The sequence below is a fragment of the Danio rerio genome, chromosome 15, assembly GCF_049306965.1.
Source record: "Danio rerio strain Tuebingen ecotype United States chromosome 15, GRCz12tu, whole genome shotgun sequence".
Taxonomy (NCBI): Eukaryota; Metazoa; Chordata; class Actinopteri; order Cypriniformes; family Danionidae; genus Danio; species Danio rerio.
The window spans coordinates 40,307,673-40,451,851 of NC_133190.1; the positions used below are offsets into that span (position 1 = coordinate 40,307,673).

General features: G+C 37.9%; 11 protein-coding genes and 1 pseudogene across 11 annotated transcripts; all 12 read right to left on the reverse strand.

The window, feature by feature from the left end:
• Window positions 1-4,523: 4,523 nt before the first annotated feature.
• Window positions 4,524-10,135, reverse strand: si:ch211-137j23.9. The gene is made up of 2 exons (XM_073923960.1): window positions 10,078-10,135; window positions 4,524-9,726 (listed from the first exon to the last, which is right to left on the reverse strand). Exons 1-2 carry the CDS (start codon window positions 10,079-10,081, stop codon window positions 8,810-8,812), a joined length of 921 nt encoding a protein of 306 aa, XP_073780061.1. The 5' UTR covers window positions 10,082-10,135; the 3' UTR covers window positions 4,524-8,809.
• Window positions 10,136-18,191: 8,056 nt separating this feature from the next.
• On the reverse strand, window positions 18,192-19,444 carry LOC137487693 (formyl peptide receptor 2-like; the record flags this gene model as incomplete). The annotated part of the gene is made up of 1 exon (XM_068213633.2): window positions 18,192-19,444. A coding segment is annotated over one exon (876 nt), but the record flags the coding sequence as incomplete, so codon positions are not given.
• LOC137487694 (C3a anaphylatoxin chemotactic receptor-like) lies at window positions 18,192-35,898 on the reverse strand. Its single transcript, XM_073923961.1, has 3 exons — window positions 35,761-35,898; window positions 19,827-25,232; window positions 18,192-19,466 (listed from the first exon to the last, which is right to left on the reverse strand). Exons 1-2 carry the CDS (start codon window positions 35,813-35,815, stop codon window positions 24,289-24,291), a joined length of 999 nt encoding a protein of 332 aa, XP_073780062.1. The 5' UTR covers window positions 35,816-35,898; the 3' UTR covers window positions 18,192-19,466; window positions 19,827-24,288.
• Window positions 35,899-36,845: 947 nt separating this feature from the next.
• LOC137487695 (C3a anaphylatoxin chemotactic receptor-like) lies at window positions 36,846-44,051 on the reverse strand (annotated as a pseudogene).
• Window positions 44,052-49,140: 5,089 nt separating this feature from the next.
• Window positions 49,141-50,650, reverse strand: LOC137487696 (chemerin-like receptor 1). The gene is made up of 2 exons (XM_073923962.1): window positions 50,588-50,650; window positions 49,141-50,226 (listed from the first exon to the last, which is right to left on the reverse strand). The coding sequence occupies exons 1-2, from the start codon at window positions 50,589-50,591 to the stop codon at window positions 49,280-49,282; spliced, it is 951 nt and encodes a 316-aa protein (XP_073780063.1). The 5' UTR covers window positions 50,592-50,650; the 3' UTR covers window positions 49,141-49,279.
• Window positions 50,651-60,603: 9,953 nt separating this feature from the next.
• Window positions 60,604-70,038, reverse strand: LOC137487697 (C3a anaphylatoxin chemotactic receptor-like). Its single transcript, XM_068213636.2, has 2 exons — window positions 67,378-70,038; window positions 60,604-62,205 (listed from the first exon to the last, which is right to left on the reverse strand). The coding sequence occupies exons 1-2, from the start codon at window positions 67,430-67,432 to the stop codon at window positions 61,331-61,333; spliced, it is 930 nt and encodes a 309-aa protein (XP_068069737.2). The 5' UTR covers window positions 67,433-70,038; the 3' UTR covers window positions 60,604-61,330.
• Window positions 70,039-71,348: 1,310 nt separating this feature from the next.
• On the reverse strand, window positions 71,349-73,312 carry LOC110437916 (C3a anaphylatoxin chemotactic receptor-like). Its single transcript, XM_021466474.3, has 2 exons — window positions 73,194-73,312; window positions 71,349-72,838 (listed from the first exon to the last, which is right to left on the reverse strand). The coding sequence occupies exons 1-2, from the start codon at window positions 73,195-73,197 to the stop codon at window positions 71,919-71,921; spliced, it is 924 nt and encodes a 307-aa protein (XP_021322149.1). The 5' UTR covers window positions 73,198-73,312; the 3' UTR covers window positions 71,349-71,918.
• Window positions 73,313-82,097: 8,785 nt separating this feature from the next.
• On the reverse strand, window positions 82,098-83,427 carry LOC137487698 (chemerin-like receptor 1). Its single transcript, XM_068213637.1, has 2 exons — window positions 83,424-83,427; window positions 82,098-83,061 (listed from the first exon to the last, which is right to left on the reverse strand). The coding sequence occupies exons 1-2, from the start codon at window positions 83,425-83,427 to the stop codon at window positions 82,103-82,105; spliced, it is 963 nt and encodes a 320-aa protein (XP_068069738.1). The 3' UTR covers window positions 82,098-82,102.
• Window positions 83,428-107,093: 23,666 nt separating this feature from the next.
• LOC141377901 (fMet-Leu-Phe receptor-like) lies at window positions 107,094-110,061 on the reverse strand. The gene is made up of 2 exons (XM_073923963.1): window positions 108,728-110,061; window positions 107,094-108,368 (listed from the first exon to the last, which is right to left on the reverse strand). Exons 1-2 carry the CDS (start codon window positions 108,729-108,731, stop codon window positions 107,455-107,457), a joined length of 918 nt encoding a protein of 305 aa, XP_073780064.1. The 5' UTR covers window positions 108,732-110,061; the 3' UTR covers window positions 107,094-107,454.
• Window positions 110,062-116,426: 6,365 nt separating this feature from the next.
• On the reverse strand, window positions 116,427-119,354 carry si:dkey-117a8.1. Its single transcript, XM_017351220.4, has 3 exons — window positions 119,229-119,354; window positions 118,521-118,790; window positions 116,427-118,158 (listed from the first exon to the last, which is right to left on the reverse strand). The coding sequence occupies exons 2-3, from the start codon at window positions 118,522-118,524 to the stop codon at window positions 117,188-117,190; spliced, it is 975 nt and encodes a 324-aa protein (XP_017206709.1). The 5' UTR covers window positions 118,525-118,790; window positions 119,229-119,354; the 3' UTR covers window positions 116,427-117,187.
• Window positions 119,355-130,784: 11,430 nt separating this feature from the next.
• On the reverse strand, window positions 130,785-133,565 carry si:dkey-42l23.7. Its single transcript, XM_017351222.4, has 3 exons — window positions 133,484-133,565; window positions 132,761-133,038; window positions 130,785-132,398 (listed from the first exon to the last, which is right to left on the reverse strand). Exons 2-3 carry the CDS (start codon window positions 132,762-132,764, stop codon window positions 131,440-131,442), a joined length of 963 nt encoding a protein of 320 aa, XP_017206711.1. The 5' UTR covers window positions 132,765-133,038; window positions 133,484-133,565; the 3' UTR covers window positions 130,785-131,439.
• Window positions 133,566-140,704: 7,139 nt separating this feature from the next.
• On the reverse strand, window positions 140,705-143,356 carry LOC137487699 (chemerin-like receptor 1). Its single transcript, XM_068213638.2, has 2 exons — window positions 143,303-143,356; window positions 140,705-141,871 (listed from the first exon to the last, which is right to left on the reverse strand). The coding sequence occupies exons 1-2, from the start codon at window positions 143,304-143,306 to the stop codon at window positions 140,922-140,924; spliced, it is 954 nt and encodes a 317-aa protein (XP_068069739.1). The 5' UTR covers window positions 143,307-143,356; the 3' UTR covers window positions 140,705-140,921.
• Window positions 143,357-144,179: the final 823 nt, after the last annotated feature.

Sequence of the window (144,179 nt, forward strand, 5' to 3'; positions counted from 1 at the left end):
TAAACGCACCTGAACCAGCTAATCAAGTTCTTACTAGATATACTAGAAACCTGGCAGGTGTATTGTAGCAAGTTGGAGCTTAACTCAGCAGGACACCGGGCCTCCAGGACCGAATTTGGACATCCCTAATTTAGGCAAAGAGTCAGAAGCACAACAAAAGCCTTTATTGATTACGAATTTAAAAGTTGAAGGAATATTAAATAAAGTGTAGGGATGGTATATCGTTTAACCCAAAGAATGACCAGTCTGTCAGATGAAGAAGAGCCAGAGTCAGTTCAAATAAATAATAAAGTTTACTGAAGATAGTTTGCAGTTTCATCAGCAGAAGCCAGCTTCAACACTTGCACGAGTTCCTAGGCCGCTCTGCTTACAATCATAAATCAATAACAATTATACTCTCACATAACGTCATTAACTGTGTCATACATATAGGTGTTCTAACCTGATTGGTAAAATCAGATAGACTAGGAAAATTTCCACGTGGGGTTCGTGCATACAATTCTGAACAATATCTTAAGCATAAATGTCAGACATCCACTAGACTGTTTAGCGCTGACTTCAGACCTGTGAAACGGATCCACAATCAAATAGAACACACACACTTAAAGAATCATCTGCTTCTTATCCAAGGGTGAGTGTACACTGTCGTCTTTATCAAAATTGGTTTGAAACCGGTATCTACATTCAGGCAGTTATAATATCCTTACTACATAAAGTCTATCTTGAATAAAAGTAGAATCACTTTAAAAGAATTAACTGTAAAAACAGCAAAATCTCTTTAGACATTTTCAAATAGTATTAACTCATTGAAATAACAATAGAAACAGCTGGTTCCAGTCCTCAGCCCTCAGTTCCACTCAAGGTCTCCCGAGACCTCTGATCTAGTTTGGTGGCTCCTGAAAAAGTTATAAAGAGACCGGCAAATGCACTGAACATTCTTATATTAAGCAATGTGTTAATATATTTATTTGTTAAAATCAATTCAAAGTTAAATACTCATTCAAATAATCTAATATTCTATTTAATAAAAATAATAAGAAACAAGATGATAAGGAAAGGATAAACGTTGATTCATGCTAAGATGGATTGGAAGATATAAATCTGAATCCTTCAAAAGCATATGATGTTCTTGCCAGAAAAATACTGACTGCAGAAGTGAGAGTACAGCAGATTATTTGTTACAATATTGTCTGTGATGTGGTAGTGGTACCGGCAATTGTAAGTACGCTGTCTTACAATAATGTTTAACACTCAAGTGGTTTAATTGCCATCAGACAATGACCTAAGTGAAACCACTAACATCAGTGGCTGGAAAAATGGCAGAAATAGGCCAGTTACATATTTTGCTGCATTTTTTACTTATTTTGCATATTTGCAGAAGTAGGCCAGTTACATATTTGCATATTTTGCTGCATTTGCATATTTAGCAAAATACGCAGTTACATATTTTGCTGCACAGCAACTCGGCATTCTATAGAATTCTAGGAAATGTACAAAGTAGCAATCATTTTGAACTTTGACATTTGATTTTAGGCTTTCTATAGAAAGCCAGCTTTCAAACATTGCCGGTAATAGATGTATTAAATGAAAGACTTGCTTTGTTTACTGGATTAGTAAATCTAATTTAATTTGCTTTGTAATCATTTAATAAATGTTAAAGTTTTTTTATTTCATATATTAGGTTTTTTGTTATGATACTCCCCAAATCCTTCAGCATAATTTTGCAGATTTTATTTTTTATTTTTTTTTATTTTATTTTTTTTTACAAAATTCAGTACAGAAATAGTCTATTTTTTTCTGGCCCTAATCATCACTCAGTTTTTTTATTAAAATATGCTCATTTAACAGTGCATTTGTGGGTTATGAAACATTCAAGTGTTAAGTCACAAATCCAAAAAAAATAGGAACTGTAGATTCTACCCACTCTCCACTTAAGCCAATCAGATATCAGCAATGTTAATTTAAACAACACCAAACTCACACCCCAGATCTTGATCATTGTCCAGTGATACTGAATCAATATACATTTTGATTCTAGGACATTTTAAATAGCAAACTCAAAATATTCTCTGTAATAAATAAAACAAAATTAGTTTGTACTAATCGAAGGTCATTTTGCTTTTCTGACGCCCACAACCCTATTTTTGGTGACCCTAAAAAACCCTAAAAGGTGAAAAGTAGACCGCAGCCGATGGATAAAACCCACACAAGCACAGAGGTCATCCATTTGACCACAGTTCTTTTATTTTTAGTCCACACAACCATCCACGTGCAAAGACATCGGTCCAGACTGATGACAGTCAGAAAGAAAATGCTTGCAAACATATTTTGCCGGGTCAAAAACAAGAGAAAACTACTTATGGAGTTGTTGTTCGAAATCATGTGTAGTATTGGGGAAAAGCTGAAGGTAAAATCTGCAGTCGCCAAGTTGAGAAACCAAATGGAGTTGACTGTTGTCTTCATTTTATAGCCAGTCACAAATATAACAAGCCCGTTTCCAATGAGACTCAGAACAATGAGGACAAAGTAAAGGTATTTGGACAATTTCTAAAAACCCTCAGTGTCATCTGGCTCTGTGGTAGAATTTTCTGTGAAGAATTCAGTCATGTTCTCAACATGTTCAAAATCTCCCCAGCACACTACATTGAAAGAAAACACATGCAGTCAAAACAAGAATCTAAATGTATAAATACAGTTAAAGTCAGAATTACTAGCCCTCCTGAATTGTTTATTTTTTCCCCAATTTACCCCACAATGATTAACGGAGAGATTTTTTTTTCAACACATTTCTAAACATAATAGTTTTAATTACTCATTTTTAATAATGGATTTATTTTATCTTTACCATCATGACTAAATAATATTTGACAAGATATTTTTCAAGACACTTCTATACAGCTTAAAGTGATATTTAAAGGCTTTACTAGGTTAATTAGGTTAACTAGACAGAATAATTAGGCAAGTTATTCTATAAGGATGGTTTGTTCTGTAGACTATCAAGAAAAAAAATATAGCTTAAAGGGGCTAATAATTTTGTCCCTAGAATTGTGTTTAAAAAATTAAAAACTGCTTTTATTCTAGCCTAAATAACACAATTAAGACTTTCTCCAGAAGAAAAAATATTATCAGACATACTGTGAAAATGTCCTTGCTCTGTTAAACATCATTTGGAAAATATTTAAAAAAGAAGAAAGAAATCGAAGGTGGCTAATAATTCTGACTTCAACTCACTAAATATTGTTATAATATTTAACTTTGGGTAAATGTAATGTTTCTGGGTTGTTGCAACTGCTTCAGTGAATGTTCTAAAACACAACAACTTGTAACTTATTTAACATGAATGGTTATATACATTTAAATCATAAAATCTAGATAATACATCTTCAAATGCATAAAAATTAGATAGCAAACTAAATATCCAGAATAAATGCAATTCTACACTTAAAAAAAAATGCTTTTCTTACTTGGATCTTTTGTCTTGTTTCTAGCGCAAAATTAAAATTATCTTAATCAAGAAGACTTTTCTAGACAAGCAAAACATATTGACTTGTTTTAAGAAATTGGAATCGGAGCCATTGGAAGATTATTTAGCTTGTTTCAAGGGGAAAAAAAACTTCAATTTGGCATATTATTTCTTAAAACAAGACAATGTTTTGCTTTTCTAGAAAATGCTTCTTGATTTAAGAATTTTTAGATATTTTGGACTAGAAACTAGATAAAAAAATTCTAAGTAAGAAAAGCATTTTAGCAGTGTATAATGCTACACAATGTTTAAATAAAAATGCAGATTCTTACTGATTTTTTTTTGCAGGTTTTGGTTCTCAAAAGTCAACAAAAATGTCTCTGCTTCTTCCTAAACCCAGTGCTCATGCAGAGTAGTCTCTGGAGTGGGGTAAGTGTGTGTGTGTGTTTCTCTAATCTTTTTCCGATTTTAAATTTTTAGAAGCAGCATCTTACTTGGTTGATTTGGTCTTACAGATTAGATAATTGTGTGATTGTGAGGCCTGTAGCCCTCGTTTTTGGTCTCTTCTGTTTATCATTGTTCAACATTAACACTTAGTGATCTTAGAAAAAGAGCCTATGTGAAATATGTCTCTCCAGAGTTATAAATACTCTTAAAAGTAATGTTGCGTGCCCACTGTTGGGCTGTGTTATTGCGTACATGTAAAATTAGATGGAAATGGTGGTTTCAGTATATAGTACATTATTGCACAATGACTAAAGAAATGCACGCATGTGTACAAAAATATCTTGTCTGCTTCCACCCACTGCCATTTACTGTAATCCAATAACACTGATGAAGGCTCACAGCCGAAACATCTGTCTCCTTTCTCCTGCTGTTTATTTAATAAATTACTGAATATAGACCACGTTTGTTACTTGTCGTTTACAGGAATTTGGCCACAGCACCAAACTTATGTGGATGAGTAAAGTGATTTACATTTGATTGTTTACCAATTATAGAAATAAGCACAGTCAGAATAACAGATAAGTGAGAGAACTTCAACTAAAACAGATCATTTGTAATCAAAATGGTTTAATAACAGTATTTTTTATGGTCAAAAGATGAGAAATCATAATTGTACCCGGCCATTTACAATTTCATTTGAAAACCGGTCACAAATATGACAAGAAGCCAATTTCCAATGTGACCCAGAAATAAGACGATAATGTAAACTACTCCAAAGACTGACACGCCACTGGATGTGGAAACATTATGTGTTAGGATTTTGGTAAAATCTTTTGTATGGAGTGAAGACAAGAAAAGCAGGTCACTGAATGTTTACAAATATCAAATTTGTAGATCTTTGAACATCTAAAAAAGTCTATTTAAATGCTAAAAAATGTTGGAAATAATATTTAGGATGAATAAAATAATAATAATTCACATTTGTCAAATTTTGACCCCCAACCCTAGAAATAGATCAAAGAATTTTAATTTTTTTGTCATTTGCTTAAATAATATGTCCCTTAAATAAGGAGTGCATTCATTGTGTTATTTTATATACTTATTTGTAACCCTGGACCACAAAATAAGTCGCATGGTTTCTTTTTTAGAAACCGAGATTTATTCAGCTTGAAGTGATGTATAAATCTCAATGGATGGAAGGTGTATTTCAAAATAGGAGAATTTCAGGTCGAGATAAAACTATTTAAATATCCGGAATCAGAGAGTTCAAAAAACAATCGAAACATTGAGAAATGAACTTTAAACTTGTCTACATTTAGTTCTTAGAAATGCATAAGACTAATCAAAAATTAATTATTTATATATTTAGGTACTGAATGGAATGCAAGCTTTACTTAATGTTCTAGTAATTTATTTTTATGAAATATATTTCAGAACATTTAGTGCTACTTTAACCCTTGCAGGCCCTGCATCCATTTTCAGGTCATATTGCTTTGAGTTCTGGGTCATTTCACCATATTTAAAGGCTGTTGTCCATGATTTTGGACTTTTGTCATTAAATCAAACAGCAGAAAAGCTCTGTCTGATGTAATTTGAGAAATATCCACTAGGGTGAATTGAGGCATGGCAGTACTTTAGTCCAAAGACAGAAGTGAGCAACATTTTCGATTGATTGATTGATTGACTGATTTAAAAGCCTTTATTTGTCACACTTTTACAGGCAGTGAAATTGACCATACACAAACATCACACATTTCAGTGGAAGACAGGTCAGACGAGAAGTGGCTTTTAAAAAGAGGAAATAAGATACATTAGGGAAGTGGGAGGTGTAAAAAATGCCCTCTTAGACTGCAATTGATGTTGGACAGTGTAAGATCGGGGGAAAAAAGCCATCTGGTCCTGCAGCCAGGGGGCGCTAGTCACAGACCCGCCTACACACAGCAGTGGGAGAAAGCACACAAAGGCATGGGATGTGGGGGCTAGGCAGTGATTGTCTATCTGTAGCTGTGTATGTGTGTGTGTGTGTAAGCCTGTAGAGTTTCACCGGTGTCATTGGAACAGGGAGCAGGAATTTCAAGCGTCTCCTTATCTTGCTCTCCGGGGAAGTTGTTTGTCTCCAGCCAAGGCCGTCTGGCAGGAGAGTCACAGGGAAGCCGAAAGAGAAGAAAAGGTTTTCAGTTTGGATCAATACCTGCCTGTTTTGCAGATATCTAATGTCCATCACTAGTCTCCAGGTCTGACCAAATGCCCGTTGCAATGCCGCTAGGTTCTCCCTGATGTTTTCCAATTTGCGGTCTAAAGCCTGGTTTATACTTCTGCTTCAAGTAGGATTACCACTTTCAATGCAAAAAAATAAGGGACGCATACTGCAGCAGGGATGACAACCCCAATAGCATGCCAGAGACGGTAACATACTAATGAACCTAAGTTTAAAGGGTGGTATTGATAACAGATTTTGGCTAAAATATTTGTCATTATTTGAAGTGACACCTATCCAAACATGGAAACAGCACTTACACAAACTAGATACAAACATTAGCTAGTAAAGTTTTTAAAAAGCCTATTTCTAATTAAAAAATATGTAAAGTTGCAATTTAGTTTATTTTCTTTGTTTATTAAGGTATTAAATGTAATGTTTCATGTAAAAAAATAATGCTTATATGCCTGACTTAACCTTAACAAACAAACAAACAAACATATTACATTGGAATGTGATCCACTTACATTGTATTTACAGATTTTTTACAAATTGAAAACCAAGCCAAATCTAATTCTGAGATAAAGTTTGATTGTTGCCATTCCTTTCACTGTGATTTCAGTTGTTGACATGGTTTTACTCAGTTAATATTAATTACATATATTTTTATTATTTTTACAGACTGTTTTTATTTCATGTAGAAAACAGTAAATTACAAAAAAAAAAATGACTCCAGCTTGATATTCACAGACTGGGTCACATTTTTTACATTATTTATCAATTAACCTAAATATTGTTGATGATGATTATACTGTCAGTACCATGTCTGCTTCGGGAGAGACTTGGGGTACGGAGAACTAACTTTGCTTTGATTTTTGTGAGCTGTCATTGCGGGAATGCTGCTCTCCGGAGGAATGTGTTCGCACGTCCCGCAAGAGCCACAGAACACTCCGACAAATCGTGCAGTTGGCTTAATAACAGTTTCTAACACTCTGCAGCCAGTTATTTGTTTCCTCCCACTCTCTGCAGTATTTTATCGATTACTTGCGTTTAAACTCTGAAACTTTAAGACACAGAGGTCACCTGGAGTAGCATCTGCTATTACCCATTACTCTCTGTTAAGACTTGACAGACTCCGTTTAAAAGACCTGCCCTCACTGGACAAAGACCAATCAAACTAATGATGACATCAAGTATTACCCAATCAAAAGTAGGAAATGATAGGCTATAACACTTCCGAAATGCTAGTTGGGGGTAGGTGTTTATGTTCCTCTGTGTCCAGTTTCTTAGCTGGTGTGTTGTGTTTTCTGAACGCCTCCTTAATGTACAAGTGGTTCAAACTCACTAATTTTGAGGCAGGAACCGGAGGACGTGCAACAACTTTAACCATGAGGTAAACATAAAACAAAACTTTCCATCCCGAGCTCCTTCACTGGACTCCATACTTGTAAACACTCGCTCCATCGGGCTCGCGCGACTCCCGGTCCCGCCCACACTCGTCATCGCTACCAAGCTGACCAATCACAGAGCTTGCGCTATGCGTAAAAGGTTTTTGAGAGCGAGGGCTATGTGTCCATGCGTAGGCTGCGCCGTAGCTTACGCATGCGCTTGACGCAGAAGTATAAATCAGCCTTAAATCTTAAGGCCACAGTCTGAGTACCAACAACCTTGCTTGCCACTGTTTTGATCCAGCCGGCTATCTTGGTGGGGTTTTAAGCCACACTGACCACTTTTACCAATTGTCAATACTCCAGGGCCCCGCCTATGCCCATTAGCAAAAACCCTATTATCAAAGTTCGAATTAAATAGATATCTTCAATATCCTTCGCCGAGAGCCAAAGACATTGTAAATAAGAGTGTTTAATGATTTTATTTATATTTATAGACATGTTTGCCAAAATGGCATAGATGAAAAAGATGGCATAAAAAAGATGCACAGCATGTACTAAATGTTAAAAATTGATTGTAGTTTACAGTAATTGTGTTAAAAATTCATTGACTTCCATAGTAGAGAAATATGGAAAAAATACCGTGGAAATATTTTTCCAGGTTTCCAGGTTTAGAAAAACACTTAGTGATTAGATAAAGTGTTTTGTGATTAAACTGTGCTAAACTAACACAGCATTTACAACTAATGCTAGATATTTTTTCTGCTTTGAATAGCTGTAAAATGTAAAGGATCTGTTGTCTAAATTTCTTTTTTCTAAAGACAATTTTGATTGATTCATGGAACATAAAAGTAGCCGATATCTTTAAAACTCCTTAACTGCTCAATAATGACCATCCGAAAAAATAAAGTGTTTAAGTGTTAGTGTTGATTACAGGCAATAAAAATAGATTATGTACACAGCAATTCTTTTAATCCAATTAAATACAAGAACTGGTCAACGAGATAAACATTAATGAAGACAGACTAAGACTTAAATACACACACTGAACTAAACAATGAAATCAGGCCTAAGTGAATATACAGACACTGAAAACAAGAACACAAAACTAAACCAAGCACAAAACCTGGATTTATAAAACTACCATTTACAAGAGATGTCTTAGACAGAAAATTATGATGAATACAGACAGTATTATACAGTTACTGTTTAACTGTGATAATAATATGCATTATTATCAATGATTGCAAAACTTTTTTGTTCCTCAAAAAAGTTCTACATTTCTAGCAATTCAAGTGTGGTTTGTTTTGCCTGTTAATCATGTTGTGTCTGTCTCATATCTTTAATGTCCAGATGATCTTCAAACGCCGTCTCCAGCACCAGCACCAGAGACTGTTTCAGGTTCTTCTTATAATCATCACACATGAACACATAGAGAAATGGGTTCAGACTGCTGTTGAGATTAATCAGGTAGAAAGTAAAATAAAATATCTTCCCAAATTGATCAGTGAGAATCCAATTATTATTTTCTGCCCATACTCCCCAAATCCAGCAAACATGGTGTGGAAATGAACAGATGAAGAAAGTCAGGATTACAGTTATAATGAGTCTGTATGACCTGAGCTGCTTCCCCATGTTGAGGCGTTTGATTTTTACTCCAATAGCGATGTATGAAGATGCAATGATCAGAAAGGGGATGAGAAAGACCACTATAAATTCATATGTGACAAGAATTGTGCCTGAAATCTTAAAAAAATTGAAAAAAGGGAGAATGTAGCCGATGGATGAAACCCAGATGATGATGCAGATGATTCTGGCTTTACGCAGAGTTCTGTTATTTTGAGCCCAAACAGCCATCCATGTGCACAGACATCGATCCAGACTGATAACTACAAGAGACCAAACACTAACAAACAGATTTAGAGATGTTGCGATGATGAAAAGGTTCTCTGTGAAGGCACTGTGCTGCTTGCTCAAGATAAAGGAAGCATTTGTGATTGAAACTAAAATAAACATGAAATCTGCAATCGCCAAATTCAGAAACCAAATGGAGTTGACAGTCATCTTCATTCTGCAGCCGGCCAAAAATATGACCAGCCCATTTCCAATGAGACCCACTGAGACGGTGAAAAAGAAAATGCAGGCAAGACAAATCTTAAATCCCTCATCCTCCACTGTGCTCTTGTCTGTTGAGTTTCCAGTCACATTTTTAAGCTCAAAACTGCTGTTTTCTAAACAAAGAAGCACAGAAAGGACTGTCAGTGTGTCATTGTGCTGCAAAATTCTGAGCTATTAGAGTATATCTGATCATGCTCCTCTCAAACATTTTAATAAAACCTCATTAGAATAAAACCAATATTTAGTCTTTTATATTCAATAACTTTGCATTTGCTGCGTGGATTCATTAGAAGCACATCTTTGTATGAAGGGTCATTTGTTAGAGAAAATAAATGTGTATCTTGTGCTTAATTATATGGATTTAACATTATCTCTGTGCATTGTCTGTGTTATATGTATATGTATTTATATTTTGAGAGATTTTTATAAACATATAATAATCATAATAGATATTAATTTCTCACCCATCTTTGAGGTCTCAATGCAGTGGAAAGAGTCGAGTCTTGATCTTGATCCGTCTTCTTCCTTATGCTGCTTTATGCCAGAGCAAACCCTGGTGCTTCCCTATTGACTAAGGCTAAATATGGTCATTAGCAGTCGAACCAACCGCAGAACCTTTCCTGTTACACTAGAATTTTCTGTTGCTCAAACACTGCTGCGTGTGTTTGTGTGCATTTAGATGTGTTCAATTTGGCCACGTCATGACCAGTTTCTCTTCGCTTTCACATAAAGCAAGAAACTTGAAATAAACATTCCTGACTCTCTTTAATCATTTACATTCCCAGGATGTCCTTTGAAAGGACCAGGGGTGTAACTCTGGTATCCTGGCCAAATCTCCCATCTCTCCATCATGGCTTCCTAATCATCCCTATATTATAATTGGCTTCATCACTCCTCCTACATTAATTGCAAAGTCAAATATTAATTATAAATTAATTTCCATGTTGTACTTTATATCAGTGTATTTATTAGAAGTAAAGCTCCATTTACACCCCCCCCCCAAAAAAAAAGATATGATATATAATGATAAGTGTGAGATTTCATGCTGATACTCTTCTCACGCTCACACACCACATTCATTTGACTTAAATTATGAAATCTACAATATTGAATCTACAGTTCAATTCAAATACATTGTAGTGAATTGGCTCAAAGGGAATTAAAGATTCATTTGAATGGGGCTTCAAATGAATCGACTCTTTAAACCCCATCATCCAGTGATCGTTTGAACAGACAGTTGACTTCATATTCGTTACATGCATTAAAAAAAATAAATAGCAAACTACCCAGCCAGCAAAATTTACGTGGCTCAACACCAGACACTTACATCCGGCCCACATACCGCATGGAATGATGGCACTTGGGCGGTCCGCTCTTGTTTGCCAGGTCTAGGCTACAATTAAGCCATAGCAATATCACATATCAGCCAGAATTAAACCAAATGAATCAGAACTGACCCTATTCTGGGCCAAAGTTTGCTTTTAATCTGCCCAGATCTGGCCCACACCAGACACATACATCTGGACCACATACTAAATGGAATGAAGTACAAAAATCCCAGCATGCATTGCAGTATGAATACATTCTATTAGGGTTGGACGATGTTGACCAATTTGGCATAGTACAATGTCTAATATGAAGCATCACGATGGACGATGGAATCGCCGTCATTGCCAGTGGTGAATTAATTATGAATAATTAATTAATTCATAACAAATTAATTATCTGTAGCCTACCGTTTTAACTACCTAACCCACATGGTCTTTGTTTTACCCATAACCAAATCATAAATGAATAAAGATAAGTTACACACATAATTACCACCTGTTAATCACTTTCTTTTTATGGGACTCGTGAATAGGCAGAGTGATCTGTGTCGTTATAATGGCGTTGACAAACTTGGTTGGTAAAAAAAGTGCACAACCAACAGGAACCAGCCAACAGTATCTAAGGTTTTCGCTAAAATTACTAATTAAAGATTGAACCAGTCTACTGACCCACTGACTGCCTGGACACGCTGTCTCGAGAACATGACAGTGTGTGTGTCCTTGTGTCTGTGCCTGTGTGTGTGTGGTCATGTGACATGCGTTTTCAGCGGCAGTGTGGAAGGAGGGCTGCTCAGAAATGCTAGGTGAAACGCCAGAGTGGATGTGTATCGTTTTCATCCTAAAATGCCATTTAAAAATTAGAAGGTCGCTGGTTAGAGCTTCGGCTGGGTCAGTTGGCATTTCTGTGTGGAGTTTGCACGGGCTCCATGCATACGCGTGGGTTTCCTGCGGGTGTTCCGGTTTCCCCCACAGTTCAAAGACATGCGATATAGGTGACTTGGGTAGGCTAAATTGTCCATAGTGTATGAGTGTGAATGAGTGTGTATGACTGTTTCCCAGAGATGGGTTGCAGCTGGAAGGGCATAAGCTGCGTAAAACATGTGCTGGATAAGCTGGTGGTTCATTCTGCTGTGGCGACCACAGATAAATAAAGGGACTAAGCCAAAAAGAAAATGAATGAATGAATGTTTATTGTAATGAATAAACTATTCAAGCAAAGTTCTTAAGAGTTACAGCAGCCCAAAAAAATATCAAAAGGTTCAGGGCTTTGAGCCTAACTAAAGCAAACACTTTTGTCCATGATTGTGACTTTAGTCTATGTGGTCCACATATGTTTTAAGATAACTGGGCACATTTGCCATATCTTCTCTGAGCTGCTATAGGCTCACAGCCACATTAGCCAGAGTTAACTGTGCCAAATATTTGCCAAAAGCGGCCCACATTTCTTTTGAGATAACTGGAAACATTTGCAATACTATCTGGATGCAGCCTTTATGATGCAAGCTGATATTGCATCACTCAGCGATGCAATGTCAGACACAATGCACTCAAGCTAGTGATGTGAGGTGAGCCCTTTAAATAGCATTGGATGCAGTTTAGATTGCACTGCACCAGGTCTGCATCCAGACCCCTCTCCACATTTGCCATATCTTCTCTGGGCCACTATAGGCTCAAATCCACATTAGCCATAGCTTACTGTGCTGAATATTCGCCAAAAGTGGCCCACATATGTTTTAGGATAACTGGGCCACATTTGCTAAGACATCTCTTGTAAATTATAGTTTTATAAATCCAGGTTTTGTGCTTGGTTTAGTTATGTGTCATTGTTATCAGTGACGATGCATGATGCTTTGGATGATTATGCAGATGATTCTGGCTTTGCGCAGAGTTCTGTTATTTTGAGCCCAAACAGCCATCCATGTGCACAGGCATCAATCCAGACTTATAACTACAAGAAACAAAATGCTAGCGAACAGATTTAGTGATGTTGTGATGAGGAGAAAGTAGTCTGTAAAATCACTGTGCCGCTCATTCAACCTTAGGAAAGCACCTGTGATTGAAACTAAAATAAAGATGAAGGGCTCTATTTTAACAATCTAGGCGCAAAGCTCAAAGCGCAGGGCGCATAAGCATTAACAGCGTGTCAGAATCCACTTTTGCTATTTTAAGAAAGGAAAAACGCATGTTCTAAACGGGTTGAGCTTATTTTCTTAATGAGTTATAGGTGTGTTTTGAGAATAAACCAATCAGTCTCATCTCCCATTCCCTTTAAGAGTCAGATGCGTCACGCAATAGCATTTTCTATTTAGATGGCGGACTTTGTAAGTGGAAAAACTGAAGGCTTTACTAGCGATAAGACAGTCAAACAGAGCATCTGCAGCGCGAGAATGAGAGATGAGCCTCCTCATTATTTACTTTCACTTTCACTGTCGTGGATAAGGAAACGTGTTGTAAAAAATATCCAAACACACGTGCTATGCCCTATATGGTCCAAAACCTGACAGGTGGGCAAATCTAAACTTGTTTTTAATAAAACAAATTTAATTATGCATATAATAAGTAGAACTACTATTAATAATAACATTATACAAAAGCAAATTGTCATGAATAAACTGAAAAAAGCCCCCCGAAATGAAAAAGGCATGAAGGCATTATGTCAAAAATAATAATTTTTGTAATCATTTAATTCTATTTCATTTGTAAAGATATTTGCGTATTTTTGTACATCCTGTGTGTTTAAAGCAATGTTTAAGCAAGGCGCACAACTAACGCGCTCTGCGCTGGACTGTAGACCTGCTCTCAGCTGGTCTATTGTACAGTCTATTTTAGATCCTAAAAATAGCTACGTGCCAAAAATGCATTTTTTTTTTCTTTTTAGATCTGAACGCCTATGCGTGCACATATGAGTGCAAATGCATTTGCTATTTAAACAGCAAGGAGCAAAACGTCAAAACGACACTTGCGTCAAACTGAAACTAGCAAACAACATTTGCGTCACACATTGCGCCAGGTGTATAATAGGGCCTGAAGTCTGCCATGTAAAGTTTACCATAAGCAAATCCAAGTTTAAAAGAGGTCCGCTGAGGAGCTAAAATGAAACTTTTTAGACATTTTAGAGTTGAGTATTAACTTGCAAGTGACATTAAAAGTGAACATTTATAAGTCGTCCATTGAGGAGCTAGAATAAATGTTTTTTAGATATCTTTTTAGAGTTAAATAAAGACATAAGATGAAACATAAAAAATATCACAGTATGGGGTTGGAGAAGATGAGGCGAGGAGCAAATTGCAGAAATGAAGGACTTGATCTAACAAAAACTAAACAAAACAACTTAAACATCAAAATAACATAAAAATAGCATTAATACATACGCAAGGCTTGACAGGATTTGGCATGACAGATTTCCTCAATGACAAGGGACTCAAAGACATCTGTATAAACAACGTCCTCATGGGCACTGAATTAACATCAACAAACCAGCACAGGACACAACACACATGTGCTCACGTATGCAATGTGAATGTTCCATCCAAGTGCCAACCGAAACCGAAACCAACAAGACAGAGGCGCTGAGAAAAGATCACATTGCAGACAAAACAAACACAGACACTAGGGCAAGAGCACGCATCCAGATCACATCCAGACCTTGTGCGCCTGCATTAAGTGGGAACGAGCATGGCCCGAGCACAGACTATCGAAGCTCATACAGAGACACACAATGACAGAAAATGAGTGCACAATGTGACATAACAGGATTTGTGTCTGGACTCTGTCACCAAAACAAGAATTAACAAGAACAGAGTGGTAGAATCTTGTCACTAGACAGGATTTGTCACGACAGACATGAAAGAAATTGATGACAAACTCAACTAAATCCTCAATGACAAGGAACTCAAAGACATCTGTATCAATGACGTCCTCAATGACGGCACTTGGACACTGAATTAATGACGACAGACCAGCACAGGACAGAACACACGTGCACTGACATTTGCAACGTGAATGTTCTCTCCCAGCGCCATCTGAAACCAACAAGACAGAGGCGCTGAGAAAATATCACCCCGCTAACAAAACAAACAAGCGGCGCCCCAAATGCCACACTATGCACTTATACAAATGGAGCACTAATGTCTTTTTCCTAACCGGAAATTCAAATCGTTTTGCAGATGACGTTTGATGGTTGCTAAATTAGTGAAATAAATGACTAAACTACCAAATAATACCTACCATGAGTATAGCCGCATTCACTATCAGTTTTAGCTCAGGTAGATCCAGTGGCGTAGCGCAAAATGCGGAGGCCCCCCCACCGACAGGGCCCCCAGTTGAAGGCGGGGGGGGGGGGGGGGGGGGGGGGGTATACACATATACACTTTCACAAATACTGTCTTGACTAGTGCGGTTGAATGACATTTGTCCTGGGAGCACTGTACCAATGTGGCGGCGCTATAGACGCATGCCCAGGGTCCCTATGCGATATCTAGTGTATATATCTATGTCACAAATTGAGGAGCGGGGAAAGGAGGCGGAGTGGCGTCACAACGCGGGGAATCCTTCACAAACCGAGGAGCGATCACAAACCGAAAGTGGCGAGAGCGTCAAAGTAGCCAGAAGTCATTCATTTTTTAACGAGAACCGGCGGCGAGAAACAGCGGCGCGTCTTCATTGGCTATGACGCGGTTCGGCGGCAAGCAATCAGAATGAAGTAGTCCACCGCCTGAGCGGAGTTCAGAGAACACAGACCTGTAAACTTTGGTTCCGACCACAGTTGTTCCCAAGAGTTTGATTATTGCGGTTCCTGGATTTTCAATTATTAAAAATCGCGACGACGTGGGGCCCCTAATCACGCGGGCCCCCCCCCGGGGTGCGTGCCCTGCGGGCCCGTCCGCTACGCCACTGGGTAGATCTTGAGAACTCCCCAGCTGTAGTAGCTAATGAACAGATAGTGATTGCTCTTGAGAGATAACTACTTACTAGGAGCATGCCTGTGGTGCCGATTTGTGTTGCATGTTTTTGGACGGTGGGAGGAAACCGGGTAACACGGGAAAAACTCATGAGAGCACAAGGAGATCGTGTAAACTCTGCACAGAAACGTTGGTTGGCTTGGTAAGGACTAGAACCAGTGACGTTCTTGCTGTGAGGTAACAGTGCTAACCACTGGGCCACTGAGTCACCTATCTAGCAAAGGAGGAGTTGGGGTGGAAGGAGGGATTCTTCAAAACTAAGATGGCAGTCATATGGAACTTAGGGTATTTATAGTGGCTTAGGGATCGTCTGATTGGTGAATCATAAATTAAATAATGCGGAACCAGCTGCAAGCAATCATCAGCATGTGATCCTCTTGAAATTAGTCTATAAATAAACTTCAGATATACTACAAAATGGCTTAGAACAGGGGTTTTCAAAGTGTGAGGCGCGCCTCCCCTGGGGGGCGCCAGAGCATGTCAGGGGAGGCGCGGAAAAAAATATAACAAAAATATAATTATTAAGTTTAATTATTATATGTATTTTTTATTATATTTAAACGTTTTAATTAAACAAAGCAAAAAAAAATAAAACGTCAAATATAAGAAAACCTTTTTTACCCAGAAGGCCATAGCTGTGAATTCGCTTCTGTTTGCCAAGCCCGCCAATACAGGTATATGCCTGCTAATACAATGGGTCGGTTTCTGAGACCCCCCCGATTCAAAGCTGTAATGAAGTTCACGGCCCTTTGGCTGCCGGGAAGAAGGAGGCGGAGAACCGAAGCAGTTTTAAAGTGATTTATTAATGACAGGGACGGCAGCTCCTCACGGAGGCTGCCGTCTAAACCAAAACAAATTTAAAAAAGTAAAATATGTCCGGGTCCGGTCATCTCTCGGCTTCCTCTGCCCTCATTTCTCCTTTTATCGTCCAGAGCTCCTTCCGTGGGATCCGAGGCAGGTGCGCACCGCAGGTGTATCCACTTACGCGGTGGCCTCACTCCGTTCCCATGGCTCTCGGCCACGCCCCCTCGCCACAAAAGCCTACAAGTTCAGGGCTTAAACCCAAAAGACGACGATATGATGATCAGTATTTGAGGTTAGGATTTACATGGACAGGACCAGCTGATGAACCACGACCTTTATGTGTGGTTTGTCAAAATATTTTGGCTAATGACAGCATGAGACCCGCTAAACTTCGACTGTTTTGTCTGGGATGGACAGTTTTTGGATCTGTTCTATTCATATTGAACCATCATCCTAGTTTTAAAAAAGTTATATTAAAATACTAAAATATTAAAATTATTACCGTGTAAATAATTGTACTGTCATGCAAATGATGATAAAAGTGAGTTAACAGTCTGACATCTGTCTGTGTCTTTATATATACTGTATATATATATATATATATATATATATATATATATATATATATATATTTGTGTGTGTGTGTGTGTGTGTGTGTGTGTGCGTGTTTGGGAGGAGGGGGGCGCCAATGGATAAGTTGTGTCAAAAGGGAGGCCCACTGTCTTAGACTTTGAAAAACCCTGGCTTAGAATAATGCATAAGCATGAGATTTGGGATGCACCTACAGACACCAGGACAAAAGCGCGCATCCAAACCACATTCGGACAGTAAAGTCTAGATCGGATACGTGGCCGGCTGGAAGTGTGATATGCACATTAATATAGCAGCGTTTTTATAACACTAACATTGATCAGTATTTTTACAGTACTGTGACGGTTAGGTTTAGGGTTGGGGTATGTGTAAATAACACAATTTATTGGGTAATTTAATAGATGGCATAAATATTACTTGGTACAACTACTGTTTTTACGTTACTGTGATGGTTGTGTTTAGGGTTGGGGTGGGGGTAGACAGTAATAAAATACAATAAATGGGAAATTGAATAAATCATATAAATAATTTTTGTAAACTTCCAGTCGCAACCGTATCTATCTAGCAATAACCTCGCGAGTGCCCACATTAAGCGGGAGCGTGCACGGCCCAAGCACGGTCACAGCGGCACTCATACAGAGACACACATTGACAGAAAATGAGTGCTTGACCCCAGAAAACTACAGCCGAGCACAACATACAAGACATGACAGGACTAGTGTCTAGACTCTGCCACCAAAATAAGAATTACCAAGACCAGAGTGGCATAATCCTGACAAAAAAGCTTTAAAATAAACAATTTAGCCAACATTATAAAAAATCCTTAACTAGCCAGTAATGGTCATCTGATAAATAAAAAAAGTGTTAGTGCTGATTAAAGAGAATATAAATAAATTATGTACACAGCAATGCTTTTAATCTAATAAAATACATGAACAGGTCAACAACACAAACATTAATGAAGACAGACTGAGACTTTAATACACACACTAAACTAAACAATGAAATCAGCCCTAAGTGAATATACAGACACTGAAAACAAGAACACAAAACTAAACCAAGCACAAAACCTGGATTTATAAAACTATAATTTACAAGAGATGTCTAAGAGAGAGAAATTATGCTGAATACAGATGACAGTTACTGTTTAACTGTGATAATCATAGTATTAACAAGGATTACTAAAATGTTGTTCCCCAGAAACGTTTTCTACATTTGTAGCAATTCAAGTGTGGTTTGTTTTGCCTGTTTATCATTTTGTGTGTATTTCACTATACTCTAATGTCCAGATGATCATCAGCAAACGCCGTCTCCAGCACCAGGACCAGAGACTGTTTCAGCTTCTTCTTATAATCATCACACATGAACACATAGAGAAATGGGTTCAGACAACTGTTAAGATTAATCAGGTAGAGAGTAAAATTAAATAGCTTCCAAAATGTATAAGTCAGAGTCCAATTATTATTTTTTGCTCTTACTCTCCAAATCCAGCAAACATATTGTGGAAATGAACAGATGAAGAAAGTCAGGATTACAGTTATAATGAGTCTGTATGACCTGAGCTGCTTCCCCATTTTGAGGTGATTGATTTTTACTCTAATAGCGATGTATGAAGATGCAATGATCAGGAAGGGGATGAGAAAGACCACTATAAATCCATAAGTCACACGAATTGTACCTGTAATCTCAAAAACTTTAAAGTAAGGTAAAATGTAGCCGATGGATGAAACCCAGATGATGATGCAGATGATTCTGGCTTTACGCAGAGTTCTGTTATTTTGAGCCCAAACGGTCATCCATGTGCACAGGCATCGATCCAGACTGATAACTACAAGAGACCAAACGCTAACAAACAGATTAAGACATGTTGCGATGATGAAAAGGTACTCTGTGAAGACACTGTGCTGATTGCTCAACTTTAAGAAAACATTTGTGATTGAAACTAAAATAAAGATGAAGTCTGCAATCGCCAAATTCAGAAACCAAGTGGAGTTGACAGTCATTTTCATTCTGCAGCCGGCCAGAAATATGACCAGCCCATTTCCAATGAGACCCACTGTAATGGTGGGAAAGAAAATACAGTCAAAAAAAATCTCAAATCCCTTGTTGTCCACAGTGCTCTTGTCTGTTGAGTTTCCAGTCACATTTTAAGCCCAAAACTGCAGTTTTCTATACAAGGAAGCACAGAAAGGACTGTCAGTGTGTCATTGTGCTGCAAAATTCTGAACTATTAGCTATTAGAGCATATCTGATCATGCTCCTCTCAAACATTTTAATAAAATGTCATTAGAATAAAACCAATAATTAGTCTTTTATATTGAATAATTTTGCATTTGCAGTGTGTGGATTCATTAGAAGGACATCTTTGTATGAAGGGTCATTTGTTTGAGAAAATAAATGTGTATCTTGTGCTTAATTATATTGATTATATATTATCTCTGTGCATTGTCTGTGTTATATGTATATGTATTTATATTCTGAGAGATTTTTATAAACATATAATATTCATAATAGATATTAAATTCTTACCCATCTTTGAGGTGTCAATGCAGTGGAAAGAGTCGAGTCTTGATCTTGATCCGTCTTCTTCCTTATGCTGCTTTATGCCAGAGCAAACCCTGGTGCTTCCCTATTGACTAAGGCTAAATATGGTCATTAGCAATCGAACCCACAGCAGAACCTTTCCTGTTACGCTAGAATTTTCTGTTGCTCAAACATTGCTTTGGGTGTGTTTGTGTGCTTTTGGATGTGTTAAATTTGGTAATGACTTCACTTTCTTCCCTTTCACATTAAGCAAGGAACTTAAAATAAACATTCCTGACTCTCTTTAATCATTAAAATTCCCAGGACTAGGGGTGTAACTCTGGTATTCTGGCCAAATCTCTCCATCATGGCCTCCTAATCATCCCTATATTATAATTGGCTTCATCACTCCTCTACACCAACAAGCTGGTGTCTGACACAAAAATGGCTGCTTTCGTGTCGTCCAGATGGATGCTGGAGTAACATTAATTGCAAAGTCAAATATTAATTATAAATTAATTTCCATGTTGTACTTTATATCAGTGTATTTATTAGAAGTAAAGCTTCATTTACACCCCCCCCCCTCTAAAAAAAGGTATGACATATAAGGATATAATGATGAGATTTCATGCTGATACTCTTCTCACACTCACAGACCACATTCATTTGACTTAAATTATGAAATCTACAGTTTGATTCAAATGCATTGTAGTGAATTGGCTCAAAGGGAATTAAAGATTCATTTGAATGGAGCTTCAAATGAATCGACTCTTTAAATCCCATCATCCAGTTATCGTTCGAACAGACAGTTGACTTCATATTCATTATACGCATTAAAAAAATAAACAGCAAACTACCCAGCCAGCAAAAATTATGTGGCTCAACACCAGACACTTACATCCGGCCCACATACTGCATAGAATGAAGACACTTGGGTGGTCCGCTCTTGTTTGCCAGATCTGGGCTACAATTAAACCATACAAAATATCACATATCAGCTAGAATTAAACCAAATGAATCAGAACTGACCCTATTCTGGGCCAAAGTTTGCTTTTAATCTGCCCAGATCTGGCCCACACCAGAGACATACATCTGGACCACATAATAAATGGAATGAAGTACAAAAATCCCAGCATGCATTGCAGTATGAATACATTCTATTAGGGTTGAGCGATGTCGAATAATTTGGCATCGTACGATGGCTAATATGAAACATCATGATGAACGATGGTATCGTCCTCATTGGCGGCGGTGAATTAAATATGATTAATTAATTAATCCAATAATTAATTAATTTGCATGGTCTCCACGCGTTCACATGGGTTTCCTCCCGGGGCTCCAGTTTCCTTAGTCCAAAGACATGTGGTACAGGTGATTTGGGTAGGCTAAATTGTCCACAGTGTGAATGCGTGCGTATGAATGTTTCCCAGAGATGGGTTGCAGCTGGAAGGGCATTCGCTGCGTTACACATGTGCTGGATAAGTTGGCGGTTCATTACACTGTGGCAACCCCAGATTAATAAAGAGACTAAGCTGAAAAGAAAATGAATGAATGAATGTTTGCTGTAATGAATAAACTTTTCAAGTAAAGTTCCTAAGAGTTACAGCAGCCCAAAAGAAAATTTATATTAAGAGGTTCAGGGCTATGAGCCTAACTAAAGCAAACAGTTTTGTCCATGATGGTGACTTTAGTCTATGTGGCCCACATGTTTTAAGATAACTGGGCCACATTTGCCATATCTTCTTTGGGCCGCTAAAGGCTCACAGGCACATTACCCAGAGTTAACAGTGCCAAATATTTGCCAAAAGTGGCTCACATTTGCAATAGTATCTGGATGCAGCCTTTACGATGCAAGCTGAGATTGCATCACTTAGGGATGCAATGTCAGACACAATGCACTCAAGCTAGTGATGTCACTGTGACGGGTAGCGTTAGGGGTGGGGTTAGGTGAGCCTTTTAAAAAGCATTGGATGCAGTTCAGATTCCACTGCACCAGGGGCCTCATGTACGAAGACTTGCGTGGAAATCTTACTAAAACATTGCGTACGCACAAAGCTGTAAATGTGTGTACGCAGAAAAAAATTCAGATGTATGAAACACTGCGTACGCCGAATCTCACGCATATTCTTTTGTACATCAGAATGAACGTGAAACTAAGCGCAACATGCACGAGCACAAAACCCCTCCCTGCCTCCTCCCCCGTATGAATATGCTAATGACTCTACTTTGGCAAAACCCAACGAAAAAGCAAAGGCAAAAGCAAGCAAAAAGAGAAACTTTGAACAGAATGTGATTGGAGGTGCTCCTTTCGAAGATAGACCAGAGAAAAGCGGTGTTATTTGCAAGTTTGTTCTCCGTAATTAACAACAAAAGAAAAAAATAGAGTGGGAGAGTTTAGCTGATGCGGTTAACACAGTTGGGTCTGAACATCGCACTGAGTGCATCAAAAAAAAAGAAATAGTGTGGTTTATAGGTGTAAAGTGTTGCATCACACTTAACAGACTCAGTGGCGCAGCTTGTAAGACACGTGTCAATATGTTTTGACACGTTCGAGCATGAATTCGGTTCGAATCCAGCGTCTGATGAACTCTTTCTTCTTTTTTCCCCCGCTACATTTCAGATTTTGCCAACTATTTATCACGAGAAAGACAAGTAGGAATTATTAATAAGTTTGTGCATCATATTTTATTTGCACATTTATTGAATGGAAATGTTTCTGATTCACTGCTGGAAGTCCAAAAACTGAAGAGCAAATCCATTGATACACAGCTCCACAAGTCCCAAACCAAGCAAGTCAGTGGCGAGAAACAAACTTCACCAATTGATGAAGGTGAAAGAAAAAAAAACCTTGAGAGAAACAGCCTCTGTTAAGGCCGAAGTAGGCTCAAACACTGCCGTTTGCAAAAGCAACATAGATGAAGAAAAGAGAAATAAAATCCTCTTTATATTATATTAACAATATTTCAGATATTGTTAGCTTAGCAAAAGTCTCTCAGAGAAAACGTTTACTCCTTTTTAGCAGAACGCTTAGTGGTAAGATAAAGTGTTTGGTAAACACAAGCCGTGTATGCTAAATTAATGACAAATGATAAGGATTTGATGTCTACTAATTATTTTTTTATTTCTAAACACAATATTGACTGATAAATGGAACATAAAAATAGCTTTAAAATGACTTTAACAACTTAACCAATATCATTAAAATTGCTCTGTAATGGTCATCTGAAAAACAATATAAAGTGTATGTACATCTTGTACATTAGTATGACATCTTGCTACAGCGAGGACATCTTGAATAAAATACATGTCCAAATAATAAAATCAGTCCTAAGTGAATATACAGACAGTGAAAACAACAACATATAACTAAACCAAGCACAAAACTTGGATTTATAAAACTATAATTTACAAGATATGTCTCAAGATATGCCGTGCACACCAAGAGGTTTTTTGCTTGCGTTTTCCGTCGACGTTTAACGCCTTGTGACTAAATAACGGGCGCCAATGTGTTTGTGCACACCAACGCGCAATACGGCAGGCGCAAAAGGGTAATTTTGAAAAGTAGCGCCATTTAACGTCAAAAGAGTGATTTTGCATACTCTTCAGCGTGACGCCAGTGAAAATCCCTTGGGTTTGAATACTAAAAAACGTCTCGTAAAATGCTGACGATTAACGCAAATGAAAAGCGTCATTCATTTTACATACTTTTCTGCTTGACACCAGTGAAAATCCCTTGGGTTTGAATACTGAAAAACGTCTCATAAAACGCTGACGATAAACGCAAATGAAAACCTTTAAGGCTCCTACACACCGGGACGATTTTCGTTTGCGTTTAACGTCAGAGTTTTACGAGACATTAGATGTTAGATGGCGCTACTCAGCTTAAAGTTTCTGACACCCGCTTATAACACAGAAGAAGAGGAGGAGAGGAAGTTCACACGCGTGTTGTTAAAGTTACTGGTGACTCGAACAAGCATGGATGGTTCAAGCAGCAGCTCCAGCTCTAGCGATGAAGAAATGATTGTTCACAAGTGCAATAAGCAGCTCCACGTTCATATCGCCTCTGGGCATCTTCTTCAATGTGCGCTCACGTTGACAGTTTTGCGCTAGAGCCCCTCCAATTGCTGTTTACGATAACTTCAGCAGCTCCGTGCACATAAACAAAAGTGCCAATCTGATTGGTGGAGAAGGTTTTGATGCGGTGCGTCAAAACGAAAAAACGAGCATGAGGCGTTTTTTTTCAAAATTACGCTTTTGCGCCTGCCGTTTTACACGTTGGTGTGCACGATCACATTGACACCCTTTATTTAGTCACAAGGCGTTAAACGTCGACGGAAAACGTGAGCAAAAAATGTCTCAGTGTGCACAGGCCTTTAGACAGAAAATGATGCTGAATAAAGACTATTGACTGATTATGAAGACTGATTATATGCAATATCAACAATGTTCACAAACCTTTGAAGATTTTCTACATTTCTAGCAATTCAAGTGTGGTTTGTTTTGCCTGTTTATCATTTTGTGTCTGTCTCATTTCTTTAATGTCCAGATGATCTTCGGCAAACGCCGTCTCCAGCACCAGCACCAGAGACTGTTTCAGCTTCTTCTTATAATCATTACACATGAACACATAGAGAAATGGGTTCAGACTGCTGTTGAGATAAATCAGGTACATACTAAAAATAAATAGCATCCAAATTGAATCACTGTCACTCAATTTATCATTATTTTCAGTTAATATAATAAAATACCAAACGTATTGTGGAAATGAACAGATGAAGAAAGTCAGGATTACAGTTATAATGAGTCTGTATGACCTGAACTGCTTCCTCTTTTTGAGGCGTTTGATTTTTACACCAATAGCGATGTATGAAGATGCAATGATCAGGAAGGGGATGAGAAAGAGCAATATAAATTGATATGGGGAAAGAAATGTATCTGTAACCTCAAAAACTTCAAAGAAAGGTAAAATATAGCCGATAGATGAAACCCAGACGATCAAGCAGATGATTCTGGCTTTACGCAGAGTTCTGTTATTTTGAGCCCAAACAGTCATCCATGTGCACAGGCATCGATCCAGACTGATGACTACAAGAAACAAAACGCTAGCAAACTGGTTTAGTGATGCTGTGATGGAGAAAAAGTGGATCATGAAGTCACTTTGCAACTCTTCCAAACTTATGGTAAAACCTATGATTGTAGATATAAGGAAGATGATGTCTGCAATCGCCAAATTCAGAAACCAAATGGAGTTGACAGTCGTCTTCATTTTGCAGGCGGTCAGAAATATGACCAGCCCATTTCCAATGAGACCCATTACAAAGGTGGCAAAGAAAATGCTGGCAAGAAAGATTATAAACCTTATTCCTGTTGAGTCTTCTTCAGTCCCATTTTCAGGTCCAATACTGACGTTTCCTAAACAAAGAAGCACAGTAAGGACTGTCAGTGTGTCATTGTGCTGCAAAAGATTTTTTATTTTTTTTACAAATTCAAACTTATATTTAATGTCTGAGCAAATATAAAGCATATTTGGCTTTTTTTTGTATGAGAACAGATTTAAGAATGAGAAATTGCGCAGTGTTGCCAGATGTAGCTGATTGATTCCAGGCCAAAAACTATCCAAAAACCGCCGAAATGCAAAAAAAACGTCTGGAAACTGACTGTCTGTTTTTTTGTATTTTGTGATTCATGTATTTTGTTCTTGCAGTTGTGCAGCAGTGAGTGACCTTGATCTTTCATCCAACAACTCTTGATGTTGACAAGTTTCAAAAAGTGACTTTGATTTATTTTATTTTTAAGTGACTATCCCAAGAAACCAAACCCAGGACTCGAGGGTCTATATAGAACCCTGAGATTTTATATTGTTCAATACAGTTTTTTGACTAAATTTTCGGCATTTAAAAAAAAAATACTGAGGACTTTTTATTTATGAATCAAAAATAGGAAAATTAATATAAATCCTAATCAATGTATGGTTCAATTGTTTTATTTTTTTTTATTTACGTAAGTTTGTACATTAACACTCTAAGGTTCACCCAATTGGCCCAACAATGGTGTCTAGGTGGATGAAGTTTTGCTGCATGTTCGGTCTTTTCAGTGCACAATGTTGAATTCCTTTAAATTGAATTCATATCTGACTCCAATTTAATATGAGGTGGTTTAGAATGTAAATATTTTATATCTTCTTTTATCTGAATCATAAAACATTAATAAACTTATTTTAATATTTCATTTAGATAAAATCATTATTTTATTTAATCTTGTTTCTATATATTACACTTGTTCATTCAGATTCCTACAACATCCTGAGTCTTGTACTGGCTGACTATACAATCCCTTAGACACAAGCATGCCAGTCTTGGTCACTAAACAGAGGTGATAAACCACTATTCTAAAAGGCAGAACCCTACTCACTCATTTAAGATTTTCTTTTTGTGTTGTTCATTTCTTTTTGTGTTGTTGTGTATTTAATCATGATTATTACTTTAGAATCAAGCAGACCAATTTACTCAAACTATTAGTAATCACCATATGATTTAAATAGTATTATAAGTTTAGAAATAAAGGCCCACCCACATGAAGATTGGTCTCAACAATACTCTGTTATTCTAAATAGAGAAAGTCATTATTAGCCTGTACAGTCAAAGTATACTTGAGTTAATTCCAATGTGTTAGTCGGAGTTCTATGAACATCATTTAATGTGCCTAAACTAATAGGGCATAGGGGGATAACTGGGAATAGAACACAGCTAGGAATGCTCCGGTTAAAAAAATAATACTCTTTCCTCGAGGCGGGTAACGGAAATACTACATGGAAACCGTCTCGGGTTACGTATGTAACCATAGTTCCCCGAGAGGGAACGAGACACTGCGTCTAACCAGAACGCTAGGGGAACACCTCTTTTATACGCGTCTTGAAGCACATGTGAAATCAATCTAATGTAATTAAGCAGGTGTCGTCAGACCAGAGAGTATAAAAGCCTGTACTGAGCATTCAGTATCAACTTCGAATTTGCTTGAAAGAAGTAACAGGCAGAAGAGAGTATGGCGGAATACGCAGTGTCTCGTTCCCTCTCGGGGAACTATGGTTACATACGTAACCCGAGACGTTCCCCTTCTAGGGAACTTCAACACTGCGTCTAACCAGAACGCTAGGGGAACGCAATACCCACTAGGCCAGACTCACTGCTGACTGTGAACGCACACTACGCAGTGAGAATAGAGGACCCTGGTGAGGGGTCTACATCGAGTTGATAGTGACGCACAAATGTATGTGGAGTCGACCATCCTGCCGCCAAACAAATGTCAGAAAGGGCTGAGCCCGAAATAGAAGCTTTGGAGGCCCCGACAGCCCTTGTGGAGTGGGCCTTAACAAATTTAGGTACAGGGCGTCCAGCAGCCTGATAGGTAAATGAGATAGTCTCAACTATCCAATTACTTATTGTCTGCTTATTTGCCAGACTCCCCCTTTTTGAGGGTCCGTAGCAGACCAGTAACTGTTCACTCTTTCTCCAGTTGATAACCCGGTTAACATATGTATTCAGAGCTCTAACTGGGCAGAGTAAGTTTAACTTCTCTTGGTCCGACGACTGAAATGGGGGCGGGTGAAAGGCCTGTAGCACAGCAGGTCTCGCCACATGAGTGGGCACCTTAGGCACGTACCCCGGTCTGGGATAAAGAAAGGCTTTGGACATGCCTGGAGCAAACTCCAGAAATGAAGGTGCAACCGACAAAGCCTGGAGGTCACCAACCCTTTTTAAGGAAGAAATAGCCAATAAGAAAGCTGTTTTTAGTGTCAGAAACTTATCTGACGCCTCCTGCAGTGGCTCAAATGGGGGAACAGAGATGCCCTCGAGCACCAATGTTAAATCCCATGTCGGTACCCTGTGTGTGCTGACAGGCCTTAGCCTTATGGCTCCACGAAGGAAGCGACGAATTAGCGGATCCTGTCCTAGTGACTCATCATCTAGGGGAGAACGGTAGGCCGCTATAGCTGACACGTACACTCTCAGAGTGGATGCAGCTAACCCAGCAGACAGGCGATCTTGGAGAAATTCCAGCACTGAGGCTACCTGGCAGCTGACTGGGTTCAGCTGGTGTTCTCTGCACCAAGCTGAAAAGAGAGCCCATTTTAGGGCATAAAGCTTCCTTGTGGAGGGAGCCCTGGAGTTTAGAATGGTCTGAGCAACCTCGGTTGACAGTCCATACTCTATGAGGTGGGCCCCCTCAGAGGCCACACCCACAGTTTCCACAGGTCGGGTAGGGGATGAAGTATCATTCCTCCCGCCTGGGACAGAAGGTCCCTGCTGATAGGGATCTCCCACGAGAGACCCGCCAGCAGGGCTATGAGGTCCGAAAACCAAATCCTGGTAGGCCAAACCGGGGCTACCAGCAGTAACTGTACTCAGTCTTGACGGACCCTCTCCAGGACTCCTGGGAGCAGAGCGATCGGGGAAAAAGCATACAGACATAGCCTCGGCTATGTCTGAACCATGGCAACCAGTCACAGAGGGGCTGGATGCGAGAGAGAAAACCATAGTACGCAATGCATGGTCTCTTGGGAAGCAAACAGGTCTACCTGCGCTTTCCTTAATCTTTCCCAAATGGACTCCACCACCTCGGGGTGAAGAAGTTTCCATTCCCTGGATCTCACCCCCTGCCTCGACAGGAGATCTGCTCCCATGTTCAGATGGCCCGGGACATACATTGCCCTGATGGACAGGATTTTGTTCTGGGCCCACAGGAGGATCCGATGTGCTAGTTTGCATAGCATTCGAGACTTCAGACCCCCCTGCTGGTTGATGTAAGCGACCACCAATGTGTTGTTCGTGCAGACTAAAACATGATGGCCCCTTAGATCTGGGAGAAAGTGTTTTAAGGCCAGAAACACGGCCATCATCTCCAGGCAGTTTATGTGCCAGTGATGATGATGTTCTCCCCATCGTCCCACTGCGGGAAGCCCCCTCAGGGTTGCTCCCCAGCCCGTTAGAGAAGCATCTGTCATAAGCATGACGCGATGACAGACAGCCCCCAACACTAGGCCCTGGGACAGGAACCAGGGCATTTTCCACATACTTAAGGCTCGAAGGCAGCGCCGCGAGACCTTGATCATGCGGATCAAGCCCGTTGCTCCCTAGCCCGTCAGAGAAGCATTTGTCATAGGCATGACGCGATGACAGACAGCCCCCAACACTGGGCCCTGGGACAGGAACCAGGGTATTTTCCACATACTTAAGGCTCGAAGGCAGCGCCGCAAGACCTTGATCATGCGGAAAGGATTCCCCTTGAGGGAAAACCCCCTGGATTTGAGCCACCACTGCAGGGGTCTCATGTACAGTAGACCGAACGGAATCACGCTGGCTGCTGCTGCCATGAGACCCAACAACCTCTGAAAGTGTTTCACAGTGATGAACTGGCCTAGTTTGACTCTGTGTACGGTTGACTGAATCGAAGCGATTCATGGCGGGGACAGACGTGCTCGCATCGTCATGGAGTCCCATAGCACACCTAAAGAAATGGTCGTCCTGGCTGGAACAAGCACACTTCTTGCGGTGTTTAACCGAAACCCCAACCTTCTGATATGGGTGAGAACGACATCTCGATGCCAAACTGCCATATCGTGAGTCTGAGCTAGAATTAGCCAATCGTCTATGTAGTTTAGGATACGTATCCCCTGCATACGAAGTGGAGCTAGTGCCGCTTCGACTATTTTGGTAAAGGTTCGAGGTGACAGAGCTAGGCCGAATGGAAGAACCCGATACTGGAACGCTTCGCCCCCGCAAGCGAACCTCAGGTATTTCCTGTGTTGGGGAAGGATGGAAATATGGAAGAATGCGTCTTTCAGGTCTATCGTCACAAACCAGTCCTCGGACTGAATTTGTGACACCACGTTTTTGATGGTTAACATCCTGAACCTGAGGGCCCCGACGGCCCGATTTAGATTTCTCAGATCTAATATGGGACGCAATCCCCCATCCTTTTTGGGAACTATAAAATACCGGCTGTAAAACCCTGACTCTCTGTCGAGTGGGAGAACACGCTCTATTGCGCCTTTTATTAATAAGGCCAGTACTTCCTGTTCCATAACCAGAGCCTGTTCTGGCTTCACTATGGTGGGTGCAATACCGTTGAAGCGAGGTGGGCGTGCACAAAACTGTATTTTGTAGCCATGTTTTACTGTGAACAGGACCCACTGGGACACCATCGGCAGGTGGTTCCACGCTGCCAAAAAATGTGCTAGGGGTACCAGCCTCTCGAGACTGTCCTCTGGTTGTTCTTTGACCCCCCTGCAGAGGGGGTGGGGCCCCCAATGCCCTCAGACACTGAGGAACGCCCACCCCGGGAGACACAGAGCCCCCCACCAACATAAGTGGTGAGGTGGCCTCTCCCTTTCTCCGCGGACCCTGGTTCAGTGAGAGCACTGAATGGTGCTCTCGGTGTCCAGGGGGGGCCCTGGAAAGCCTGACTCCCAACACGTCAGGACTTTGTTTTATCCTTCGTACTTCATGATATGAGGAGCTGGTTGACGGCTGGGGCTGTCTTTTAACAGCCCCCTGACTTTTTGATCTTGGGGGGAGAAAGTCCCCGAGGGAGCTAGAGCGTTTTTTAACTCTGTCGAGGGATTCGGCGACGCGATCGACGGCGTCACCGAAGAGCCCTGAGCTCGATATTGGAGCGTCCATAAGAATAGCTCTATCGGTTTCTGACACTTCTGCTTGTGTCAGCCAGAGGTGCCGCTCAGTAGCCACCAGGGTAGCCATAGATCGCCCCAAACTAGAGGCTGCCTCTTTAGTAGCTCTTAAAGCTAGATCTGACGCCCGAAGAGCTTCTCGAAGCTGTTCGGGTGTTGCTCCCCCACCATCTAGGCACTCTTTAATTAGGTTAGCCTGATATGCCTGCAGCACTGACATGGTGTGCAGGCATCCAACAGACTGACCAGCCGTCATATATGCTTTACTGACTAGACCCGATGTTACTCTTAATGGTCTCGACAACAAAGGAGGGACCCTTGCAGATTTTAGATCTGAACGACGATGACGTGCTAAGTCCTCTTCTATCATTGGCATTACTGTACATGCCTTTTCCCCTAGCCCACGAACTGCTGAATAAATAGCTGTTTTTGGTGTCATTAACCATGCTGAATACGGATTTTTCCATGATTTAGAAACCGCATCATGTAGCTCGGGACAAAAGGGGAGGTCCCTTAGTGGAGGATCTACTCTGCTGGGTAATTCTCTCTCATCCAGCATTCCTGTCAGACGCAGCTGCTGCTGCTCACGTGCTGGCTGCCAATCTATTACTTCGAACCTGTCAGCAGCACGTGAAATCACCTCCACTAACTCCTCATATTCCACTGACTGGGGCGGCAGATTCCCCGACCCTCTTTGTATTTGTTGCTGCGGCGCCTCGGTTTCCTCGGAAACAGAGGACGCCGCCCTCCCACGAGGTGCAGAAGAAACCGCAGAGCGTGCTTCTGACGCTCCCGAAGGAGGATTAGATCTCACGGATCCAGAGAGAGAAAGGACAGAGTCCGTCTCCATCTCATCCGCCAGATCTAGCTGCGAACCCCACGACCGAAGTCGACGCTCAGCCTCAGCACGAGCGGGACCCGAACCGCGAGGAGCATGCGCCACGGGAGCTTTATTAAAGAACTCTCTCCGACTACGCAGCTCTTTTCGGGAGAGAACGTCACAGTGTCCACAGTCAGCATTCTCAAATGCTGCCAGGGCATGCTCTTCTCCCAAACACTCTAAACACAAATCATGTGAGTCACCAGCCGTAATAAAGCGAGGGCATGGAGGCACACAACGTTTAAAGTTTTTCTCTGCCATACCAAAATAAAAAAGTAAGTTGTCAGTTTTTTTGTATTTTGTGTATGCAAATCAGTAATGAAAGTTCACAGAAAGAGGGTGTATTTTCACGTGCGTGCTTCTTGAAAGCAAAGAAGTTGATACTGAATGCTCAGTACAGGCTTTTATACTCTCTGGTCTGACGACACCTGCTTAATTACATTAGATTGATTTCACATGTGCTTCAAGACGCGTATAAAAGAGGTGTTCCCCTAGCGTTCTGGTTAGACGCAGTGTTGAAGTTCCCTAGAAGGGGAATTACACTTTTGTCATATTGGACGTTTCCACATAGCATTGAATTCCCCTCCTGAAGGGGAACTATGCTTCTAACTACAGCTCCAGAGGTGTAGTTGCCAGCATACAAGTTTGCGACGGAGTTTGCGAATGTTCGTGGAAACGATGGATTTGTGAAACGCCAAATCAACTAACTATGTTTGTAATGACACAACTTGCGACCTTACGCCTGTTTCACACCGCAAGCGTCAGCGGCGCGTGAGCAGAGCGTGTGTTTTCGGCGTCCATGTTAACAGATTAGAGCTTTCATACCGCACGCAGCAGTAGCGCGTCAGAGCGAGGCGTGAGCGTCGCCGAAGCAGCAGTGCAGCGATAGTTTCGGCGCTGGGTCTATTTTTGACGCGCTGCTCACGCTCAATTAAAGTGACAGTGCATTGATAATGACCAAAACACATTGAATGACAGTAAAAAGTAGCAATTTTACCCAATAAATGCTGTTTGCATTGTGAACATGACAACACGAAAATAAGTAAAAGAATGGCATGCATTGGTTACTTTTGTCCGTCTCATCATCTGCATGAGCATGAATTAACGAGCTGTAATTCTGCCGCTGGACATCACTGAAGCGGAGAAAGTAACACTAGTTTGATCATGTATAAATATCATTATAACAATATTGTATAAATATGATTATAACTAGGTCTACAGCAACCTGATAATCAAAAAACAAATGACATGATATCACAGGCGATTGTCCTCTGACTGTAGACACTTCTCATATAAGTTAGCTTGAGAAGCATACAGTACTATTTGATGTATACATTTTGTAAAATAAACATTTGCAGGTTAAAGAAACAGCATATGAGGGGCTTTGGTGCAGATGAAAAGTTTAAAAAGTGTATTTGTATATAGAGAGACATGGGTAACTAGATAGAATAGACAGAGATAGGTTGATCTCTGCAGCAGCTGCCAAAGAGCTGCGCGCTGCAGACGCAGCTGGTGTGAAAGGCAAACGCCTGCGTGCTGCTACTGCTTGACATACGCGCTGCGCACGCTCTGCTCACGCGCCGCTGACGCTTGCGGTGTGAAACAGGCGTTAGTTGGCTAACGATGGTTTTCAGAAACACAACCCAGGATGACTAATGTAGCATAGTTCAGTTAATACTAAAAACAGGCTTTTAAAGTCAGACAACATAAATTTTACCAAGGAGACTCACACACACACACACGCACGCACGCTCGCACGCACACACACACACACACACACACACACACACACACACACCTATAAACTAAAAACGACTAGGTAAACACACTTAGTTTTTGTTGAATATTTAACACATCATACAGTTTTAGTTTACAGAATTATTAAACCCCCTCATCAGTTTTTTTCTTTTTTTAAATATTTCCCAAATGATGTTTAACAGAGCAAGGTAATTTTCACTGTAATTCTAATAATATTTTTTCTTCTGGAGAAAGTCTTATTTGTTTTATTTCTGCTAGAATAAAATTCGTTTTTAATATTTAAAAAAACCTTTTAAGGTCAGAATTATTAGCCCCTTTATGCTATATATTTTTTCAATAGTCTAAAGAACAAACCATCGTTATACAATGACTTGCCTAATCCTGTCACTTTAAATGTCACTTTAAGCTGTATAGAGGCGTCTTGAGAAACATCTAGTCAAATATTATTATTATCATGGCAAAGATAAATTAGAAATGAGTTATTAAAACTATTTTGTTTTGAAATGTGTTGAAGAAATCTTCTCTCCGTTAAACAGAAACTGGGGGAAAAAATAAACAGGGGGGTTAATAATTCAGGGGGGCTAATAATTCTGATTTCAAATGTATATAGTGTTCAGCAATATATAATTACACCCCACTGGAGCTTATCTAACAAAATAACTTACGATAACAGTCCAAAAACTAGTACATCCAAATTTTATATGGTATAGAAAAATATTAAATACAAATTTTAAAAAGAGGAAAAATCAAGCGAAGCAAAAAAAAAAGAAAAAAAAAGTAAAAATAAATTAGTTGAAATTTTGTAGGCTGTAACTTATTTAAATTTTTTTGGCAATATTTTGCTTTAATGGTATTATCCTTCAATTGCTAAATATGTTTGGTAACTAAAATATTAGTCTCTTAAGAAGCCTAAAAAGTTCAGAAAAGTAAACTTTGATATGTACTGTAAGTTATGTCAACACATTCAGTGCAGACATGTTAACTTAATTTAAAATATTAAGTTAGTGATAACTATTGATGCAAGGATTTTTTGCAGTGTACCAGAAATTCTTGGCAGTGTCACAGACCTTAAATATTTGCTGATAATTTGCTTTTAATTTTTTTATGCCTCACAGTGTGAGACAGATAACGGCAGAAAGAATAGAGAACAATGTCAAATGTACGGTCCCGCACAGACACCCTGCTTTAAAAGTATTGTTTGTAAATCTACATAAATGTTTTAAACAGTCTAAAATTTGAAAGGATTTGAGATGCTGATTACCATTGAATTGTGCCATCACAGTGTTCTGAAAAAGGTTTAGTGTGCCAGTTATGATATATATTTTTAAATTCATTATTTTGAACAGAATTTGCATGTTGGTTTGTTTTTATCTTTTGGACTCATTTTTCTATTTGAATATTGTTGCAGTTTGGTGAAGAAATAGTTAAAACACTGTTTTACACTCATGACAAACTTAGTGTTCTTTTGTTTTCTAACCCTTTAACTGTCCCACCAAGATTTTATGGTCACACTTTACAATAAGGTTCATTAGTTAATGTTAAGTAATGCATTTACTAACATGAACAAACAATCAACAATACATTTACTACAGTATTTATTCATGTTAATAAACGTTAATGAAAATACAGTAGTTCATTGTTAGTTCGTTAACTCATGGTGCATTAACTAATGTTAACAAGTATGGACTTGGATGTTAATAATGCATTAGTAAATGTTCAATTATGATTAATAAATGCTGTACATGTGTTGTTCATGATTGGTTCATGTTAGTAAATGCATTAACTAATGAACCTTATTGTAAAGTGTTACTGATTTTATTTATTTATTTTTTTGGATTGCATTTCTTTATAATTCCATAATTTCTTAAATATCAGCCTTTACCAAATGGTTGATATGTCAATTTATAGTAAAAGTACCAGTATTATTAAATATACTATGAAAATCTGAAAAATATGAAGTGCAAGACCAATTTATTTAATTTATTATTTATTGAAAAACCTAATTAAAATCAAACATTTTTGAATACTAATACTACATCTTTATTTTTTTGATGTTTGCAATAAAAAATTTCAGATTCTCATTTAGCATCCAAATTAAGTGTAGTGCAACGGGATTTTTTTTTTTTTGTAAACCAACAATATGGTGTAGTGTAAACCATTATTTAAAACCGTCAAAATATGGTCAACCAATGTGTAATCTACTGTGAAATTACAGCAAAAAATCTAAAACAAACTAAATAATTTTGTAAATTACAGGAAATTTCAGTAATTTTACTTGCCGTTATTTTACTTTTTTTTTTTTGTTTCCCAGGATTTTTTTTAGAGTGTGGAGTATATCCGATTGTGTCATTTTAATAAATCCTCATTAGAATAAAACAAAAAAAATTGTCATCTAAATTGAATAACCTTGCATTGGCCGTGCATGGATTCATTATGTAATAAGGACGTTTTTGTATGAAAGGTCATTTGTTTAAGAAAGTACAGTAAATGTGTATCTTGTGCTTAATTATATGGATTTTATATTTTCTCTGTGCATTTTCTGCATAAACAATCTTGTATTAATATTCTGAAAGGTTTTTATAAGCATTTAATACGCATAGATAATAATTTCTTACCCATGTTTTGAGATGTCAGTGCAGTGGAAAGAGTCGAGTGTTGATCTTGGTCCATCTTCTTGCTTGCACTGACCAATTGGTTGGTTGGTTTTATACCAGAGTAAACCCATCCCTATTGGCTGATAAGGCTAAATATGGTCATCAGCAGTTGAACCCACCACAGGACCTTTCCTATTACACTAGAATTTTCTGTAGCTCAAACACTGCTATGGGTGTGTGTCAGTGTTGTGTTTGTGCACTTGGATGGGTTAAATGCAGAGCACAAATTCTGAATAGGTCTATGGTCACCACATTTGGCCACTTCACAACTGACCTCACTTTCACTTCCCTAACACTAACATGAAGCAAAGAAGTTTAAATAAAACATTCAGGTGTTATTAGAGAAAGAAAAAATAGAACATATACTGTGACCTTACAAATATTCTTAGGCACACAGTGGAGGATATTAGTGATCCTCATTAAAAAAAATGACTGTGACACCTCCATTGAAATACAAAAACAAGTTTCTATGTTTTGCACTAATTTGATTGTATACTGAAGACAAATTTTGAGAATGGGTTAGGATCCCTGGCAGAAAGCTCTCTGCAGCGCTAACATGGTCACACACTGAAGCTAGGTTGCGCCTGGTTAGTACCTAGATTGGAAAAATAAGTTGCTGCCAGGGGGTTCTCATACCCCTATGTGGTTCCTAACGCCCCAGTATAGTGATGGGGACTCTAAACCAATGGTCTCAAACTCAGTTCCTGGAGGACCACAGCTCTGCATAGTTTAGTTCCAACCATCTCCAACTCACACCTGCTTAATAGTCCAGCAGTCTTGAACACCTTTAATTAGCTGGATCAGCTGTAGAGGCTGCACATTGGTGATAAATGAAGAGATTTCCCAACATCTTTTAATTGCCTTGAGTACCCAAATGCGATATAATAATGGAATTATTATTGTCATCATGTCATTTCAAAAGACACTTGATTTTGGAGTAAGCTTCGAAGATTTCAGAGGACCCACACACCTGTGAGGATGACTCTTGATCAGTACTTGATCATTTAATAGAGACATTTTCTTTTTGTTTTATGTTCTTTATGTTATGTTGGCTGATGCCGATGCGCATCTCTCAATAAATGCAACTACACGTTGTGATGATGGTTGGTGATTGGTCGATTTAGTAGCGGTGATGAGTGTGGGTGGGGCTGAGAGCTGCAAACCCAATGAAGCGAGTGTTTACAAGTGTGGAGTCCCGTGAAGAACCTCCAGCTGGAAACTTTTGTTTTGTTTTTACTTTATAATTAAAGTTGTTGCACCTCTGCCAGTTCCTGGTGTAAAATTCAAATCAGTTCATCTTCATTTCGATAGCGCGTTTGCATTGTAGATTGTAGGGAGCTTAACATAGAAGATTATAGTAAATTGAAACTGTCAGTTTAGTTTTCAGAGTTGAAGTTCAGTTTAGTTCAGTTCAGTGTGGTTAAATTTTCACTTCTGGAAGTCTAAAAACTGAAGAGCAAATCCATCGATACACAGCTCCACAAGTCCCCAACCAAGCAAGCCAGTGGCGAGAAACAAACTTCACCAATTGATGAAGGTGAAAGAAAAAAAAAACCTTGAGAGAAACAGCCTCTGTTTGGGCCAAAGTAGGCTCAAACACTGCTGTTTGCAAAAGCAACATAGATGAAGAAAAGAGAAATAAAATCCTCTTTATATTATATTAACAATATTTCAGATATTGTTAGCTTAGCAAAAGTCTCTCAGAGAAAACGTTTACTCCTTTTTAGCAGAACGCTTAGTGGTAAGATAAAGTGTTTGGTAAACACAAGCCGTGTATGCTAAATTAATGACAAATGATAAGGATTTGATGTCTACTAATTATTTTTTTATTTCTAAACACAATATTGACTGATAAATGGAACATAAAAATAGCTTTAAAATGACTTTAACAACTTAACCAATATCATTAAAATTGCTCTGTAATGGTCATCTGAAAAACAAAATACAGTGTATGTACATCTTGTACATTAGTATGACATCTTGCTACAGCGAGGACATCTTGAATAAAATACATGTCCAAATAATAAAATCAGTCCTAAGTGAATATACAGACAGTGAAAACAACAACATATAACTAAACCAAGCACAAAACTTGGATTTATAAAACTATAATTTACAAGATATGTCTCAAGATATGCCGTGCACACCAAGAGGTTTTTTGCTTGCGTTTTCCGTCGACGTTTAACGCCTTGTGACTAAATAACGGGCGCCAATGTGTTTGTGCACACCAACGCGCAATACGCCAGGCGCAAAAGCGTAATTTTGAAAAGTAGCGCCATTTAACGTTAAAAAGAGTGATTTTGCATACTCTTCAGCTTGACGCCAGTGAAAATCCCTTGGGTTTGAATACTAAAAAACGTCTCGTAAAATGCTGACGATTAACGCAAATGAAAAGCGTCATTCATTTTACATACTTTTCTGCTTGACGCCAGTGAAAATCTCTTGGGTTTGAATACTGAAAAACGTCTCATAAAACGCTGACGATAAACGCAAATGAAAACCTTTAAGGCTCCTACACACCGGGACGATTTTCGTTTGCGTTTAACGTCAGAGTTTTACGAGACATTAGATGTTAGATGGCGCTACTCAGCTTAAAGTTTCTGACACCCGCTTTAACACAGAAGAAGAGGAGGAGAGGAAGTTCACACGCGTGTTGTTAAAGTTACTGGTGACTCGAACAAGCATGGATGGTTCAAGCAGCAGCTCCAGCTCTAGCGATGCAGAAATGATTGTTCACAAGTGCAATAAGCAGCTCCACGTTCATATCGCCTCTGGGCATCTTCTTCAATGTGCGCTCACGTTGACAGTTTTGCGCTAGAGCCCCTCCAAGTGCTGTTTACGGTAACTTCAGCAGCTCCGTGCACATGAACAAAAGTGCCAAACTGATTGGTGGAGAAGGTTTTAATGCGGTGCGTCAAAACAAAAAAACGAGCATGAGGCGTTTTTTTTTTCAAAATTACGCTTTTGCGTCTGCCGTTTTGGGCGTTGGTGTGCACGATCACATTGACACCCTTTATTTAGTCATGAGGCATTAAACGTCGACTGAAAACATGAGCAAAAAAATGTGTCAGTGTGCACGGGCCTATAGACAGAAAATGATGCTGAATAAAGACTATTGACTGATTATGAAGACTGATTATATGCAATATCAACAATGTTCACAAACCTTTGAAGGTTTTCTACATTTCTAGCAATTCAAGTGTGGTTTGTTTTGCCTGTTTATCATTTTGTGTCTGTCTCATTTCGTTATTGTCCAGATGATCTTCAGCAAACGCCGTCTCCAGCACCAGCACCAGAGACTGTTTCAGCTTCTTCTTATAATCATTACACATGAACACATAGAGAAATGGGTTCAGACAGCTGTTAAGATAAATCAGGTAGAGAGTAAAACCAAATAGCACCCAAAATTGATCAGTGAGAGTCCAATTATTATTTTCTGCCCTTACCATCCAAAACCAGCAAACATGGAATGGAAATGAACAGATGAAGAAAGTCAGGATTACAGTTATAATGAGTCTGTATGACCTGAGCTGCTTCCCCATTTTGAGGCGTTTGATTTTTACACCAATAGCGATGTATGAAGATGCAATAATCAGGAAGGGGATGAGAAAGAGCAATAGAAATTGATATGGGTCAAGAAATGTATCTGTAACCTCAAAAACTTCGAAGAAAGGTAAAATGTAGCCGATGGATGTAACCCAGACGATCATGCAGATGATTCTGGCTTTACGCAGAGTTCTGTTATTTTGAGCCCAAACAGTCATCCATGTGCGCAGGCATCGATCCAGACTGATGACTACAAGAAACATAATGCAAACTGGTTTAGTGATGCTGTGATGGAGAAAAAGTAGATCATGAAGTCTCTGCGCTGCTTGCTCAAACTTACACCTATGATTGTAGATAAAAGGAAGGTGAAGTCTGCAATCGCCAAATTCAGAAACCAAATGGAGTTGACAGTCGTCTTCATTCTGCAGCCGGCCAGAAATATGACCAGCCCATTTCCAATGAGACCCACCACAAAGGTGGCAAAGAAAATGCAGGCAAGAAAGATTATAAACCCTATTTTTGTTGACCCTCCAGTCCCATTTTCAGGTCCAAAACTGCTGTTTTCTAAACAAAGAAGCACAGTAAGGACTGTCAGTGTGTCATTGTGCTTTAAAAGCTTTATTTTTTATTTTTTACAAATTTACACTTATATTTAATGTCTGAGCATATATAAAGCATATTTGGCATATTTTTTTGTATGAGAACAGATTTAAGAATGAGAAATTGCACACAGTGTTGCTAGATGTAGCTGACTGATTCCAGGCCAAAAACTATGCAAAAACTGAAATGCAAAAAGACCATCTGGAATTCACGCTAAGTGTAGGGGAAGGGGTGGGGGTTGTGATGGTTGTTTTTTGTATTTTGTGATTCATGTTTTTTGTTCTTGCAGTTGTGCAGTGAGTGAGTGTCCTTGATCTTTCATCCAACAACTCTTGATGTTGAAAAGTTTCAAAAAGTGACTTTGATTTATTTTATTTTTAAGTGACTATCCTAAAAAAACTCGAGGGTCTATATAGAACCCTGAGGTTTTATATTGTTCAATAAATTTTTTTGACTAAATTTTCGGCATTTTAAAAAAAAATTACTGATGATTTTTTATTTATGAGTCAAAAATAGGAAAATTACTGCAGTGATATAAATCCTAATCAATGTATGATTCAAGGTTTTTTTTTTTTTTTTACGTAAGTTTGTACATTGACACTGTAAGGTTCACCCAATTGGCCCAACAATGGTGTCTAGGCGGATGAAGGTTTGCTGCATGTTCGGTCTTTTCAGTGCACAATGTTGAATTCCTTTAAATTGAATTCATATCTGACTCCAATTTAATATGAGGTGGTTTAGAATGTAAATATTTTATCTTCTTTTATCTGAATCATAAAACATTAAGAAACTTATTTTAATATTTTATTTAGATAAAATCATTATTTTATTTAATCTTGTTTCTATATATTACACTTGTTCATTCAGATTCCTACAACATCCTGAGTCTTGTACTGGCTGACTATACAATCCCTTAGACACAAGCATGTCAGTCTGTGTCACTAAACAGAGGTGATAAACCACTATTCTAAAAGGCAGAACCCTACATACTCATTTAAGAGTTTATTTTTGTGTTGTTCCCATAGATCTGTTATTTTATCATGATCATTACTTTAGAATCAAGCAGACCAATTTACTCAAACTATTAGTAATCACCATATGATTTAAATAGTATTATAAGTTTAGAGATAAAGGTCCACCCACATGAAGATTGGTCTCAACAATACTCTGTTATTCTAAATAGAGAAAGTCATTATTAGCCAGTACAGTCTGTACACTTGAGTTATGCCAATGTGTTAGTCTGAGTTCTATGAACATCATTTAACGTGCCTAAACTAATAGGGCATAGGGGGATAACTGGGAATAGAACACAGCTAGGAATGCTCCAGTTACAAAAATAAAACTCTTTCCTCGAGGGGGGTAACGGAAATACTACATGGAAACTTACACTTTTGTCATATTGGACGTTTCCACATAGAATTGAATTTCCCTCCTGAAGGGGAACTATGCTTCTAACTACAGCTCCAGAGGTGTAGTTGCCAGCATACAAGTTTGCGACGGAGTTAGCGAATGTTCATGGAAACGATGGATTTGGGAAACGCCAAATCAACTAACTATGTTTGTAATGACACAACTTGCGACCTTAGTTGGCTAACGATGGTTTACAGAAACGCAACCCAGGATGACCAATGGACCATGGTTCAGTTAATACTAAAAACAGGTTTTTAAAGTCAGCTAATACAAATTTTACCAAGGACACACACACACACACACACACACACACACACACACACACACACACACACACACACACACACACACACACACACACACACACACCCCTATAAACTAAAAACCACTAGGTAAACACACTTGGTTTTTGTTAAATATTTAACATATCATTCAGTTTTAGTTTACAAAATTATTAAACCCCCTCATCAGTTTTTTTCTTTTTTAAATATTTCCCAAATGATGTTTAACAGAGCAAGGTAATTTTCACAGTAATTCTGATAATATTTTTTCTTCTGGAGAAAGTCTTATTTGTTTTATTTCGGCTAGAATAAAATTCGTTTTTAATTTTTTTAAAAACCATTTTAAGGTCAGAATTTTTAGCCCCTTTATGCAATATATTTTTCAATAGTCTAAAGAACAAACCATTGTTATACAATGACTTGCCTAATTACCCTAACCTGCCTAGGTAACCTAATTATCCTAGTTAAGCCTTTAAATGTCACTTTAAGCTGGATAAAAGTTTCTTGAAAAATATCTAGTTAAATATTATTATTATCATGGCAAAGATAAATTAGAAATGAGTTATTAAAACTATTAAGTTTAGAAATGTGTTGAAGAAATCTTCTCTCCGTTAAACAGAAACTGGGGGAAAAAATAAACAGGGGGGTTAATAATTCAGGGGGGCTAATAATTCTGATTTCAAATGTATATAGTGTTCAGCAATATATAATTACACCCCACTGGAGCTTATCTAACAAAATAACTTACGATAACAGTCCAAAAACTAGTACATACAAATTTATATGGTTTAGAAAAATATTAAATACAAATTTTAAAAAGATGAAAAATCAAGCGAAGCAAAAAAAAAAATAAAAAAAAATAAAAAAAATAAAAATTAAATTAAAAAAGTAAAAATAAATTAGTTGAAATTTTGTAGGCTGTAACTTATTTTAATTTTTTGGCAATATTTTGCTTTAATGGTATTATCTTTCAATTGCTAAATATGTTTGGTAACTAAAATATTAGTCTCTTAAGAAGCCTAAGAAGTCCAGCAAAGTAAACTTTGATATGTACTGTAAGTTATGTCAACACATTCAGTGCAGACATGTTAACTTAATTTAAAATATTAAGTTAGTAATAACTAATTGGTGCAATCATTTTTTGCAGTGTACCAGAAATTCTTGGCAGTGTCACAGACCTTAAATATTTGCTGATAATTTGCTTTTATTTTTTTTATGCCTCACAGTGTGAGACAGATAACGGCAGAAAGAATAGAGAACAATGTCAAATGTACGGTCCCGCACAGACACCCTGCTTTAAAAGTATTGTTTGTAAATCTACATAAATGTTTTAAACAGTCTAAAAGTTCAATTTGAAAGGATTTGAGATGCTGATTACCATTGAATTGTGCCATCACAGTGTTCTGAAAAAGGTTTATTGTGCCAGCTATGATATATATTTTTAAATTCATTATTTTGAACAGAGTTTGCATGTTGGTTTCTTTTTATCTTTTGGACTCATTTTTCTATTTGAATATTGTTGCAGTTTGGTGAACAAATGGTTAAAACACTGTTTTACACTCATGACAAACTTAGTTTTTTAACCCTTTAACTGTCCCACCAAGATTTTTTTTTTGGATTGCATTTCTTTATAATTCCATAATTTCTAAAATATCAGCCTTTACCAAATGGTTGATATATCGGTTTATGGTAAAAGTACCAGAATTATTACATATACTATGTAAATCAAAAAAATATGAAGAGCAAGACCAATTTATTTAATTTATTATTTATTTAAAAACCTAATTAAAATATAACATTTTTGAATACTAATACTACATCTTTATTTTTTTGATGTTTGCAATAAAATATTTCAGATTCTCATTTAGCATCCAAATTAAGTGTAGTGCAACAGGATTATGTTTGTTTGATTTTTTTTTTGTAAACCAACAATGCAGTGTAGTGTAAACCATTATTTAAAACTGTCAAAATATGGTCAAGCAATGTGTAATCTACTGTGAAATTACAGCAAAAAATCTAAAACAAACTAAATAATAATTTTGTAAATTGCAGGAAATTTCAGTAATTTTACTTGCCGTTATTTTACTTTTTTTTTTTTTTTGTTTACCAGGATTTTTTTTTAGATTGTGGAGTAAATCCGATTGTGTCATTTTAATAAATCCTCATTAGAATAGAACAAAAAAATTTGTCATCTAAATTGAATAACCTTGCATTGGCCGTGCATGGATTCATTATGTAATAAGGACGTTTTTGTACGAAAGGTCATTTGTTTAAGAAAGTAAATGTGTATCTTCTGCTTAATTATATGTTTTTTTTTATTTTCTCTGTGCATTTTCTGCATAAACAATCTTGTATTAATATTCTAATAGGTTTTTATATGCATTTAATAAGCATAGATAATAATTTCTTACCCATGTTTTGAGATGTCAGTGCAGTGGAAAGAGTCGAGTGTTGATCTTGGTCCATCTTCTTGCTTGCACTGACCGATTGGTTGGTTGGTTTTATACCAGAGTAAACCCATCCCTAATGGCTGATAAGGCTAAATATGGTCATCAGCAGTTGAACCCACCGCAGGACCTTTCCTGTTACACTAGAATTTTCTGTAGATCAAACCCTACTCTGGGTGTGTGTTCAGGGTTGTGTTTGTGCACTTGGATGGGTTAAATTCAGAGCACAAATTCTGAGTAGGTCTATGGTCACCACATTTGGCCACTTCACTTGCATAGTTTAGTTCCAACCATCTCCAACTCACACCTGCTTAATAGTCCAGCAGTCTTGAACACCTTTAATTAGCTGGATCAGCTGTAGAGGCTGCACATTGGTGATAAATGAAGAGATTTCCCAACATCTTGTAAGTGCTTTGAGTACCCAAATGCGATATAATAAAGGAATTATTATTATCATCATGTGTTTTCATAAGACACTTGATTTTGGAGTAAGCTTTGAAGATTTCAGAGGACCCACACACCTGTGAGGATGACTCTTGATCAGTACTTGATCATTTAGTAGAGACATTTTATTTATGTTATGTTGGCTGATGCCGATGCGCATCTCTCCATAAATGCAACTACCCATTGTAATGATGGTTGGTGATTGGTCGATTTGGTAGCGGTGATGAGTGGGGGTGGGGCTGAGAGCCGCAAGCCGAGGAGCGAGTGTTTAGTCCCGTGAAGGAGCTCCAGCTGAAAACTTTTTGTTTTTGTTTTTACTTTATAATTAAAGTTGTTGCACCTCTGCCAGTTCCTGGTGTAAAATTCTATTCAGTTCTTCTTCATTTCTATAGCGCATTTACATTGTAGATTGTGTCAAAGCAGCTTAACATAGAAGTTCTAGTAATTGAAACTGTCATTCCAGTTTTCAGAGTTGATGAGAAAGAGGATGAGAAAGACCACTATACATTGATATGGGTCAAGAAATGTATCTGTAACCTCCAAAACTTCAAAGAAAGGTAAAATGTAGCCGATGGATAAAACCCAGATGATGATGCAGATGATTCTGGCTTTACGCAGAGTTCTGTTATTTTGAGCCCAAACGGTCATCCATATGCGGAGGCATTAATCCACACTAATAACTACAAGAAACAAAACGCAATAGCAAACTGATTTAGAGATATTGTGATGGAGAAAAAGTAGTATTGTGCTGCTCATTCAACCTTAGGAAAACACCTGTGATTGAAGATAAAATGAAGATGAAGTCTGCAATCGCCAAATTCAGAAACCAAATGGAGTTGACGTTCGTCTTCATTCTGCAGCCGGTCAGAAATATGACCAGCCCATTACCAATGAGACCCACTATGATAGTGACAATGAAACGCAGATAAGAAAGATCATAAATCCCTTGTTCTGCACAGTGCTCTCATCTGTTGAGTTTCCAGTCACAGTTTCTAAATAAAGTAGAAAAAGATAAACAGAAGCACATTTAGGACTGCTTTAAAATGTTGTAATTGTTGTGCAAATTTATTTTTCATTTCCTTGAATGTAAAGTTTCTCACTAAGCAAATGCAAGTCTAAAAGACGTCTTTGTTGTACGTTTAAAAATGTCCACTGAGGAGCCAGAATGAAACTTTTTAGACGTCATTTTAGAGAACATATAAAAGACATCCATTGAGGAGCTAGAATAAATGTTTTTTTAGACATCTTTTTAGAGTTAAATAAAGATAAATAAATGTTTAAGATCAAGAGTGAGGAAATAGGGGTGAGGAAGCGGGAAAACTTTGGGACTGAGGACACACACATTTACAGTTATTTCGGTGTTATTCAGTTGTTTAAGTTAGTTGACTTCTTATAGACGTAATGACATTTCTACTGTACAAATTGTATATTCTGTTCCTTTTCTACCCCTAAACCATCATAGAAAACAGTCTACGTTTTTACATTTTCTAAATACCATGGATTTAAAATGCCATTTCCCTCATGGAAACCAAAAAAAATCCCCAAAGGTCAAAATGTACTGGTATTGCTATAATTTTGAGGACATACAGTATGGTGCTCACGAGGTCAAGAATACAAGGCACCCACCCACACACACACACACACACACACACACACACACACACACACACACACACACACACACACACACACACACACACACTCACACACACTAAGTTATTTAGAACAGGGGTTCTAACTGTGGTACCTGTACCACTAGTGGTACGTGGGCTTCCTTCTAGTGCAGTGGTCACCAAACTTGTTCCTGGAGGGCCGGTGTCCTGCAGATTTTAGCTCCAACCCTAATCAAACACACCTGAACAAGCTAATCAAGGTCTTACTAGGTAAACTTGAAACATCCAGGCAGGTGTGTTGAGGCAAGTTGGAGCTAAACCCTGCAGGGACATCGGCCCTCCAGGACCAGGATTGGTGACCCCTGTTCTAGTGGTACACGGAGGAATCAAATATGTCATATGTACATGCTGCATATATTTCAAAAAATATTTATATATCAATGTGAGGACATACAGCCTATATTTATGAGGTCCAAGCAACATCTCCAGGTTTTGATAAATATGCTATATGTTATTACTTTTCATTTTATAACAGCAGTCTTTTTTTTTACTTTTAAAGAACAGTAGCCTACCGTTTGTACCTTTTAAAACCAGATTTTAATTTAAACATTGATGTTTTATATTGTTATAAGCACAGTACAGTGTTAACGTTCAAAGTATTTGTATTGTTTAAAGTGGCTGATAATAATAAATATTCTTAATAATAGGAATTAATCTGCCATGTTTTTGAACGGTACAGAGCTGTAGCTTCTTTACTGGGCCTACTGCGCTACTATAATTCAATACTGCTTATTATGGTGGTATTTGGAGAGAGAATTGTTTTTGAGGTGGTACTTAGTAAAAAAAGTTTGAGATCCACTGATTTAGAAGGATTAGATTTTGCTAATTTCCTAATTAGTTGATCGAGCTTTTCCCCAATTTTGATAAAACTTCAGTAGAAGAAGACAAAAATGTCATTTAAATGTAATAACCTTGCATTTTCAGTTTATAGATTCTTTTTGTAAGAAGGACATCCCTTTAAGGGTCACTTGTTTTACAGAAAAACGTATATCTAACTTTTGCTCTTATTGCTCTTATTATTAGTTTAGAGTTTTTATTCTGAGAGTTTTTTATAAACATTTGCACAATAAATATACATTTCTCACACATGTTTTTGAGGTGTCAACGCAGTGGAAAGAGTCGAGTCTTGATCTTGGTCCGTCTTCTTGCTTTCGCTGACCGATAGTTGGTTTTAAACCAGACAGCAATTCTGCTACTGCATCTCTATAGGCTGATAAGTCTAAATATGGTCATAAGCAAATTTGATTGAATGATTAGAGATGTACAGTCTCATGAGTGGGCATTGAATCCACCGCAGAACATTTCCTGCCACACCAGGCTTTTCTTTTGCTCAAACATGAACAAACAATTTTAAAATAAACATTCAGGTGTTTTTAAGAAAGAATAGGACATATGTTGGCTATTTTCTACACATATTCTTTGGCACACAGTGGAGGATATTAGTGATGTTTATTAGAGAAATTACTGTGACATCTCCATTGAAACAGACTGGTTGCATTTTAAAGTTATTCCTGTCATTTTTTGCATTTATTTATGAGGCTAAAATACTGCATTTTAGTGACAATTTATCTGTTAAGCCTTTTTCATTGCAGAATGTGTTAAAGAAGCTTAACAGATGAAAAGAATAAAACAACCCAGGCTCATTCTGAAAACGTACCACTATATACATTTCTGGAGGCGCCAAGTACGTCCCAGGAGTTACTTCTTTTCTAGTTTTTGTTTTCGTCACTTGTTTTATTTTCTCAGCCTTCACTAGAGGCCACTGTCGACTGACTAATTGACTTACTGAAGGACTGACTGACCGATCGTCTGACTCACACTTCTTCCCTAAACCCAACCAATACCCAGCAGATACAGAACATCATAAGGCGGTGATACCAGGTTAGATTTAAGTTGACTCAGTCTAAGGACAATGTTATTTTGACGTCCAATAACGGTGTAAAATGACATTAATATTTTGTTGATTTTAGGTTGAGTTGGAAAGTGACCAAATTCCAACACTAATATCATCACTAATATCCTCCACTGTGTGCCAAAGAATATGTGTAGAAAATATCCAACATATGTCCTATTCTTTCTTATAAACACCTGAATGTTCATTTTAAAATTGTTTGTTCATGTTTGAGCAAAAGAAAAGCCTGGTGTGGCAGGAAATGTTCTGCGGTGGATTCAATGCCCACTCATGATACTGTGCATCTCTAACCATTTCATCAAGTTTGCTAATGACCATATTTAGACTTATCAGCCTATAGAAATGCAGTAGCAGAATTGCTGTCTGGTTTAAAACCAACTATCGGTCAGCGAAAGCAAGAAGACGGACCAAGATCAAGACTCGACTCTTTCCACTGCGTTGACACCTCAAAAACATGTGTAAGAAATGTATATTTATTATGCAAATATTTATAGAAAACTCTCAGAATAAAAACTCTAAACTTTTTAAGATACAGTCAATACAGACATATAAGACAAAATCAATCATATAAATAAGAGCAAAAGTTAGATATACGTTTTTCTGTAAAAGAAGTGACCCTTACATGGTTGTCCTTCTTACAAAATGAATCTATATACAAACATACAGTTGAAGTCAGAATTATTAGCCCCTCTGAATTATTAGCACCCCTGTTTATTTACACCAGCACCGGACACTTTAAAATAACTTTGATGATTTAGCTGATATCATAGAAAAATCCTTAACTGGTCAGTAATGGTCATCTGATAAATAAAGTGTTAGTGCTGATAACAGACAACAGAAAATGAATTATTTATGTACACAGCAATGCTTTTAATAAAAAAAAATAGATGAACAGGTCAACGACACAAACATCAATGAAGACAGACTGAGACTTAAATACACACACTGAACTAAACAATGAAATCAGCCCTAAGTGAATATACAGACACTGAAAACAAGAACACAAAACTAAACCAAGCACAAAACCTGGATTTATAAAACTTTAATTTACAAGAGATGTCTTAGACAGAAAATTATGATGAATGCAGATGACAGTTACTGTTCAACTGTGATAATTATATGCAGTATTAACAATGAAGGCAAAACTTTTTCCTCCAAATTTTTTTTTTACATTTCTAGCAATTCAAGTGTGATTTGTTCATTTTGTGTCTGTCTCCTTCCTTTATTGTCCAGATGATCTTCAGCAAACGCCGTTACCAGCACCAGCACCAGAGACTGTTTCAGCTTCTTCTTATAATCATCACACATGAACACATAGAGAAATGGGTTCAGACTGCTGTTAAGATTAATCAGGTAGAGAGCAAAAGCAAATAGCACCCAAAATTGATCAGTGAGAGTCCAATTATTATTTTCTGCTCTTACCATCCAAAAATAGCAAACATACTGTGGAAATGAACAGATGAAGAAAGTCAGGATTACAGTTATAATGAGTCTGTATGACCTGAGCTGCTTCCTCTTTTTGAGGTGATTGATTTTTACTCCAATAGCGATGTATGAAGATGCAATGATCAGGAAGGGGATGAGAAAGACCACTATAAATCCATAAGTCACAAGAATTGTACCTGTAATCTCAAAAACTTTAAAGTAGGGTAAAATGTAGCCGATGGATGAAACCCAGATGATGATGCAGATGATTCTGGCTTTACGCAGAGTTCTGTTATTTTGAGCCCAAGCGGTCATCCATGTGCACAAACATCGATCCAGACTGATAACTACAAGAGACCAAACGCTAGCAAACACATTTTGTGCTGTTGTGATGAAGAGAAAGTCGCCTGTGAAGACACTGTGCTGATTGCTCACGGTTAAGGAAAAATTTGTGATTGAAAGTAAAAAGAAGATGAAGTCTGCAATCGCCAAATTCAGAAACCAAGTGGAGTTGACAGTCATCTTCATTCTGCAGCCGGCCAGAAATATGACCAGACCATTTCCAATTAGACCCACTACAAAGGTTACAGAGAAAATACAGACAAAAAAAATCTCAAATCCCTTGTCCTCCACAGTGCTCTTGTCTGTTGAGTTTCCAGTCACATTTTTAAGCCCAAAACTGCTGTTTTCTAAACAAAGAAGCACAGAAAGGACTGTCAGTGTGTCATTGTGCTGCAAAATTCTGAGCTATTAGCTATTAGAGTATATCTGATCATGCTCCTCTCAAACATTTTAATAAAACCTCATTAGAATAAAACCAATAATTAGTCTTTTATATTGAATAACTTTGCATTTGCAGTGTGTGGATTCATTAGAAGCAAATATTTGTATGAAAATACATTTGTTTGAGAAAGTAAATGTGTATCTTGTGCTTAATTATATGGATTATATATTACCTCTGTGCATTGTCTGTGTTATAAACAATCTTGTATTTATATTCTGAAAGTTTTTATAAACATATAATATGCATAATAGATATTAATTTCTTACCCATGTTTTGAGGTGTCAATGCTGTGGAAAGAGTCGAGTCTTGATCTTGTTCCGTCTTCTTGCGTGTGCTGACCGATAGTTGGTTTTATACCACAGCAAACCCTGGTACATCCCTATTGACTGCTTAGACTAAATATGGTCATTAGCAAATATCTGCTGTTGGGTAATGCATAATTTAGCATGCCAGTTCTTTAATGTTGCTGACCACTTCAGCACTCTGATTAAGGAGTAGGAGTCAGGAGATATTTTCCACCTCTTACTGGGAGCAAGTCATTTTCTGTGATGAACAATAAGTATAAGTACATAATAAAATGTCAAACGTAAAAAATATTTATGTACTGAAACAATAAATATCCCGTTGCAAACAATAGTGTTTACAGCTCTCTTAAAAGTGCAGTCAGCAGAATAATCTATGCTGGGTGTAAACAGAATATAAATGGACATAAATGACTAAAGCTGCATTATATAAAAGACGTGTGACAGCATAAGGCATAACAAATGTGGAATATATGACACTGAATCATAATCAAACACAAACAAGATGCCAACGATGACATTGGGATTAGTCACGATGCTGATGCTAGAACTTTTACTTTTGTTTTACACAGAAATCAAATTGCGTGGCCGATCTTGGGCCATTAACAACATACATACAGATCAAACATACAAGGGTAATTATAAACATGCCGTCAAGGAACAAACTTACTTGCCAATAACAGATTACTTTACCCGCACCTCACAATGCCTCACGGATGGAAACTGCGTCTCACTCAGAAGACTCAACATATACCACTTCTCATATTTAGGCTGTTTCTCCATACGCATTCTTCAGTGGTCTTGCATCCTCGTGTTCTAGTGTAATGTCATCATCAGCTGCCAAAGTTCAGTTCCAATCAGGCCCGGCCCTGTACATTTGGGGTCTCTAAGCAGAATAATTTTGGGGCCCTACCTTGCTCTAAATAGCGGAGTATTGCTATTGAAATCCGGCCCACAATGATTTTATTGCTTATTAAATGCAATCAATAAAACAGAAAAGTTAAGCTTGATTTCTTCTACTTAACTTTCTGAATGACTTGGACATTTTAAAACAGCGCTGCTTTTGTCAACTAGCAGCTTCAAAAATGAAGACTTAAACAATTTTTTATAAAGGGAACAGTGATTCCTGCTTTGCGCAATTCTTCAACTACGGACACTTTTAGCCTTGTGTAGTTGAGCAAAAAGTACTTGTTCACAATTAATGTAGCATAGCCTCATAAGATTAAACAATTTGCCTAGTTTCAAGTTCTGTAAGAGGACAAACTTAGATATGAAGATAAATTGTCAATATTTGACATTTTTGCCATCGTGAACTGAACAAATGTCATTTCCACCACATCTCAATACACATCTTTTATTTCAAAATGAAATAAATTTTGGCAGTCAAACATTGTCTGAGATCATTTTTGTGTCTAGTTTAACCAATCTTTACACTTATCTTATACAATAATCATACATTTGTCAATGAAATAAATAAGTCCCTCAGGACCGAATGCTGAATTGTACACCTGACACACTCTAAAATTGAATATTAATTTGGTTACGAGCTTATTAGAAAATAAATACATTGAATTTGTATATTAAACAGAGCATGATCTCATATATTGTAAATACATTTTTAATGTTTGATAAGAACTTTTGAAATATTTTTAAAAAATTTGTGTGGTGATGGAAATGACAAAGCAGTGGTGGAAATGACAGGGTGTGGTGGAAATGACAATGAATCAGTGTTGATTACGGATGTAACGGTATTGTAAATACCGTCATACCGCAATATTAATTTTTTTCGATATTACCGAAGTCGCATGACTCGGTAAAACTATAGGTCTTCTGAGAAAATTTGCTCAGGCGAATGAAGCGAACGGGAGGTAGCGAAAACTACAATTCCCATCATCCCTTGCGGTCTGTTGTCGCTACAGATCCAGTAATGCGGAAATGGAGTGTGCTGCTAGAAGCGGGGATCAAAAAGAGCTGTAAGCCCCGTTTACACTAGTGCGTTTTAGTTTTAAAACGGCGTTGTAGAATGAAAACGATCCGCGTCCACACTCGCGTTTTACCCAGCGTTTCTGAACAGCTCTCCGTCCAGACCAAAACGCTGAAAACGCACATCACGTGACCACAGACACTCTCGGGCAAGCGCTCCAGCATTTTTACCCAGATGAGAGCTCTGCTTGTCGGACTGCTCATCAAGCATCTCCCGCTGGATCTAATCTCACTATATTTGCTAAACGTGATATTTCATTCATGTTGTTGTCTTTATCTAACGACATAGGCCAATTCCCTGACTTTGGTCATTGGAATCTATTAAGTTACTTGTTCACGGGTAACATGTTTTGGTTAAGCGCAAAGATAAGTTAATGATTAATCCAGGTACATTGACTGATCGCTTGCCTTTATTTCCTACAATGTATAAACTTATTGTATGTTATACTTTTATAATTGTCGATTATTAAAACTGATATTCAGCAAAAGAGAGGGTGCGTTTCGTATTTTCACTGAAATTGAAAGGAGGCAGTTGTTATCGGCTCCGTTTTGTTATAAATATCCACACAGTGAAGATGACGCTCATATATGCAGCACGGCGCCTCAACATTTCTGCTGTCTGTTAAGTTTTCTAATATTAAAAAGGAAATATGCAGTTCCTTAAATCATGTTTACATTTTATTGTTGAGAAAGTGAAACAACGTAGCCAAGGTGATGTGAATGAAGTTATAAAGTACACTGTTCCCTTTGAAGATTTACGCGTGTCCTCGGTATGTTTTCCATATCAAACTGAGAAGGGGGAGACTGCAGCCTTGATCAAACTTGCGAAGTCTGAACTTACAAGAAGAGGATGCGAGACTGAACTGTGTGTGTTAGGCTACTTAATATTCAGGAAAAGCCCCAATCAGATAGGCGAACGTTTGCAGAATGAAAACGGCCTCTCCAGCGTTTTCGAAACGCTCCGTTTTCGGCGCTCGAGAAATAAGTCATATAAGTCATATCTCTCTTGTCCCAGAAACCTCAGTCCCAAATGAGAGGTTTTTTTTCTGTTGCAGGGGACAATGTAAATGCCCAGAGATCCCAGCTTTTACCAGATTATAGTTATATGATAATTTTCCTTTAAACCCATCTCTATCTAAGTGAGTGAGTGATTAAATGTTGAATGTGATGAGTTTTCAACAACAATACTAAATTAAAAACTTTATTTTTTTTACATGGTTTAATATTTTTTTTGTTATTAAAATTGAAGTTCCTGTTTCAAAGCTTACAGATAGATGGCTAATTTGTATGTCATTGACACTTTTGGCACTTTTTTGGAGTATTTTCATAAGTTTTGTTTTTTCCTGTAAATGATTCAATAAATACCGTACCGTGACATTCATACCGAGGTATTACTGTACCGTGAAATTCTGATACCGTTACATCCCTAGTGTTGATGTAGAAAAACCTTAGATATTTATTAAAATAAAATATTAAACTCTTAAACTCACATTTATTAAACTCAATTTATAAAATTACTAAGCATAACCACACGTTTTGCATGTGTAAAGCTGACATTTATCTTAAAAACTGATTTGTCTAACAGACGAATAGTAACAGTGTATACTATAAATAACTGATTATTATTCAAATCTTATATAAATGATAAAATAAAAATACACATCTACAGGGGTTAGGTGGGCAACCCTGTTCCTGAAGAGCCACATTCCTGCAGATTTCAGTGGCAACATCGAGTGTCTGCTGGACAGTCCTTTGCTGACACGGAAGTTACAGGTACAGCCTCAATTTCACTGCGATTGAGAAAATGAAGGTAAACACCATTTCTCTCACTGTTGCCCTTTGACTTGTGAAGGTGACATTTCCTCTCCTCTCGGCTGTAATAGCTTTATTCGTGGATCCATAGCATAGCGAGTTTTTCTCCGTGTTTATCATTGATCAGCTGTGATCGCCTCTAAACTTTATCAGTGTCACTCATTGGCGAACAGCGCCAGCCGTTAGAACCAATCGCAGCCCTTTCCGTCGAGCGCAGTTTATGCATTGAGACATTATGGAAGACCGTTGGGGCCAATTGTATGTTACGAACTCTTTAAAAAAAAAAAAAAACTGCGAAGAAACAAGACACAGAGGAACATTAACACCTCACTGCCAACTAGCTTTTTGGAAGTGCAATTGCAGAGCAACTGAATTCACTCGATAAAGCGAGCAGGACATTCACTTTTGTTTATTTGCTTTAAATTCTCATGTTGTTATGTACATGCTCAAGTTTTTTAGAGTACAGTTCCGACTGTTTGTATTAAATGACAACTTGTATTACAAATAATACATATAAATAAGTCTATGCATACTTTTTCTTGTGCTATGAAGTAAAATATAATCGTCTATGGAAAGCATCGTGAATGCACCCTGACATACCATAGTATCGGGTTGAACCAATTCGATGGCATAATCGTAACATAATCGTGAATATGCTGTTTCAATGAACCAAGCTGTTACAGGTACATAGTCAGCCTAACATGTAAGTCCAATACATACATTTTAAGTTTCAAATGTTTCCTTTCATTTCAAGTAATAATCATCCTGTGTTGTCTTTGAAGCTACTGGTGGTGGTCCAGTTGGATTTTATGGCACTTCGCATGACATGACATCTCGGCTTACCAGTTTCTATGGTTAATCGGGTTCTTGCATATAGCTAGGTCTATTGCGGCCTCTTTAATCTTGGCATATCATTGCCTTTCATCTGCACTTTAATGTGACCCTTTATAGTAGCACTTTTTCATGGACGTAACTGTTCAATATTGCAATTTTGGTATCATCAAAATTTAACCTTACCTTACAAAAACATAATTCGATTAATTTATGTTTTATCGTATATAATTTGATTAAGCGCTTCAAATGATCACTAGATGCTACAAACTGAATATTGTTTACAACTTTATTACCTGTTACTCACAGCATATGAAGGTTCTGTTCACTAAAGTAGACTTGTGCGCGTCTATCATTAAGTTGGGCGTGCGCCCGCACAGTCAGCAGCTCACGTCACGTATGATTTCCCTGCCGCGAATACAAAAAGGAAATTTTTTTTGATGAATCTTACCTTTTATAAATGCAGTATGTGACTTTTTTAACTTAATTTCACAAGTTCACACTTGCATTCGTTTAAGTATAAAGCATATTTGGCGTTCTGTCCGGGGGGAGGGCTCTGAGCTCGAGGAGACACCCCAACTCGAGTTATTCCCCTTATCAGGAAACAAAGAGGAGTTGGGATCTGAGCGAAGTATCTAGCACGGCCCAGAACGCTCCCCTAAAAACGCTATTTGGTTACAGGACAGCAGCCAGACAATGTGCAAGCCCCCCAAAATTTGCTGATCTTAAAAATTTGGAGGGGTGCTGTTGAGTTATAAGGTATGTGTTTCGGGAGGAAGCATTTGCTGTGTTGATAGTGGTGCATGATGAATGTCTCCAGCAAGATTGTCTGCTCCCACGGGAGACGGGCGTCTTCAGTAGGAGCGGTCACTGCATTAGCAATGGTGTGTGTTAAAGTATGCATCCCCGTAATAGCTGTCACTGTGCTGACAGTGGTGTATGATGAGGTATGCGTCCCTTATAGGAGTGGTCACTGCGCTTGCAGTGGTGTATAATAATAAGGTGTACGTCTCCCGTAGGAGCAGTCACTGCACTTGCAGTGGTGCATAATTATGAGGTGTACATCTCCCGTAGGAGTGGTCACTGTACTAACAGTGGTGCATAATAATAAGGTGTGTGTCTCCTGTATGAGGTATGAGTGGTCACTGCCCCAGCGGCTGTGTGTAATAAGGTGTGCGTCTCCCGTAGGATCAGTCACTGCACTTGCAGTGGTGCATAGTTATGAGGTGTACGTCTCCCGTAGGAGCGGTCACTGTACTAACAGTGGTGCATAATAATAAGGTGTGTGTCTCCTGTATGAGTAATAATTTGGCATCGTACGATGTCTAATATGAAACATCATGATGAACGATGGCATCGTCCTCATTGGTGGCGGTGAATTAAATATGAATAATTAATTAATCCATTAATTAATTAATTTGCATGGTCTCCACGCGTTCACGTGGGTTTCCTCCGGGTGCTTCGGTTTCCTTAGTCCAAAGACATGTGGTACAGGTGATTTGGGTAGGGTAAATTGTCCACAGTGTATGAGTGTGAATGAGTGCGTATGAATGTTTCCCAGAGATGGGTTGCAGCTGGAAGGACATTCGCTGCGTTACACATGTGCTGGATAAGTTGGCGGTTCATTCCACTGTGGCAACCCCAGATTAATAAAGAGACTAAGCTGAAAAGAAAATGATTGAATGAATGTTTGCTGTAATGAATAAACTTTTCAAGTAAAGTTCCTAAGAGTTACAGCAGCCCAAAAGAAAATTTATATTAAGAGGTTCAGGGCTATGAGCCTTACTAAAGCAAAAACTTTTGTCCATGATGGTGACTTTAGTCTATGTGGCCCACATGTTTAAAGATAACTAAGCCACATTTCTTTGGGCCGCTATAGGCTCACAGCCACATTAGCAAGAGTTAACAGTGCCAAATATTTGCCAAAAGCGGCCCACATTTGCAATAGTATCTGGATGCAGCCTTTATGATGCAAGCTGAGATTGCATCACTCAGGGATGCAATGTCAGACACAATGCACTCAGTGGAGCTAGTGACGTCACTGTGACGGGTAGCGTTAGGGGTGGGGTTAGGTGAGCCTTTTAAAAAGCATTGGATGCAGTACAGATTCCACTGCACCAGGTCTGCAACCATATCTTGTCTGGGCCACTATAGGCTCAAATCCACATTAGCCATAGCTTACTGTGCTGAATATTCGCCATAAGTGGCCCACATTTGTTTTAAGATAACTGGGCCACATTTTCCATATCTTGTCTGGGCCACTATAGGCTAACGGCTGCATTATCCAGAGCTTACTGTGCCGACTATTTGCCAAAAGTGGCACACATATGTCTTCAGATAACTGAACCACATTTGCACTTACATGTGTGAGCCACTTTAGGTTTAGACCCAGATTACCCTTAAATGACTATAGTTGCGTCCCAAATGGCACACTATACACTTATGCACTATGCACTTATGCACTTAAACACTCAACAGTATAGTATATGTATGTAGTGTCATCCCAAATGGCACACTAATGTTTTTTTAATAAACGGAAATTCAAACCGTTTCCCTAATGACGTTTGACAGTCGCAAAAACAGTGAAATAAACGACCGAATTATCAAATGATACCTGCCTTTAGTATAACTGCATTCACTATTGGGAGGCGCTATAATCACTCTCATAGGAGAATTTTGCTTTCACCATCCAAAATAAATAGTTATCCAACATTTGCTAAATATTTAAGTAGACCGGCGGTCGTTGAGTGCATGAAGTGTCTATCTTTACACACTTCATTTTATCTGCTGAATGAGTGTATCATCCGGGTAAGTAAAGTGCACTTAATATTTTTAAAGTTTTCAGTGTAAATGCACTACTTACAGTATCTATACTACAAAATGGCGTAGAATAGTGCATAAGTATGCGATTTGGGATGCAGCTTATGCCACATTTTGCCAACTGTGGTGCACATTTGTCCTCCATCATTTGGGACAAATTTATCATTTTCCACACGGGCCACATTAGGCTCACAATAGCCGCGTTTCCACTATCGCGCCTAAAGCGAGCGAGCCAGGGTGAGCCAAGGCCAGTGGGGTTTCCACTGTCACTTCCGGGGCCTAATCGGGCCAAAGCGGGGCTTTCTTGGGGCCAGCGGCCGGCCTTTTTCGGCCCGCCGAATACCTTGGACCAAGGAGGGCCAGCTGGGGCTTCGGGGTGGAGTGAAATGAGAGGCGGGCAGTTTTCTGATCGCACATGAGTACATGCACCAAATAAATAAAGAAATAAGGGAAAGAAAACATCTAGCCTTATAGTCTGGGGTCTTTTTGCGTATGATCACCCTTATGTTTCCCTTTTAAATGTAAGGCTGCTGCATAAAATAATAAAGTAGTTTTAATTTATAGTCACGTTTTTTGCTGCGTCCTCCTTTATGTTTCAATAACGCATAATAATCTTTACACCATATTAAAGACACAGCAGACAGTAAAGGTTTTCGAGGGTTTTTGTCAAGTTTAAAATGTTTGTTTTTGCGCGTTTAGATGCCTGTATTTGTGTGTGAGACCGGGCAAAAGCACTCCTTCACAGCTCTGTTATGCCGCGAGCGGCTTTTTCTTTATTTATTTTGGAGATAATACACAATATAAATACAACAGAAAGACATAAAACTTAACAAATTACGTGCCCACTTTCGTAGACTTTAAACAATATATTGTCAAATCTTGATAAAATAGCCTAAGCTACATTGAAATATAATTTAAAGAATTACAAATATCGGATATACATATAAAATCACATTAAATAAATTAATCAATATTAAATAAACAAAAGCTAGCTATAACAATGTAGGTAGCCTATATATAATACATAAATCAAACCGTTTTAAAGCCACATATAGCCTACAGTAACTTTCATTTTACAAAGACCTGTCTGAAAAAAAAAGATTTTCGATATTTTCTAAAAACTAAACACCGGAGAAGGATTAAAATATTTATATAAAGTAAATATTTATAAAGTATTTGGATACGATGATATTAATCTAATCGTGCAAACAGAGCATTATTTCGGTGAGTGAAAGCAGAATCTAGCCTACCTTTTTTTCTGTCACTCAGTCAGTCCTGCGCAGCGCTCGCTGCTTTAAACGCATCAAAGGAAAGTCCAAACACAAAATGTGTTCTATATCCTCAAACAACTGTTTATGTTTTAATATGACATGGTTAAATTTATAAATGAAACTTTAAATGAAGAGCTTTAGTGAATAGCTGCCGAGCGCAACAAATATGGCTATATTTTATTAGGCTACTCGCTCTTGTGCTGAAACACTTAACACGACTTCTATCAAAACGAGGATGTTATAAAATACATGCCATATCGAGTTATAAAGGAGAATTACTGTAGCTTTATATTATGGATGTGTGCGCTCTCTGTGTTGGGTCCCTGCGTTAGTGGCGAGAGCACTCGATGCACAATGCCGACAGTCGGTCGGCGAGTAAACAATAAATGTAATGAATGGAAATACACAGGTCTGTGCGTATAGACATTTCATGTACTGCTGTACAGTAACGTGTCGTTTGTTTGTTTCCGTTGTCTTCATTTTAATGGTTTCATTTTGTGATGATTCTATGGTCTGCTTTATCTGTCTGTCCTCATTCCCGCTGAAGTGGGCGGGTTGTGTGACGTTTGATTGGGGGACGCTCTGGGGGCGGTGTTTGCGTGACGCGCTGTGAGCTACTAGCCTGACAGTGGAAACGCGACATGATTTCAGCCTCATTTCTCAACCTTCCGGGCTATTGGCCCGGCCCAGCCCGATTAAAGCCCTGGCTCGCACTGGCCCGATATTGGAAATGCGGATATTCAGATTATTTTTTTGCCATGGGTGCCAAATCTTAAATGCTTAAATGGCCCATATATGAATTTGAGTCTTTGGCCCCCTTTGCCACTGTACAGGTGGGCCACTTTAGGCTCAGGTTCATTTTGTCTGGGCTGAATACCACCAGGCTTGCAATTTGGGTAAGCTAAATTGGCCATAGTCTATGTGTCTGAATGCAAGAATGTTTGGGGGTGGAAGGGCATCCGCTGCGTAAAATATACGCTGGATAAGTTGGCGGTTCATTATGCTGTGGCTACCCCTAATTTAAAGCCGAAAATAAAATAAATGAATGAACATTTCAGGTCTCTTCAACCCTTTCGGTACCTGCATCGATTTTCAGGTCATAATTTTTCGGTTCTGGGTCATTTCACCAATTTTAAAGGCTGTTGTCCATGATTATGGACTTTTGTCATCGAATCAAACAGCAGTAAAGCTCTGTCTGTTGTGATTTGAGAAATATCCACAAAGGTGAAAAGAAGCACTTTCTTCCAAAGACAGAAGTAAGCAACCTTTTCAATGATTTTATTCACATTTATTGACATGTTTGCCAAAATATCATAGATAATATAGAAAAAAGATGCACAGCATGTACTAATAAATGTTCAAATCGATTGTAGGAGATAGGCGATATCTAACTCCTTACCTGTTTAACAAATGTTCATCCGAAAAAATAAAGTGTTAAAGTGTTAATGCTGATAACAGGCAATAAAAATAAATGATGTACACAGCAATGCTTTTAATCTAATAAAATAGATGAACAGGTCAACGACACAAACATCAATGAAGACAGTCTGAGACTTGAATACACACACTGAACTAAACAATGAAATCAGCCCTAAGTGAATATACAGACACTGAAAACAAGAACACACAACTAAACCAAGTGCAATCCACCGGTCCTACGCTACCCAACCCGCTCTGAGCTGTGATTGAACTAGTGGTTCTTTGCATTGAAGGTGGTTGCTCTAACAAGGAGACTAAAGACTTTGGGCTCTAAAGTTGAGCTCAGAGGAGTGAGGTTTGCCTGCACAGCAATTCACTAGCTGGCCTTCATTACACAAGCACAAAATAATATATTTATACATATTTAATTTACAAATTATGTCTTGGAAAATTATAATAGCAAAATTGGCAGTATTATATTATATGCTGTAGTGTAAATGGTCGCAAACATTTCTATCAATTCAAGTGTGATTTTCTTTGCCTGTAAATCCTTTTGTTTCTGTCTCATTTCTTAACAGCCCAGAGGATCTTCAGCAAAAGTCGTCTCCAGCACCAGCACCAGAGACTGTTTCAGCTTCTTCTTATATTCGTCACACATGAACACATAGAGAAATGGGTTCAGACAGCTGTTGAGATAAATCAGGTACATACTAAAAATAAGTGGCATTGAAATTTGTTTAGTGTCTCTCAAATTACTATTATTTTTTGCAGTTATAAAAAAACAGCAAACATGGAATGGAAATGAACAGATGAAGAAAGTCAGGATTACAGTTATAATGAGTCTGTATGACCTGAGCTGCTTCCTCGTTTTGAGGCGTTTGATTTTTACTCCAATAGCGATGTATGAAGACACAATGATCAGGAAGGGGATGAGAAAAGCCCCTATGAATCCATATGTGACAAGAATTGTATCTGCAATCTCAAAACCTTCGAAAAAAGGTAAAATGTAGCCGATGGATGAAACCCAGACGATCATGCAGATGATTCTGGCTTTACTCAGAGTTCGGTTATTTTGAGCCCAAACAGCCATCCATGTGCGCAGGCATCGATCCAGACTGATAACTACAAGAAACAAAATGCTAGCAAACAGATTTAGAGATGTTGTGATGGAGAAAAAATAGGCTGTGAAGACATTGTGCCAGTCGATCAACTTTAAGCAAACACCTGTGATTGAAGATAAAATGAAGATGAAGTCGGCAATCGCCAAATTCAGAAACCAAATGGAGTTGACAGTCGTCTTCATTCTGCAGGCGGTCAGAAATATGACCAGACCATTTCCAATGAGACCCACTACAAAGGTGGCAAAGAAAATGCAGGCAAGAAAGATTATAAACCACATGTCTGTTGAGACTCCAGTCACATTTTCAGGTCCAAAACTGCTGATTCCTAAACAAAGAAGCACAATAAGGACTGTCAGTGTGTCATTGTGCTGCAAAAGCTTTTTTTTTCATAAGATCACACTTATACTTAATGTTTAAGCAAATATTAAGCATATTTGTCATATTTTTTTGTATGAGAACAGATTTAAGAGTGAGGGATTGCGCACTTACAGTTATCTTCATGGGGACTTTGTAAATTAACAAATTTTTGTATTTTGTGATTCATTTTTTTTGTTATTATTTTTTAATGCAATTTAATTGAAAAGTGTGACCTTGATCTTTCCTCCAACAACTTTTAATGTTGAAAAGTTTCAAAAACCCAACCCAAGACTCAAGGTTCTATATAGAACCCTGAGGTTTTATATTGTTCAATACAAAGTTTTTGACTAAATTTTTGTCATTTTTAAAAATGTATTTATAAGTTCAAAATAAGAAAATGACTGCAATGATATAGAAACATAATCAATGTATGATTCAAGTTGTTTTATGCAAGTTTGTACATTGACACTGTAAGGTTCCCCAGGTGAAAAAAAAAAAAAAAAATTAAATGCAATTAAAATATACTTTAATACCCGCAAATGCATTTTTAGTACATTGTTTTTTTTTGTGTTAAATAAAAGTTTGATGGTTTTACACTATAAATATAATAATTAAAAGTATGTTTATACTTCAGTAGGACTTTCGTACACTTGACAAAAGTATACCAAATACCAGTAATACTTAAATAAATTTTTAGTGTACTACAATAAAGTACACTAAAGAAAAAACATCCAAAAGAGTTTTTTAGTGTGTTTTTCAAAAGTGTTTTAAATGCTTTAAACATTAGTTGATATTTAGTACACTGTTTACATACTAATCCTAAGTTTAAAATAAGTTAATATATAAAAAATCTATTAGTAATGTATTGTAGTAGAAGTACATTTTCCCAAAACTTGTACTTAAGTACACTTAATGTGAATGCAATATTATCACTAACACTTAAAATGATTTTGAATGTGGTAATTTTAAGTTTATATTAAATTAAGGTAAAAAAAGTGCACTAAAATGCACTTTATTTAAGTATACTTAGTACACTTAATACCATCTAAGTGTACTCAACTGTGCTATTTTGAGACACCCTGAAATTGAACTAAAATGTGCTTTTAACATACTATATCTGTATTTTAAATATATATTTAGTTACAACTAGAAATACAATTGAACCCTAATTATAAACATTTAAATATATTTATGACTAATTGAAAGTATAATAGTAATATATTAAAAGAATATACAAATTGTAAAAAAGTGTGCTAAATACTGTTTTAAAAGTGCTCGATTTTCCCAAACTAATTTTGTATTTAATGTACTAAAATTAGTATTAAGTACATTTTAAGATAAGCTTAAGTACATCTAAGTGTAACTGTGCTATTATGAGACACCATGAAGCTGATCTAAAATGTGCTTTAACATACTAAACATTTATTTAAAGAATATATTTTGAAGGGATTCTGTGGGTACAAAGAAAACACTTTAATCTTTTTGTGCAATAAACCACAAGTCCAAAAATACCTTATGGGAGGGAACAAAAACTTAGCAAAAACTGAGAACACAAAAATATAAATAAGATGCAACATTACAGCACATACATGAAATGTAAAGACATTTTGGGAAAATGTACTTCTACTACAATACATTACTAATAGATTTTTAATAAAATCAATTTAATATAAACTTAAAATTACCACACTCAAAATCTATTTAAGTGTTAGTGATAATAATGCATTCACATTAAGTGTACTTAAGTACAACTTTTGGGAAAATGTACTTCTACTACATTACTAATAGATTTTTTATATATTAACTTATTTTAAACTTAGGATTAGTTTGTAAACAGTGTACTAAAAATCAACTAATGTAAAGCATTTAAAGCACACTTTTGAAAAACACACTAATTGTCACGATAACTTCATTCACAATAATCTTGGACTACAATTCCGCCATTTCTGGACTACATTTTCATACATGCACTCCGCTCACACTCACACATGCTTTCTCATCTAGACTGATTACTCGCACCACCTGAGGATTGTCAGAGACTGATTGCACACACTATTTAAGCAACACACTCACTCATTCACATTGCCGAGTCTTGTTAACTGTAAAGTAACACTACAATGCATTTCTTAGTCTTGTTTTCCGTGTTTTGACCCTAGCCTTGTTAACCCGTGTGTCTCAGTCTGCCGCCTGCCTTCTGACCACTCGCCTGATCCTTTGACTACGATTTTGGATTTCCCTTGTATGTCTGTTTGCACCTGTATTGACCATTGCTTGCCTGACCACTGATTAAACCTGCACGTGGAACCTATCTCTGTTGTTTGTGTCATTTCTCAGGTTACACTAATAAAACTGTTTTGGATGTTTTTTCTGTAGTGTACTTTATTGTTCTAAATAGAGAACGTCATTATTAGCCTGTACAGTCAAAGTATACTTGAGTTATGCCATTGTGTTAGTCAAAGTTTTAAGAACATCTTTTAATGTGCCTAAACGAATAGGGCATAGGGGAATAACTGGGAATAGAACACAGCTAGGAATGCTCCAGTTACAAAAATAATACTCTTTCCTCGAGGGAGGGAACAGAAATGCTATGTGGAAACTTACACTATGGGGATTTCATCATAGTGGAAGTTTCCACATATTTGAATTCCCCTGCTGAAGGGGAACTATGCTTCTAACTACAGCTCCAGAGGTGTAGTTGCCAGCATACAAGTTTGCGATGCAGTTTGCGAATGTTCCTGGAAACGATGGATTTGGAAAACGCCAAATCAACTAACTATGTTAGTAATGACAAAACTTGCAACACAACTTAGTTGGCTAACGATGGTTTTCAAAAACACAACCCAGGATGACCAATGGACCATGGTTCAGTTAATACTAAAAACAGGTTTTTAAAGTCAGCCAATACAAATTTTACCAAGGACACACACACACACACACACACACACACACACACACACACACACACACACACACACACACACACACACACCTATAAACTAAAAACGACTAGGTAAACACACTTAGTTTTTGTTGAATATTTAACTTGTACACTTATAGTTTTAATTTACAGAATTATTAAACCCCCTCATAATTTTTTTCTTTTGTAAATATTTCTCAAATGATGTTTAACAAAACAAGGAAATTTTCACTGTAATTCTGATAATATTCTTTCTTCTGGAGAAAGTCTTATTTGTTTTTTTCGGCTAGAATAAAAGCAGTTATAAATTTTTAAAAAACATTTTAAGGTCAACATTATTAGCCGCTTTAAGCTAGATTTTTTTAATAGTCTACAGAACAAACCATGATTATACAATAACTTTCCTAATTACCCTAACCTGCCTGGTTAAGCCTTTTAAATGTCACTTTAAGCTGTATAGAAGTGTCTTAAAAATTATCTAAAATATTATTATCATGGCAAAGATAAAACAAATCAGTGATTAGAGATAAGTTATGAAAACTATTAGGTTAAGAAATGTGGTGAAGAATTCTTTTCTCCGTTAAACAGAAATTGGGGGGAAAATAAACAGGGGTTAATAATTCAGGGGGGCTAATAATTTTGACTTCAACTGTATATAGTGTTCAGCATATAAAAGTACACCCCACTGGAGCTTATCTAACAAAATAACTTACGATAACAGTCCAGAAACTAGTACATCCAAAGTTATGTTATAGAAAAATATTAAATACAAAATTTAAAAAAAGGAAAAATCAAGCGAATTTATTAAAAATAAATTAGTTGGAATTTTGAAGGCTGTAACTTATTTTCTTTTTTTGCAATATTTTGCTTTAATTTAATGGTATTATCTTTCAATTGTTAAATATGCTTGGTGACTAAAATATTAGTCTCTTAAGAAGCCTAAACTTTGATATATACTGTAAGTTATGTCAACACATTCAGATATGTTAACTTAATTTAAAATATTAGGTAAGTGATAACTAATTGGCGCAATATTTTATTTGCTGATAATTTGCTTTGAATTTTTTTCAAGCCTTATTGTGTGAGACAGAAAGCAGCAGAATGAAGAGAGAACAATGTCAAACGCACGGTCCCGCACAGACACCCTGATTTAAAAGTATTGTTTGTAAATCTACATAAATGTTTTAAACAGTCTAAAAATTCAATTTGAAAGGATTTAAGATGCTGATTACCATTGAAATGCGCCATCACCGTCTTCTGAAAAGGGTTTTTTGTGCTAGTTATGATATATATTTTTAAATTCATTATTTTGCATGAACTGAATTGGGATGTTGGTTTCATTTTATATTTTGGACTCATTTTTCTACTTGAATATTGTTGCAGTTTGGTGAACAAATGATTAAAACACTGTTTTGCACTCATGACAAACTTAGTGTTATTTAGTTTTCTAACCCTTAAACTGTCCCACAAAGAATTTTTTTTTTGGATTGCATTTCTTAATAATTACATAATTTCTAAAATATCAGCCTTTACCAAATGGCTGATATGTCGATTTATGGTGAAAGTACAGTATTAATACATATACTATGAAAATCAGAAAAATACGAAGTGCAAGACCAATTTATTTAATTTATTATTTATTTAAAAACATAATCAAAATAAAACATTTTTGAATACTACATAATCTTTTTTTTTTGGTGTATGCAATAAAATATTTCAGATTTTCATTTAACACCCAATTAAAGTGTAGTTGTGCAACAGGATTAAGTTTGTTTGATTTGTTTGTTTAAAACTGTCAACATACGGTCAACCAATGTGTAATCTACTGTACAGCCAAAAAAACTAATAAAAAATAATTTTGTAAATTACAGGAAGTTCCAGTAATTTTACTTGCCATAATTTAACTTTTTTTTGTTTCCCAGGATTTTTTTTACAGTGTGGAGTATATCCGATTGTGTCATTTTAATGAAACCTCATTAGAATAAAACCAAAAATTTGTCATCTAAATTGAATAACCTTGCATTGGCTGTGCATGGATTCATTATGTAATAAGGACATCTTTGTATGAAGGATCATTTGTTTGAGAAAATAAATGTGTATCTTGTGCTTAATTATATGGATTTTATATTATCTCTGTGCATTGTCTGCATAAATAATCTTGTCTGTATATTCTGAGAGGTTTTTATAAACATATAATATTCATAATAGATATTAATTTCTTACCCATGTTTTGAGATGTTAATGCAGTACAAAGAGTCGAGTGTTGGTCTTGGTCCATCTTCTTGCTTGCACTGACCGATAGTTGGTTTTATACCAGAGTAAACCCATCCCTATTGGCCAATAAGGCTAAATATGGTCATCAGCAGTTGAACCCACCACAGGACCTTTCCTGCTAGAATTTTCTGTAGCTCAAACACTGCTCTGGGTGTGTGTTCAGTGCTGTGTTTGTGCACTTGGATGGGTTAAATGCAGAGCACAAATTCTGAGGCCTATGGGTCACCACATTTGGCCACATCACAATTTCACCTCACTTTCACTTCCCTAACACTAACATGAAGCAAAGAAGTTTAAATAAAACATTGAGGTGTTTTTAGGAAATTTTTTAAATAGAAGATATACTGTGACCTTACAAATATTCTTAGGCACACAGTGGAGGATATTAGTGATGCTCATTAAAGAAATGACTGTGACACCTCCATTGAAATAATATAAGTTTCTATGTTGTGCACTCATTTGATTATATACTGACGACATATTCTGAGAATGGGTTAGGTTACCTGGCAGCAAGCTCTCTGCAGCTCTAACATGATCACACACTAAGTAGGGCTGTGCCTGGTTAGTACCTAGATGGGAAAACTTAGTTGCTGCCAGGGGATTCTCATGCCCCTATGTGGTTCCTAAAGCCCCAGTATAGTGATGGGGACTCTAAACCAATGGTCTCAAACTCAGTTCCTAGAGGGCCACAGCTCTGCATAGTTTATCTCCAACCACCTCCAACTCACACCTGCTTAAAAGTCTATAGTAGTCTTGAACACCTTTAATTAGCTGGATCAGCTGTGTTTGATTAGGGTTGGAGCAAAACTGATCATCCATGTGGATGCTGCACATTGTTGATAAATGAAGAGATTCCCCCAACATCTTTTAAGTGCTTTGAGTACCCAAATGCGATATAATAATGGAATTATTATTATCATCACCATGTTATTTCATAAGACACTTGATTTTAAATAAAGCTTTGAAGATTTCAGAGGACCCACACACCTGTGAGGATAACTCTTGATCAGTACTTGATTATTTAATAGAGACATTTTCTTTTTGTTATATGTTCTTTATGTTATATTGGCTGATGGCATCTATTGGCATCTCTCAATAGATGCAACTACATGTTTTGATGATGGTCAGTGATTGGTCGATTTGGTAGCGGTGATGAGTGGGGGTGGGGCTGAGAGCTGCAAGCCCAATGGAGCGAGTGTTTACAAGTGTGGAGTCCCGAGAAGGAGCTCCAGATGGAAACTTTTTGCTTTTGTTTTGACTTTATGATTAAAGTTGTTGCACCTCTGCCAGTTCCAGGTGTAAACTTCAAATCAGTTCTTCTTCATTTCTATAGAGCGTTTACATTGTAGATTGTGTCAAAGCAGCTTAACATAGAAGTTCTAGTAATTGAAACTGCCAGTCCAGTTTTCAGAGTTAAAGTTTAGTTTAGTTCAGTTCAGTGTGGTTTAATTTTCACTGCTGGAAGTCCACAAACTGAAGAGCAAATCCATCGATACACAGCTCCACAAGTCCCAAACCAAGCAGGCCAGTGGTGACAACGGTGAGGAACAAACTTCACCAATTGATGAAAGTGAAAGAAAAAAAAAAAACTTGAAAGGACTGCCTCTGTTGGGGCCAAACTTCTAAAAGAAGCTTAACATAAATGAAGAAAAACTATAATTTACAAGATATGGCTTAGACAGATAATTATGCTGAATACAGACTGTTTTAACTGTGATAATTATATACAGTATTAACAATGATCACAAACATTTAAAGATTTTCTAAATTTTTAGCAATTCAATTGTGGTTTTCTTCTCTTGCTCATCCTTTTTTGTCTTTCTCATTTTTAATGTCCAGATGATGTGCCAAAACAGAAACAAACAAGAAACAGACGCTTAGAAGAAATCACGCTACAGACAAAAAAAACCCACACGCCTGCATTAAAGCTTTGTTTATACCTCTGCGTCGAGTGATTGGCATGACTTTGTATCTGCCTTGCGCATTGCTTTGCATTTATACTTCTGCGTGCTGTTTGTGTCCCTCTGCAATAGCACAGAAACGCTAGTTGGCAGTAGGTTTTTATGTTTCTCTGTGTCGAGTTTCTTCGCTAGTGTGTTGTTTTTCTGAACGCTACCTTAGAAGTACTGTAGCTCGAACTAGCTCATTCAGAAGCGGGAACCAGTGGACGTGCAACAACTTCAATCAAAACAGAATTTTCTATCTGGACCTCTTTCACGAGACTCGACACTTGTGAACACTCACTCAGCTCTCGTTCTCGTCAGCACACCAAGCTGACTAATCACAGTGCTTGCGCTTTGCGTCATTGCAACATCTAGTTATATTTTTGGAGCAGTGCGTGTCAGCATCGGCGACGACCACAGCGAGGGCTATGTGTCCACTTGCAGGCTGTGCTGGAGCATACACGTGGACTTGACACTTAAGCAGGAGAGTGCACAACCCGAGCGCGGTCACGGCAGCGCAAGGGCATAGGTTTGCCAGACATTGGTCGGGACGGGTGAATTAATATATATATTGGGGGGACGGGTGAATATATGTTATTAATTTTTTAACTGCTATTAAAATAAATTATCAATTAATCCTCTCTTCACACAATTTATTAGGTTAAATAAATTTAAAAAATTTAAAAATTAAAAAAAAAAAAAAGTATATATATATATATTCAAATGGCCAAATTCTGAGGAAAGTTTAATGTGCTGGCCAGTTTTTTATTTACCTATAGGCATCATTTTTTTATTTAAAACTAGTTTTAACAGATTTCTAAAAAATAAAAATGTAATGATGATAATAAATTTGTATTTTAAAAATAAGTATCTCTTTATAATTCTTTATACAAAATTTCCATTAGTTATAAAACTGTAATATAAAACTTACAGTTTAAATGCACATTTGTAAATAAACTAATTTAACTTTAACTTAAAATAGTATGCTAAGCAATTTGACAACATGGTAGGAAATATTTTTTGGTATATCAAGAAGTGTGGTTATGATAACCATCCGTCAAGCTAATCCAGCAAAAATGTGTTTTTAAAATGTCACTAAAATGCAATGTTTATAGCATTCATAATTAAATAGAAAATCAGGCAAATAACTGCAAAAAGGTTCAGTTTTTCAGAAAAAAAGAACCATCCCTTTCAATAAGCTGGCTACAGGCCTGATAGTGTAATGTTAGAATAAAGTTTATTAACTGATAAAGAGAGAGTTTAATTAAGACTTCCGTTTATTTTAGCCATAGTGCAAATGAAACATCTCATTTATCAGTATTATGCCTATCCACATGCTGTATTTTTTCTGACAAACTGTTTCAACCGAAATTGCACATGCTACTCTGAGAGATTAAAGAACTGGCGGGGATCACATACTTTTACATTTTGCTGTTTATACTGCAGTTAGTTTTCAGGGCATATTATTCAGACTATATCAGCCTGTATAACGATAGACTGTGCGTTTAAGCTGGGAAAAAACACATGATCATTACTGGCATTATCATGATTAACTCATTCAGTAGGAAAGATGCGTTCATGTGACTTTTTGTTGGAAGACCTAACGACATAACTTTTTTTGCTGCTGCCATCCTCGCTTGTGTTTGTGTCACCCAACACACCTTATTCTTGCATGAAATAAACAATCCACTGCATTTGGTGCTGTTTGTATCTAAACACAGCCACACCCCCTCACATGACAGCAGGGAAAGGCACAGCCAATCAAAATGTCCATATGTGTTTTGGGGGTGGGAGGACTCGAGGAGAGAATGTCATTTAACCCTTTCTGCGTGTCTAGGTTAATGTTGACAGTGTGATTTTTTGTAAGTGGATTAAATTATTGGTGGGGACATATTAATTGTTTGTGGATATTGGTGGGGATGCGTCCCCTCCGTCCACCCTAAATCTACACCCCTGCAACAGCGCTCATACAGAGACACACAATGAAAGAAAATGAGTGCTCAACCCAAGATAACTCGAGCCAAGTACAACATATAAGACATGACAGGACTAGTGTCTGGACTCTAAAAAAAATAAAATGTAAAATGACTTTTAATTACAATTAAGCCGATATCATAAAAAATCCTTAACTGGTCAGTAATGGTCATCTGGTAAATAAATAAAGTGTTAGTGTTGATAACAGACAATAAAAATGAATTATGTACACAGCAATGCTTTTAATCTAATAAAATAGATGAACAGGTCAACGACACAAACATCAATGAAGACAGACTGAGACTTGAATACACACACCAAACTAAACAATGAAATCAGCCCTAAGTGAATATACAGACAATGAAACAAGAACACAAAACTAAACCAAGCACAAAACCTGGATTTATAAAACTATAATTTACAAGAGATGTTTTAGACAGAAAATTATGCTGAATACAGATGACAGTTACTGTTTAACTGTGATAATTACTGTATTAACAATGGTTGGAAAACTTTTTCCCCCAAAAAGGTTTTCTACATTTTTAGCAATTCAAGTGTGGTTTGTTTTGCCTGTTAATCATCTTGTGTCTGTCTCATTTCTTTATTGTCCAGATGATCTTCAGCAAACGCCGTCTCCAGCACCAGCACCAGAGACTGTTTCAGCTTCTTCTTATAATCCTCACACATGAACACATAGAGAAATGGGTTCAGACTGCTGTTGAGATTAACCAGGTAGAGAGTAAAAGCAAATAACTTCCAAAATTGATCAGTGAGAGTCCAATTATTATTTTCTGCCCTTACCATCCAAAAATAGCAAACATGTTGTGGAAATGAACAGATGAAGAAAGTCAGGATTACAGTTATAATAAGTCTGTATGACCTGAGCTGCTTCCTCTTTTTGAGGCGTTTGACTTTTACTCCAATAGCGATGTATGAAGATGCAATGGTCAGGAAGGGGATGAGAAAGTCCACTATGAATCCATATGTGACACGAATTGTAACTGTAATCTCAAAAACGTTCAAGAAAGGTAAAATGTAGCCGATGGATGAAACCCAGATGATGATGCAGATGATTCTGGCTTTACGCAGAGTTCTGTTATTTTGAGCCCAAACAGCCATCCATGTGCACAGGCATCGATCCAGACTGATGACTACAAGAAACCAAACGCTAACAAACAGATTTAGACATGCTGCGATGAAGATAAATATGTATGTGAGATCACTGTGCTGATTGCTCAAGATTAGGCAAAAATTTGTGACTGAAAATAAAAGGAAGATGAAGTCTGCAATCGCCAAATTCAGAAACCAAATGGAGTTTACAGTCGTCTTCATTCTGCAGCCGGCCAGAAATATGACCAGCCCATTTCCAATGACACCCACTATGATGGTGGAAAAGAAAATGCAGGCAGAAAAAATCCCAAATCCCTTGATCTCCAAAGTGCTCTTGTCTGTTAAACCTCCAATCACATTTTTCAGCCCAAAACTGCTGTTTTCTAAACAAAGAAGCACAGAAAGGACTGTCAGTGTGTCATTGTGCTGCAAAGTTCTGAACTATAAGAGTATATCTGATCATGCTCCTCTCAAACATTTTAATAAAACTTCATTAGAATAAAACCAATAATTAGTCTTTTATATTCAATAATTTTGCATTTGCAGTGTGTGGATTCATTAGAAGGAAATATTTGTATGAAAAGTCATTTGTTTGAGAAAATAAATGTGTATCTTGTGCTTAATTATATGGATTATATATTACCTCTGTGCAATGTCTGTGTTATAAACAATCTTGTATTTATATTCTAAAAGGTTTTTATAAACGTATAATATGCATAATAGATATTAAATTCTTACCCATGTTGAGGTGTCAATGCAGTGGAAAGAGTTAAGTCTTGATCTTGTTCCGTCTTCTTGCGTGTGCAGATCGATAGTTGGTTTTATACCACAGCAAACCCTGGTACATCCTCATAAAACTAAATATGGTCATCAGCAAATATCTGCTGTTGGGTATTGCCCAATTTAGCAAGCCAGTTATTTAATGTTGCTGACCACTTCAGCACTTTGATTAAGAAGTAGGAGTCAGGAGATATTTTTCACCTTTTATCGTGAGCAAGGAGTTAAAATGAAAAATATTTATGTACTGACACAATAAATATCCTGTTACAAACAATACAGTATTTGCAGCTCTCTTAAAAGTGCAGTCAGCAGACTAATCTATGCTGGGTGTAAACAGATTATAAATGGACATTAATGACTAAAGCTGCATTATATAGAGGACGTGTGACAGCATAAGGCATAACAAATGTAGAATATAGGACACTGAATCATAATCAAACACAAACAAGATGCCAGCTGATGACGAGTCATTAACAACATCACAGACTTAATATCAAACATACAAGGGTAATTACAAACATGTCGTCAAGGAACTTACTTGGCAATAACTTTACCCGCACCTCACAATGCCTCACAGATGGAAACTGCTTCTCACTCAGAAGACTCAACACATACCACTTCTCATATTTGGCTGTTTCTCAATACGCCTTCTTCAGCGTCCTCGTGTTCTAGTGTAATGTCATCATCAGCTGCCAAAGTTTAGTTCCAATCAGGCCCGGCCCTGTACATTTGGGGGCCCTAAGCAAAATAATTTTGGGGCCCTACCTTGCTCTAAATAGTGGAGTATTGCCATTGACATCCGGCCCACAATGATTTTATTGCTCATTAAATGCAATAAAAGAAACAGAAAAGTAAAGCTTGATTTCTTCTACTTAACTTTCTGAATGACTTGGATATTTTAAAACAGCACTGCTTTTGTCAACTAGCAGCTTCAAAAATGAAGACTTAAACAATCTTTTATAAAGGGAACAGTGATTCCTACTTTGCGCAATTCTTCAACTACGGACACTTTTAGCCTTGTGTAGTTGAGCAAAAAGTACTTGTTCACAATTAATGTAGCAGAGCCTCATAAGATTAAACAATTTGCCTAGTTTCAAGTTCTGTAAGAGGACAAACTTAGATATGAAGATAAATTGTCAATATTTTACATTTTTATCATCGTGAACTGAACAAATGTCATTTCCACCACATCTCAATACACATCTTTTATTTCAAAATGAAATACATTTTGGCAATCAAACATTGTCTGAGATCATTTTTGTGTCTAGTTTAACCAATCTTTACACTTATCTTATACAATAATTATACATTTGTCAATAAAATAAATAAGTCCCTCAGGACCGAATGGTGAATTGTACACCTGATACACTCTAAAATTTAATATTAATTTGGTTACGAGCTTATTAGAAAATAAATAAATTGAATTTGTATATTAAACAGAGTATGATCTCATATGTTGTAATACATTTTTAATGTTTGATAAGAACTTTTGAAATATTTTTTAAAAATTTGTGTAGTGATGTAAATGACAGAGCAGTGGTGGAAATGACAGGGTGTGGTGGAAATGACAATGAATCAGTGTTGATGTAGAAAAACATTAGATATTTATTAGAAAAAAACATTAAACTCACACTTATTAATCTCAATTTATAAAATTACTAAGCATAACCACACGTTTTGCATGTGTAAAGCTGACATTTATCTTAAAAACTGATTTGTCTAACAGACGAACAGTAACAGTGTATACTATAAATAACTGATTATTATTCAAATCTTATATAAATGATAAAAAAAATAAAATACACATCTACAGGGGTTAGACCAGAGGTGGGCAGCCCTGTTCCTGGAGAGCCACCTTCCTGCAGATTTCAGTTGCAACCCATATCAAACACACCAGCCTGTAATTCAGGGGTTCCCAAACTTTTCAGCCTGCGACCCTCAAAATGAGAATGCCAATGACTCGTGACCCCCAATATTCTCTGAGGTGGTGGTTATAAATACAGAAACCTTGTATGCAATGACGCACACACACGCCAATAGACCCAAGTCTATTCTTTGTTTTTTTTATGGATGTCAGTGCTGTAAATGGGCTAGAAAGTTTAACCTGGTGTTATAAAATCAATCTGCTGCATCTGACAGTATTGCTGTGCCTTCAGTATAATGTAATTACCAGAGAAGTCGCAATCCAATAGAACTAGTAACTATAAGCTACTATAGTAACTATATAGTTTATAGTAACTATAAACGACTATTTTTTCTCTTCAGTAGGTTATTGATAAAATACAGTAAGTCTTAAGGTTTAATAAAAATTAATTGATTTTTGAAAATCACCAGGCGACCCCCCTTCATTGTCCCGCGACCCCTCGGGGGGTCCCGACCCCCACTTTGAGAACCTCTGCTGTAATTATCACGTGGTGTTCAGGTCCTAATTAATTGGTTTAGGTGTGTTTGATATGGGTAGCAACTAGGGATGTAACGGTATCAGAATTTCACGGTACGGTAATACCTCGGTATGAATGTCACGGTACGGTATTTATTGAATCATTTACAGGAAAAAACAAAACTTATGAAAATACTCCAAAAAAGTGCCAAAAGTGTCAATGACATACAAATTAGTCATCTATCTGTAAGCTTTGAAACAGGAACTTCAATTTTAATAACAAAAAAATATTAAACCATGTAAAAAAAATAAAGTTTCAATTTAGTGTTGTTGAAAACTCATCACATTCAACATTCAACATCACTCACTTAGACAGAGATGGGTTTAAAGGAAAATTATCATATAAATATAATCTGGTAAAAGCTGGTATCTCTGGGCATTTACAATGTCCCCTGCAACAGAAAAAAATCCTCTCATTTGGGACTGAGGTTTCTGGGACAAGAGAGATATGACTTGGCCCAGGTTGACAGCAGTGGGTAACGTTGTGCATTGTCTTTCCCCCACTTGAGAGGACAAACCATGAGTAAGATAGAGGTCTCATGTCTGCATCAATCTGAACAGTGTGCTGACAACACCGCTATTCAGTACGCGCGCGACAACACAGCTGATAAGAACTCGCGCGACAACACAGCTGATAAGAACTCGCGCGACAACACAGCTGATAAGAACTCGCGCGACAACACCGCTATTCAGTACGCGCGCGACAACACCGCTATTCAGTACGCGCGCGGCGACAACACCCGCTTTAAAGTTTTCCAGCTCTTTTACATCCCCGCTTCTAGCAGCACACTCCATTTCCGCATTACTGGATCTGTAGCGACAACAGACCGCAAGGGATGATGGTCAAGCATGGGCTGATGGGAATTGTAGTTTCCGGTACCTCCCGTTCGCTTCATTCGCCTGAGCAAATTTTCTCAGAAGACCTATAGTTTTACCGAGTCATGCGACTTCGGTAATATCGAAAAAAATTAATATTGCGGTATGACGGTATTTACAATACCGTTACATCCCTAGTAGCAACTGAAATCTGCAGTAAGGTGGCTCTCCAGGAACAGGGTTGGCCACCTCTGGGTTAGACAATGAAACTGAAAGGCCTGGTTTTATAGCATAATAATTAATTAGTGCGGTGGCGCAGTTAATAACACAGTTGTCTCACAGCAAGAAGGTCGCTGATTCGAGCCTCGGCTGGGCCAGTTGGCATTTATGAGTGAAGTTTGCATGTTCTCTGTGTGTTTGCGTGGGTGCTCCGGTTTCCCCCACAAGTCCAAACACATGCGCTATAGGTCAATTGGGTAAGCTAAGTTGTACGTTGCGTATGTGTGTGAATGAGAGTGTATGGGTGTTCTTCAGTGATGGGTTGCGGCTGAAAGGCAGCGGCTGGGTAAAACAAAAGCTGGATAAGATTGGCAGATCATTCCGCTGTGGTGACCCTCTGATGAATAAAGAGACTAAGTTGAAGCGAAAATGAACGGACGAATAATTCATTAGTATGGTGTCGGACCTCCTTTTGCAGACACTATACCATCAGTTCATCTCAGGAATGACAGACACAAGTCCTGCACAGCGGCCAGAGGCATTTTGAGCCAATCTTTTTGCAGAATAGTGTTCAGGGTCACTATGTGAAGCTGCTGGAGGAAAACATTTCCTGACTCATTCCCACACAATACCCCATGGTGCTCAATAATATTTGCATCTGTTGACTGTGCAGGCCATGGGTGATGTTCAACTACACTTTCATGTTCATCAAACCACTCCGTCACCAGTCTGGTTGTGTGTATTGGTGCATAATCATCCTGATACACGCCACTGCCTTCAGGATGCATTGTTTGAACCACTGAATGCACATGGTCCTTCAGAATGCGTTGGTAGTTCTTGGCAGTGATGCTCCATTTAGCACCAGTATTTGGCCTAGGGAATGCCACGATATTACAGGCCAAACCATCACTGATTCCCTCCATGTTTTACTCTGGGCATCAATAGTCTTGGTGGGATGCTTCTTTGGGGCTTCTCCACACCGTAACTCTCCCGTTTGAGGCAAAGACAGTGAAGTTGGACTCATCAGAGAACAATACATGTTTCACATTATCCACAGCACAAGATTTTGGCGGCTGCATCATTGAAACAGGCATTTTGGGATTGGCACGAGTGAGCAGTTGGTCATGTACATTACTCTGTGGAGGTCCCGACCAACAGTTTTAGTGGAAACAGGAGAATTGAGGTACACATTTAATTCTGCAGTGAGTTGAGCAGCTGTGTGTTTTTTTTTTTTTTTTTTTGGGATACATTCGGTGTAAGGACCCGGTCATCCCTTTCAGACAGCTTCCTCTTGTGTCCACAGTTACTCTGGTTGGATGTGGTTCTTCTTCTTGGTGGTTTGCTGACATTACTCTGGATACAGTGGCTCTTGATACAGTACATTACGAAGTCTTGCTGTCTTAGACACAGATGTGTCAGCGAGACGCTCATCAACAATTTAGCCTCTTTTGAACTCTGATATGTCACCATTTGACATTATGTTGTGTGCATTGCAATATTTTTTAGCAAAACTGTGCTGTTACTCTGCAAATCAGATCTTCACTCACTGCTCTTATGGTGATATGTGAAATCAATGAAGACCGGCCACCAGCTGATCAAATTTAGACATGAAACCTCGAACACTAAATTGGCCAGTGTTTCAGTGTCATTGTCCAACCCCTGTACTTTTGCAATCCATATTAATTGTGTTTTGAAACCATAAATGTCATTTTCACCCCATGCTGTCTTTTTCACCACAGTGGGCAACGTGGTGGAAATGACATTTCTACAGTTTATTGTTAAAAAGTAAGAGATAGCTTCACTGATTAGCTTTGAATTGATACTAGCCTTTCATGTATACAAAATACACTTATTTACCGTAATTTTGTTTGGTTTTTAAAAAACACTTGAAGGTACAGCATGTTTGGAATGACAGAATAAATGTATTCCCTTATCAAGCAATATCTACCTTAGACTAGACTTAAACTGGGAAAACGTAGAGTTTACAAGTAAGTGAGAGCAGGTACTGTACATAAGCATTGATTAACACAATAATCCGACAAAGAGTAACATGAGGGGACAGGTATATAAGGCCGTACTCACACTAGGTACAGTTGCCTCAAACCGGGCCAAAGCACGCTTGTCCCACCTCCCGTCTCCCCCAACAGACCGCACTCACACCATATCGGTCCTCGGCACGCTTACGTCATCGCTGCTGCGCTGTTCACTGAGAAGCGCTCTCTATGGCAAGCCTTTTTAGCATTTAAATCTTTGTTCTGACTCCAAAGTTCTTTTTTTAGATATATCTCTAATTATTTTTTGACTAGTCATAATTATAATTCGACTACTCAGAATGACAATAAGAGATATCTGCAATTACAATTGTACTAGTACGAAATCAGATTGGAGATATCTGCAAATATATTATGACTGGTCATATTCCTCCATTGACTTCCCTTGAAAAATATTTGCAAATATCTCTAAATGAGTTTTGATTAGTCACAATTGTAATTAGAGATATCTCTAAATGAATTTCGACTAGTCACAATTATAATTAGAGATATCTCCAAATGAATTTTGACTAGTAACAATTGTAATTAGAGATATCTCTAACTGAGTTTTTACTAGTCATAATACATTTGGAGATATCTTTAATTATTTAGAGATATTTACAAATATATTTGAAGATATCTCTAATTAAATTTCTAATAGTCGAATTACAGTTGTAGATATTTTGAATTGGATTTTTGACTAGTCAAAATTCATTTAGAGATATCTCTAATTACAATTGTGACTAGTCAAAACTCATTTAGAGATATCTGCAAATATTTTTCAATGGAAGTCAATGAAGGAATATGACTAGTCATAATATAGGACTAGTGTCTGGAATCTGCCACCAAAACAATAATTACCAAGACTGGAGTGGCAGAATGCTGACAAAAAAAAAGCTTTAAAATGATTTTAATGATTTAGCCGATATCATAAAAAAATCCTTAACTGGTCAGTAATGGTCATCCGACAAATAAAGTGTTAGTGCTGCTTAAAGAGAATAGAAATACATTATGTACACAGCAATGCTTTTAATCTAAGAAAATAGATGAACAGGTCAACGACACAAACATCAATGAAGACAGACTGAGACTTAAATATCAACACAATCTCATGGCAATTCGGATGAATTCGTATGATCTAATTTGTACAATTTAATACGACTTGCTCATCCCCCAATGACGTTTGGGTTTAGGAGTGGGGTTGGGTGCCACGCCTCCTTTTTAAAATTGCAAAATTTTGTACGTCTGAACTCATACGAATTCATAAAAATTAGCCACTAAACTGAAAAAACGTAAAATACTTACGTTTTCTTGTGAGATCAGGGGTCCATTCTTGGTACCTCGCTTAAATGATCTAAGATGATTTGGCAGATCCTGGATCTTTTAATCTCGATAACTGATCTCTCGCTAATTTGGTTCTTCAAACAAGTTCGCGAATCAGATTAGAATGTCTGCATAAACTGATCTGAGATCACTGCGTGTGTTGTGAAGGACAGATCTATCGATCCTCAAAATCATGATCAGCAATGCAACGACTGGCTGACGGCACAGCAGCATAATCACATCATCTGATTAATATTCAATTATCCATGTGAGCAAAATGACATCAATTTAGCAGTAAACGGTTTATTAAATATGACACACAATAACCCTCCACATTTGTTATGAGCTGCATGCTTTATGCTGTGTTCACACCAGACGCGGAACGCGCGGATAAATTGCGCTATTCGCACGTAAATAACCATGTGAACATTTGAGGTTACTCGCTTCATTCAAATTCACTTCAGAACAGACGCGGATTCGCGTGATGGGCATGGCTTCTGTCTGCCCCGTAACTCTAGCTTCATAGCTAAAGGGCTAACATGGATTTTATGAAGAAAATAACAGTGTTTATGTGCTTTATGGAGAATGATAAACAGCATCGATACATTTAGAGCCGTGTCTGAGTCCAATACATCCTTTCAGAGGTGCATCCAGCTCTTTAAGCTCATAGACTCCTCCAGAAACTGAACCTGGCTGATGGAGGTTTTCAGCGGTGCTTCTGACTGAGCCCAGCCCAGTTTGATGAACTTCTTGTCGGTGTCTGCTGCGGGATTTCCCCTGGGACACCCACAACAGGCCATACGTCACAATCACAATCACGCACCGCAGGATGTCTATTCGCGCGTTTGCATTGACTTAACATGTAAATCACTCGCGCTTGACGCGCGTTCCGCATCTGATGTGAACGCAGCATTACACTTTCATGTGACAAGAATATTCATGTATTTTAATGCATATCAGTGTATTTAGTTCTACATTTAGAAAAGATTTTCTTTATTGTAGTAGCCTTTTTTTAATCGGTGTAAAGAATAACTTTACAAAAGCATTTTGATATTGGTAAAGGCGTCTGCAACTTTTGTGAAGCATCAAATCACCGGCATACTAGCTGTCAAAACATGTTTATGACTGCATAAATGTATTATTGCTTTTGAAAAAAGTCACATATTGTGCATTTTGGGCACGTGCACACATACAGTAGGGCTCAACCTGTGCAGTGCATATGCCCTTTTTAGTCTTGGATAGAAAGTGCCCTTCTGAAATGATCAAAAGTGCCCCCGCGACAACCCCCCGTCAGTACGCGCGCGACAACTAACACCCCTCCCCCTCAACCCCGCTCGCTCGTCGCTATGCACGCGACATCTCCCCACCCCGTTCTTCAAAAATTTCATCCTGCACATGCCCCTTGAACAGTCTCTGCACAGGCCTGGTGCATTTCTATTATCATACACAAATTGTACTAAAGCGATTTAAAAAGTTCATATCAATAAGTTTTCTCTTTGCACCACCAGGTGGCAGTCTTTGCACTTTCATTTCGAGGGTGCAGATTGCATACATTTTATTAACATATATAACTTTAGTTATTTTATTAATAACTATAACTTTATATATAAAGTTAAAAATATTCACTATTTTCCCAAGTGCATATAACTACTACTGTAAGAAAATATCAGAATTCAGTACATACTTTCTGTATTATCTTTGCTTGAACTGACCCGATCTAATCCTGTTTATATGGATTGAAAATGCTCCCGATCAGGTTTGAGCTAGCAGAACTGTTGCTATGACAACAACTCTCGGATAAGCTTTGAAGATCGAAACGATCCTGGATCATGTAAAATGGTCAATATCCAAATCCAACTAACTGGGTAATCCACGTACGAAGAACGAACCCCAGGCTGTTAAATACACACACGGAACTAAACAATGAAATCAGCCCTAAGTAAATATACAGACACTGAAAACAATGACACATAATTAAACCAAGCACAAAATTAACAATTAAAAAAGATTCCAAACTATTTTTTCCCCAAAAAAGTTTTCTACATTTCTAGCAATTCAAGTGTGGTTTTGGTCTCTTGCTCATCCGTTTGTGTCTGTCTCATTTCTTTAATATCCAGATGATCTTCAGCAAAAGCTGTCTCCAGCACCAGCACCAGAGACTGTTTCAGCTTCTTCTTATAATCATCACACATGAACACATAGAGAAATGGGTTCAGACTGCTGTTGAGATTAACCAGGTAGAGAGTAAAAAGAAATAGCATATGAAATTGATAAGTGAAAGTCCATTTAATATTTTCTGGCATTACCATACAAAAATAGCAAACATGTTGTGGAAATGAACAGATGAAGAAAGTTAAGATTACAGTTATAATGAGTCTGTATGACCTGAGCTGCTTTCTCTTTTTGAGGCGATTGATTTTTACTCCAATAGCGATGTATGAAGATGCAATGATCAGGAAGGGGATGAGAAAGACCACTATAAATCCATATGTTACAAGAATTGAACCTGCAATCTTAAAAACTTTAAAGTAAGGTAAAATGAAGCCCATGGATGAAACCCAGATGATGATGCAGATGATTCTGGCTTTACGCAGAGTTCTGTTATTTTGAGCCCAAACAGCCATCCATGTGCACAGGCATCGATCCAGACTGATGACTACAAGAGACCAAACACTAACAAACACATTTAGAAGTGTTGCGATGAAGATAAAGTCGCCTGTGAAGACACTGTGCTGATTGCTCCAGATTAGAGAAACATTTGTGATTGAAAGTAAAAAAAACATGAAGTCGGCAATCGCCAAATTCAGAAACCAAATGGAGTTGACAGTCGTCTTCATTCTGCAGCCGGCCAGAAATATGACCAGACCATTTCCAATGAGACCTACTACAGAGGTTACAGAGAAAATGCAGGTCAGAAAAATCTCAAATCCCTTGTTATCCACAGTGCTCTTGTCTGTTGAGTTTCCAGTCACATTTTTAAGGCCAAAACTGCTGTTTTCTATACAAAGAAGCACAGAAAGGACTGTCAGTGTGTCACTGTGCTGCAAAATTCTGAACTATTAGCTATTAGAGTATATCTGATCATGCTCCTCTCAAACATTTTAATAAAACCTCATTAGAATAAAACCAATAATTAGTCTTTTATATTCAATAACTTTGCATTTGCAGTGTGTGGATTCATTAGAAGCACATCTTTGTATGAAGGGTCATTTGTTTGAGATAGTAATTGTGTATCTTGTGCTTAATTATATGGATTTTATATTATCTCTGTGCATTGTCTGTGTTATAAACAATCTTGTATTTATATTCTGAAAGATTATTATAAACATATAATATGCTTAATAGATATCAAATTCTTACCCATGTTTTGAGATGTCAATGCAGTGGAAAGAGTCGAGTCTTGATCTTGATCCGTCTTCTTGCGTGTGCAGACCGATAGTTGGTTTTCTACCAGAGCATACCCTGGTACATCCCTATTGACTGATTAGACTAAATATGGTCATAAGCAAATATCTGCTGTTGGGTATTGCCCAATTTTTAAAGACCAGTTCTTCAATGTTGCTGACCACTTCAGCACTCTGATTAAGGAGTAGGAGTCAGGAGATATTTTCCACCTTTTATTGTGAGCAAAGGAGGTAGTTTTCTGTATGAACAATAAGTATAAGTGAATGATAAAATATCAAACACAAAAAAAGTTTATGTACTGATACAATAGATATCCCGTTACAAACAACAGGCTACATTATTTGCAGCTTTCTGAAAGTGCAGTCAGCAGACTAATGTATGCTGGGTGTAAGCAAAATATAAATGGACATAAATGACTAAAGCAGCATTATATGAAGGACGTGTGACAGCATAAGGCATATGTGGAATATAGTACACTGAATCATAATCAAACACAACCAAAATGCCAACGATGACATCGGGATTAGCCGCGATGCCGATGCTAGAACTTTTACTTTTGTTTCACACGGAAATTAAAGCTTGCGGTCGATCGCGGGTCATTCAACATAACAGACTTAATATCAAACATACAAGGGTAATTAAAAACATGCCGTCAAAGAACAAACTTACTAATAACTTTACCCGCACTTCACAATGCCTCACGGTTGGAAACCGCGTCTCACTCAGATGACTCAACATAAACCACTTCTCATATATGGGCTGTTTCTCAATCACTGTTGCCAACTCGTTTAAGGTGAGCCTCGCCTTGACTGCAATGTAGACGAGAGCAGGTATTAGGGGAGGGCTCAAAAATACATCAGAAGTCAAACACATCCCGAATCTCGCTGTTTTGCTGCCAGAGGTGGAGATCGCGTTCGTGTTTTTTATTTTTATTTTTTATCGCGGACGAATGACCTCATGAAAAAATACTATGGTAATTTATAGTAAATATTATAGTGTTTTAAAATGTGTTTTTTGTGTTGGGTTATGTTTATAGTTGTTGTGATACCAGAGCAACTAGAGTTAAATTTTTTATAATAGGCATATGGTTTAAAAACGCTAGCTATTCCTATAAATTACTACAGTATGTTTTAATGTGGGATTGAATGCTATTGAAATATCACTGCTTTTACAAAAAGATGGTCAGAATCACAGGAGATGAAGCTTATTACTTAAAAAGGGTGTATTTAAAATATAAATCTGCATATTCAACAGTGGTATATGTTAAAAGAATGACAAAATAAACAGCTTATACAAGAAAGCTTTCAAGAAACCACATTGGCTATTATAAATTATAGTATAGCTATAGCAAGCTGCTTTTGAGTGACAGGTCATGTTTGTTTGTTTAATTGTTTGTTTTGCTAGGAATGTCCCTATAATTTGGCATTTTATTGAACAAGTGGTCCATTTCTATAGACATTTCAGACTTTCTATATAGGGCATTAGAAGGTAAAGGGAAAAACGACTAAAGGCAAACATATCAACAGTCTTGTGAAGTTTAAAGAAAAAATGGTATTGCATCAAATATGTGAAAGTGTTGTTTAACAGATTTTGTTTTCAACAGTTTTCGAAACTAATTTCTCTAGTCTTTGCCATGATGACAATCTTAAAGCGAAAGCCGATGACGTAACGGACCTGGTCCGCGGAGTTTAACTTGTTTATCTCTCCTTTAAGATTTAAAGGGCATTGCAACAGATCCCCGTAAGTGGTTTCGTTCGAAAGTGTAGAATCTATATTTTATGCACATATGCATCACTTTGGTTTTTATTTTACTGTACACAAGTTATTCACACTTAAATACACAGTATTTTGAATACCAGAGCTGGGTATTGAACATTGGTTCATTTTCATATGGTTCATATATGACACATGTACAAGTTATAGCTCAAATAAAAGCTCTTGCCGGTGCTCATGCAGTTCTAGCATTCTTTTTACTGAGTTATATTCACATATCAAACAGTTGTTGAATGAATCACTGTGTTTCCATGGCGCAGAAGTGAAAACAATACATTTATGATCAATAAGCAGCCCCAGATAGCACAGACAGCTGTCATATCTTACCTTATGCTGTGCGCTTCAGGGCCATTCTCCTCTGTTTTTGAGGTGATGTGTATGAGTAATCCTTTTATATGTTCGACGTGGTCCAAACATAGTGAATTATGTTTGATCAAACAAAAGAATAGTGAAATATGAAAACAATGATCGGTCCCTGTGGCTTGTACAGCACCTCTCATCAGTTGGAATGCAATAACTTTTGCATACATTATGGTAGAGACATTTTTCTTTTTTCCTATGATTACAGACATGTACAGGAACCTCCAAAATTTATTGCAGCACGCTAGACCACACAGAGCCTTAAATGTACACTTTAAAATTTGAGTTTATAAAAAAAATACAAAAAGCGCCTCTTTTTTTAGCTATTTATTATAACACAAACAACATGTACAGATATTTTAAACTCTTTCAATAGTGTTTTATGAAAATTCAAAGGGTTTTCTTTAAAATGATATCAAAGTTTTGCATTTACACTTCTGCATGAGGTTTTGGGAAGCTTTTAAATTTGGGTAGGCAAAATCCCGGCGGAAATCCCAAAATAGCACTGGAGTTTAGGAGGCTAAAGGGAATTTTAGAAATATTATAATCACGTTTAAAAAAAAAAAATCTTTTTATAATTAAAAAGATTTTGAGGAATATAGTTCCAAAAGGAATTGAGGGTGGATAGACATCTCTTAATCCAATTGACCTTAAATGTCTTATTGATATCTTAAAAATAAAGCATCTCTAGACCTCCTTCAGCTCTCTTATTAGTGAGAACTCTTTTTTTTTTTTTTTTTTTTGAAACTTTGGGATTTGCAAACGTATTTGGGATTTGTTTTTCCAAATAAAAGAAAAGAACAAGTTATTGATCTCTTTGCAATTAGAATCTTTAAAAAATAAAGACAAGGCAGGGTAAACGAATCGAGATAAATCTTCAGCTTTACATAACAAGACACGACCATAAATGAAAAGGTCTCGCTGTAAACAGCAATTTAAAACTGCTTTTGTTTTCTTTATTCTACAAGAAAAATTAAAGTCTTGTCTATTAAGGATATTTTGTTATAAAAATTCCAAGGTATTTGACAGAGGATTTTACTGGGATGTTCATTATGTATTTATTCTTGAAAGCGTGTAAAGGGATAATTTCACATTTAGAAAGATTTAAAGTTAAACCAGAAGCCTTTGAAAAAGTATTGATAATGATTAACAGTTTTATTGATTCTCAGGCAGGTTTCAGCACGGAATACAGAATACAACTCTGAAAAGAATCAACATTTTTTTTTCCCTATTAACAGACCCACCCCAAACTAATCCCTAACTACAACTTTAAGGTCTTGGCTTGGCTATCATTAAATACAGTTAAGGCCTCTATCTTATATAATGAAGAAAAAATTAAATAAAATACAATAAAAATAAAATAAAACAAATGAATGGGTAAGTTCAGTCAATAACATATTTACTATAATTATAATACACTAATTTACACTATCGACATCAGTATATTTCTCATACATTTACTACTGTTCCATTTGCAAGCAGTTTAAGTACTTGGACCATTTTTTAAAGTATAGGTTTAGCTTATCCATTTGCTTATAAGACATTTTTTTCAAATGCGGCCACTCTAGCAAGTTCTACTGCCCATTCTTGGAAGGAAGGGGCCTCCTCTGATTTCCAGCTCCTAAGAATTATTTGTTTTAATTATTTGGTTTGGACCCAAAAATTTATGTTTTTATCTTTTATTTCGTTGTCTGTCCAACTACCTGGTATAAACAGTCTAGGACATAGTAAAATGCGAAAGTCTAAAACTGAGCAAATGTGTTCATGAACTCTTTTCCAGAAATCCTGAATTTTTGTACAAGACCATAGAGCATGAACTAAATCACCATTCTCGATCTTACATCTCCAACAATAAGGTTTTATTTTTTAACCTGAGCTTAAACAGTCTGCAAGGAGTCCAATAGAAACAGTGTATAATCTTAAACTGTATAAGACGTGCTTTAGCATCCCTAGATGCTGTTTAAACATTCTTTAAAACTTCATGCCATTCTTCATCATCAACTGTCAGATTCAGATCTCACTCCCATATTTTCTTAAGGGCCTGTAAAGTTCCATCACCGAGATTTTGAATCAACCGGGAGTAGAACATGGATACTTCATGACCCTTCCCCTATATTGAAAATATCATACAGTAAGGATCTGCTGATACAGGAAGCTGTGTAATAGAACCAAAAGTTATACCGAGTAAATGTCTTAACTGTAAATATCGGAAAAATCTAAAAGATTTAGGTATACTGTACTACTGTTGTAAATGTTCAAATGATTTCAAACTACCATTTTCATAAAGATTTCCTAGTTTAACAATGCCCTTCTTTGCCCATTCTTTCCAAAAAAAAGAAAACTTTATTAATACACAATTTAGGATTAAACCATATGCTTGAGCTATCATTTAAGTAGTGTTAAGAGTATGGAATGACTTACCTGTTTGCGTTGTCTTTGTGTGTTTGGAGCACGTGGGTTTGTTTTGACAGCTGGCCACGTGCTTCTTGTCCGCGTGCTTTTTGTTTCCCCGCCTTAGAGACCTGGTAATCAATTTGCGATCCTCTCCTTCACCTGTTGCTGCTTGATTTCTCCCCTATTTAGTCTCCTCTCGTCTCTTGTCTTTCGTCAGTCCGTTTTGCATGCTCGTGAGGCTTGTAAGCTAATATCCATTGTGAGTAATCTGTCTTGTCGTGTCCTGTTTCCCCAGACTCCAAGCTCCTGCTTGTTTTGGTTTCGTTTTTTCTCTCCCTCCTTTATTTTGATACTTTGTCCTGTCATCCGGCTCGCTGTGGTTTGGTCTGGCTGTCCCATTCTCACTACTGAATCTCCACCAAGGGAGAACGCCCAGCAGTACCCCGTAAGGCTCTTCTTCTCCGGTGCTGGCCGAGCGTCTGGTATCGCTCTATCGCCCCCTGGCGGTATTATCCGGAACTCACCTGATTCCTTTCATCTCTCCTTCTGCTGCCCAATGATGCCTTGGGAGCGCTCTCCTGCCATCTGGTGGTAGCGCCCGGAACTGTGCCGATTTCTGAGTCCAGTTTTTTGAGTTTTGAACTGCCTTTTGAGGATATTTTGTGTTTTTTTGAGAAGAATAAATTTGTTTCACCTGCTATTGAATCTGTTCCCTTTCTACCCTGACAGAACGGACTGACCAAATTATGGATTCAGCAGGTGCTGAGCATGTAAGAAACGCAGTGGCACAGCAGGGCATTCTCCTTGGCCAGCACGCTACACAGTTAAATGCAGCCTCGCAGGAGGTGGAGATGTTAAGGGCCGAAGTAATCGAGCTTAATGCTCAAATTCAGGAGCTTCATGAGAATGCCCGGGGTGGCAGACAGGTGGCTATTCCTCATCTCGAACCTGAACCTCACGCCAACAACCCACCGCCCTATGACGGGGATCCTAGTTCTTGCCGGGCATTCCTCTCACAGTGCTCCCTAGTATTCGCTCTACAGCCCCGTCGCTATGTAACTGAAGAGTCAAAGGTGGCGTTTGTAATCACCCTTCTTAAGGGCAGGGCCCGTGATTGGGCAACAGCAGTGTGGGATGCACGTGCCCCTTTCTGTGCCATGTTTGAGGACTTCCGTGCAGAAATGACCAAGCTGTTTGACCGATCCGCCTAGGGAGATGAAGCAGCCTCCCAACTGGCCCAGCTGAGTCAGGGAGGGCGCTCGGTTACTGATTATTTTGTTCTGTTCAGAACCCTGGCAGCTGCCTGCACATGGAATGAGGCGGCTCTTCGTGCCAGATTTAGGGATGGTCTGGATGACTACATACAAGATGAGATTGCCACTCATGACCTTCCCCGAGACTTTGATGCCCTGGTGGATCTCGCTCTTCGGGTGGAGGCCCGACTGCATCGTCGCCAGCATAGACGAGTCTCGGGTGCCTCATGGATGAATGAGGGCCCTTCAAATGATCCTCGCACCCCATTACCTACCACCTCACCAGAGCCGATGCAATTAGGTCGTCTTCGACTGACTGTTGAGGAGAAGCGGCTTCGTCTGGCTCGAGGCCTTTGCCTGTACTGTGGGAAGCCGGGTCACAGAGCATTGCAGTGTCCTTTAAAAGCTCCAGCCCATCAGTAAACCGGGGGATTCTGGTGGGCACTCTACCTTGTTTCGACACCCCCACACAACGCACCTGTCTCCCAGTCTCAGTCCAGTTCAATGGATTGACTCACTCTTGTCCTGCCTTGCTTGACTCTGGAGCTGAGGGAGACTTTTTGGACAGCACCATGGCCAGATCTTGGGGCATCCCAGCCATTCCTCTCTCCTCTCCCATCACTGTGCGCTCCCTTAATGGGTTTGCCATTACATCCATCACCCACTCTACCCCCTCTGTAAGTTTGATAGTCTCTGGAAATCACCGTGAGGTTATTACTTTTTATTTATTCGACTCCCCGAGTGCTCCAGTGGTATTGGGGCACCCGTGGTTAAGTAAACACAACCCTCACGTTGATTGGTCAGGGAATTCTGTGTTGTCTTGGAGTCAGTCTTGTCTTGCTGTTTGTCTTGGTCCTGCTCCGTGTCCTGGTTCTGTGTCTCATGTGTTTCAGATGGAGAGGGTGGATCTCTCTGGAGTCCCGGTGGAGTACCACGTTCTTCGCCAGGTCTTAAGCAAGTCTCGAGCCACTTCCTTGCCTCCGCACCGGTCATACGATTGTGCCATCGAACTCCTCCCAGGCACTTCTCCGCCAAAGGGTCGATTGGGTCCCTTTCTGCTCCTGAGAGAGAGGCCATGGACCGGTATATTCGAGAGTCTTTAGAAGCCGACCTCATCCGTCCCTCTTCCTCTCCAGCCGGGGCTGGGTTCTTCTTTGTTAAAAAGAAGGATGGTTCTCTGCGCCCTTGTATTGACTACAGAGGCCTTAATGACATTACTGTTAAGAACAGGTATCCTCTGCCTTTAATGTCTTCTGCCTTTGAGTTATTGCAGGGAGCCAAGGTCTTTACTAAACTAGACCTCCGTAATGCCTATCACCTGATCCGGATACGTGAGGGGGATGAGTGGAAGACTGCGTTCAACACACCAACGGGGCATTTTGAATACCGAGTTCTACCCTTCGGGCTCACCAATGCCCCTGCAGTCTTCCAGGCCCTGGTGAATGATGTGCTGAGAGACATGGTAAACAGATTTGTCTTTGTGTACCTTGACGATATTCTTATCTTTTCTGAGTCAGAACAGGTACACACTCAGCATGTCCGCCAGGTGCTACAGCAGCTGCTGGAAAACCAGCTGTATGTCAAAGCGGAGAAGTGCGTGTTCCACAGCAAGTCTGTTTCGTTCCTGGGGCATATTGTCTCGACGGAGGGTATTAAGGCTGATCCCGCTAAGGTAAGGGCCGTTGCCAAGTGGCCAGTCCCTGACTCTCGTAAGGCTCTGCAGCGGTTCCTTGGATTTGCCAACTTCTATAGACGGTTCATGCGGAACTTTAGCTTGGTCGCTGCACCCTTAACGGCTCTCACCTCACCTAAGGTACCGTTTATATGGCACAGTCAGGCACAGGAGGCCTTTGATGTTCTCAAGTCCCGTTTCATCACTGCTCCTGTCCTTTGTCTTCCAGATCCTAAACGGCAGTTTATCGTTGAGGTGGATGCCTCGGAGGTCGGGATAGGCACGGTCTTATCTCAGCGGTCCTCTAGGGATGGGAAGGTGCATCCGTGTGCCTTCTTCTCTCACCGTCTGAGCCCAGCCGAACGAAACTACGACATTGGTAACAGAGAGCTGCTGGCGGTCAGGCTGGCCCTGGGTGAGTGGCGCCACTGGTTGGAGGGGGCGGCACAACCGTTCTTGGTCTGGACGGACCACAAAAATCTAGAATATATCCGTTCAGCCAAGAGATTGAGTTCCCGTCAGGCCCGATGGCCACTTTTCTTCGGACGCTTTAATTTTTCCCTCTCGTACCGGCCTGGGTCCAAGAATATAAAACCTGATGCACTCTCCCGCCTGTTTGATGTGCCAGGAGGAGAGGCTACCCCCGAAGCCATCCTTCCTAGAGAGGTGGTGGTGGGAACTCTCTCCTGGGACATCGAACGGTGGGTAGAGGAGGCCGTGCGAGGAGGGGGAGCTCCAGAAGGGTGTCCAGAAGGAAGGCTATTTGTGCCAGCCAGTTTAAGATCCGAAGTACTCCAGTGGGGTCATGACTCCAGAGTAGCCTGTCACCCAGGAGTCCGGAGATCGCTGGTCAATATCCAACAGTGATTTTGGTGGCCTTCAATGGCCCAAGACGTCAGACAGTTTGTATTGGCTTGTTTTGTATGTGCCCAGAATAAGACATCTAATCGGCCACCCATTGGTCTGTTACGTCCCCTTCCCATTCCCTCTCGACCCTGGTCACATGTGGCTCTTGATTTTATCACTGGCCTACCCCCATCGAGAGGTAACACTGTAATCTTAACAGTGGTGGACCGTTTCTCTAAAGCGGCCCATTTTATCCCTTTACCCAAACTCCCATCAGCCAAGGAGACTGCTCAGGCGGTAGTTGACCACGTCTTCCGGATTCATGGCCTTCCGGTGGATGTGGTCTCTGACAGAGGACCCCAATTTGTCTCCCGGTTTTGGAAAGAGTTCTGTAGACAGATCGGGGCAAACTGAACGAGCCAATCAGGATCTTGAGAGAAGTCTCCGCTGTCTGGTGTCTCAAAATCCGGGCTCTTGGAGCCAGCAGTTGTCTTGGATTGAATATGCCCACAACTCCCTGCCGGTAGCTTCTACAGGTATGTCCCCTTTCCAATGTTCTGTTGGTTATCAACCCCCTTTGTTCCCCGCTCAGGAACCCGATGCCGCTGTTCCGTCAGCCTTGGCCTTTGTCCGAAGGTGTCGCCACACATGGAGGAGGGCTAAGGAGGCCTTGGCCCAGGCTTCCAGATGGACTAAGAGGGCGGCTGACCGCCACCGGACTCCTGCTCCCCTTTTTGTTCGTGGTCAAAAGGTTTGGCTGTCTACAAGGGACCTGCCTCTCCGTGTGCCTTCTCGCAAGCTGGCACCCAGGTTCATTGGGCCATGCCCAATCACTAAAGTCTTGAGTCCAGTGACGGTTCGGCTCAAGCTTCCTTGCACTCTTGGTCGGGTTCACCCTGTTTTTCATGTATCCAGGGTAAAGCCTGTTATCCAATCCCCACTCAACCCTGTTACTTCCCCGGCTCCACCTCCCCCTCGTCTAGTGGACGGCACTCCGGTCTATACTGTGAAGAGACTCCTTGACCGGAGACGTCGTGTAATCGGGGTTTCCAATACCTCGTGGACTGGGAGGGCTATGGTGCGGAGGAGAGGTCTTGGATTCCGGCACGGGACATCTTGGACCGGTCGTTGATCGTGGACTTCCATCGGCGGCGAGGTGAGCCCCTTCTGGGGGCGCCAGGTGGCGCCCCTGGGAGGGGGGGGTACTGTTAAGAGTATGGAATGACTTACCTGTTTGCGTTGTCTTTGTGTGTTTGGAGCACGTGGGTTTGTTTTGACAGCTGGCCACGTGCTTCTTGTCCGCGTGCTTTTTGTTTCCCCGCCTTAGAGACCTGGTAATCAATTTGCGATCCTCTCCTTCACCTGTTGCTGCTTGATTTCTCCCCTATTTAGTCTCCTCTCGTCTCTTGTCTTTCGTCAGTCCGTTTTGCATGCTCGTGAGGCTTGTAAGCTAATATCCATTGTGAGTAATCTGTCTTGTCGTGTCCTGTTTCCCCAGACTCCAAGCTCCTGCTTGTTTTGGTTTCGTTTTTTCTCTCCTTCCTTTATTTTGATACTTTGTCCTGTCATCCGGCTCGCTGTGGTTTGGTCTGGCTGTCCCATTTTCACTACTGAATCTCCACCAAGGGAGAATGCCCAGCAGTACCCCGTAAGGCTCTTCTTCTCCGGTGCTGGCCGAGCGTCTGGTATCGCTCTATCGCCCCCTGGCGGTATTATCCGGAACTCACCTGATTCCTTTCATCTCTCCTTCTGCTGCCCAATGAAGCCTTGGGAGCGCTCTCCTGCCATCTGGTGGTAGCGCCCGGAACTGCGCCGATTTCTGAGTCCAGTTTTTTGAGTTTTGAACTGCCTTTTGAGGATATTTTGTGTTTTTTTGAGAAGAATAAATTTGTTTCACCTGCTATTGAATCTGTTCCCTTTCTACCCTGACAAGTAGGGATCAAAGCTAAACAGACGCGAAATCTTTAGCCATATTATCTTTCAATGTGAAATAATCGGATGATTTTTCACCTTTCCATTCAGTTTAGTGGACAAACTCTGTAAAAGCGTGATTGGAGGCAAGGCAGACTGCTCTATCTTGTACCAAAGGGGAACTCGCTCTGGGGGAAGTGACCAGTGAGCTAGGTGTCTAAGACTAAAAGCATAATAATAATACAATACATTAGGCAGACCTAGACCACCTTTCACTACAGGCCTATGTAACTTATTAGAATGTAATTAAGGTCGCTTCCCACTCCAAATAAAATTCTTACAAATTCTATCAAACTGTTTTAAATAAGAAAGTGGTATTTGTATTGGAAGAGACCGTAATAAATAGTTAAGTTTGAGTGTACAATTCATTTTAATTACATTAACTTTCCCAGCCATTGAAATGGGTAGTGGAGCCCACCTCTCCATATCACAGGACATTTTTTTAATTAAGGGGTCGAAGTTAACTCTTACTAAATCCTTTAAATCAGGGGGAAATAAAATGCAAAATGAAAAGGTATTGACAAAAGAAATAGCATTAGGGATAAAAGAAGCACTTTTTTAAGAATAAGATTGAATAATCTGCTAATTGAGAAATCCTAAAATCTCTATCAAAGATTTTGAGACCTTGAATTTGCTCACTAATGACAATACCAACTGCCAATAATTCAACAACCTAAAAAAACAAAAATGGGGAAATTGGGCAACCTTGACGTACTCCACGATAAATGTTAAATCTTGTAGTTGTAGAAGTACTGACAATTACTGAACTATTAATATCGCTGCTATGTGTTTAAGATGATTTAGTGGTATGCTGTAACATTTAGGTGAAACAGGTGTAATGTGTGCGACAGATCAAAGATGAGGCTGGAGTCAATTCTCTGTTAAAGCTTTTTACTTAATGGTTGAAACAAATATGTAACAGTAATAAATAAAAAAAAATTACAATTATCTTAAAAACAAAAACAATGAGTGTAAGCCAAATCAAAGAAATTAACAAAACAATTGTTAAATCTAAAGACTGAACTAGGTGACAAAAAGAAAAACTAAATAAAAACTGAGGTCTACAGTTATCACTGACTCGGTCCCAGTCATTCCCCTCGCTGGCCAGCAGAGGCCACCATCACCGGACTTCTAGCATTACATCATCCACTTAAACTGATAAGCGCACACACCTGAGACCCTGACACCTGAGAATCCTAACAGTTAACGACCCAAGCTCACAGATATAAGCCATACACACATACCAGTCCAGCGCGATGTCTTGTTCTGCCACGGCTAACATCTCTGAGCGTTATTCCCTTGCCTGATCTCCCGTTTATTATCCTGGACTGTTTCTGACTCTGGGTTGCCTTCTGCCTGCCCTGAACCTTGCTTGTACTTCACCTCTGAACCATGCCACCTGCCCTTGACCCACGCCTGATATCTGGACTCTGAAACACGCCGCCTGCCACTGATCCATGCCTGTTCTATCACTCTGTGACTGACAGCCGCCAGCCCTTCAACCCATACTGAATACTGTTGATGTGAGTTCGCACATAAGTGCGTATTGTATGATTGTGTTTGAACTGTGTCTAATAAATATACTGCAAAAGGATCCCTCTGTGTCAGGCTCCTCGTTACAACAGTGTACACAACACCCAAACTACACTAATTAAACTACAAAACTCAAAATACACAGGTGGCAAAACACTCAAACTAATCTAACTAAACATCAATCTAAACTAAAACAAACGGGATAAGATGGTCAAAACTTAGTTTAGAATCACACAACAACCTTCACATTATATTACTTAAAGCCAATGAAGTTCAACAAGCAAACTTGAAATATCACAGTAAACTGAGATAATAAATCCCTGAACAAACGAAGCATAGCACAACCAAATTGTGTGGAGCACAAATGGTACGCCGTAGCAGAGCACACATACCACACACTAGTCTTTTGGGGCTTTAAATCCTTGAGGTTTATCCAGGGATTGGTGGAACTGACACCGTCATAATGATGATGGACAGAATGGTAAATCAATAAGAAACCTAAGGGGAGAGGAGGGTGAAAAAAATAGACAGAAAGAAAACATCAAACATAACATGCTGTAAATCATTTTAATGACTTTTAAAAAATACATTTTCAAAACCAAAACACTAAGCAAAAATTCAGTCAAATGCTTTTAAGAAATCTAAAAAAAAGAATAATAGCGTCATTATCGACATAATCAGCACAAGAGATCAAGCACCAGTCTAATATTATTTGTTATGTGGCAACCTTTTAGAAATAATATATATATAATGCTTATAATGCTATTTAAACCCTTATGTAATCTATTGGCAAATACCAAAGTAATAAGCTTATAATCAATTGTTAGAAGTAAGATCAGTCTCCAGTTTTCTATAAATTGTAAATTTTTGTCAGGTTTAACAATAACGAGATGACTCCCTCATAGGTTTCATAGAGGTAGACATTTCACCACTATTAATACATTCAATATACATGTTATATAGAGGATTTTCAATGTGTTCCCAAAAATGTAAATAAAATTCTACAGTCAACTCATCTATACCAGGTGCTTTACCTTTTTTCATTTTAGGTAGTGCATCTTTCAATTCAAGAGTGGTTATATTTGAATCACTTAAATGATTAAAGTCTTCATCTATGATGGGAATATTCAGATTAATTATTGTAATGAAGCTGTCACAAGGGCAAGGCAGTGGCGCTGTAGGTAGTGCTGTCACCTCACACCAAGAAGGTTGCTAGGTCGCTGGTTCAAATCTTGGCTCAGTTGGTGTTTCTGTGTGGAGTTTGCATGTTCTCCCTGCCTTCATGTGGGTTTCCTCTGGGTGCTCCAGTTTCCTGGACATGTCCAAAGACATGTGGTATAGGTGAACTGGGTAGGCTAAATTGTCCATAGTGTGTGTGTGTGTGTGTGGATGTTTCCCAGAGATGGCTGGAAGGGCATCCGCTGTGTAAAAACTTGCTGGATAAGTTGGTGGTTCATTCTGCTGTGGCGACCCCGGATTAATGAAGGGACTAAGCTGACAAGATAATGAATGAGCTGTCACAATTATTTTCAACAAAATTGGAGGTATATACATTTTTATAAAAAGAAAAAACATAATCGGAAATTGCTTTGGGATCCATACAAAGGCTTCCATTAATATTTAAAGCAGCTAACGGATTTATTTTAAAGTTTCATTTATATAAAGCAAAGACATAACTTGTGTTTTTTTTGCTGCATTCACACCTACCCAACAAACCACACCAAGAGAGAAAACGAACTCTAGTGCGTTTCAAATAAACCCTGAAGTGGTTCGTTTGTGGTAAGAATATAATCCGAACTAAAACAGACCCAACCGCAAAAAGTACTGTGTTTTTTGATAGAAACCTATGTTTAGAATTCCAAAATGCATGGCGCTGCGTGGCGCTACGTGGTGCATCGCTGAGTGGCACTTCTGGTGTGCGACCTGCTTAAGACTAGAATTTTCTTTTGAACCTTTAAGAGATAAATAAATAAGTTTATGATCTGTTAATGGAGCATGTCTATAATCAATTTCCTTAACATAGCGTAAAGCTGTGTTAGAGATCAGATTAAAGTAACGGACAAAAAGTGATAATAAACTAAATAAATAATTCAAGGTAAAAAAGAACAGGATTCACTTCACAACCTACCAAACTGCAAGACCTAAAGCCTATAGTCGTGAATTTGTAGAAAAAAGTAAACGTACATCAAAAGGTGCAGCAAAATATTATCACACATGTAAAAAACAAACTAGAATTGTAATTTAAGGATGGCTTTTGTATATATCATACAATCAAGTAACATCAAGTCTTTTCCCTTCAACGAATGCACTCTGACCATAGAATACAGCCCTTTTACCTTCCTCTCTTGCCTTTTATTTACAATCGGCCATAGTTTTTCTCTTGCTGCTTTATCTTCAGGTGACAGAAATTCGGAGATGCGAAGGTTGTTATCCTGTAGAAACTTAAAATTTCTGGCAGCCTTCCAGACTTCGTCACTGAAAATGCACATTGAAAAAAGAATGATAATGGCCCTCTTAGGATTCGTGTTTGATGGCAATTTGCAACTGTAACTCTGCCAGTCCTACACCACCCAACCCGCTCCGAGCTGGTATGGAACCGGCAACCTTTCGCATGGGAGTCAGTTGCTCTAACAAGGAGGCTAAAGACCATGGCCTCCAGCATTTGTCGCTAGAGCACCTTTAGAGGTCAGAGGAGTGAGGTTTACCTGCACAGCACTCACTAGCTGGCCTCCGTTACACAACCAAGACGATGAACCACATCCACCAACCGATCCAGCTGGCCTTGAATTTTCGGGACAACTTTTCCAAGAGCAGCAATGGTCATTTGTCTAACGTCTTCCCCATCTGCTTCTTTAAAGCCATGTAGTTTAACAGACAAGTCTTCGCTGAGGTCCAGCTTCCAGCCTTCGGGGCCTTGACTGCAGCTCTGCTCAAGACGTTTGGCCAGAGGAGAAATGGTCGTGTCCAACTGAGCCTGGTTTCTCTCGAGGTTCTTTAATTCTTCACTTTCTCGAATTGGTGATGTTTTTTTCCTCGCTGCTGTCACCACTGGCTTGCAAGGTTCGGGACCTGTTAAGCTGCGCATCGATGGATTTGCTCTTCAGTGTTTGGACTCTCAGTTGTGATTATTAAACCACACTGAACTGAGCTAAACTGAACTGAACTTAAACTCTGAAACTGAACTACACTGTTTCAATATACTATGATCCTCTATGTGAAGCTGCTTAGACACAATCTACATTGTAAAAGCGCTATACAAATAAAAGTGAATTGAATTATTAGAAGTAGCACCGCATTTACACCCCCCCACAAAAAAAAGATAGTTTTAACGATGTGTAAGATTTCATGTTAACACTCTTCTCACACACACATACCAAATTTATTTGATTTCAATTATGAAATCTACAATCTTCGACTCTTTAAATCCCATCAAATGAATCATCCAGTGATCATTCAGATGGACAGTTGACTTCATATTCATTACATGCATTAAATAAATAGCAAACTAAATAAACAGAATACATGCAATTCTAGAATGCTACACAGTGTTTCAATAAAAATACAGATTGATTCTTACTGATTTTTGCCTGCAGGTTTTGGTTCACAAAAAGGCCTTTGCTACTTCTTAACCTCAACCAGTTAGATGTTCATCATCAGGCTTACTTCTTGAAAAATATGGATTTGAGAAAGCAGTCGTGAACAAGTGGCAAAACTAGACACACATTTATACAGCTTTTTACATCGGGACAAAACCTACTGATGATCTTACAATCCATTAACAAATGTCCTGGTAAGACTATAAACTGCATAGACAGAATTACATTACTGTTAATATTAAGGTCATCCTTTTTCTTTTTTTTTATAACTTTCAAGTAACAAAACAAACAAAAAAAAAAAAAATAAAATAATATATATACAGTCGAAAACAGAAGTTTACACGGGTTTAACTGAGTCAGATTTGTAGGCTGTCTTGCTCACACAAGCTTTTTTAACTCTGCCCACAAATTTTCTATAGGATTAAGATCATGGCTTTGTGATGGCCACTCCAAAAGATTCACTCTGTTGTCCTTAAAGCACATTTTGGCAGTATGCTTAGGGCCATGGTCCATTTGGAAGACCCATTTGTGGCCAAGTTTTAATTTCCTGATTGATGTCTTGTAATGTTGCTTCAGTATTTCTACATAATGTTCTTTCTTTGTGATGCCATCTATGCTGTGAAGTGGACCAGTCCCTCCTGCAGCAAAACAGCCCCACAACATGATGCTGCCACCCTGATACTTCAGAGTTGGGATAGTGTTCCTAGGCTTGTAAGCTTTCCCCTTTGTCCTCCAAATGTAACACTTGTCATTATGGCCAAACAGTTTAATCTTAGTTCCATCAGACCACAGGACATGTCTCTAAATATAATTCTTTTTCCCAGTGTAATTTAGCAAATTGTAATCTGGCTTTTTTGTTGACTTGTTGATTTTCCCATGTTGTCAAACAAAGAAGCAGTGTGTTTGAGGTTTTCCTTAAATCCTATTCTGCAGTTGTGCCTCCAATTAACTCAAATGTTGTCAATCAGAAACTTCCAAAATCTTGACACCATCATCATCATGAAAAGTTATAACAATTTGTTTTTTAAATATCTCTCTCATTATTCTGCTATTAAGCATAATAGAAACAAATTTAATAATCCTAACTTACCAAAATAAGAAAAAGTTTTCACATTAACGACTGACTTTTTTAAATAGTTATGTGCCTTTTTATACTGTGAATGTAAACTTCTGGTTTCAACAGCATATATATATATATATATATATATATATATATATATATATATATATATATATATATATATACATATACATATATATATATATATATATATACATATAAAAATATTAAATTAACCTCATCAAAATAAATAAATAAAAGAAGTATAAAATAAAATATAATAAAAGGTTGCCAAACAAATATTCACAATTATGCAAAACCTCTAGAAATATGTAAATGTTCAATTATAGATAATTATGTTGTTGTTATGGAGAAAGCCAGCCATTTGCTCAATTTCTTTTCAAAGATCTCTAATTGTAATAAATCAAACATATCATTGATGGTGGAGTGCACCATTTCCCAAAAGCTGTTAATTCTTGAGCACTGCCAGAATATATGCGCATGATGTGCCTCTTGAGTGTAAGCGTTTTCTGTGTCTGTATTTCTAATATTTAAGATTTTATCTTTTTGCAAGCAGCATCCTAATTGGCTGATTTGTTCTTACTGATTAGGTAAGTTTGTGATTTTGAGGCTCATCCTTTTTTTTCTTCTCTGGTTATGACTGTTCAATGTTAACACTTCGAAAAAGTTATATATGTCACTCCAAAGTTATAAATACTCTTAAAAACTGTCTGTGTGCTGCTCTTGCGTAAATGTAAAATTAGGTGGAAAGAGTGGTTTCAAGCACAATGACTAAAGAAATGCCCACATGTGTAAATAAATATCTTGTCTGATACCACCCACTGCCACTTACTGTTATCCTGTAACACTGATGAAGGCTCACAGTCAAAACATTTGTCTCCTTTCCCCTGCTGTTTATTTAATAAATTACTGAATATGGACCATGTTTGTTACTTGTACTTTAAAGGAATTTGGAAACAGCACCAAACTTATCTGAAAGAGTGCAGTGGCCAAATTCCTGTGAACTACAAGTAACAAACATGGTCCATTTTCAGCTGATAAGTGAGAGAACTTCAACTAAAACTGATCATTTGTATTCAAAATGGTTTAATAACAGTGTTTTGGTTACAGATGTCAGCAGAAGATAAATCATAATTGTACCCGACATTTTACAATTTACTGTACCTTGAAAACCGGTCACAAATATGACAAGAAGCCAATTTCCAATGTGACCCAGAACTAATATGACGATGTAAAATACTCCAAAGACCAACATGCCAATGGATGAATTTTACATGGAAGAATATGTGTGATGATTTTGTTAAACTTTTCTAAATGTTCTGACCACAAAGCAAAATGCAGTGAAGACATGAAGAAAGCGGGTGCACTGAATGTTCGCAAATATAAAATGTGTAGGTCATTGAGCACCTAAAAAAGTCTATATATTTAAATGATAAAATAAAATGTTGGAAATAATGTTCAGGAGGAATAAAATAATAATAATTTACATTTGTCAAATTTTGACCACCAACTCTAGTAATAAACCAACAGTTTTTCATTTATTTTAAGTCAGCTAGGAAACCAGTTGTTCAGGTTCTTTCAATCATGCAACCTGAGCAGGGGTGGCCCTAACCGATTTGGCACCCTAGGCAAGATTTCAGGAGGCTTCCTTTCACATTACAGTAAATTCAACAATACATTCAAAATACTTAGAAAGACATTTTTGCAACTGTAGGACTGAAAAATCTCAGCAGCACATCTGAAGACAGAAGAGAAATCCCAGTTGTTATCATGCACGTTGAAAAAATATGCAGAGCTCATGCATTGTCAAACCTGATCTTATTTTAACTAAACATGCTATGAAGCAGGAAGGAGGGATGAAAAGTCGTAGGACTTGGCCTAAAAAATGTATGAGTTGAGTCTAAAAGACAACAGATAATTCTCACTCATTTTCTTTTTGGCTTAGTCTCATTATTTAATCAGGGGTCGCCACAGCGGAATGAACCATCAACTATTCCAGTATATGTTTTACAAAGTGGATGCCCTTTCAGCTACAACCCAGTACTGGGAAACATCCATACACACTCATTCACATTCACACACTACAGCCAATTTAGTTTATTCAATTCCCCTATAGCGCATGTCTTTGGACTTGTGGGGGAAACCCAGAGGAAACCCACACCAAAACGGGAGAACATGCAAACTCCACATAGAAATGCCAACTGAATTAAATTAATAAGCTATTCCAGCAAAGGATTTCTTAAATGATCTTAGCATATCACTCCAGTTGTGTCTTTGTGTTACACATACATTTAGGACAAATTTCTGTTATTTATTTATAATAATAATACCAACAATTATAATACTTTTTTAAATTTAAAATAAATCAATCTAAGGCGATATTATTATTAAAAGTAGTAGGCTTTGCACTATGCAGCTACATTAATGTGGGCTTATTCATTTCTGAAGTAATACCATAGTTTTAAGAATAGTGGTAGTTACTTTTTTTAGTAACTACCATCCACTACACACACACACACACACACACACTTTAGTCTACCCAATTTACCTGTAACGCATGTCTTAGGACTGTGGGGGAAACCGGAGCACCCGGAGGAAACCCACGCGGAGAGAACATGCAAACTCCACACAGAAACGCCAACGAAGCCGAGGCTCGAACCAACGACCTACTTGCTGTGAGGCGACAGCACTACCTACTGCGCCACTGCTTCGCCCCTTAAACAGATTTCTAAAAAAATAAAAATGTAATGATGATAATAAATTTGTATTAAAAAATAAGTATCTCTTCATAATTCTTTATTCAAAATTTCTATTAGTTATAAAACTGTAATATATAACTTACAGTTGAACTGCACATTTGTAAATAAACTAATTTAACTTTAACTTAAAATAGTATGCTAAGCAATTTGACAACATGGTAGGAAATATTTTTTTGGTACATCAAAAAGTGTGGTTATAATAACCATCCGACAAGCTAATCCAGCATAATTAGTTCTTAAATGTCACTTAATTGCAATATTAATACCTCATAATTAAATAGAAAATCAGGCAAAAAAACTGCAAAAAGGTTAAGTTTTTCAGAAAAAAGAAATAACTCCTCCTTTCAATTGTCACCGACTCTTTCCCAGTCATTCCCCTCGCTGGCCAGCAGAGGTCATCATCACCCGACTATTGACATTACGTTATCCCCACTGACTTATTAGCACTCACACCTGCAGCACATCTCTCAATCACCTGGCTCACACATATAAGCTGCACACACACACAGCCTCATTGCGAAGTCTTGTTCTGCCCCGGCTAACACTAATGAGCGTTTCTCATCCTTGCCTGCTTTCCCGTTGCTTACCTTGCTTTGATTATTGACCTTGTCCTGCCTGCCGCCTGCCTTATACTTCAGCCTGAATCCCGACTCTGATCCATGCCGCCTGCCCTGAACTCTAGCCTGCACACCGACTTTGATATTCGCCGCCTGCCTCTTATTCATGCCTGCATACTCATCCTGTGTTTACCTGCCGCCAGCCCTTCGACCTTTTACTATTGTGTTTGATGTGCGTTCGCACACGCAATACATCTGTGTCCTTTTTTTATTAAACTGTGTTTAATAAATATATTGCAAATGGATCCCTCTGTGTCACCCACTTTGTTACAGAAGACTTCGCCGAACATGGATCCCGCAGCCCTACAGGTCCTTTCCACCGAACTCACAACCCAAGCCCTGGTATTAGCGACTCACCAGCAACAGCTTGCACATCTCACTCTGCTAACGGAGGAACTAGTGAGTACCCTGCAAAATCTGAATGTTGCGACCCCAGCGCAACCCACCGCCAACTACTCAACCAGCCAACCTCCGGAAACCTTTACTCCTCACCATGCCAGTCCCTGCCTAGTGTTTCCAGACAAGTTTTTTGGTAATCCTTCTGAATGTAAAGGTTATCTATTACAATGCAAGCTGTTTGTCGCACAACAACCCCATATGTTTGCAGATGAGAACAGTAAAATCGCTTTTGTTTGCTCGTTGCTCTCTGGAAAAACCCTGGACTGGGCTACTGCGGTCTGGCCGGAAAACACTCTCACTTTTCCCACATTTAAAGAGTTTCTCCAGCGTTTCTGTGTGGTTTTCGATCATCCAGAGGGAGGTTGAAACGCAGGTGAAGAATTGCTTACAATTCAGCAGAACAACCAACCAGCTGCAGAGTTCGCTCTCCATATCTGCATTTTGGCTGCACAAACTGGCTGGGCTGACGATCCCCTAAAAACCCTTTACCGCAAAGCACTGAACCCTGAGTTACAAACTGAACTAGCGTGTAGAGATGATGGGAAATCACTCGATCAGCTCATTGAGCTCTCTATCAGGCTGGACAATCTGCTCCGCACTAGAAAACCCTCACCTGTTGTTCTCCCCTGTCCCAGTCAAGAGTCTGCTCCAGCTCCCACGGTCCCTGCTGAACCCATGCAACTGGGTCGAGCTCAATTATCCCCTGAAGAACGTAAAAGACGGTTGAAGAATAATCTCTGCCTGTATTGCGGACTTGGCGGTCATACGAAGGTAAAATGCCCCAATAAACCACCTTCCAAGACATTGTCGGTGAGTGCAACCTCAATCCTCTCTATTAATAATAATGCTCTTATTGTCCTCCTCTCAGTGTGTGTTGGGAACACCACTGTTCACACCGTCGCTCTGGTTGACTCAGGAGCTGCTGGCAATTTCATGGATGAGACATTTGCCTGTAAGAACGCTATTCCACTAACCTCTTGTGATTTTCCCCCTTAGCAATCACGGCAGTAGATGGACGCCCCCTAGGGGATGGAAATGTCACTTACCGCTCTGTTCAACTGTCAGTTCAAACAGGCTCGCTACATAAGGAAGAGATGGAGTTTCTAATCACCAAGTCTCCTCAACATCCCATCATTCTCAGATGGCCGTGGTTACAGACACATAATCCCCTCATTTCCTGGAGAACTGGTGAGATCTCGAAGTGGAGTGAATCATGTTTGAAAAATTGTCTATGTTCTGTCGTCCCTGTTCAGCTCACCACCATTGCTACCAGCCCTGAGATCCCTGAAAGTTCCATGATCCCCGAGGAGTACAAGGATTTATCCGAAGCATTTAGTAAGAAAGCCACAAAACTTCCACGTCACCGTGAGTACGATTGTGCTATAGATTTATTGCCTGGCACAAAGCCCCCTCGTGGGGAGAATCTTTCCTCTGTCCCAAACAGAAACCGAAACGATGAATGCATACATTAAGGAGGAGTTGGAGAAGGGATTCATCCGTCCGTCCACATCACCCGCATACGCGGGCTTCTTTTTTGTTGAAAAGAAAGATGGAAGTTTACGCCCCTGCATTGACTAGAGGGGTTTGAATGAAATTACAGTGAAGTACCGCTATCCTTTACCCCTGGTCCCTGCTTCCCTGGAACATTTACGCTCAGCCAAGTACTTTACCAAACTTGATCTTCGCAGTGCCTACAACCTTATACGCATTAAGTGGGGTGATGAATGGAAAACCGGCTTCTCAACGACCACTGGCCACTATGAATACCGGGTGATGCCCTTCGGCCTGGCAAACAGTCCTTCAGTCTTCCAAGCATTCATTAATGAGGTATTTCGTGACATGTTGAACCAATGGGTCATTATCTATATTGATGATATTCTTGTCTATTCAGAGACACTAGAGGACCATATTCGCTGTGTCCGAGCCATGCTACAGAGATTCATTAAGAACCAGCTATACGCCAAATTGTCCAAGTGTGAATTTCACCAGACTTGCACTTCTTTTCTGGGGTACATAATTAGTGCAGATGGATTCGCCATGGACGAAGAAAAGTTAAATGCTGTATTGAACTGGCCAAGACCCAAAACAGTTAATGAAATGCAATGCTGGGGTTTCCTGGGTTTTGCCAACTTCTAGAGGAAATTTATATGAAACTTCAGCTCTGTAGCCGCACCACTCTATGGTTAAAGTAGGAAATCCCAAGCTCAAGTGGAACCCTGACGCCATTCGAGCCTTTAACCACCTCAAAGCCCGATTCTCCTCAGCACCCATTCTCTATCACCCTGATCCCAAGTTACCATTCATTCTCGAGATCGATGCCTCTAACACGAGCATTGGTGCAGTATTATCACAAAGACAAGCAAGGTCTAACAAGCTCCATCCCTGCGCCTTCTTCTATCAATAAGCTGGCTTCAGGCCTGATAGTGTAATGTTAGAATAAAGTTTATTACCTGACAAAGAGAGAGTTCAATTAAGACTTACGTTTGTTTTAGCCATAGTGCAAACAAAACATGTCTCATATATCAGTATTATGCCAATCCACAGGCTGTATTTTTTCTGACAAACTGTTTCAACTGAAATTGAACATGCTACTCTGAGAGATTAAAGAACTGACGGGGATCACATACTTTTACATTTTGCTGTTTATACTGCAGTTAGTTTTCAGGGCATATTATTCACAGACTATATCAGCCTGTATAACGATAGACTGTGCGTTTAGGCTGGGAAAAAACACATGATCATTACTGGCATTATCATGATGAACTCATTAAGTAGCGAACTTGCGTTTATGTGACTTTATGTTGAAAAAACCTGATGACTACCATTTATTTGCTGCCGCCATCCTCGCTTGTGTGTGTCACCCAACAAACCTTATTCTTGCACGGAACAAAACAATCCACTGCATTTGACGCTGCTTGTATCTAAACGCAGCCACAGCTTTTCACATGACAGCAGGGAAAGGCACAGCCAATCAAAATGTCCATAAGTGTTTTGGGGTGGGAGGACTCAAGGAGAGATTGTCATTTAACCCTTTCTGCGTGTCTAGGTTAATGTTGACAGTGTGATTAAATTATTGGTGGGGACATATCAATGGTTGGTGGATACTGGTTTGGAGGCATCCCCTCTGTCCACCCTAAATCTAGACCCCTGCGACAGCGCTCATACAGAGACACACAATGACAGAAAATGAGTGCACGACCCAAAACAACTTGAGCCGAGCACAGCATATAAGACATGACAGGACTAGTGATTGGACCACCATTAGAAGAATTAAAGATTTAGCTGATATCATAAAAAATCCTCAAATGGTCAGTAATGGTCATCTGATAAATTAATAAAGTGTTAGTGCTGATAACAGACAATCAAAAAATTATTATGTACACAGCAATGCTTTTAATCAAATAAAATAGATGAACAGGTCAACGACACAAACATCAATGAAGACAGACTGAGACTTAAATACACACACTGAACCAAGCAATAAAAACAGCCCTAAGTGAAAATACAGACACTGAAAACAAGAACACAAAACTAAACCAAGCACAAAACCTGGATTTATAAAACTATAATTTACAAGAGATGTCTTAGAGAGAGAATTATGCTGAATACAGATGACAGTTACTGTTTAACTGTGGTAATTATATACATTATTAACAATGATTGCAAAATTATTTTGTTCCCCAAAAACGTTTTCTACATTTCTAGCAATTCAAGTGTGGTTTGTTTTGCCTGTTAATCATTTTGTGTCAGTCTCATTTCTTTAATGTCCAGATGATCTTCAGCAAACGCCGTCTCCAGCACCAGCACCAGAGACTGTTTCAGCTTCTTCTTATAATCATCACACATGAACACATAGAGAAATGGGTTCAGACTGCTGTTGAGATTAACCAGGTAGAGAGTAATACCAAATAGCACCCAAAAGTGATCAGTAAGAGTCCAATGATTATTTTTTGCCATTAGCATAAAAAAATAGCAAACATGTTGTGGAAATGAACAGATGAAGAAAATCAGAATTACAGTTATAATAAGTCTGTATGACCTGAGCTGCTTCCTTATTTTAAGGCGTTTGATTTTTACTCCAATAGCGATGTATGAAGATGCAATGATCAGGAAGGGGATGAGAAAGTCCACTATAAATCCATATGTGACATTTGTATCAGTAACCTCAAAAACGTTGACATAAGGTAAAATGTAGCCGATGGATGAAACCCAGATGATGATGCAGATGATTTTGGCTTTACGCAGAGTTCTGTTATTTTGAGCCCAAACGGTCATCCATGTGCACAGGCATCGATCCAGACTGATAACTACAAGAAACCAAACGCTAGCAAACACATTTTGTGCTGTTGTGATGAAGAGAATGTGGCCTATAAAGAAACTGTGCTGCTTGCTCAAGATTAAGCAAAAATTTGTAACTGAAAATAAAAGGAAGATGAAGTCTGCAATCGCTAAATTCTGAAACCAAATGGAGTTGACAGTCGTCTTCATTCTGCAGCCGGCCAGAAATATGACTAGACCATTTCCAATGAGACCCACTATGATGGTGGAAAAGAAAATGCAGGCAGAAAAAATCTCATATCCCTTCTCCACAGTGCTCTTGTCTGTTGAGTTTCCAGTCACATTTTTAAGCCCAAAACTGCTGTTTTCTAAACAAAGAAGCACAGAAACGACTGTCAGTGTGTCATTGTGCTGCAAAATTCTGAACTATTAGCTATTAGAGTATATCTGATCATGCTCCTCTCAAACATTTTAATAAAACCTCATTAGAATAAAAACAATAATTAGTCTTTTATATTGAATAAATTTGCATTTGCAGTGTGTGGATTCATTAGAAGCACATCTTTGTATGAAGGGTCATTTGTTTAAGAAAGTAAATGTGTATCTTGTGCTTAATTATAAAAAATGATATTATCTCTGTCCATTGTCTGTGTTATAAACAATCTTGTATTTATTCTGAAAGGTTTTCATAAACATATAATATGCATAATAGATATTGATATCTTACCCATGTTTTGAGATGTCAATGCAGTGGAAAGAGTCAAATCCTGATCTTGTTCCGTCTTCTTGCGTGTGCTGACCGATAGTTGGTTTTATACCACAGCAAACCCTGGTACATCCTCATAAAACTAAATATGGTCATCAGCAAATATCTGCTGTTGGGTATTGCCCAATTTAGCAAGCCAGTTCTTTAATGTTGCTGACCACTTCAGCACTCTGATTAAGGAGTAGGAATCAGGAGATATTTTCCACCTTTTATTGTGAGCAAGGAGTTAAAATGAAAAATATTTATGTACTGACATAATAAATATCCTGTTATAAACAATACAGTATTTGCAGCTCTCTGAAAGTGCAGTCAGCAGACTAATCTATGCTGGGTGTAAACATATTATAAATGGACATAAATGACTAAAGCTGCATTATATAGAGGACGTGTGACAGCATAAGGCATAACAAATGTAGAATATAGGACACTGAATCATAATCAAACACAAACAAGATGCCAAAAATGAATTTGAGATTAGCCGCGATGCCGATGCTAGAACTTTCACTTTAGTTTCACACGGAAACTAAAGCTCACAGCTGATGACGAGTCATTAACAACATCACAGACTTGGTATCAAAAATACAAGGGTAATTACAAACATGCCGTCAAGGAACTTACTTGGCAATAACTTTACCCGCACTTCACAATGTCTCACGGATGGAAACCGCATCTCACTTAGAAGACTCAACACATACCACTTCTCATATTTGGCTGTTTCTCAATACGCCTTCTTCAGTGGTCTTGCGTCCTCTTGTTCTAGTGTAATGTCATCATCAGCTGCCAAAGTTCAGTTCCAATCAGGCCCGGCCCTGTACATTAGGGGTCTCTAAGCAGAATAATTTTGGGGCCCTACCTTGCTCTAAATAATGGAGTATTGCTATTGAAATCCGGCCCACGATGATTTTTATTGCTTATTAAATGCAATTAATGAAACAGAAAAGTAAAGCTTGATTTCTTCTACTTAATAACTGAATGATTTGGACATTTTAAAACAGCACTGCTTTTGTCAACTAGCAGCTTCAAAAATGAAGGCTTAAACAATCTTTGATAAAGGGAACAGTGATTCCAACTTTGCGCAATTCTTCAACTACGGACACTTTTAGCCTTGTGTAGTTGAGCAAAAAGTACTTGTTCAAAATTAACATAACATAGTCCCATAAGATTAAACAATTTGTCTAGTTTTAAGATCTCTAATAGGACAAACTTCGATATGAAGATAAATTGTTAATATTTAACATTTTTATCATCGTGAAATGAACAAATGTCATTTCCACCACATCTCAATATACAGCTTTTATTTCAAAATGAAAAAAATTATGGCACTCAAACATTGTCTGAGATCATTTTTATATCTGGTTTAACCAATCTTTACACATTATAGACAATAATTATACATTTGTCAATAAAATAATTAAGTCCCTCAGGACCAAATGCTGAATTGTACACCTGACACACTCTAAAATTTAATATTCATTTGGTTACGAGCTTTTTAGAAAATAAATAAATTGAATTTGTATATTAAACAGAGCATGAACTCATGAATTGTGAATCCATTTTTAATGTGTGATGAGAACTTATAAATGTTTTTTTTTAAATTTGTGTAGTGATGGAAATGACAGAGCAGTGGTGGAAATGACAGGGTGTGGTGGAAATGACAATGAATCAGTGTTGATGTAGAAAAACATTAGATATTTATTAGAAAAAAATATTAAACTCTTAAACTCACACTTATTAAAATCAATTTATAAAATTACTAAGCATAACCACACGTTTTGCATGTGTAAAGCTGACATTTATCTTAAAAACTGATTTGTCTAACTGACGAACAGTAACAGTGTATAATATAAATAACTGATTATTATTCAAATCTTATATATATATATATATATATATATATATATATATATATATATATATATACACATCTACAGGGGTTAGACCAGGGGTGTTCCTGGAGAGCCACCTTCCTGCAGATTTCATTTGCAACCCATATCAAACACACCTGCCTGTAATTATCACGTGGTGTTCAGGTCCTAATTAATTGGTTCAGGTGTGTTTGATATGGGTAGCAACTGAAATCTGCAGTAAGGTGGCTCTCCAGGAACAGGGTTGGCCACCCCTGAGTTAGACAATGAAACTGAAAGGCCTGGTTTTAGAGCACAATAATTCATTAGTGCGGTGGCGCAGTTGATAACACTGTTGTCTCACAGCAAGAAGGTCGATGGTTCGAGCCTCGGCTGGGCCAATTGGCATTTCTGTGTGAAGTTTGCATGTTCTCTGTGTGTTTGCGTGGGTGCTCCGGTTTCCCCCACAAGTCCAAACACATGCGCTATAGGTCAATTGGGTAAGCTAAATTGTACGTTGCGTATGTGTGTGAATGAGAGTGTATGGGTGTTTTCCAATGATGGGTTGCGGCTGAAAGGGCATTGGCTGGGTAAAACATAAGATCATTCCGCTGTGGCGATCCTCTGATGAATAAAGAGACTAAGATGAAAAGAAAATGAACGGACGAATAATTCATTAGTATGGTGTCGCACCTCCTTTTGCAGACACTATACCATCAGTTCATCTCAGGAATGACAGACACAAGTCCTGCACAGCGGCCAGAGGCATTTTGAGCCAATCTTTTTGCAGAATAGTGTTCAGGGTCACTATGTGATGCTGCTGGAGGAAAACATTTCCTGACTCATTCCCACACAATACCCCATGGTGCTCAATAATATTTGAATCTGTTGACTGTGCAGGCCATGGGTTATGTTCAACTTCACTTTCATGTTCATCAAACCACTCCGTCACCAGTCTTGTTGTGTGTATTGGTGCATAATCATCCTGATACACATCACTGCCTTCAGGATGCATTGTTTGAACCACTGAGTGCACATGGTCCTTCAGAATGCGTTGGTAGTTCTTGACAGAAGGCCTAGGGAATGCCATGATATTGCAGGCCAAACCATCACTTATTCCCTCCATGTTTTACTCTGGCATCAATAGTCTTGGTGGGATGCTTCTTTGGAGCTTTCTTTGAAGCATCAGAGAACAATAAATGTTTCACATTATCCACAGCACAAGATTTTGGCTGCTGCATCATTGAAACAGGCGTTTGGGAATGGCACGAGTGAGCAGTTGGCCATGTATATTACGCTGTGGAGGTCCCGACCAAAAGTTTTAGTGGAAACAGGAGAGTTGAGGTGCACCATTTAATTCTGCAGTGAGTCGGGCAGCTGTGGTTTTATCTTTTTTTTTGGGATACAATCGGTGTAAGGACCCGGACATCCCTTTCAAACAGCTTCCTCTTGTGTCCACAGTTACTCCAGTTGGATGTGATTCTTCTTCTTGGTGGTTACATTACAAAGACTTGCTGTCTTAGTCACAGATGTGCCAGCGAGACGCTCATTAACAATTTACCCTCTTTTGAACTCATGGGCAAAAATCTGATTTAACAGTAGGGGGGGACAATAAATATAAAAACAATTTTCAGCATTTTTTTGAAGGGGACACAAATAATACAGCCGAACTGTACTAATAAAGTTATGTCCCCGCAGTTAAAAATGGTTTCATCATTATTAATATTATAGCATGGAGATTACGTCATTATGATAATTTTTATTTATTTTTTGATTAAGTTTTTCTCAGATTCAACGACAAAGCAAATTTTTCTTCAAAACTATTTATTGCATTATTTGAAGTCCTGAAGCAGAATAAATGCAGGAAAATACATTTTCCATACTCATAATAACTAACTTGTTTACATTACACTTGTTAAAATGACCGATCATATTGTAAATCAGTGAGCCTGTGAGGTTCATCTGCTAAACAGCCACAACTCCAAAAACATTAAAAAAAAATTGTTCATCCCAAAAGAATTATCATTATCCCTTCAATAAAGCACAACACCCTTACCTGACACTGTACATCTGACTGACCCTGCTCTGCCTGTTCCTCAATCATTTCTTTCTTCTTTGCCTGTTATTAAAGAGCCCATATTATGGGTTTTTGAAAATTCCCCTCCATGTAGTGTGTAACACAGCTCTAAGTGAAGTGAAGTATCCAGCTAAGGCTTAAATCTGTAAGAATACAGTGTTTAAAACGGTTGATTCATCTATAAAAGAGTCGACTCAGTGCTTCAAACGAGTCGCCTTGATACCGAGTCATTAGGTGTTTCGCCATGACGTACGAACGAAACCAAGTTATTCACGTGCACGCGCAAACCCGGGAGATTTCAAACCTGAGGCCCCGCCCTCTGACGCAGAAACCCAGACACACACACACACACACACACACACACCCATAAACACACGCACACCCACAAACGCACGCCCACAAACATGCCGGTTGATTGAAGTCACACTGCAGATGGATATTATATTGAGTCTCTACCCAAAGATGAAACATCAGCATTATAACCAAGCAGTTGGAAACTTCTGGAAGCTACATGCTACAAAGAATACTTCATCTGCGTTTGTTAAAGGAAGGATCAGTAAAGAGTTACTTACAGCTGGACGTCAGGATGGGTTTCTTCCTCCATTTCTCAAGTGTAAGTACGTGCGGTTAAAGTTGTTGCCTCGTTGACTCTAGCTTGCAAATGTATTTAGTTGTGATTTGTTACTTGTAACCGCTTGTACTGTATCAGGTTAACTGGCTATATTCTCTTATCGCGTGCAAAGTCACGTTAAAAACGCGACGTGTGCTGCTTTGTTTATGGAGCTCCGTGTTAGAGTTCTGCTCCCGCGATTTATTCGGAAATTTATTCCCGCGCCGCAGAAATCTGGCGCGGGGACAACTGCGGGAATAAATTTCCGAATAAATCGCGGGAGCGGTCGGTAACGGGTTTAATTTGGGACAGGAGCAGGCTATCTAGCAATATCACGGATATTGCTATGCGAATGAGAAAGAGAGAGTCTGCTTGGTGCTTGTGTGTGTGTGTGTTAGTGCGCACGCGCGCGTATGAGAGAGAGAGAGAGAGAGAGAGAGAGAGAGAGAGAGAGAGAGAGAGAGAGAGAGAGAGAGAGAGAGCAAACGAGCTTTGTGTGCTTGGTGCTGTGTGTGTGTTTATACAGACAGCTTGGCTGTCTGGACTGTATAGCTGGGTGATTTTTGGTTGTGTTCTCCCCCGCTCTAGCGGGATCGGGCGCGGCGGGCAGAAAACGGAGCGGGTTCTCAGGCTAAAACCTAGCGGGTGCGGGCGGAAGCGGGATCGTTGTCGTCCGGAGGTGTGTGTGTGTGGCAGCTAAAATCCACGCCTACACTATCTATTGCTGATTGGCTATTGGCCATTTCACTCTCTGACTGAAGGCAGTCGACCAATCGTGACAGACTGTCATCAGTCCAATCAGCGCAGATTAGCTTCGCGCTAAGGAGGGGTTTGGGAACAAATGAATCACTGGACGATTCATACGGGAGTCGCTGGGATAATTAGGTAAAAATAAATGCAGATTATAAGACCATGAAAGTGTTTTTTGACCTTGCATGCATATTAGACTGTTGTTGGAGACCCTTACAACCAAGATATGACCCTATTTCATGTATAATATGGGCTCTTTAATATTGTGACATTAGTATTTTCATAAGCACTCATTCTTAAAGCCAAATTGCCTTAATATGTGAACTTTTTGTACTTGGCGTTTAGCTGCACTGAAAAAAGATCTTATGTCTATTTCTCTTGTCATTTTTTAGTATTTGCCAAGACATGACACTGCAATGCAAGTTTATTTATGCTGTAGCACATTTTATACACAATGGTAATTCATAGTGCTTTACATAAAGAATGCAAAACTATTATTAAAATAATCACAACAATAAAAACAAAGAATTAAAAAAGGTTAACATTTTAATTGTAAATTAATTGAGTCACTTAAAACAATAGAAACTGATTATACAAAAATACAGTGGGGTTAGTGTGCACAGTACTCATTTAGCAAATACACAACTAAACAATATGCTAATTGTGGTCGTTAATGTTAAGTTAACATAATGCAAAGTCGTCACAAATTAAACAATGCATGGGAAACGGCTTTAGCGTTAGCAACAAGCTAATGTTAACTAGATAAGTAATTTTAATCGCTAATACAGCAGATTCATGGACAATTACATCTGTAATCGCCATTTTTGCCGCAGCTAATTCATGAACTAGTCTGTATTAACTACATTGAAGAGAATCGCTTTATTTAAGGTGAATAAAACCCCTTACTTCACACAGCCGCAGCCGCACACCTGACGTGTGCATGTGTGTGAATAGGCAAAGAGCTTAGAATGACATTAATAGTTACCAGATAAATAATATTTTTCAATATTATTTTCATTGTTGAAGTTAAAAACTCTGAGTGTGCGACAAAGCAAAAACAGTGACTTTGACACCTCAAAGGAGGATAAATAATATGAAAAAAATAAAATAGAAAGCTAGTACATTTTTTGAAGATAGGTTTTAGTGTTAATTTGACAAAGAAAGAGGAACTTGAACAAAATTATATATATTTTTGGATATATGATCAAAAGACATAAAAGTGCCTGTTGTTGAAGAATTACCCATATACTTTGCGGTCTCCAGAAATGTAAATAGGGCTTCATTTTCAGAATGAGCCTATGTTGGAATAAAAAAACAAAACAATATTTAGATATTGTTAGCTTAAGGATCCTCTCTATTCCTCAGTAAAAGCTTGTCTCAGCAAAAAAAATACAGCTTTTTAAGAGAACACTTAGTGGATGAAAGATGAAAAGATGCAGAGTTCGGCATGACAGACATGAAAGAAAATTCAACATATGAGACATGACAGGTCTAGTGTCTGGAATCCGCCACCAAAACAAGAATTACCAAGACCGGAGTGACAGAATCCAGACAAAAAAAAGCTTTAAAATGACTGTAACGATTTAGCTAATATCATAAAAAATCCTTAACTGGTCAATAATGGTCATCTGACAAATAAAGTGTTAGTGCTGATTAAAGAGAATAGAAATAAATTATGTACACAGCAATGCTTTTAATCTAATAAAATAGATGAACAGGTCAACGACACAAACATCATTGAAGACAGACTGAGCCTTAAATACCAACACAATCTCATGGCAATTCGTAACTTTTTGATTTAGTGGCTAATTCATATGAATTCATACAAACTAATTCATACAATTTAGTACGACTTGCTCATCCCCTAATGACGGTTTGGTTTAGGGGTGGAGTTAGGTGCCACGCCTCCTTTATAAAATCGTACAATTTTATACGACTGAACTCATACAAATCAGCCACTAAACTCACAAAACGTAAAATACTTACGTTTTCTTGTGAGATCAGGAATCAGAGATAACAATCAGAGATTGGTAAATACAAGCACCGAACTAAAAAATGAAATCAGCCTTAAGTAATTATACAGACACTGAAAACAATAGGGCGAGGCAGTGGCGCAGTAGGTAGTGCTGTCGCCTCACAGCAAGAAGGCCGCTGGCTCGAACCTTGGCTCAGTTGGCGTTTCTGTGTGGAGTTTGCATGTTCTCCCTGCCTTCGCGTAGGTTTCCTCCGGGTGCTCCGGTTTCCCCCACAATCCAAAAACATGTGGTACAGGTGAATTGGGTAGGCTAAATTGTCCATAGTGAATGAGTGTGTGTGTGTGAATGTATGTGTGGATGTTTCCCAGAGATGGGTTGCAGCTGGAAGGGCATCTGCTGTGTAAAAACTTGCTGGATAAGTATGTGGTTCATTCCGCTGTGGCGACCCCGGATTAATAAAAGGACTAAGCCAACAAAAAAATAAATGAATTATTTTATATTTATTTGTTATTTTGTTACCCTTATATTATTATTTATTGTCTTAATAATTAACAAGCTTTAGATAAATTACTGCTTGACGTTTTAGAAAATATTTTGCGCAGCTGCCCAGTAGCCTATATATTAAAGATCACCGAGGAACGAAAAAACAAAAAATCTGAAACATGTTACATGCTCCCCATAAATGTCAAACTTATGTATAACTGAATCATATAATGGCCCACAGCTGAAATGATGAAAAAAGCTCATTTTATTATTTATAAAACATTTGTCAAAACCTAGTGATATATTTTTAAAAGCAATACCGACATTTAAGAATCCAAATTTATTGAATTAATTCATTTATTTGACTAGTTTATTGGTGCTTATAAGGGCTATAATTCCATGCCGAGAACGGTTTGTAATTGTGCCGGGCCGTTCCAGGCTCAGTGGAGAAACAACCTTAACCGTACTGAAGTGTTCTTAGAACGGTTTGGCACGATAGTAGAAAAGCGGCTACAGACACATAACTAAATCAAGCACAAAACCTGTATTTATAAAACTATAATTCACAAGATATGTCTTAGACAGACAATTATGCTAAATACAGATGACAGTTACTGTTTAACTGTGATAATTATATGCATTATTATCAATCATTGCATTTTTTTCCCCAAAAAAAGTTTTCTATATTTCTAGCAATTCAATTGTGGTTTTCTTCTCTTGCTCATCCGTTTGTGTCTGTCTCATATCTTTAATGTCCAGATGATCTTCAGCAAACGCCGTCTCCAGCACCAGCACCAGAGACTGTTTCAGCTTCTTCTTATAATCATCACACATGAACACATAGAGAAATGGGTTCAGACTGCTGTTGAGATTAACCAGGTAGAGAGTAAAACCAAATAGCACCCAAAAGTGACCAGTGAAAGTCCAATTAATATTTTCTGCCCTTGCCATCCAAAACCAGCAAACATGTTGTGGAAATGAACAGATGAAGAAAATCAGAATTACAGTTATAATGAGTCTGTATGGCTTGAGCTGCTTCCTCTTTTTGAGGCGATTGATTTTTACTCCAATAGCGATGTATGAAGATGCAATGATCAAGAAGGGGATGAGAAAGGTCATTATAAATCCATATGTGACATTTGTACCTGTAACCTCAACATCTAGTAGGGAAAGTAAAGGAAAGTAAGGGGAAATGTAGCCGATGGATGAAACCCAGATGATGATGCAGATGATTCTGGCTTTACGCAGAGTTCTGTTATTTTGAGCCCAAACAGCCATCCATGTGCGCAGGCATCGATCCAGACTGATAACTACAAGAAACCAAATGCTAGCAAACACATTTTGTTCTGTTGTCATAAAGAGAATGTGGCCTATAAAGACACTGTGCTGCTTGCTCAAGATTAAGCAAAAATTTGTGACTGAAAATAAAAGGTAGATGAAGTCTGCAATCGCCAAATTCAGAAACCAAATGGAGTTGACAGTCGTCTTCATTCTGCAGCCGGCCAGAAATATGACCAGACCATTTCCAATGAGACCCACTATGATGGTAGAAAAGAAAATGCAGGCCAAAAAAATCCCCAATCCCTCATCCTCCACAGTGCTCTTTTCTGTTGAGTGTCCAGTCACATATTTCAGCCCAAAACTGCTGTTTTCTATACAAGGAAGCGCAGAAAGGACTGTCAGTGTGTCACTGTGCTGCTAAATTCTGAACTATTAGCTATTAGAGTATATCTGATCATGCTCCTCTCAAACATTTTAATAAAACCTCATTAAAATAAAACCAATAATTAGTCTTTTATATTGAATAACTTTGCATTTGCAGTGTGTGGATTCATTAGAAGCAAATATTTGTATGTAGGGTCATTTGTTTGAGAAAGTAAATGTGTATCTTGTGCTTAATAATATGGATTTCATTTGATCTCTGTGCATTGTCTGTGTTATAAACAAGCTTGTATTTATATTCTGAAAGGATTTCATAAACATATAATATGCATAATAGATATTAATTTCTTACCCATGTTGAGGTGTCAATGCAGTGGAAAGAGTCGAGTCTTGATCTTGTTCCGTCTTCTTATTTGTGCTGACCGACAAAGTTTTATACAAGAGCAAACCCTGGTACATACTGATAAGACTAAATATGGTCCTCAGCAAATATCTGCTGTTGGGTATTGCTTAATTTAGCATGTCAGTTCTTTAATGTTGCTGACCACTTCAGCACTCTGATTAAGGAGTAGGAGTCAGGAGATATTTTCCACCTTTAATTGTGAGAAAAGGAAGTAGTTTTCTGTAATGAACAATAAGTATAAATTAATAATAAAAATATCAAACATGAAAAATATTTATGTACTGACAACATAAATATCCCGTTACAAACAATACAGTGTTTACAACTCTCTGAAAGTGCAGTCAGCAGACTAATGTAACAGATGTAACAGTGGTGTAAACAGATTATAAATGGACATTAATGACTAAAGCAGCATTATATAAAGGACGTGCGACAGCATAAGGCAAACAAATGTGCAATATAGTACACTGTTATTGTAATCAAACACAAGATGCCAACGATGATATCGGGATTAGCCGCAATGCCGATGCTAGAGCTTTCACTTTTTCACACGGAAACCAAAGTTCGCGGTCGATCGCGGTTCATTAACAACATCACAGACTTCATAGCCTATCAAACATACAAAATTACAAACATACCGTCAAGGAACAAACTTACTTGCCAACAACTTTACCCTGCACTTCACAATGGCTTACGGATGGAAACAGCGGCTCACTCAGATGACTCAACATATACCACTTCTCACATTTGGGCTGTGTCTAAATCACCCTTGCAAACTCGTTTGAGGTGCGCCCTGCGCCTTGATTGCATGTAGACGAGAGCAGGTATTAGAGGAGGGCTCAAAAAAGACATCAGAAGTCAGACACATCCCGAATCTCGCTGTTTTGCTGCCAGAGGTGGAGATCGCGTTCGTGTTTTTTTTTATTATTATTATTTTTTATCGCGGACGAATGACCCCATGAAAAAATACTATGTTCATTTATAGTAAATATTATAGTGTTTTTCAATATGTTTTTTTTTTTTGTGTGTTGGGTTATGTTTATAGTTGTTGGGATAACAGAGCAACTATAATTATTTTTTTTATAATAGGCATATAGTTTAAAAACACTATAGCTATTCCTATAAATTAGCCTACTATAGTATGTTTTAATGTGGGATTGAATGCTATTGAAATATCACTGCTTTTACAAAAAGATGGTCAGAATCACAGGAGATGTAGCTTATTACTTAAAAGGGTGTATTTAAAATATAAATCTGCATATTCAACAGTGGTATGTTAAAAGAATGACAAAATAAACAGCTTATACAAGAAAGCTTTCAAGAAACCATATTGGCTATTATAAATTATAGAATAGCTATAGCAAGCTGCTTTTGAGTGACAGGTCATGTTTGTTTAATTGTTTGTTTTGCTAGGAATGTCCCTAGAATTTGGCATTTTATTGAACAAGTGGTCCATTTCTATAGACATTTTAGACTTTCTATATAGGGCATTAGAAGGTAAAGGGAAAAACAACGAAAGACAAACATATCAGCCCTCTTGTGAAGTTTAAAGAAAAAATGGTATTGCATCAAATATGTGAAAGTGTTGTTTAACAGATTTTGTTTTCAACAGTTTTCTAAACTAATTTGACTAGTCTTTGCCATGATGACAATCTTATATCTTTATGATTCAGGTGGATCCGAGTCAGACTGGGGAGGGTGCAGTTCTTTTGCAAACTGGGTTGGATGGTGTGAACCACTCAGTTTGTTATTTCTTTAGGAAATTAAACTCCTTTTTTATTGCATAACTGTCAGGAACAAACATACAATACAATACAAATTATGAAACACAAAAAACTAATACAACAATGGTAAAAAGCAATAAATAAAAGGAAAAAAAAACAACAAAGATAAAAAATAAAAATAAATTAAATTACTCAAAGTATATTGTACAGCATTTCTACATCCAATGATTTTAAGAACTGACAGGGGAATCAGAAAAAGTTATAATAATTGATGCATACCTCAGATTTTTTGCTTTTCAACAATTTGACTGAAGAAATAAAAAAGTCAAACTCGATACAAAAAACTGTTAATGTGGGAGATGATTTAGCAATTTTCTGTTTGTGTATGTAAAACTTTGCCAGTAAAATAAAGAGATTAACAATATATTCAAGAAATTTGTTGGATTTGTTTTCATAATAAAAATATTATCATTTAATGTAAAATAATAATAATGTTTTGTCCTTTTAAAAATATATTTGGCTAGATCCTTCCACAAATTCTTTACAATGTTGCATTCAAAAAACAAATGACACAGGCTCTCTTTATCCGCATTGTAGATACCACAGATATCCTCCATTTTAATGTACTTTGATAAAAAACGATTTTACTGGGTAAATTGTATGTAATATTTTAAAATGGATTTCCTTAATTTTATTATTAATAGTGTATTTGAATGGAGTTAACCAGGCTTTTTTTCCAATTAATATTAACTATAATATAGTTCAAGAAAAATTTGCCTTAAAATAATTTTATTTTGCTTCTAAAAAATATTACTAATATGTTTGTTAGTATATTTTTTATCAGTCAACTCAACACCTTCTAAATGTAGTTTTGGGTTTACAGCTGAGAGAATTATAGCAAATATGATTTTTAACAAGTTGTAATGTGTATTTATATAGCACATTTATTGTGTATGGCCATACACTCAAAGCTCTTCACAGTCATGAGGGGAGGTCTCTTCACACCACCACCAGTGTGCAGCATCCACTTGGATCAATCTACACTCTAAAAAAAAATTCCATAAAAAAACGGTAAAATGTACTGGCAGCTCATTACACAAATATTTTACCGTAAATTAAAAACAGAAAACTTCTGTTAATTGACAGTGTGTCCACATTAAAAAAACAAAAAAATATCCGTTTTTTGACGGTTAAACTACTGCAAAATAACGAACCATTTCATAGTAATTTAAGGGTTTTCTATATAAAAAACGGTTATTTTCTGTGTTTTTAAGGGTATACCAACAGTAAAAAAGCGGAAATATTTTGTGTTTTAATAGTATACCTACTGTAAAAAAACAGACAGATTCTGTGTTTTAATAGTATACCGACTGTAAAAAAAACAGACAGATTCTGTGTTTTAATAGTATACCTACTGTAAAAAAACAGACAGATTCTGTGTTTTAATAGTATACCTACTGTAAAAAGAGGACTTTTTTGTTTTTTAATAGTATATATACAGTGAAAACATGAACAGATTGTTTGTTTTAATGGGATACCTACTGTAAAAAAAATAATTATTTTACTAATTTAATGCTCTTCAAGCAGCATAGAAATAGCAGTTGGTAAGGATAAACATATACATATGGGAAATACAATACCAAATACCAAACTGCAAACTGCAAGACCTAAAGCCTATAGTCTTGAAGTTGTTGAAAAAATTAAGAGATGCAACAAAATATTATCACAAATGTAAAAAACAAACTAGAATTGTAATTTAAGGATGCCTTTTGTATTTATTATACAGTCAAGTAACATCAATTCTTTTCCCTTCAACGAATGCACACTGACCATGGAATACAGCCCTTTTACCTTCCTCTCTTGCCTTTTTTACAATCAGCCATAGTTTTTCTCTTGCTGCTTTATCTTTAGGTGATAGAAATTCAGAGATGCGAAGGTTGTTATCCTGTAGAAACTTAGAATTTCTGGCAGCCTTCCAGACTTCGTCACTGAAAATGCGCATTGAAAAAAAGAATGACAATGGCCCTCTTAGGATTCGTGCTCGACGGCAATTTGTGACCAAGACGTAACTGTATATATATATATGTCAGGTTTCTGCCACTCTGGTCTTGTAAATTCTTGTTTTGTTGGCAGAGCTCTGACACTACCCATGTCTGGTCCTGTTTCTGTCTCTGTGTGCGCGCGCGCCGTCGTGGGTGTACACGGAGTGTGCGCGCTGCCGCTTGATGTGGCCGCGCGCGCTCTGCGTCCCTCAGACGCGCGCGCTCTTGTACTAGTGTTTGTGTTTGTTCTGTCAGTATCGTGCTGCTTTATTCTCGCTGCTTTATTGCTCTTTATTCTTTATTCCGTCTAGTTGGTTTCAGTTTTGGTTGGCGCTGAGATGAAGCATGCGCGTTGCTTATGTGTGAGCGCATGGTAAGGTGTTTATCTATCGTGTGCTTGTGTCTTGCGTCTCTTGTCAAAGCACATGGCTCGGTGTTTACATTGTGGTCACGTGCTTTTGTCGTGTGCTTCAGTGTTGTGTTTGTCTTGTCATGAACATGCGGTTAATGAGTTCTCATTGGCTGCATGTTCTGGTCCTGTTTTATGTGAGAGCATGGCTTGTGTTGTCTCTCTGTGTCATGCGCTGTGTCATAACTCATTATTAGTTTGTCATGTTCACCTGTGTATCAATTTACTTTTTGCTTTATAATCCCCCCATGTTTTCGGTTCTGTGCCAGTTTGTCGTCTACACTCCCTCTGTGTTCCTGCTCCAATCTTGTCTTGTCTTGTCTTGTCTTGTCTTGTCAGCCCAGCCAAGTTTGTTTGGGTGTTTTGTTAATGTTTTCCCCCTCGGGGTAGTTTTGTTTTGCCTTTTAATTTTTATTTTATTGTTAATAAACACCCATTATTTGCTGCACTTGAGTCCTCGCTCCTTTCCCTAACCACGACTGTGACAATATATATATATATATATATATATATATATATATATATATATATATATATATATATATATATATATATAGTTGAAAACAGAAGTTTACATACACTCTAAAAAAGAAACATAACCATTTAAAAAAAGGACTGGTGGTAAAAAAAAAAAAAAACAGTGTTTACTATTTTTAGGTCCATTCGGATTACCTAAATAATTGCTATGCTGTGAAGTGGACCAATCCCTCCTGCAGCCAAACAGCCCCACAACATGATGCTGCCGCCCCTATACTTCACAGTTGGGATGGTGTTCCTAAGCTTGTAAGATTTCCCCTTTGTCCTCCAAATGTAACACTTGTCATTATGGCTAAACAGTTCAATCTTAGTTCCATCAGACCACAGGACATGTCTCCAAAAATTATTCTTTTTCCCAGTGTAATTTAGCAAATTGTTATCTGGCTTTACTGTTGATTCTGGGTTGTTGATTTTCCCATGTTGTCACACAAGGAAGCAGTGTGTTTGAGGTTTTTCTTAAATCCTATTCTGCAGTTGCGCCTCCAATTAACTCAAATGTTGCCAATTAGCCAATCAGAAACTTCCAAAACCTTGACACCATCATCTGAGCTTTATCAGAGGCATAATAATCTTATTGTATGTAAACTTTTGACTTTCAAGAAAAGTTTAAGAATTTCTCAAAAAATATCTCTCATTATTCTGCTATTAAGTATAACAGAAACACATTTGATAATCCTAACTTACCTAAAAGGGAAAAAGTTTAGTCACATTAATATCTGACTTTTTTTTATAAATGGTTATGTGACTTTTTATACAGTGAATGTAAACTTCTGGTTTCAACTGCATAAAAATACATATATACATCCATACATATAGTATATAGGCAAATACATCCATTCTGCACGTATCTATATACATACACATATAAAAATATGAAATTAGCCTCATCAAAATAAATAAGACAAGTATAAAATAAAATATATTAAAAGGTTGCCAAACATATTTTCACAATTATGCATAACCTCTAGAATTATGTAAATGTTCAATTATAGATAATTATGTTGTCGTTATGGAGAAAACCAACCATTTGCTCAATTTCTTTTAATTGTAATCAAAGTGCCAGTGTCATTTTTTTTCCATCTCCACAACTTCCTAATTTTGAACTATTAATGTTTAGTTGGTGGGTCTTCTTTATACAATTTCTGGTTTATAGCTTTTTTACTTGTTGTCAGAAATATCTTAAGTAGATATTTGTCCTCCTTTAAGTTTATATCTGAATATCTCCCAGATAAAGTTCTTTAAATGATCTATGAATATGGAGATCAAACATATCATTGATGGTGGAGTGCACCATTTCCCAAAAGCCGTTAATTCTTGAGCACTGCCAGAATACATGCGCATGATGTGCCTCTTGGGTGGAAGTGTTTTCTGTGACAGTTTTTCTAATATTTAAGATTTTATCTTTTTGCAAGCAGCATCCTAATTGGCTGATTTGTTCTTACTGATTAGGTAAGTTTGTGATTTTGAGGCTCATCCTTTTTTTTTCTCTTTTTTTTTTCTTTTTTTTTTTTTTGGTTACGACTGTTCAATGTTAACACTTCGAAAAATTAAAATATGTCACTACAAAGTTGAAAATACTCTTAAAAACTGTCTGTGTGGTGCTCTTGCGTAAATGTAAAATTAGGTGGAAGGAGTGGTTTCAAGCACAATGACTAAAGAAATGCCCACATGTGTAAATAAATATCTTGTCTGGTACCACCCACTGCCACTTACTGTAATCCTGTAACACTGATGAAGGCTCACAACCAAAACATTTGTCTCCTTTCTCCTGCTGTTTATTGAATAAATTACTGAAGTTTACAGGAATTTGGCCACAGCACCAAACTTATCTGAAAGAGTGCAGTGGCCAAATTCCTGTAAACTACAAGTAACAAACATGGTCCATATTCAACTGATAAGTGAGAGAACTTCAACTGAAACAGATCATTTGTATTCAAAATGGTTTAATAACAGTATTTTGGTTACAGATGTCAGCAGAAGATAAATCATAATTATACACAACATTTTACAATTTACCTTGAAAACCGGTCACAAATATGACAAGAAGCCAGTTTTCAACGTGACCCAGAACTAATATGACGATGTAAAAGACTGCAAAGACCAACATGCCAATGGATTAATTATAAATGGAAGAATATGTGTGATGATTTTGGTCAACTTTTCTATATCTTCTGACCACAAAGCAAAATGCAGTGAAGACCAGAAGAAAGCGGGTGCACTGAATGTTCCCAAATATAAAATGTGTAGGTCATTGAGCACATAAAAAAAGTCTATATATTTAAATGATAAAACAAAATGTTGGAAATAATGTTCAGGAGGAATAAAATAATAATAATTTACATTTGTCAAATTTTGACCACCACCTCTAGTAATAAACCAACAGTTTTTCATTTATTTTATGTCAGCTAGGAAACCAGTTGTTCAGGTTCTTTCAATCATGCAACCTGAGCTGGGCCGGCCCTAACCGATTTGGCACCCTAGGCAAGATTTCAGGAGGCATCCTTTCACATTACAGTAAATTCAACAATACATTCAAAATACTTAGAAAGACATTTTTGCAACTGTGGGACTGAGAAACCTCAGCAGCACATCTGAAGACAGAAGAGAAATCCCAGTTGTTATCATGCACATCGAAAAAATATGCAGAGCTCATGCATTGTCAAACCTGATCTTATTTTAACTAACCATGCTATGAAGCAGGAAGGAGGGATAAAAAGTAATTGGTTTTGGCCTAAAAATGTATGAGTCGAGTCTAAAAGACAACAGATAATTCTCACTCATTCACTCATTTTCATTTTGGGATAGTCTCATTATTTAATCTGGGGTCGCCTCAGGGGTATGAACCATCAACTATTCCAGCATATGTTTTACAAAGTGGATGCCCTTCCAGCTACAACCCAGTACTGGAAGCATCCATACACACTCAATCACACACTACAGCCAATTTAGTTTATTCAGTTCCCCTATAGCACCCGGAGGAAACCCACACCAACAGTGTCATATTTTGGGGGGTCCATGAAATCTGTCTGGCTGCTGTCCTTCTATAAATATGTATTTATTAAATATAAATATCTTTGGGGAGTGTTCTGGAGTCGGGCTAGACACTGCGCTCGGACCCTATCTCTCTTTATCCTGATAAGGGGAATAACACGAGTTAGGGTGTCTTCCCGAGCTCAGAGCCCTCTCCCCGGACAGCACGCCAAATAGTGGAAAACAAACTGCGAATTCTATTCAGTCAAATATCTGTGAGCGTGAACTCATGATGTGATGTTTTATAAACAAATTTTGGGAGGAGCACGATCAATCTTTGACAAGGCTAATTCATCACACACGCAATCATTCTATTATCCAATCAGCTCAAGAGCAAACCCCTATAAATAGTCAAACACGTCATACCTCTGTTTCTCTCGACTTCAGCCCTCCCTCCACCACCCCAACTCTACACTATTAAACCAAATACCTATTTGAATCTGAGGGGGAGCGTTCTGGAGTCGGGCTAGACACTGCGCTCGGACCCTATCTCTCTTTATCCTGATAAGGGGAATAACACAAGTTAGGGTGTCTTCCCGAGCTCAGAGCCCTCTCCCCGGACAGCACGCCAAATACGCATATTCTATTAAGTCAAATATCTGTGAGTGTGAACTCGTGAAATGCCAATCGGATATGAGGCATGGACATATATATTGCGATCGTGATTTTCGAAAGTATTAAATCGCTTTGTAAACGTTATAATTACCATTTCACGAGTCTCCCATGCAGTTGAATAGAGCGCTTGGACCCAGAAGCCGATTTGTGTGACGTCACACTTACGAGCGAATAGGCTTGTTATTCCTAATTTTGACATGCCACGAAGCAGTGGCGATACTAAGTGGAAATGCTCCACGGGTGGGGGATAGACAAGGCCGTAGCGGAGACGTGCTCACGCTGTCATGGCAAATCTGTCGATGGTGGCACTTCGCTGTGTAGAGCGGCAGCCTGGCACTCAATTGATATGGGCCGGTGGTTGCCGAAACTAGGGAGCGGCTCAGGTTTGTTGCTGGTGTCTGGAAGAGCGGCGGTGTGGCGGGCCTAAGTTAAGACCACAGCCTCTGTTGATATGCTCAGTGCTGATGCGCTGGACGTCGGCTTGGAGTTTGCAGAAGGAGCCATGTCATCCTCATGGAAATTTGCTGTTTGGACAAGGTTGCAGCGATTGGATGTGCCAATGCCAATGCTGAAGTCGAGAGAGGTATGACGTGTTTGACTATTTATAGGGGTTTGCTCTTGAGCTGATTGAAAACATCACTTGTTTTTTACTCCAATATCGATGTGTGAAGATGCAATGATCAGGAAGGGGATGACAAAGGACATTATAAATCCATATGTGACAATAATTGTATTTGTAACCTCAAAAACGAAGAATGTAGCTGATGGATGAAACCCAGATGATGATGCAGGTGATTCTGGCTTTACGCAGAGTTCTGTTATTTTGAACCAAAACGGTCATCCATGTGCACAGACATCGATCCAGACTGATAACTACAAGAGACCAAACGCTAACAAACACATTTAGTGATGCTATGATGAAAAAAAAGACGTCTGTGAAGACACTGTGCTGCTTGCTCAAGATTAAGCAAACATTTGTGACTGAAATTAAAAGAAAGATGATGTCTGCAATCGCCAAATTGAGAAACCAAATGGAGTTGACAGTCGTCTTCATTCTGCAGCCGGCCAGAAATATGACCAGACCATTTTCAATGAGACCTACTATGACGGTGGAAAAGAAAATGCAGGCAAAAAAACATCTTAAATCCCTCGTCCTCCACAGTGCTCTTGTCTATTGAGTTTCCAGTCACATTTAAAAGCCCAAAACTGCTGTTTTCTAAACAAAGAAGCACAGAAAGGACTGTCAGTGTGTCATTGTGCTGCTAAATTCTGAACTATTAGCTATTAGAGTATATCTGATCATGCTTCTCTCAAACATTTTAATAAAACCTCATTAGAATAAAACCAATAATTAGTTTTTAATATTGAATAACTTTGCATTTGCAGTGTGTGGATTCATTAGAAGGACATCTTTGTATGAAGGGTCATTTGTTTGAGAAAATAAATGTGTATCTTGTACTTAATTATATGGATTTTGTATTATCTTTATGCAGTGTTTGTGATATAAACAATCTTGTATTTATATTCTGAGAGGTTTTTATAAATATAAAATATGCTTAATAGATATTAATTTCTTACCCATGTTTTGAGATGTCAATGCAGTGGAAAGAGTCAAGTCTTGATCTTGTTTCGTCTTGCATGTGCTGACCAGTAGTTGGCTTTATACCAGAGCAAACCCTGGTGCATCCTGATAAGACTAAATATGGTCATTAGCAATGACCATCAGCATCAGGAATATAGTACACTGAATCATAATCAAACACAAACAAGATGCCAACGATGACAACTTTCACTTTTGTTTCACACGGAAATTAAAGCTTGCGGCCGATTGCGGGTCATTAACAACATCACAGACTTAATATCAAACACACAAGGGTAATTACAAACGTGTCGTCAAGGAACAAACTTACTTACCAATAACTTTACCCGCACTTCACAATGCCTCACAGATGGAAACCGCGTCTCACTCAGATGACTCAACATATACCACTTCACTTCTCATATATGGGCTCTTTCTCAATATGCCTTCTTCAGTGGTCTTGCGTCCTCGTGTTCTAGTGTAATGTCATCATCAGCTGCCAAAGTTCAGTTCCAATCAGGGCCAGCCCTGTATATTTTGGGGGCCCTAAGCAGAATAATTTTGAGGCCCTACCTTGCTCTAAATAGTGGAGTATTTCCATTGAAAGTTCCCACTTAGATATGCTCGGCACTTATAGCAGGTTTGGCATGCTGTCCTGGGAGAGAACTCTGAGCTCGGAGATAATTGAGCCCAGGGCTCCCGCCTGGTCTAGAAGCATATCAGGAGAACCGAGATCAGGTAGGTCTCGATTGCTCCTCCTTTAAAAGGGGAGAAAAAAAAAGAGGAGGAGATGGGGTGGAAGGGGGGATTCTTCCAAAACGAAGATAGAGCAATAAGGAGAAAGTGATCCCTTTATATTAATCTAGGATCATTCTGATTGGATTTTACTGATTACGGATGAGTGGCCAGCGGTGCACAATCATATCACGTGCTCCTCTCGAAATTAGTTTATGAAACTTCACTTAAATGCAATCCATGAAACAGAAAAGTAAAGCTTGATTTCTTCTACTTAATAACTCTCTGAATGATATGGACATTTTAAAACAGCACTGCTTTTTTAAACTAGCAGCTTCAAAAATTAAGAATTAAACAATCTTTAATTTAGCCAACAGTGATTCGTACTTTACGTAATATATTATTTGCAATTTCCAGAAATGTAAATAGGGCTACGTTTTCAGAATGAGCCTAAGCTGGAATAAAAATCCAAAACAATAATTCAGATATTGTTCGCTTAAGTATCCTCTCTATTCCTTAGTAAAAGCTTGTCTGAGCTAAAAACTGTTACTGCTTTTTAAGAGAACTCTTCGTGATAAAATAAAGAAAGATGAAAAGATAAAGTGTTTTGTGAATACGGGCCCTGTATGCTAAACTAACACTGCATTTATAACTAACGCTAGATATTTTTATGTTTTTAATAGCAGATAGGCTATGTTAATATAAAGGACATATTGTCTACAATTTTTTTAAATTTCTAAACACAATTTATTTATTTATTTTATGATTAGTTCTTTTTATAAAATTATTATTATTAATTATTAACAAAACATACAGGCTGAAAAACCTATATAATGAAACATATCAATTCAAAAACCTTCACCCCCCTCCCCTGCGGTCTCTTAAAACTGGGCTTTACAATGAATATAAGTTAACATAAAAACAAAAACAGAAGACAGTATCAAATATCAATTAAACAAAGCAAGGCAATTATTCTGGATCCTGATAATTTCTTTGTGCAATAAACAAGGAGATTTTGTCAGCACCTAAAGTCCAGATCTGTAATGTACTCATTTGTACCAAGTTCAACTCGCACCGTGGATAACTCCAACATTATAATGTTAAAGTTGTACCAACCACTTGTACATGTCCAAATTATGTGGAGGCAGCCAATGTTGGGCTAGTAATTTTTTAGCAGAATTTAAGTCAGCCAGCCAAATAGCTTTTTGTAGCTTGGTAAGGTTCAACGTAGAATCATCACTCAGTAATAGAACAGAAGGATTCAATGGTACAGGATAATCAATAATTTTTGATAGGATGACACATACAGTATCTCATTCCAAAATCTTTGTACTTTCTCACATTCCCACATCATATGGAAAAAAGATCCAAGTTCCTGGTTGGGACATTTATCACAGAAAGGACTAAAGGAGGCATTGATATGATGTCTTTTGAGTGGGGCCCAGTAGGTTCTGTGACAAAAAAATTTCTAAGCACAGTTTTGACTGATAAATGGAACATAAAAATGGTCACGTATGGGGGATGGAGGAGATGACGCGAGGACCCAATTGCAGAAATGAAGGATTTTATTTTCCAAAAACAAAGCAAAACAACTGAAACATTCCTGGGGAAAAACAGCATTAATACACACTCATACTAGGCTTGACAGGATTTGGCATGACAGACATGAAAGAGAGATTACAACATTTGAAACATGACACAACTAGTGTCTGGAATCTGCCACCTAAACAAGAATTAACAAGACTTAAACAAAAAAGCTTTAAAATGACTTTAACTATTTAGCCGATATCATAAAAAATCCATAACTGGTCATCCGACTAATAAACAAAGTGTTAGTACTGATTAAAGAAAATAGAAATAAATTATGCACACAGCAATGCTTTTAATCTAATAAAATAGACAAACAGGTCAACGTCAAAAAAAATTCTACAAAAACAGACTGAGACTTAAATACACACACTGAACTAAACAATGAAATCAGCCCTAAGTGAATATACAGACACTGAAAACAAGAACACAAAACTAAACCAAGCACAAAACCTGGATTTATAAATCTATAATTTACAAGAGATGTCTTAGACAGAAAATTATGCTAAATACAGATGACAGTTACTGTTTAACTGTGATAATTATATGCAGTATTAGCAATGATTTAAAAGATCCCCCCCCCCCCCCCCCCCAAAAAAAAAAAAAGATTCTACATTTTTAGCAATTCATGTGTGGTTTTCATCTCTTGCTCATCTGTTTGTGTCTGTCTTATATCTTTAATGTCCAGATGATCTTCAGCAAACGCCGTCTCCAGCACCAGCAGCAGAGATTGTTTCAGCTTCTTCTTATAATCATCACACATGAACACATAGAGAAATGGGTTCAGACTGTTGTTGAGATTAACCAGGTAGAGAGTAAAAATAAATATGTTCCAAAACTGATAAGGGAGAGTCCAATTATTCTTTTCTGCTTTTGCCATCAAAAAATAGCAAACATGTTGTGGAAATGAACAGATGAAGAAAGTCAGGATTACAGTTATAATGAGTCTGTATGGCTTGAGCTGCTTCCTCTTTTTGAGGCGATTGATTTTTACTCCAATAGCGATGTATGAAGATGCAATGATCAGGAAGGGGATGAGAAAGGACAATATAAATCCATATGTGGCACGAATTGTAAATGTAGTCTCAAAAAGGTTGAAGTAAGGTAAAATGTAGACTATGGATGAAACAAAGATGATGATGCAGATGATTCTGGCTTTACGCAAAGTTCTGTTATTTTGAGCCCAAACAGCCATCCATGTGCACAGGCATCGATCCAGACTAATAACTACAAGAGTCCAAACGCTAACAAACACATTTTGTGTAAATGAAATGCTAAAAAGGCTGCCTGTGAAGACACTGTGCTGATTACTCACGATTAAGAAATAATTTGTGATTGAAAGTAAAAAAAAGATGAAGTCTGTAATCGCCAAATTCAGAAACCAAATGGAGTTGACAGTCGTCTTCATTCTGCAGCCGGCCAGAAATATGACCAGCCCATTTCCAATGACACCCACTACCACGGTTACAGTGAAAATGCAGGCAAAAAAAATATCAAATCCCTTGTTATCCACAGTGCTCTTGTCTGTTGAGTTTCCAGTCACATTTTTAAGCCCAAAACTGCTGTTTTCTAAACAAGGGAACACAGAAAGGACTGTCAGTGTGTCATTGTGCTGCAAATTTCTGAACTATTAGCTATTAGAGTATATCTGATCATGCTCCTCTCAAACATTTTAATAAAACCTCATTAGAATAAAACCAATAATTAGTCTTTTATATTGAATAATTTTGCATTTGCAGTGTGTGGATTCATTAGAAGCACATCTTTGTATGAAGGGTCATTTGTTTGACAAAGTAAATGTGTATCTTGTGCTTAATTATATGGATTTTACATTATCTCTGTGCATTGTCTGTGTTATAAACAATCTTGTATTTATATTCTGAAAAGTTTCCATAAACATGTAATATGCATGATAGATATTAAAATCTTACCCATGTTGAGGTGTCAATGCAGTGGAAAGAGTCGAGTCTTGATCTTGTTCCGTCTTCTTGTTTATGGTAACAGATAGTTGGTTTTCTACCAGAGCAACCCTGGTACATCCCTATTGACTGATAAAACTAAATATGGTCCTCAGCAAATATATGCTGTTGGGTATTGCTTAATTTAGCATGTCGGTTCTTCAATGTTGCTGACCACTTCAGCACTCTGATTAAGGAGTAGGAGTCAGGAGATATTTTCCACCTTTTATTGTGAGCAAGGAGGTAGTTTTCTGCGATGAACAATAAGTATAAGTAATTAATAAAATATCAAACACAAAAAATGTTTATGTACTGACACAATAAATATCCCCGTTACAAACAATACAGTATTTGCAGCTCTCTTAAAGTGCAGTCAGCAGACTAATGTATGCTGGGTGTAAACAGAAAATTGACATAGATTACAAAAGCTGCATTATATAAAGGACGTGTGACAGCATAAGGCATAACAAATGTGGAATATAGTACACTGAATCATAATCAAACACAACAAGATGCCAACGATGACATCGGGATTAGCCGCGATGCCGATGCCAGAACTTTCACTGTTGTTTCACACGGAAACTAAAGCTTAGTAAACTTAACTAAAGCAGTCGATCGCGGGTCATTAACAACATCACAGACTTAATATCAAACATACATGGGTAGTTACAAATATGCCGTCAAGGAACAACTTACCTGCCAAACCCTTTACCCCGCACTTCACAATGCCTCACAGATGGAACCCGTGTCTCGCTCAGATGACTCAATACCACTTCTCATAAATGGGCTGTTTCTAAATCCCTGTTGACAACTACTTTGAGATGCACCTCGCCTTGACTGCAATGTAGACGAGAGCAGGTGGCTATGGGGTTCCATTTGTGTCAAAATTCCCATGCCTGCTTACGGCTTTGTACTTCACATTTGTCTTCGTACTCTTATTGCACGTATGTTCAGGAAAATCAGCATTGTTGACGTAATTGTTCTCTGTTGATGTCGTCCTAATCTGTCGTCCTGCTGTTTTTTTTTTCCTGTTTTGTACTGTCATATTATAAGGGGTATTCTATCATCTGTTTTCCTTATTGTTGTCTATTCATCTTTATTGTCATCCTTACTGTTGTATATGCTGCCGTCCTTATGGTCGTCTGTTCTGTCATTCGTACTGTCGTCATATTATCATTCTTACTATCGTCTATGCTGTCGTTTATACTGTCATCCTTACTGTCGTTATATTGTCATCCTTACTGTCGTCTATGCTGTCGTTATATTGTCATCCTTACTGTCGTCTATGCTGTCGTTATATTGTCATCCTTACTGTCGTCTATGCTGTCGTTATATTGTCATCCTTACTGTCGTCCATGCTGTCGTGTATACTGTCATCCTTACTGTCGTCCATGCTGTCGTTATAATGTCATCCTTACTGTCATCTATGCTATTGTTTTTACTGTCGTCTATGCTGTCGTTATACTGTCATCCTTACTGTCGTCTATGCAGGGCCAGCGCGTCCATAGAGGCGACCTAGGCGGCAGAATAGAGTTCTGCGACCCCCGCGCGTCCTCAGTTATATCTGCGCATAGGGCGGCAGAATAGAGAGCGCAGTGTCCGCGACACCTCCCTCCCTCCCTCCCTCCCTCCCTCAGCACCTGCGCGTCCTCAGTTATATCCGCGCATAGTGCGCTGGAAAAGAGGTCCGCGACACCTCACTTTATTTTCATAACCGGTCACTTTCGTTTTCACATTGGGGTTGAGGGCGGCATGATCGTCCTCTGCCTAGAGCGGCAGTTCAGCTTGCTCCGGCCCTGCGTCTATGCTGTCGTCTTTATTGACTTCTAATCCAATCATCCTTTTGTTGACTTGTTCTGTTATCTGAAGAAGTTATGATCCATTATCTCTGCATGATTGCTATAATTATGGAAATTGCCAAATGTGAACAAGGCATATACACTAATAAAGACTTTTTTTTTTAAAGTACATTTATAAAATGTCCCTGGACTAATATAAGTATATATCATTTTATAAGCAGCCTATGTATGTAAAGTTGAAGTCCATATCACTCCTATGAAATATTTTTAAAAAATTTCCCAAGCCATGTTTAACAACAATACTAATATTATTAATTATATACTGATTTTATTAGTCAAACCAAAAGAAAAAGACATTCACTGAAAAAAGATACTATTTTTTTGTCGTTGAAAAACATTTCTTAGAGACCAGGTTATGTCAAAATGGTGTCTCTACTCAAAATGCTCCCTTAAAACCTGTAATGCCTCTAAAATAGATTGACGACAGTAAGGAGGACAGTATAAACGACCATAAGGATGACAGAATAAACTGCAGCATGGATGAGAGCATAGACGACAGTAAGGATGACAATAAAAATGACAGCAAGGATGACAGTACAGACGACCATAAAGATGGCAGCATTTACAACGGTAAGGATGACAGTAAAGATTAATTGACAACAATAAGGACAACAGATCAGATGACAGAAAACCCGATATAATAAGATACAAAACAGAGAAAAACCGACAGGACAAAAGATTAAGATGACATCAACAGACAACATGTATGTCTATAATGCTGATTTTCCTGAACATGCAGGCAATAAGAGTAGACGTCAAATGTGAAGTACAAGGCAGAAAGCAGGCATGGGAATTTTTGGCACAAATGGAACTCCATATTTTTGAGCCCTCTGCCCTCCTCTAATATGGGGTTTTTATTAGCAGCCTATGTATGTAAAGTTGAAGTCCATATCACGCCTATAAATTTGCTATTATTTAAAAAATATATTTCCCAACCCATGTTTGACAACAATACTAATATTATTGATTATATACTGATTTTATTAATCAAACCAAAAGAAAAAGACATTCACTGGAAAACAACTATTTATTGTAAATACAGGAAAATTGTCCTTGAAAAAGATTTCTTGAAGACCAGGTTATATCAATGGTGTCTCTGCTCAAAATGCTCCCATGAAACCTGTAATGCCTCTAAAAAAATATAAACAACAGTAAGGATGCTGACAGCATAGACAACAGTAAGGACAACAATATAACGACAGCATATACAACAGTAAAGATGACAATATAACGACAGCATAAGCATAAGCATAGACGACAGTAAGAATAATGTAGGTATATACTATACAAAAATAAACCGTTTTAACACCATATTAAATTTTCAGTTTACTAAGGCCTCTCTGAAAAAAAGATTTGAGATATTTTCTAAAAACAATAAACACCGAAGGAGGTTTGAAATATTTTTATAAAGTATTTGGATTTGATGATATTAATGAAACCGTGCAAACAAAGCATTTTTTGGGTGAATGAAAGCAGAAACTACGCTACCTTTTTTCTGTCATCCAGTCCTGCGCAGCGCCGCTTTACAAACGCATCGTGGAAAAATGCAAAAACATAATGTGTTCTGTGTCCTCAAACAATTGTTTATGTTTTTATATGACGTGGTAAAATATAAAAATGAAATTTTAAATACATGTAGAGCTTTATGAGTGAAAAGCTGCTGAGCGCAAGGATATATAGCCTATATTTTATTGCTTGCTCTTGAATCACTTAACACTTTACTGAAGATCACTGAATGATATGCAACATCCTTAAAAAAAGTGGGATTACTTGGAAGTGTCATATAGCCTATAGGGAAAAATCTGGAGCATTTGGGCTAAATGTTTGAAGATGTCTAGCAAAACGAAGATGTTGTAAAATCATTTCATACCAAGTTATTACAAGAGCATTTCTGTAGTTATATATTATGGGTGCACTCACTGCGCTGGGTCCCTCCGTTAGTTGCGAGACCACTCAATGCACGATGCCAGCAGTTGGTTGGCAAGTAAATTAATATAATGAATGAAAATACATAGGCCTGTGCATATAGACATATAATATAATGCTGTACAGTAACGTGTCATTTGTTTATTTCAGTTGTCTTTATTTGAATCGTTTCGTTATGATGTGATGGTGTGCTTGATCTGCTTGATTTCCGCTGAAGTGGGCGGGCTGTGTGACGTTTGATTCGGGGTACATTCTGGGGGTGGGGTTTGCATGACGATCTGCGAGCTACTAGCCCAACAGTGGAAACGCGACATGATTTTGGTCTCAGTACTCAACCTCCAAGGCGATTAGCCTGGCCCAGGCCCGATAAAAGCCCTGGCTCGCACTGGCCTTACAGTGGAAATGCCACTGTTGAGTATGGACGGTACAGTACAGACACTCGAGAGTCTATAAAAATCTCCAGTAACACAAAAAGTCACTAGATTTGTTGCTAGTCGCTATTTTTAAAAAGTGGTCACTAGAGGGGTCTGAAAAGTCGTTAAATATAACGACAAAGTTGGCAAAACTGTTCTCAATATGCGTTCTTCAGCGGTCTTGCATCCTCGTGTTGTCATGTAACTTCATCATCAGCTGCCAAAGTTCAGTTTCATTACCCAAGACTGCAAGAACAGAGGACACGTGAAACTTCCCAGATGTGTTCTTGATATTGAGGACACACTGATGCAGACTTGAGCACCGATCTCGCTCTAGAAGTCCCAGAAGTCATTGCGACTGAAGGTGGAAAGCACATCATTTTGTATAGGTTTATAATTAGTTAAATTCAGAGATATAACTTATTTATCTCAGGAGTTTCCCTAAATGAAATGGTGAAAGTAAACATTACCATGAGCATCTTAATAAAGGAAAAAACACATTAAGGGTGCTTATTTGCTGAAATTCATATTAAAATCACATTTATTTATATTGTGCTATGTATATTTATAATGTTTTTATGTATGCATTTTAAAAAAGTAGTGTAAGACTTGAGATACCACAAATATTTTGTTGTCTTTGACAGTTAAAATAATGAGCTGAAAACACAGAGACAATCGGTTCCACAACCCAGCAGGTAGGAATGCGGGAAAACCAGCCCTTCTCCTTTCCTTCATTTACATGTGAAGCATGCCTGCAACCCCAGTTCACGCACACTCTCTACATACTATACTCACAAAGAAAGTCATTTCAAAGTCTGAATGTTCTAAATCAACCCAAATGACTTTATCTGCCATGTTTGATATCATTTGAAATGTCTCAGTGTGACTGGTACAATGGTCTCATTCCCTCAGAATTAGACATAATCAAAACAATAGATATATAACTTCAAGTATTTTTTGAACCACTGTGAAGAGTGTGCCAGAAACTCTTCCACTAAATGCAAATGCCTTCTGTTATTCGACACACCCCTTTCCTCGAGGGGATTCTTGGAAGTACTACTTAAGGGGAGGCGTGATCCTGTAACTAGATCAGCCCATAGTGTGGAGCTCTATTGCTCCATTCTATGTATATTTTGAAGTCAGGTATGCATCTTTTAATCTCGGATTTATCTTTGATAATTTGATGTCTTGTATTGATCCTTTATGAATCGACTGAATGAATTGGCATAATACACATTTACCTGACTAATAAATTGTTATGTTTTGAATTATTCAAAGAGTTCGTCTTATTATCTTTGGTAGATTACATTAAGTCCATATCACCACAAGCCACTGTACATGTTAGTGATGGACTAAAACACGATAGACGGAGCGTTGCACGCTATACAATGCATGTTATCCGACTAACAAATTGGCATTAGTTCAAGTACACTTAGACTGTAAAAGGCCAATAATGGGTTTTCTATTTAGAACAACAAAGTAATGTTGAGGCCAATCTAAATGTGGATAAGCCTTCATCTCATCAACTTGTAATACTATTTAAATCATATGGTGATTCCTCAAAGTTACTAATAGTTTAAGTGAATTGGTCTGCTTGATTCTATAGTAATGATTATGGTATGATTAAACAGTTTTGCTGTGATTTAGTAGATAGCACATCTATGGGGACCACACAACAAAATTTCTAAACTGAGTAAGTAGGGTTCTGCCTTTTAGAATTGTGGTTATTCATCTCTGTTTAATGACCAAGACTGACATGCTTGTGCTTAAGAGGTTGTATACTCGACCGGTACAAGACTCAGGATGTTATAGGAATCCTAATAAGCAAAAATAATATAAAATAACGAATCAAAAAAAATATTAAATCATAATCTAAAGTAATATTAAAAGAAACAAAACATTCTTATCATTGTTTTATAAATGGAGTCAGATAAAACGAGGATAAAAATATCATTATTCTAAACCACCTAATACTAAAATTGGAGTCAGATATGAGTTATGTTATACTGTTGGCACTAGGTGTCACTGTGAAAAGAGTGATATAGAGAGTTTTGCAGGAAGTGAAGTGTGTATGGTGGTGGCGGTTGCACATGGATTAAAAAGAGTTAATTTGAGTTACATCTGCATCGTGTTGATTATTCAGTTAGCAGACATAACAAATTGGCGACTAGGATGTTGAACGTCTGCACAAAGTATTTATGAAGTATGGCTGCAATTAATGCTTTGTTTTCTAACCCTTTTCTTCCCTGCATGGGAGAGCCAGCCATACCCTTTAGAACAGGGGTCACCAACTTGTTCCTGGAGGGCCGGTGTCCTGCAGATTTTAGCTCCAACCCTAATCAAATGCACCTGATGAAGCTAATCAAGGTCTTACTAGGTATACTTGAAACACCCTGGCAGGTGTGTTGAGGCAAGTTGGAGCTAAACCCTGAAGGGACACTGGCCCTCCAGGACCGTGATTGGTGACCCCTGCTTTAGAACATGGGAGAAAATGTTCCGCAACTAGTGATTAAGGCGTCCAATGAGTGGCCGGGGGCGAGAAAGGGGCAACTGATTTTCTACACTCTCCCTGACACAGTTTACAGCCTCTGAATTCTCTGCCTTTCTTCAGGCCAGAGACATCCATCCAGCTTGCAACAGGGCAATTGAACGCTTTCATTAAGTGCTTAGAGGTTGTGTACTGTCTGCAATACTTCAGTCACAACCATTGAAACCCACTTTAATGGAATTCGGAAAAATATATTATAAGCGTAATACTTAAAAGTATCATTTGAATGCTATAAAAATAGTTCAAAGTTAGTACACTTTTACATCGTTGTCACAATTATAAATTAAATTGAACTTTTAAAAAATATATTTAAATAGAAAATGTAGTATATAGAAATAAAGTGTACTACCTCAAAAATATAACATAAGTGTAATGCTTAAAAGTATAATTTGAATGCTATGACAATAGTTAAAAGTTAGTACACTTTTTGCATAGTTATTGTAAGTATAAATTCAATTGAACTTTTTAAAAATATATTTAAAAATAAAGTGAACTATCTCAAAAATGTATGTAATGCTTAAAAGTGTCATTTGAATGCATTTGACAGTATGACCCAGGTGAAAAAGTGCATAATACAGTTAATCTAAGTGCACTTAATGCGCTTCCAGAATGTACTTAAAGTGCTCAATTTTTAGTGACTAAATTTGTACTTAATGTACTAACAGTCGATCTTTAGTACGATTTAAAAATAAACTTAAAAAGAACTAATTGTACTTGACTGCTATTTTGACACACCATTAAGTTGAAATAAAATATACTTTCATTATTTATATATAAGTATACATATAATCCACACACACTCACATATACATATAAATGTGTATGTATGTATATATATATATATATATATATATATATATATATATATATATATATATATATATATATATATATAAATAACTTCATTTAGTTTATTTAACTCAATCATAGAGACACACAATGACAGAAAATGAGTGCTCAACCCAAGAAAACTTGAGCTGAGCACAAAATACGAGACATGACAGGACAAGTGTCTGGAATTTACCACCAAAACAAGAATTACCAAGCCCGGAGTGGCAGAGAACTGACAAAAAAGCTTTAAAATGACGTTATCGATTTAACCGAGGTCAGTAATGGTCATCTGAGAAATAAATAAAGTGTTAGTGCTGATTAAAGAGAATAGAAATTATTTATATACACAGCAATGCTTTTAATCAAACAAAATAGATAAACAGGTCAACGACACAAACATCAATGAAGACAGACTGAGACTTAAATACACACACTGAACCAAACAAATAAAATCAGCCCTAAGTGAATATACAGACACTGAAAACAAGAACACAAAACTAAACCAAGCACAAAACCTGGATTTATAAAACTATAATTTAACTTTTTTCCCAATATTTCTATACTTTCAATTCAGATGTGGTTTTCTTCTCTTGCTCATCCATTTGTGTCTGTCTCATTTCTTTAATGTCCAGATGATCTTCAGCAAACGCCGTCTCCAGCACCAGCACCAGAGACTGTTTCAGCTTCTTCTTAAAATCATCACACATAAACACATAGAGAAATGGGTTCAGACTGCTGTTAAGATTAATCAGGTAGAAAGTAAAATGAAATAGGTTCCAAAATTGACCAGTGAGAGTCCAATTATTATTTTTTGCCCATACTCTCCAAAACCAGCAAACATGGTGTGGAAATGAACAGATGAAGAAAGTCAGGATTACAGTTATAATGAGTCTGTATGACCTGAGCTGTTTTCTCTTTTTGAGGCGTTTGATTTTTACTCCAATAGCGATGTATGAAGATGCAATGATCAGAAAGGGGATGAGAAAGGACACTATAAATGCATATGTCACACGAATTGAACCTGCAATCTTAAAAACTTTAAAGTAAGGTAAAATATAGCCGATGGATGAAACCCAGACGACCATGCAGATAATTCTGGCTTTACGCAAAGTTCTGTTATTTTGAGCCCAAACAGGCATCCATGTGCACAGGCATCGATCCAGACTGATAACTACAAGAGACCAAACGCTAGCAAACACATTTAGACATGTTGTGATGAAGAAAAAGTACTTTGTGAAGACATTGTGCTGATTGCTCAAGGAAACATTTGTGATTGAAATTAAAATAAAGATGAAGTCTACAGTCGCCAAATTGAGAAACCAAATGGAGTTGACAGTCGTCTTCATTCTGCAGCTATTCAGAAATATGACCAGACCATTTCCAATGAGACCCACTACAACGGTTATAAAGAAAATGCAGAGAAAAAAAATCTTTAATCCCTCCTTCTTCACAGTGCTCTTGTCTTTTGAGTTTTCAGTCACATTTTTCAGCGCAAAACTGCTGTTTTCTAAACAAAGAAGCACAGAAAGGACTGTCAGTGTGTCATTGTGCTGCAAATTTCTGAACTATTAGCTATTAGAGTATATCTGATCATGCTCCTCTCAAACATTTTAATAAAACTTCATTAGAATAAAACCAATAATTAGTCTTTTATATTGAATAATTTTGCATTTGCAGTGTGTGGATTTAATAGAAGGATGTCTTTGTATGAAGGGTCATTTGTTTGAGAAAGTAAATGTGTATCTTGTAGGGCTGTGCAATTAATCAAAATTTTGGTTTCGATTTTGGCTTCTAACGATTATGAAAAACCATTAATCGAGATAAAACAATTATTGCATCATATAACGCCCCTTTTCCAGTTGCACACATTTGTTGCTCTGCAAAGCTCAGTTTCACATGTAAATGACTAAAAGTATATGTGCTGTAATGTAACGTTTGCAGCACGGCATCATTCAGTGATATACATTCGAATCATTCATGTTTTACCGTATGCTGCCAGCGCACACACACAACATGCGGTCAGCATTCGGTCTCATTCGCACACTGTGTGCTGCTAAGTCTGAGAGACGAGCAAACCGCACAAATCTAAAGTCATTAACGTGATCGCTTTAATGGTCTAATAGGTGTCAAAATGCGGTGTTTAGTGATTATTCTTATTAACCCTCATTTGTGTAATAAACGAGTTGAGCATCAAGACAAGTAAAAGAGAAACCATTAAAGTGAAAGTGCGCAATATTTCTGCTGCCACCTGTTTTTATTATTAGTCAAACAACAAATAGAGAAAATCCCTCACTGCTCTTGAATGAAGGACTGCTAGCTAAAATGTTTTTCTTACAGTGAAGATGCTTAAATCACAGTTTGTTTCCTAATTTATTTTATTGTATTTATTTCCCTTTGTAGAGAGGACAATAACTATATAAGCAGTTAAAGTCAGAATTATTAGCCCTGCTGAATTATTAGCGACCCTTTCCCCCCAATTTATGTTTAATGCAAAGAATGTTTTTTTTTTCAACTTATTTCTGTACATAATATTTTTAATAACTCATTTCTAATAACTGATCTCTTTTATCTTTGCTATGATGACTGCACATATTTTACTAGATATTTTTTAAAAATACAAGCATTCAGATTTTTATATATATATATATATATATATATATATATATATATATATATATATATATATATATGTATTCACATGAGTGCTAATAATTTAGACTTCAACTGAAAATCATTTTGAATAATCGTGATTAAAATTATGACCAAAATAATCGTTATCATGATTTTTCCCATAATCGAGCAGCCCTATTATCTTGTGCTTAATTATATGGATTTTATATTATCTCTGTGCATTGTCTGTGATATAAACAGTCTTGTATTTATATTCTGAGAGGTTTTCATAAACATGTAATATGCATAATAGATATTAATTTCTCACCCATGTTTTGAGATGTCAATGCAGTGAAAAGAGTCGAGTCTTGATCGTGTTCCTTCTTCTTGTGTGTGCAGACCAGTAGTTGGTTTTATACCACAGCAAACCCTGGTACATCCTGATTAGACTAAATATGGTCATCAGCAAACATCTGCTGTTGGGTATTGCCTAATTTTGAATGCCAGTTCTTTAATGTTGCTGACCACTTCAGCACTCTGATTAAGGAGTCAGGAGATATTTTCCACTTTTTTTTGTGAGCAAGGAGGTCGTTTTCTGTAATGAACAATAAGTAAATAATAAAATATCAAACACGAAAAATATTTATGTACTGACACAATAGATATTCCGTTACAAACAATACAGTATTTGCAGCTCTCTTAAAAGTGCAGTCAGCAGACTAATGTATGGTCGGTGTAAACAGAAAATAAATGGACATAAATGACTAAAGCTGCATTATATAAAGGACCTGGGACAGCATAAGGCAAAACAAATGTGGAATATATGACACTGAATCATAATCAAACACAAACAAGATGCCAACGATGACCTTGGGATTAGACGTGATGCCGATGCTAGAACTTTTACTGTTGTTTCACACGGAAATTAAAGCTCGCGGCCGATCGTGGGTCATTAACAACATCACAGACTTAATATCAAACATACAAGAGTAATTACAAACATGCCATCAAGGAACAAACTTACTTGCCAATAACTTTACCCCGCACTTCACAACGCCTCACGAATAGAAACCGCGTCTCACTCAGATGACTCAACATATACCACTTCTCATTTATGGGGTGTTTCTCAATATGCGTTCTTCAGTGGTCCCTGGGTTCTAGTGTAATGTCATCACCAGCTGCCAAAGTTTAGTTCCAATCAGGCC

Bases quoted from the DNA above. Each gene is read 5' to 3' on its own strand.
- LOC137487694 (XM_073923961.1), bottom strand. From the start codon at position 35,815: ATGGACCAAGATCAACACTCGACTCTTTCCACTGCACTGACATCTCAA. The intron at 25,233-35,760 runs GTAAGAAATTAT...TTCTTTGTTTAG, and splicing joins ACTGACATCTCAAAACATGG to GAAACGTCAGTATTGGACCT.
- LOC137487697 (XM_068213636.2), bottom strand. From the start codon at position 67,432: ATGGACCAAGACCAACACTCGACTCTTTGTACTGCATTAACATCTCAA. The intron at 62,206-67,377 runs GTAAGAAATTAA...TTCTTTGTTTAG, and splicing joins ATTAACATCTCAAAACATGG to GAATCAGCAGTTTTGGACCT.